We start from the raw sequence: 144,179 nt of genomic DNA, 5'->3' as shown, positions 1-144,179 counted from the left end.
TGAAATTTGCCAACAATTTTATTGACCATTAAGTTTCAGAGAGACAGATATTAATTTATATTGAGTTTTATTTTAACATTTTAATATAACGTTCATTTTGAAATTACTTTGGCTACATTCTGCTGGGTTCCATACAACAAAATACAAATTAGCATTACTTGGATGTAGTGTTTCTCCTCTGTAATCACTTTGTATCATAATGCTAAATTTGCAGATTAAAAGATTTTCCTTGATTAGCTCTAACGTTTTTTGTAGAGCGTGATTCAAGCTTTATCTTGAATTCAAGGGACAGTTGGGCCTCTAACAATTATATATTTATTTAATGGTTGAATGCAAGCTGTTCAAGCTAACATTCTTGATATCTCTTGTATGGGTGTTAAAGTCTCTGAAATCTGAATAGATGTTTAGCTTCAGCCAATGAAAATCAAAGATTTATCGGCCTGCAGTTGTTTCTGAATTACTATTACTGTCATGTCACATTATTGGCTATGCCAGCTAATGGAGCTGCAACAGCTTTATTTCAGTAAAATTTTGGAAGGTTCCCATATCTTAATACCATAGTAGATGGATCTTTGTTTTATGGTGGAACTAGACAACTGTGTCCATTTGAGTCATAACTTCAAAGATATTTCCTTAAACAGAGAAAAAGAGTGAGCACTAGTAGGCATCAAAGCAACAAAGCGGTTCCTTGATTGGGTATTATTTATTTGGTTGTTGGCCTGATGTTAATCATGGAGTTAATCTATCCTCATCTGGGTGCTGCTTGCTGGTGGGGGGGAATGCCTTTTTGTTCCCATTTTTGTTCTTTGATTTTCTCTTTTGACTTTCAACTTCTTGCTATGGGTTTTCTTGTGGAAAGCTGGTGGGGAGCATACTTAAATGTCCCTCCCTTCCCATTCCTTCCATTAATTCAACAATCTTGCAATGCAAGAGCTTCAGAAGGATTCTGCCTTAATTATGCTAGGTATAAGTTGGAGTATTGTTTTGGCAGAATTTCAAGATTAGTATTATATCCTTGGACACTGGCAAAGACAGGAAATAAGAACCATTCTGATATCTCAAAAGATCTTTATTGCTTGTGGGGCAATGGAGCAGAAGCCTGCCAAAGAAGGCTTCCAAATAAACTTATACCTAGAGTAATTAAGATGGAGTTACTTCAATAGTAATTATTTAAATCATATTAGTTTCATCCAAAGCATGTTGAGAATGAAGCCATTTTATTGTTATCATGATCAAAGAAAAAAAGTCACTGGGTTAACTGCAGGTTTCCTGATTAACCTTACAGCATTTAGGAGCTTTTGAAAACAGCTCCTTAGATATCAGCAAAAAGCTGAATAACAAAAGGATAAGAGAAATGGGCTGAGTTAACATATCACATTTAGCCACATTATATTTGTTTAATCAGAATTTGTTGAAAAAAACCAAAATGGGTTGCTTTGGCATAACTTGAGCCATAAAAACTATGGTTTCTAAACCACAAGAGCTACAGCTCGATATCACTGGATGATGTATACACCTAGTCATTCTGCTGAATGAAATGATAGCAGACTATACATTTCAAACATAAATCCTATTGTTACATAACAATGAGAATTTAGAGTTAATATATCTTATATATCAAGGACTGCTTAAACTTTTGTTATAGTCAACTAGCGAAAATGATTACTTTCTTTTGGTTACTGAGTCCATAGAATGCAATTGGATTCCGTGACAGTTCTGTTTTTATCACACCTTTGGAAACCTAACCCAAACCCTAACCCTGACCTTGCAGGGCTCTTTGTAGGACAGAATATCAGTTGCAGACCTACCTCTGACACAGCAATTTAAGGCTAAGTTGATGATCTGGGTTCCATCTTTTAAAATCATTACATAGATGATTATAATTATCTATAATTGTATAATATAATTATTCTGATGAGGAAAATGTTTTTTATTGTAAAGGAGAATCACTGCAAACTAGAGATTCCCTTTGGATATGCAAAAGTGTGTTCTATTATAAATTTTTTAAAAAATCAATAAAGTGCTTCTCTATCTTAGAATATTTAGCAATGGCCTCCACAACATTTACAGCAGCAATTTAGATATGATAGGATTCAGGAGAATCAGGAGAACCCTATGTTCTTTTTGGACACTCTGAATATACAATACTGGCATCAATACAGTTGCCTCATTTACAGAAATAAATGTTGCTACTTATCTTGATTTTTAACAAGTGACATTTAAAACTTTTTGTCATTTTCATATTAATTAATTTATTTATTTATTTGTCTTGTATGGATTCTGTCTTCATATAAAAATAATGAAGTTGAGTTTTTCAAATCTTTCAAAAATGCATTTCATACTTTTAAAAAAGAAGGTACTGCACATGTATGTTTTAGCATTGATAAACTTGTTTGTGCAATTAGATATTGATTTGCTTCTATGTTTACTATTTTAATGTATAGTTTTTGTATGCTACTGTGTATTTTTTTAAGGAGAAAGGGCAATATATAAATTAATAAAAATAACAACAATAGTAAAAAGGTAAAGGTTTCGCTTGCACATATGTGCTAGTCATTCCCAAGTCTGGGACAGTGCTCATCTCCGTTTTAAAGCTGGAGAGCCAGCGCTGTCCGAAGATGTCTGCCTAGTCATGACCAAATGCCCAAGCCACATAGAACGTTGTTACCTTCCCACCAAAGGTGGTTCATATTTTTCTACTTGCATTTTTACATGCTTTTGAACTGCTAGGTTGGCAGAAGCTGTGACAAGTAAGTGAGATAACTCCATTACGCAGTACTAGAGATTTGAACTGCCAACTTTTCTGATCAACAAGCTCAGCATCTTAGCCACTGAGCCACCTACAACAATAATAGATAACATAATAAGGGAAAAATATGTTGGTTAAGCATTTGCTTGGATAGAATTTGATGCATTATGAAATTGTAGAAAGACACTAGAAATAAATGGTAGATTTCTTGGCCTGGAATCAGCAGCAACTTTTTTCATACATACTGAGATGAAACAATCCAAAAGGACCTAATAAACAATAAGTGAGAGAACCAAAAAGCCATTTGAATTTTATACTTTTTAAAAAGGCATACAGTAATTTAATTGTTGAAGTTCATATACCAAGTTACAATGTAAACTAAGGTGTGCCAAGAATATGTTCCGGGTTCAGCATATACAATCAATGGAAAAATCCTGCAACCAACTCTAGCCTGATTACGGCCAGACCAGGTAATTTTTTTTGTAACTAAAGAGCACACAGGGAATGGGGATCCCTGATATCCTAAAATAGTTTGGCAGTGATGGGGTGGCTCTATTGGATTTGTTTTCTCAATTATTTTAGAATTTGCATTTTTCTTTTCTTTTTAGGAGAACTAAACATTGTTTTTTTAATTGTAGCAAATTGGATTCACTTAATTGAAAGACATAGTAATATGATTTTTTTGAATTCAGTCTTCTTTATGGTATGTTATTAATGGGCAGCAGGGAATAAAATGGTGAGGGCTATATTTAAAGTTTTTTTTAAAAAAAATTGTCCTAGCAAACAGTTGAGTCCTATACCTACTTTAGTATGAGATTAATTTCAGATTTTGTGTGACAGGATGGGTTAATTAAATATGCTAAGTTCCAATGTATGCTTTTAGCTTAGTGTGATATAGGAGTCTAGATTTTATTTATGAGCTCAGTGTTACCTAAGATTTATTTAACAAATCACGATAAACAATGGGCTTGTACCTGCTATGAATCTGGTCATTGATAATACTGTGTTGTAAGACTGCAAGACTAAACTGACATTGACTGAAATGAAACTTAAATCCAAGAAAATATTTAATGGATCAGTGGCATGCTATATTTTTTGACACTGTTTCAACAAAGACTCAGGAGGTCTCTTCAGGAAGTATTTGAGATGTAGTTCCTCATTGTGCCAACAAGGCAAGTTTATTTCATCAGGCTTGTCAAGTGTCAAGTTCATTATGATTAATGAAAACTGAAGCATTCATAACTGTGCCTCAATTAAGCATTTACGTAAAATAGTGAAAGATACATATTCCAAAGGATAGTGCGGAGTGAGAAAGATAAAGGTTGTTCCCATTTATTGTAAACTCAAAAGGAATCCAGGTTTCTCTACTTCTCAGGAATTTTATGAAAAGCACACATTTAAGAAATGATTCATTTTCTTGTTGTTTTTGAGTTCTGCAAAACTGGAAGTTGGAGAGCAATGAAAATGCTTGGCACATGAAGGAAACTAAAAAAAAAAAAAAAAAGCCCTTGTTGCAGATGTCTCATATCACACTCAGAATCACTGATATGTTTATTTCTGTTTCCTAGGAAATCCTTGCATAAAATACTACAGCCTAGCTGTCATAAAAAAATTACAGCCCTTTATACAAGCTCAGAATATAGAGATTAGTATAAGACAAGGTGACAAGACTGGAACAAACTGTATATATTGTGATTGGACAGAAGGATAGATAATGCACTTAGTAGGCTAATAGTTAATGGTTGAGACTAATTGTGTATAATGTGAATGTATGGTCACTTCGACTCTGAGGTACTGCATTGTTTTAAATATAAAAATTATATATATATATATATATATATATATATATATATATATATATATATATATATATATATATATATATATATATATGTATGTGTGTGTGTGTGTGTGTGTGTGTGTGTGTGTGTGTGTGTGTGTGTGTGTGTGTGTGTGTGTGTGTTATGTTTTGTGCTGATAAATAAATAAAGGGAGACTAGTATAGATCTATTTCAAGCTATTTAGCTCTCATCAGCTAGCCATACCCTTGCTGGGAATCGAACCTGTGCTCTATTGCCTCTTAGGCAGATGTGTTAACCATTGAGCTACAGAGCTCGACTCCTTATCAGCCAGGCCAGGGTGAAAGGTATAGATTTAAAGTCACAACCCCTGGTTTGCCCAAATATGGGAGGAAGGTCACACTTCCATTCTCTGTCCTTCGGCTCGTCACAAGAGACCTATATGAAATTGTATATTTCATATAGGCATTTAATTTCTTTCTATGGATTCTATGCCTCTCAATTCAGAATTAATATAATAACCATATTAAAACAAAAGGATTAAAACCAACAGAAGAATCAGCAGACAGAGTGAAGGCTTTAAAAGTAAATAGAAGACAATATGATACCAAGGTGATAAGATGTCACTGCTAGTTCAAGCTTCATTATATATAGTGGTATACGTATGTGTATACATACGTATACTTTTTGTGAAAATCATTCTATTGTAACGTGTGGGTTGTTGTTGTGAGGGAATTGACACGCAGGAGCCATGTGCAAGACAGATCTTTATTATAACACAGGTGACAAGCGATTCAAACGTTCCCTGCAACTGTCAGGGTATTTATACTAGCACTCAGACCAACTGTCAAAACGACCAACCAATCAGGTCGCAGCTGGTATTTGCATATTGAATATGCAACACTCCTTCCCCCCAGTTCTAAAGACCAAATGACCAGCCAATCACGTCGTAGCTGGTATTTGCATATTCAATCTCTCTCCTTCCCCCCAGTTCTGCTGTTTCAAGATGGTGGTGAGTCCTTCGTAGCTAAATTTTAGAACCAGGAAAAAAAACAGGTCCTTTGGAATCTTTGCAGCAGGGAGGCTCGAGAAGCAAGTGGTGGCCTTTGCAGCCAAAGGAGGCTCTCGTGCAGCAGGCAGGCTTCTGAGTGGCTAGAGGCTTCTGATCGGCTATAGTTGCTCTAGAGTTGCTCCTTGGGAGGCAGGCAGCTTTGTAAGGTAGAGCAGCGGTTGGGCTCCTTGGGAGGCACAGCGGAGGCAAGTGGATTGCACAGGAGCGGACGTGCTCATGGTGTAGAGGACAGTCTGGTGTATGTTGTGAGTGTGCTAGTGTTGGAGAGACTTTAGACAGGCTGAGAGAACGTAGCCGGTGGTGCTAGGTCGCATCTTGGAGAACGAGGCTGTTGTTGAACACAGCGGTTGGAACGAGGCGGTTGGAGTGCCGTAGGAACAGCTGGTGGCAGGCATGCCGTAGGAACAGCTGGTGGCAGGCAGGCACAGCTGGCGCAGTTTAGCCATCACGGTCCATAGCTCGTCCCTGAGTAGCGGCGGCGGCTCCAGTCGAGGTTAAGCGTAGGAAGCCCGTCCCTCGGACGGATGGAGGCCGCGCCTGGAGCTTACTGAGGTTGGCTACAACCGGAGGCTGCTGTTGATGTTGCTTGCTGGCCATAGCGGCGACCCTGACAGGCCCTCAATGTAGGAAAGAAAAAAAATTTTTTTCCTGCGTTCACGTTGGCTGATGTTGTTAGGCTCTGCGGGAATCGCATATCAATCCCATCCTCGTCGCCAGTATTGTAACGTGTGGGTTGTTGTTGTGAGGGAATTGACACGCAGGAGCCATGTGCAAGACAGATCTTTATTATAACACAGGTGACAAGCGATTCAAACGTTCCCTGCAACTGTCAGGGTATTTATACTAGCACTCAGACCAACTGTCAAAACGACCAACCAATCAGGTCGCAGCTGGTATTTGCATATTGAATATGCAACACATTCCACTAAAAATCTGAATGGTTCCTTGAGTCTTGGTTCTTGATTTTTTTTTTTTTTTGAGGAAGGCTATGGAAACTTTGCTATTCAATTACAGCTTTCAGTTTCAACCATTGTACTGATAAATGTCTGGTGTTATTATTGCTTTTGCTACTTTTATTATATCATTCTTATTCAGTAGGATTTTCTTCTACATCGTGCTAAGCTTTTGTTTAGCGGGAAAACAATAATCAACTAGTCATTATTACATTTTGTTGTTCAGTCACTAAGTCTTATCCAACACTGTGTAAGCCCCTGGATCACAGCACATCAGTCCCCCCGCCCATCTTTCACTGTTTCCCTGAGTCTCCCCAAACTCATGCCCATGGCAATGATGACACTATCTAACCATCTTATCCTCTGCTGTCCCCTTCTTCTTTTGTCTTCAATCTTTCCCAACTTTCGAATCTTTTCCAATGACTCATCTCTTCTCATTTGATACCCGAAGTATTTGAGCTTCAGCTTCAGCATCTGTCCTCACAAAGGGTTGATTTCCTTTAGGATTGACATTATTACATGACTTTACCATAATGAAGGGGGGAAAATCAAATTCCATGATGAAACAATATCTCTGAAAATGTTGAACAATAGGCCGATTTTTTGAGACATAGCTATGGAACTGTTTTTTTTAATGAGCCCATAACTTCAAATTTAGCAGATCTATCAATAATGACAATTGTACAAATATTATTAAAAATTTCACTCTAACCTTAATTTTCTGTTATGGTTACAAGAAAGACATTTGTTACATCTACAAAGGCAATACAGTATTAGCAAAGAAAAGTCCACACTTTCAGGTGTTGAAAATTTTTCACCTGACAATTTAGTTAGAAGATAAGAGGGAGGAAAGAAACATGTAGTTCATTTTACAACCATAACTGTACAAGTTAAATTGTTGAATGGCATAATGAGGAGTCTTCAGATATTAAATTTGGTTTACCAGGTACAAAGTAGGATTAAACACATGAGGTCTCTCCCAAAGCAAGAAAACATATGCTTTTCAAAACTCATATTGTATGTGTATGAGTTTATATTCCAGCTGTTATAATTGAATTTTTTCCATTATGTGTAAGATCCACAAATTACCTGGCTAGTGGAAATCAAAAGAGAAATCAACTTGGCAGTTTTTATATTAACAAAGGTAGATTTAATTGGAGCTATACTAGGTAACAACAGATGAGCAAAGCTAAATTCATTGATTGCACTGATGCAAAGACAATTAAAACTACAACTACGGACCTATCAGCCTGACCTCAATACCAGGAAAGATTCTGGAAAAGATAATCAAGCAACGAATTAGCGAATACCTAGAAGCAAACAAAGTAATAGCCAAAAGCCAACATGGGTTTGTCAAAAACAGATCATGCCAGACTAATCTTATTGCATTCTTTGATAATGTGACAAAATTAGTGGACCAGAGGAATGCTGTCTATATAGTTTACTTGGACTTCAGTAAGGCATTTGATAAGGTAGGCCATAACCTACTATTAGATAAAGAAGAAGAATGTGGGTTAGACACCATCACCACCAGATGGATTTGTAACTGGCTGACCAACCACACTCAATGTGTAGTCCTCAATGGAACTGCATCTTCATGGAGGGAAGTATGCAGTGGAGTACCCCAAGGCTCTGTTTTGGGCCCAGTACTCTTCAACATCTTCATCAATGATTTGGATGAGGGAATAAATGGGGAACTCATCATATTTGCAGATGACACCAAGCTGGCAGGAATAGCCAACACTCCAGAAGATAGGCTAAAGATACAGAAGGATCTTGACAAACTTGAACATTGGGCACTATCTAATAAAATGAAATTCAATGGTGAAAAGAGTAAGGTTCTACATTTAGGCAACAAAAACGAAATGCACAGGTATAGTATAGATGGTACCTTGCTCAACAGTAGTAACTGTGAAAGGGATCTTGGAGTCCTATGGACAACCATTTAAATATGAGCCAGCAAAAAAAGCCATCACAGTTCTAGGCTGCATAAACAGAAGGGTAGAATCAAGATCATGTGAAGTGTTAATACCACTTTATAAGGCCTTGGTAAGGCCACACTTGGAATATTGCATTCAGTTTTGGTCACCGTGATGTAGAAAAGATGTGGAGATTCTAGAAAGAGTGCAGAGAAGAGCAACAAAGATGATTAGGGGACTGGAGACTAAAACATATGAAGAACGGTTGCAGGAACTGGGTATGTCTAGTTTAATAGAAAGAAGGACTAGGGAGACACGATAGCAGTGTTCCAATATCTTAGGGGTTGCCACAAAGAAGAGGGAGTCAAACTATTTTCCAAGGCACCTGAGAGTAGAACAAGAAGCAATGGATGGAAACTAATCAAGGAAAGAAGCAACTTAGAACTGAGGAGAATTTTTCCTGACAGTTAGAACAATTAATCAGTGGAACAGCTTGCCTCCAGAAGTTGTGAATGCCCCAACACTGGAAGACTTTATGAAGATGTTGGATAGTCATTTGTCTGAAATGGTATAGGGTATAGGGCAGGGAGTTGGACTAGAAGACCTCCAAGGTCCCTTCCAACTTTTGTATTGTATTGTATTGTATTGTAAAAAGATGTCCAGTAAATTCTCTTGTATGGTTTGACAGGATCAGTTTCAATTTCTGACATCCAGGAATTGAAAATCCATGCTGGCTGGAGAATTCTGGGATTTGAAGCCCACAAGTCTTAAAGTTGCCAAATTTGGAGACCCCCGAACTAGAGAATTCAAAAGCCAGATTGATAATATTGTCAACACTTTTTGTTTCATATAGAGACATATTTTAGAAGTTTTATTTGGTGCCAGATTTTTGTTCTGTTTAATGTTTGACTGTGTTAACTTTTATAATTTTAATATGGTTATGTAGGTTATTTTAACTTCTGATTAAGATCCACCCAAAGATGGTTGTAAGTTGGGCAACTATATACATGTTTTAAATAAGTAAATAATGTTGTTTCAATTTCATTAAAAGGGGTGACTGTTTCCAGAAAAGATACATCATGAACTCATTAAAGATACCTTTAATGAATTTGGATTTTGGTCATCTGAAGGAATATCATCTTCAAACATACCCACCACCTCTCCCCACTAAGGCAAGTTCATTTCACAATCAACTGTCAAATTGTAATGGAATGTGCACCTGCAAGAGCAGAGGGAAAGAGTTTTGGGAACATGGATCTTTCCCAGAGATAGACCTGGAATAGGAGGCTGGACAATCCCAAGCCAGAGAGGGAAGGGGAAATGGATCAGGATAATAACATTCTATAATCTTTCAGGATATGTTTAGCTCAATGGTGTCAAACCTGCGCCCCGTGGGCCAGATGCATTACGCCCTGGCCACATCCACCCCCAGTTTAGCAAAGGGGGGGAGTTATGATGTCACATGACAACAATGTGACACTTTGGATTTGACACCCCTGATCTAGCTGATTAGAAAGTTATAGCTTTACTTTGGCAAGATTCTGTCTATCAACTATAAACAAATGAAGGATTGAAGATGATCAGATTTTGCTGTTTCTCTTCTAGGCTTGGGCATTGACCATCTGAACTTTCAGAAAGTACTCCCTGATGAACTGAAAGACTTAGCCTTCTTTTTCACTTGAAAACACAACTTTTCAGTAGTCAGTGGTATATAAAGTCCAAGTAATAAACTAATATAGGGTTATGGTGAAAGGGAATGCACTGTCCACTCTGCAAAGATTTCATTTTCCTACTATCATTCTCCTCTTTTCTTTCCTTGCTTTCCCCCCATCACTTTCTTCCCCTTGTCATTGCTGCTGCCTTTACTCTCTTCTCCCATCACTTTTCTTTTTGCAGTCTCATTGTCCTCTTCCAGTTACTGCTTCCTTTTTATTCTTTCCTTCCTGTTCTCCCTTTTCATCACTGTTTTTCTACTATTGCAAATCTTATTGCAAAAATATGTCTCCATCATTGCTTCAGCCATCAAAAGACATATGTTGCTGACCAGACAGTTGAAACCTCAGCTGTATAAATGGGGCTTTTAAAAACCAATCTGTTCATCTTTTGAGTGCATGCTGGCAATTGTGACACATTTGATTCCCTTCCTGATAGATAAAAAAGAGAACATCCTTCTAGCATGATTCATCTAAATATTTAGTTGTCCCTTGTCCATGAGATCCCAGATAGGTGGCCAAGCTCAAATGGCATCACTGCTGATGCTAAGAGGAATAATGCAACAAGGTTGGTTTCATATGCAAAATGTAAGAATTATACCTTGTATTTAGAATTAATACCTGTTTCCTTACATTGGAATCAATATATACTGCTAACTAAATAGGTTATTTTTGTATAATACTATTTCTTTCTTCCCTGCCCCTCTCCCCATATTATTTGGTAAGAACTGGGAAAAAATATGACAGTTCAATGTTCTTAGTCTATACTTGCAACACTGCTTATTCAATCATGAACAAAAACTAAATGAAATCTCTAGAGAGTTCATCTTTGTGAAGTTCCCAGCTATTTCTAGCTATTTCCATCCCATCACCACAGCTCAAAAGTCAAAGTTTAGGAAATAAAGGATTATTTAAGGAGCATTGAACTTCAATGAGTTTTTATATTTTATAAACCGTGTTTCCAAAACAATATGTATTAAATGAGCTCTTCTGGTAGTAATTGTTCCAATTCAAACAAAGTCTTGTGCATAGATTTTCACATACTGGAAATAATTCCAAGAATGTATTCATACTTGGTCTCAAACATTACAAGATTGAGAAGTATTCATAGAATGACACCTTAGGATACCAACATCTCTTAAAGATGAACAAAGATGAACATCAGATATCAGGTTTGTAGTCTTGTAGTAAAAGTGTAGAAGTAGAGTTGTGATAGTTCAGACAAATGGAAACATTCAAAGGGAAGAAACACTGATTCCATCACATATTTTTTCATTAATGTCAGTGTAGAAATTATACTTGTACATAAAATATATAACTTGAAATGCAACAAAGAGGAATGATAAATAGTATGAACTAAGAAATGAAAGAAAGAAAAATAAACAAGTTAATGTGTCTGTGAAACTAAGAGAAAAATGAATGAAGTAATAGATGTGAAGAGTAGGATCTTATGAAATGGATAAACATGCAGAAAAGTGAAGTTCTAAGTTATGAATGAAAATAGAGAGCAGAATATACAATACATCTTATAAATATCTATTCATGGATGTGTCTGTGTGTGTGTCTGTGTGTGTAGATAGATAGATAGATGATAGAGATAGATAGATAGATAGATAGATAGATAGATAGATAGATAGATAGATAGATAGATAGATAGATAGATAGATAGATGATAGATATCTTCAAAAGGGAAAAAATAGATCCAGGAAACTACAGACCCATCAGTCTGACCTCAATATCAGGGAAGATTCTGGAAAAGATAATGAAGCAATGAATCAGTGAACACATAGAAGCAAACAAAGTAATAACCAAAAGCCAACATGGGTTTGTCAAAAACAGATCATGCCAGGCTAATCTTATTGCATTCTTTGACAAAGTGAAAAAACTAGTGGACCAGAGGAATGCTGTCAATATAATTTACTTGGACAGTAAGGCATTTGACAAAGTAGACCATAACCTAGTACTTGATAAAATGGAAAAATGTGGGTTAGACAGCATCACTACCAGATGGATTTGTAACTGGCTGACCAACTGCACTCAATGTGTAGTCCTCAATGGAACTGCATCTACATGGAGGGAAGTATGCAGTGGGATACCCCAAGGCTCTGTTTTAGGCCCAGTACTTTTTAACATCTTCATCAATGATTTGGATCAGTGGATAGATGGGGAACTAATCAAATTTGCAGACCAAGCTAACACTCCAGAAGATAGACTTAAGATACAGAAAGATCTTGATAGACTTGAACATTCGGCACTATCTAACAAAATGAAATTCAATGGTGAAAAAAGTGAGGTTCTACATTTAGGCAAGAAAAACAAATGCACAGGTACAGTTTATGTGGTACTTTGCTCAAGAGTGGTGACTGTGAGAGGGATATTGAAGTCCTAGTGGACAATTACTTAAATATGAGCCAGCAGTGTGCTGCAGCTGCCAAAAAAGTCAACACAGTTCTATGTTGCATAAACAGAGGAATAGAATCAAGATCGCGTGAAGTGTTAATACCACTTTATAATGCCTTGGTAAGGCCACACTTGGAATACTGCATCTGAATTTGGTCACCATGATGTAAAAATATTGAGACTCTAAAAAGAGTGCAGAGAAGAGCAACAAAGATGATTAGGGGATTTGAGGATAAAACATAAAGAACAGTTATTGGAACTGGATATGTCTAGTCTTATGAAAAGAAGGAGGGGTGACATGATAGCAGTGTTCCGATATCTCAGGGGTTGCCACAAAGAAGAGGAGATCAAACTATTCTCCAAAGTACCTGAGATAGGGTAGAAACTAATAAAGGATAGAAGCAACTTAGAACTAAGGAGAAATTTGCTGACAACAATTAATTAGAACAATTAATCAGTGAAACAACTTGTCTCTAGAAGTTGTAAATACTCCAACACTGGAAGTTTTAAAGAAGGGATTAGGTAACTATCTGTCTGAAGTAGTGTAGGGTTTCCTGCTTTAGCAGGGGGTTGGACTAGAAGACCTCCAAGGTCTCTTCCAACTCTGTTATTCTATTCTATTCTATTTATGTAAATCTTCCCCCACCCAAAAGAAAATAAATCTAAAAATATAATTATTGAGGGTCAAACTCCCATTGATTATATGGATACATCCATGCAATTTTCTTGGGAAAAATGAAATAGTTTGTCATTGCTTTCTTCAAGGATGTATTTCCTCCCCCTTCCCCTTTTCCCTTCCATTCCCTTTCCCCTTTCCATTTCCCTTCCTGTCCAGTTTATAGATCTCGAATTATATGACTGTTTACATTCAGATATTACATAGGTTGCCTCTACTTTAGCTTTGAAACCCAGAGAGGGTCATTCTGGTGCTGCTACTGATTTTTTTAAGAAAAGGAAGGTGATATGCAATGATATTATTAAACATTGAGATAATACAATAAGAATACTTGTTAAAAATCTAATGCTACTTCCCAAAATTAAAACTAGTTCAAATCAGCATTAGTTTCAGCTCTTTCTTTATATGATTAAAAACATCAGCAAGGTAAAACATATATGCTGCCTAACATTAGGCAAAAAAAATGAAACTATGGTACAAACATTTTGTGTCTTTATTATTTTAGAACATAAAAAATGTTTACCATTAAAAATAACATGAGCCCTAAGTGGACTTTGTAGTTGCAAAGAATTTGGATTAGTCTTGGATTTGAATCAGATGATGCTGAAGAAGAAGATGGAAAAGAATATAATGTGTTCTAGATGTCTGGTCGTATTTAAACTTTCTGCTAATACATGCTGTGCCATCTGAGGTTTTGGACTATCTTCAAAAGGGAGCTGAAAAGGAACACTGAAGCTGAGCTTCAGAACAAACTACATATATTCAGAAGTAAGAACATATGTCCACAATACCATTAAAGGGACTTGCAGGAAGTAAAAAGTTGGCTGGATAAACTGTATGCTCTGGGGCTCAAATAAACGAAGGGACTGTATATTAGGAGTTTCTAAAAACAGGTCTCCGTTTTTTTAAATAAAATAGAGCATTACTATATGATTGCACAGCAATACAGACAGAAAAAAAAATCTCTATGAAGCATACCCCTGTTAATGAGCTTAATTAGTATACCGCACCTCTAATGCAAGGATTATAGAGTTATGGTGTTAAATAGATGAGATCAAGGCAATTTATTCCATGGTGTATTCTTATATTTTAGATCATGTGCTAAGGCTAAATAAGGCTGAGTAATTAAAAAAAATCTTTAAAAGAAAGAGTCATAGGAGCTGACTATATTTAAGTCTGTTATTATATACCTGGTATAAGGTGTTTTTTTAATCAATCCATTCCCACAGATAGTACTGAAACTCCCCAGCTGCATATTACGGTAAGACCAGAAGAATCTTGCATTCCATGAGACCATTACTTCTGTTCTTATATATTGTTGGAACCACCACTATTCTCAGGCACGGTATGAATAAGTTTGACTAGAATGCCTTGACAGGTTCCCATGGATAATTCCTAAAAAATATTATTCTGGTGTTGTTTTTTGAGACAAAGGTTGGAAAGCTTCTGTTTGAAGTCATCTTTCTGGTCAGGGACCAGAAAACACAGACATCCCATTTTGCTGTCTTTCCAGAATCTGTCAGCTTCTTAAAGACAAGCAACATCTGCTGATTATCTGATCAGTTTCTGTATATAATGTTTTTATAATTTTTCTCTTTTTCTTTATAGATTCAGCCTCCTTCAATGTCAATAATCTCTGATTATTTAAACTCTATTGCACTTGTTTCTTTCAGATTCTAATTTGTTTTTGCATTTAGCTGGAAATGATTTCAATCAAAGGACATATGAAAACAACATATTTCTTTTTTTTTATCTAGTATAATATTTAAATGAATCTGATTTTTAACATTCATGCAAATAGCTTTAACAGTGGAAATAGGCTGCACTAAACATTTGTTGCCTTCAGTATTCCTCTTACAATGTCTCCAGAATGGGATTGGCAGAATTATTGCTTCACACAGGGGGTGGGTGGGTGGGGGGGCATTGTTGTTTCTGATGAAGGTAGCAGAAGTACTCTTCAGCAAACCTGGGCACAATGGCCAATGCAGCTAAGGAAACTGAAGTAAGGAAAGGGAACGTATTTACTAATAACAATAGAGACTTTTACCCTGAAAAAACCTAGCTTCTGATCGTCCAAGACCAATATTTCCCTGACTATCTCTTTACGCACACACACACACACAAAGATAACCACAATTAATTAATTTCATTTAATATAACCTTTTCTAAGTCTCCTTTACTTTTAATAACAAATAACTGTTAGTAAACATAACATAATTTGATAGTGTTGTGACCTCCAATTTTGATCCCGACCTGTTCCAATCTTGGTATAATATAAATTATAAGTTAATATAATACATGACTATTACCTCCAGTTTTGATCCCTTCATCCTTTCCAACCTTGATGTAATATAAATGTATAAATTAAATAAGTATGCATACAATCTAAATTGTGTATCACTCCCATTCCTACTTTGAACCACTATGTTTCTCCAAGTTCAGTTTTTACACTAGCTTTTTGTTCATCGAAAAGTTCCTCAGAAGAATAAACCAATGTTCCACCCTCTAGTCTAGATACATTCCACAATTTGGAATGATTTACACAAATATTGCTGTAATCAATAAAACAAGCTTCCATTTTATATTATCTTGCTGTCTCTGATATCTATGTAATGTGAGTTACCCAACCTCAAGTCCTTTGCCTCTTTGACTCTGTTAATTTTCTATTTCTCTCTCCAACTTTGGCTTTATTTTTCTTTGTAAGATTAAAAAAAGATAACAGCTTGCATGAAGAATTGATGCAGGGCTTCAAAGTTTTGCATACTCTCTTGTATTTTCCTTTAGCATACAAATAAACACCAATTTCTTTCTCGTCTCTAGCCATACAAACTTGGTCATTATTTTCAGACACATTTTCATGTATTAATAAATTATGTTCCTCACCATATTCTGTCTCTAGAAATATTTTTGTTATTTGAGAACCCAGTTTGTATTTTCAGTATATTTTCATTTTTTAAAACTTTTTCACTGGCCTCTGTTAATTTTTTTTCTTGATTATGTTATTCATACTTTAACTATTAATTTATTTGGATTTTTCTCTGAACATTTTTTTTAAAAAATTCCATCAATTTTTTCCTTTGTTTATTGACACCCCTGCATAGACAGGCAAGCGAGTTTAATAATTTATTCTGTATAAATTGTCTTGGACAGTTTAATTAAATTATAACATCACAAACAAGCCTAGAAATTGTTTAGAAAACGTAAGTAGAACCAAGAATATGTTTGCTTCTTATTCCATTGAAGTATCATAACAACATGTATGCTTTTGGATACACTGGATAGAGTCAAACAGACATTTCAAGCTAGCTTTTGCAATGTTATTACAATGTTTACATTCTAGTGGACATATCTGGAATTTCTCAAACTTCTCAAATACTCAAAGATATTATATAGCTAATGTCCATTCACAAAATGTTTGCCATAGTCGACATAATCATAAAACACTTTCTTCCCCACAATAACAAGTTTGTAATGTTATTTTTTTCATTTTTCCTTTTCCTTTCTATCACTTAATACCCAAGACATATACTTGTCTAGTGCATATCCCCATTTTCTCTCCATGTTGTTTTCATCTGTTTTGAAGCCTTCTATTTCCTTTTATCACCTATTATTCATGTCCCAAACCATACCACTTTATTATCTTCAATTCTTCATTCTCCTAATACCATTAATCCCTGCTGTTCCCTCTAAATTTCACCTTTCTTCCTCCTTGGGCAATGACAATGGGATCATTTATTTCTTGTTTGGGCGATTTACCATATTTATTTCCTAAATAAACAGACATGCAAGGACCAGAGTTATGTAGTGAGATGGCATTGTTTTTCATTATAAAGTACTGCTTTAAATAAGCAGACCTGAACATCATATTATACTTTAAAAATTTGTCTGCCAACCTTCTCTCCCCACCTGTTTAACCCTAGAGAGAGTAATTATAAGGATAGGAAGAAATTTCCTATTGCTCTCTAGGATAAATAGAGGGTGCAGGGAGTTGCTTTTAGACATAAAATTCTGTTATAGCAACCCTATAATAAAAGTAGGTTTAGTATTCATAACTTTGGTGTCCAAATCTGATTTACTTCGATGGTAGATGGATGGTTGCATATTAGAAGCAATTGTGGCATTCTCAAGTGACAGTGATAGTCATTACTTGACCAGATGAAGTGACTACTGAATCATATCCTTGGAAGAGTTCATACATACACTGTTTTCTGCCAGAGTTTGAGGGGAGAGTTTGTGACATTTTGCAGCTGGTCAAAGAAGAGCAGCCATGGACAGGAAGGCACTCAGCCAGCTGGAGACAATTATCTTGTGATGTTGATGAACTCCAAGAATCTTGGAAAATTTGGACCATCCTGGGAATAACAAACTTCAGATTTGTGCAGGATGTTCTTGCCCTCACTGTAAAACAGTTGGTGCTAGCAGACAATATGGCTATTTTCTGGGATTTAGCAATTGTTTTAGCTGATGACAAATTTGAATTAAATTTTACAAAGTTGTAAAAGCAACACTTTAAAACTGTAGTTAATTGCAAACAGATATTCCTGTTGTTAAAACTATCAAATCTTTGGGAAGCATAAATAAACAATATTTTGCATTTCTTTTGTTCCAGAAATAAGTGGTGAGTTTTATTAGCGCTATTTTTGTCTGGTAATTGATCACCCTCCCACTTCTTGAATGTTTCCAGTGAAAAACATTTAACATCTGTTGTTAACCCTTTGAAAGATGGATTAACATGCTGGATTAATATATTAAGAACAATGTTCTCAGAGAATCCAAAAATACAGGAAACCCCAAATCACTAACATAATATGTAAATGTACTACTAAGAACTTAACAGAAGCTCAGGATTCATACTGAATTGTGTCTTAGGCTATTTAGGATGATCTCTGGTACTAATCTATGCTTTATTTCAGAATTAATGACCTTATGTGATAAATTTTGAGAACATTGAGAGCATATCTCTTCACTGAACTTTTGATGTTAAAGTATTGGTAGAACCATGCATGATGGACATGGAAAATGTTAAATATTTAATTGCATATTGATACATTTTCTGACAGAATGGATAAAATAATAATAGTTGACTTTTCTCATAAATGTTGCTCATGTAATTCTCTTATAAATGAAGACTAGCAGTGGTGGGTTGCATGTGTTACTCCCCGGTATGCGTGTACCAGAGCTAGCCCAGAGCACCAGATGCTGTTCCGGTACAGTGCTCTGGAGGGCCCTCCCACCCAAGCTCCTTAACGGTGTTTAAAGGCTTCTGTGCTTCTATGCAGGTGCATGGCGTGTACAATGCATGTGCGATACTCTGCAGAGCAGCTGGAGCATTGCAGAGACGCTAAGATGCATGTGTGTGCTGTGCGCGTGCATGTGCTGCACCTGTGTGCACGCATGCTGCACACATCCATGAGGACGCTGCCAGATCCATTCCAACCATACCACTGAAGACTAGTTATAAGAATATAATGAATAAATTTCAAAATCTGTGGCTGGTAGGTTCAAGGATGACCAAAGTTAGGATGAGGCATTGAAAGATAAAGTGTGCCACATGCTTCAATCTAAACACTGACAGTGTTCAGATAAAATCTCTGTATTTGTCTCTCTGGTCAGCTTTTGCATATGGAATTTATTGGTAGTGTGGGAGAGAATTAATCCTTTGTTAGCTTCAAGCAGCACTTGTTGTAGGCTGGCATTGGCCTGAGATCTAGGACAGTGGAAATTGACAACACATTTGCACTCCGAACATGAATCCAGACTAGACCACAAAAAAGGATATTTGGTTCTTGCTGCTCTTTTTGAAGAACACTGTAAACACATCTTTATAGTTTCTTTGATAGATTTCCAGGGTTCTTTTGTTTTTTTAAAAAAATCTCAACTTTATGCAACAAGAGCAAAATATTAAAATATTAATTTCAATACTTTTAGTATATTTTAATGAATGCAACAATATGTGAACTAAGTTCAAATTTTCATTAGCACAATAAAATGAAATCCATTTAATTTCTAAATAAAGCTTCTTTTAGCACAAATTCTGCTTCTTAAAAATGTATCAATAACAGTTCTTACATTGAAACAAAGGAATTAAAATCAAGAGTTTTGACTATCAAATTGGATTCATGCTGATTTCCTTATTTGGATAATGAACTTAATAATATTCAAAATAGATAGCTTATTTAGATAAGTGACACAAGAAGATGATATTTTAGCTGTTTGTTTTAGTTTATGTGATAAGTGTGCAATCCTCTTCCAAATCAAACTTCACAATTTTTTGGCAGGTATAGTTGTTCCCATCAGTAAATTGTTGAATTTTGTGCCTCTCTATGAGCCATTCACTGCTTAGTGGGCAGCAAAATACTTCTGTAAAATTTTAATCATATAGTTGTCTATGGTCGTTTCAGTCACTGGACTGATCAGTACTTATTTATTTAGCATTGATACTGTATGAGCTGTTCAAGAAAACTGGTTTACAAACTGATTTAATTATTTTGACTGGTGAACTAAATTAGGATAGAAGATTTTGATTTTCTGAGGATCATCAAAAAGTTCATAATAAAAGGTTAAAGTTAAATATTTGACGCTGGAGCCTTCCTTTTCCTGTTTTCTGCGTAAGAGAAAAAGAATTGGCTTAAGCCATATATATTGTAAAGCCTTGCTATTGTCCACTTTGGTTAAGAATTATCAGATTATACTGATGATATATACGTCAAGCCCTACGTAATTGGTAAAATAAAGAAGCAAGACACCACATAGATACCTGGAAAGCTTAATGTATATCAGTAATGAAAACATAATTTTGAAAATTATAAGTCTAAATTCCTAGGTATTATAGACTCCCAGTGAACCTATGCCTTAATCTGGACCCAGGCTACTTCTTTTTGCTCTCACTGAACTCTCCCTTCAACAGTTTCTTCTCTTGGAATCTCACACTGTATTACTTTTGTAGCCACTGTAATATTCTTTCTTAGAAGTTGGCAATATATCAGTGGTGGGATTCAAATAATTTAACAACCGGTTCTCTGCCCTAATGACCAGCTGGGTAGGTGGGGCTCGGTGATCATGTGATTGGGTGGGCGTGGCCAACTCAACATCACTCATGTCGATGGGTGTTTCACCTTAGCTGTTACAATGTACTAAGGGTTAACCAGAGAGGCAGTTTCTGTAAGCAGGGCAATCAAGATTAGGCTAGAAACAACACCAGAATGTTCCCTTTCTGCCTTCCTTACAGGATTAGCCCTGTGAAGTGGAAAAAAAACAAAATGAGATTTCTTCCCACAATCGGTTCTCCGAACTGCTTAGAAAGTTAACAACCAGTTCTCCCGAATAGGTGAATCCCACCACTGCAGTGTATAAACTAACAATAGTGGAATACCAGCTATCTAGATCAGAAGCTATAATAACGGTACTCACATATGGACTCTTTATATTCCTGATCTTAGCATGCTTTTATTGAAATGAAATAAATGACATTTAAGTTGGCGCATCTTATTTTTGTTGTCTGTGGCATAACGGAAAGGTTATAGATGCTAAAATTTTGAGCATACTAAAGCTGTTTCCATTTTTCTAATACAAATAAGAATGTATGTTGCAATTAAGACAGGGCCTGCCTGGAGGCTCAGAATATAAAGAGGTTCTCCCAGACTTCTGGCTTACTGTTGGACAGTCTTAAGCTGAAATGATCTTGCCTATTTATGCAGAGACAAGAGGGATACTTTAGTTATGAATAATAGAAAATGAAATGATTTATTGCTGTTCCACTATGCCTATTCCTCCACTATGTCAGTGACTAATAGGCTTTAGGCATATGGTCTCCTTCCTCAGTACAATTTTAAGGTGAACTTTTCTGTCCTGCTTCCCAGAATAGTTATCTCAAAATAAATAAACAGGGAACAGAATCGTAAATAGAGGAGTTTGAGGCTCTCCACCTGTATCATTCCATACATACACCGTAGCATTACATTCAGAAGAGCTTGCTTCTGAGATGGCATGTTCTAGAACAGTGTTTCTCAACCTTGGCAACTTGAAGATGTCCGGACTTCAACTTCCAGAATTCCCCATTCGCTGGCTGGGGAATTCTGGAAGTTGAAGTCCGGACATCTTCAAGTTGCCAAGGTTGAGAAACACTGTTCTAGAAATAAAAATCTTGGAGGAGAAAATCTTCAAGTAAGAAACCTTGAACAGTATTTTTGTATGTGTGTGTATACTGCACAGAGAGAGAGTGGGGGAGAGGGAGGGAGAGAGTGTGAGTACAGAATAGTACATACTTCCTGCACTATATGTTTTCTAAGAAAATATAGCTAGCTCAAACATGCCCAGGCAATTTCTGTGGCTGATATTGGGTTTGTACTTTGTAGCATCGGTCGTAGTTCAATATCATGACCACCTAACTACATGGGATACTGTTATGTCTGTAAATTCTGTTTCCTCTGTGTCAGTCTTTTTTCTCTGTCACTTGCTCTTCTGTATTCCATATTCCTGTGCCAGGCTTCTTTTGCTGCCTCTGATAAATAACCAATATTCTACTAAGTAATTAACTACAGAGTTAGTTGAGTCTCCCAGCACACAATGATAGTCTTTTGTAGGAATAGGTTTAATCTCCTCTAAAGGTCTACCATCTTGCTATTCTCATGTCATACAGACCTAAAATAAAGCAACTGAAGCTAGGTTTTCCATTATATGCTCACAGATAAATCATCATAGTTCACAGACAAATCATTTTTAAATCAAATCTCAAAATAGTTGAAACTGAGGATTTGAATTTTGAATCATGATTCAAATCAAGCCCTCTTTGACACTTCAATTGAAATCCAGACATGACTGAGTCACATAGGCTTACAATTTCTGGTGATTCCTGATGATCATTCTTCTTGTTTTCTATTATTTCTATTATTTTACTGATAAAATTATGATTACAATGAAACAGTCATGCCAAGAAAAATAAATAAATGTAATCAATAACCCTAATAATATAAATATCCCAAAATGAATCATTAAATCAAAACCCACAATCAAAACCCCACAGTAACAATAACATTAAGGGGTAAAAACCATAATATATAGTAGTCTGTCAGGTTCAACGAAGACATGCTGTTATGCAGTCCCAAACTGTGAGTGTAGTGTCTAGCACAATGGGACCACTGGAAGTCTATTGTTGTAATAACTGTGGGTGTTATTCTATGGCACTGTTCATGGTCTTCTTTCAGATTGTATTGACATCTGTCTTCAACTGAGGCTTCATAGCACAGGTTCTTTCAGCAATAATGATGTCACACAATCACATCTTTAAAGCCCTTCAGAAGAATATAGGCTTCTCTAGGTTCCAGAGACTATTGCCAAAAAGATCATTCTAATTTCTAGAGAGAGGTTGTTCCAATTCATAGGCATGGTGTGATTCAATTGGTCTAACAACCAGTGGGTTAAAACAAAGCTAAAAAACTTACCTTCTACTGCAGTTGAGGTGCAGCAAAACAGCTGAGGTGCTCTGCTGCACCTATCAGCTGGGCTAAAACACAAGGAAATATAGGTATATCCCAGGGATGGGCGAGCGGGCAGGTGGGTGGGCCCACCTGAAGATCGGAGTGAACTGGTTCACTCTCAACTGATCTTCGGAGCTACCGGTTTGCCTGAACCAGCCCAAACTGGTAGAATCCCATCCCTGTTCATAGGCAACATGGACCAAAATGGTGCACAACCATCAACTTCTCCCAAAAGGACTTGGTAGTGCTAGATAAGTAACAATATTGACTCACACAGGGCAGGGGAACGAAAGTTATTTTGTTAGATAACAGCAAGTAACACTTCTTAACTATTTGTGATAACCTTTTACAATTTGTTTGAAGGGGTCATGCTTGATGTTAGTTTAGACTTTTTGTGTGACCTACTGAATAAAGGAGTTGGATAATTGCTACTTAAAATTAAAAGTTCCCACTTGTGCCAGTGAGTCATTTCATTTTTGAAACATGAATACCTTACCTACCATCACCACATGCACTTAAATAATTTTTTAATATTTCTCTTGTTTTTTTTTGAGTGCTTATGTGAAAGACATGTAATTAAGGTTATGGTTTACATTTAAAAGGGTGAAAAATGTTGACTTTGTCCACTCCACTGATTGTGTTGTAATTGGCCATACCTGTTGTGGTTCCAAGGTGAGGGGGGGGGGGACAACCCAATAATACTGTACACTCCCTTCTGTGTGTAATGATGTGTATGTTTTATGCTATATTTCAAGTTCAATTGTTATGCCTAGCTCTTTAAGAAGGTTAGGAAACAGTTAACTTTTTAAATAACATCATCTAGGGCAGAAGATAGTTTTCTAAGATGGCTGCCGCTGAATAAAGACTAGCCTCTACTTCAAGCTCCTTGCTGTCAGCCTTTATATTATGCCAAGTTATCACACTGTGTATCAGTAATTTTTTGCAGGTTTTTCCTCCCATGCTTAATGCTCATGGCCAATAACATCTCTTTTGAGTGATTAATTACATTTCACCATTCACAAACCATTAGCAAAATGAACTTGCATAAATCCTACAACTTTCTTTCACAGTTTCATTGTTTGCAAGAATGTAGGAGGTAATAAAATATTGCTTAGGAAGCAAGGATGATGCTATGCATTTCCTTGGCAATAATCTGAAGTGAGATAGTGGAGAGGAAAGCTGTCAAGATGCCTCTAGATTATTAGGTGTACTATATTATTGCAATCCCAGAGGAAGCAATTAATGTCATGCTTTCATCAGTGTTAGTTCAGGTGAATTCTCCCCCCCCCCCTGTCTGCTAATGATTCCCTGGTTCATCATAATTCTTTTAGTATTGTAAATTACAGCAATAAGAGGACAGGGGTTGAAGAGTTTTCTTGCTCATTCTTCGTTTCTTGCTCCAAAAATAACATATTCAAAGTTATGCCAAAACTCAACTTTGATTCCGGAAATGAATTCTGCTGCGATCCTTGAGGAACCATTATTACAACATCAAGGCAGCTCTGATTCTTCATAGCAGGCTGGGAACTCCCGGGAACTACTTTTAGTATCAGCTGGAGTGCCTCTGAGATACTTCCCAAGGGCAGCAGTATATATTATACCTGGAAGGAGGTTCTGAATCCTCTGAAGACCTCTCATTCCATCATTAATAGATCAGACCTTCAAAGAGGAGATTCAGTTTCTTCTTTTATCAAACAGTTATTTTCTCTGTTCATGAAGAAAGAAGCTGACTTTTCTTCTACATAAGATAAGCGGAGAGATCTAATAACCGGAGGGGAAGGGAGAAAGCTGGCCTTCTCTAATAACAATTTGCTGCCCCAGGTTGGGCAATCCTTTCCTACATGAATAGAGACCCATTTATAGAATCTAAGGGAGTGATTTCCCTCTAGGTTCCGCTGTAGTGAAGGCATAGTGCAAGATAAAAACAGATAAATCTCCAAGTGCTTCAAAGACTCTCTAAAAGAATGCAAATGGCCAGCTGTCTGCAAGGAGTATATATCCTTCCATTTCCCACTATCTTGTCAGAGCTGAAGAAGCTTCTTACATGAGAAGCGAAATGTCTTCAAAGAAAAAGAGAAAAGTCTAGTTGCCTCCTGAAAAAGCACAGTTGGGACAACCATGATGCCGCATAAATATGGGTGACCACAAGCCTGTTGACCTTCCAGAAGGTTGTGAAGACCCATTCCCTCCCCTCCCAAGGTTGGGAAGAATGAAGCGCTGGCATTTCTGAATATTTACATGTAGCATGCAATGCAATGCAATGCAATGCAATGCAATGCAATGCAATGCAATGCAATGCAATGCAATGCAATGCAATGCAATGCAATACAATACAATACAATACAATACAATACAATACAATACAATACAATAGCAGAGTTGGAAGGGATCTTGGAGGTCTTCTACTCCAACCCCTGACTAGGCAGGAAACCCTATACCGTTTCAGACAAATGGCTATCTAACATTTTCTTAAAGACTTCCAGTGTTGGGGCATTCACAATTTCTGGAGGCAAGCTATTCCACTGATTAATTGTTCTACCCTCAGATGCATTAATTGTTCAGGAAATTTCTCCTCAGTTCTAAGTTGCTTCTCTCCTTGATTAGTTTCCACCCATTGCTTCTTGTTCTACCCTCAGATGCCTTGAAAAATAGTTTGACTCCCTCTTCTTTGTGGCAACCCCTGACATATTGGAACACTGCTATGTGTCCCCTAGTCCTTCTTTTCATTAACCTAGACATACCCAGTTCCTGCAACTTCATATGTTTTAGTCTCCAGTCCCCTAATCATCTTTGTTGCTTTTCTTTGCATTCTTTCTAGAGTCTCCACATCTTTTCTATACCATAGCAACTAAAACTGAATGCAATATTCCAGGTGTGGCCTTACCAAGGCCTTATAAAGTGGTATTAACACTTCATGTGATCTTGATTCTGTCCCTCTGTTTGTGTAGCCTAAAACTGTGTTGGCATTTTGGCAAATGCTACACACTGCTGGCTCATATTTAAATGGTTGTCCACTAGGACTCCAAGATCCCTCTCACAGTTACTACTTTTGAGCAAGGTACCATCTATACTATACCTTTGCATTTCGTTTTTGTTGCCTAAATGTAGAACCTTACTCTTTTCACCATTGAATTTCATTTTATTAGATAGTGCCCAATGTTCACGTTTGTCATGATCCTTCTGTATCTTAAGCCTGTCTTCTAAAGTGTTGGGTATTCCTGCCAGCTTGGTGTCATCTGCAAATTTGATGAGTTCCCCATTTATTCTCTCATCAAATCATTGAAGAAGATATTGAAGAGTACTGGACCTAAAACAGAGCCTTGGGGTACTCCACTGCATACTTCCCTCCATGTAGATGCAGTTCCAGTGAGGACTACACGTTGAGTAGCATGTTGGTTATGTTTTTTTTAAAATTGATACAATTCAATTGATACTATATTTTTTATCATTCTTCACCATCCAGAATTTCACTGGTTAAATAGGCAGTCAAATGAATGTGCATAAATAAATAAACAAACAAACAAACAAATAAATATCAACTGTTTCCTTGTTAGAAAAAAATGTGTGCCTTCTTTTCTTATGCAGAATCTTCCATCTCTTTCTTTCACACAATTATTCAGATGTCTTGGAAACCATATAAAGCTTTGAGTAGTAGTTCCAATCATTAGAAGAGACTTCTAACTGTCTCTTCCAGAAATCAGAGCTCTTGGTAAGGTTTCAGGATTGAGGTAAAGCCAAGCCATGTGTCCGTTTTGCTTTGCTTTTAAAAGCAAGAAACCACTTTGCTTCCTGTAACAGCTTGGAAGAAAGCTTGGCTCGATGCATAATTATTGAAGCAAAGCACTCCTTTGAAGATATACACAACCTTAATCTGTACGCACTATTCTATGCACTGTACATCACAATCACAAGAATATGTTACTTAATTTATCTAAGAGTAAATGCCACTAGATTTTTCTCTGTTTTCCAAATATCACGGTTTTGTAAAATGTAATATATACTGTATGCAGTAATTTGTTAAGCTTATATTTAACAGTGCTTATTGTTTAAGATATGCATAATATATCAAGTTTCTCTTGTAATTTTAACTAATATTGTGTCATTTATTTTGCATATGCAGTAATAAAACAACTGCTTTAGCAGTATTCTTTTACAAAAACAGTGATAAAATGGTGTAGCTTTTGATCTAAAAATATCTGTTTCAGCTACTTAATAAAATCATTAGTATTTAAGAAATATACATTCAGATCAAGGGTGGGTTCCTGCCAGTTCTAACTTCTTCTATAGAAGAGGTTCCACAAATCTACAGAACTGTTTAGAACTGGTTTCAGCTCCCTCCCCCCCCCCGCCCGTCTGCATATCATCAAGATGAAGAGAGAGAGGAGGAATTCTGGGAGTTGAAGTCCACAAGTCTTAAAGCTGTTAAGTTTGAACACCCTGGGGTTTTTTTCTAAAGGGTTAGGGGTGCAAGGGTCTTGTAACTTGACAGCTTTAAGACTTGTGTGTTTCAATGCCAGAGTTCCTGAGCCAACATGACTGGAGGAGGAATTCTGGGAGTTGAAGTCCACAAGTCTTAAAGCTGTCAAGTTTGAACACCCCTAGGTTTTTTTTCTAAAGGGTTAGGGGTGCAAGGGTCTTGTAACTTGACCGCTTTAAGACTTGTGTGTTTCAGTGCCAGAGTTCCTGAGCCAACATGACTGGAGGAGGAATTCTGGGAGTTGAAGTCCACAAGTCTTAAAGCTGTCAAGTTTGAACACCCCTAGGTTTTTTTTCTAAAGGGTTAGGGGTGCAAGGGTCTTGTAACTTGACCGCTTTAAGACTTGCGTGCTTCAAATGCCAGTTTCTGAGCCAACATCTTGGTTGCTAAGCAAGAGCGTTGTTAAGTGAGTTTCACCATATTTTACAAGTTGGCCACGTGGACCCAGTCACATGACTGCCAAGCCACTCCCACTCGGTCACATGGCTGGCAAGCGACTCCCACCTGGTCATATGGCCATCAAGCCATTCCCACCCGGTCACATGGCCAGCAAGCCACTCCCACAAAGCAGGCCACACCTACAAAAGAGGTTCTATATTTTTTTGAAACTCACCACTGATTCAGATAGTATCTGAAAAAAGGATGTAAATTATGTAAATTATTTTCAGATGGGCTATAGACTTCACTAGTACATTATTTGAAATGTCTATCACATGTTATAATTTTAGATACCAAGGAATGAAATACCATGAAAAATATTTTTTTAAAAAACAAAAAGGAAAAGAAATGAATGTGCGTTGAAAAGAATTAATAGAACTTCAAATATTCTGGATCCAATCTGGGTCAGTCACTGGGACCAGAGGTGTTTAGTCTTCTGAGCTTTTGGACTCATGCTGGAGCCCATCCTCAGGGAACTTCTCTGAGAAGTTATTCTACACTTGGACTGGCTCCTGCATCATTATCCTGGGACATGTATATTTGCCTTCATTCACCAAATGTTCATTCATTTAAAATTCAAGTTTTGTAAACTTCTCTAGCCAAACTTTGGAATGTTTACTCTACACCAATGACCAGATTTTCATTTCACAAATGTTATGAAGTTTGTAAATATTATTGTTACTAAATTTGTTCTTTAGTTGTATTAGTTTTATTGTATAATGAATTTGATCAATATTACTGGTTTTAATTTTTTTCTTTTATTATTGTTGAGGAAAGATAAATATAAATTTTAAAATAAAACTTCAGTTGCTTCATGAATAGACAGAAAATATTTCATGGCAATCAATCTTTTAAAAGAGGTGTTTCAGTTAAGAAAAAAATAATGTACTTGCATGAGCCCCTTGGGAAGATGGGGCCAAATCAGCAAGATGGTGTAAATAGGAATATGGTACAATCCTCCTTGTTCTATGCGTATTTGATGTTAAATGTAGTCTCAAAGGGACAGTGCTTGGACTGTGACTGTCAGCCCCACTAATAGACTAAATTATGAAATTAACTCCATAGGACTCCATAGATCTATTTTTTAGATTGGCTATAATACAGACTCTTACAGGTCTGATTGTGGTATACTTCCACCTTCTTCTTATACTTCGATGAATCTGGGATGGTCTTCTAAATTTTACGTGGGGACTGTTTGGGGGAGTGTATGAGTATGCGTGATTCGGAGGACCTGCCGGGAGTTGCGGGGGCCACGGGGGTGGTTGAGGGGACCAGAGACACGGGAGAGGGTCGGGGTATTGCGGTCGTAACAGGGAGGGGCAGATACGGCGGGGACTTTAGGGCAGGCCATTACCGGGGAAGGAGGGTTCGCTACATTACAGAGATCCCTCCTTCCGGCCCTAGGAGTCCCACTCCAAGACCAGATGGCGCAAGTAGTCAGGACCCTGGTCTCAGGCTGTTGTCGCTAAATGCCAGGTCTGTTGTACATAAAGCTCCTCTCGTCCGGGACTTAATTTTAGACGAGAGGGCAGACCTGGCATGTATTACTGAAACCTGGCTGGGCCCAGAGGGAGGAGTCCCCCTTGTAGAGCTGTGCCCAGAAGGATTTCAGGTGCTGCATCAGCCGAGAGCCCAGGGAAGGGGTGGGGGTGTGGCCGCTGTTATCCGAGAGTCGTTAGTTCCTCGTAGGGTCCCTGCTCCGGAGATTGTCGGGTGTGAGTCTTTGCTGTTAAAGTTGGACCTCAAGGGTCAAGTGGGTCTGCTGCTAACGTACCTGCCTCCCAACAGCGTTGCAGCAGCCCTCCCCTCGCTCCTCGAGTTGGTAGCCGAGCTGGCAATTGAGTTCCCTAGGTTGATGGTCCTGGGGGACTTTAATTTGCCGTCGCTCGGTGAAAACTCTGATGGGGCGCAGGAGTTCATGGCTTCCATGACAGCCATGGGCTTGACCCAAGTAATTCGGGGCCCAACCCATTCAGCGGGACACATGCTTGACCTCGTATTTCTCTCGGAGCAGTGGATTTGTGATCTTGGTCTGAGGGGGAGTGACATCATACCCCTGTCGTGGTCAGACCATTGCCTACTGAGGCTCGACTTCCGGAGGCCAAACCCCCACTGTAGGGAGGAGGAACCGACCAGGTGGTTCCGCCCCAGGCGTCTTATGAAGCCGTCAAGGTTCCAGACAGAGCTTGGGGTTATTCCTGACACTTTCGCCCACAGTCCGGTGGAGACTCTGGCTGCTGCGTGGCACTCGGCAGCGTCGGAGGCCCTCGACCGGATTGCGCCACTGCGGCTCCTCCGAGGTGGCAGATCCCGGAGACCCCCTTGGTTCACCGAGGAACTCCGGGAGATGAAGCGCCGGAGGAGATGCCTAGAGCACCGTTGGAGGTCCGATAAGTCCGAATCGAACCGGGCAATGGTAACCACCTGCACCAGGGAATACACCAGGGCACTTAGGGCAGCAAAAAGATCGCACATAGCCACCCTGGTAGCATCCGCTGAGTCCCGTCCAGCCGCCCTGTTTAGGATAACCCGCTCCCTATTGAACAAAAGGGAGGCGGGGGAACCCTTGCAGGGCACAGCTGAAGAGTATGCCCAATTCTTAGCGGACAAAATTGCTCGGTTTCGGTCAGACTTGGACTCCACCCCCGCAGTTCCAGCCGAGGCGCAGGGGGATCAAGTAGAACAGCTCTGGGTTGAGTTTCAGGACGTTACCCCCGGGGATGTGGACAAGGCCATGAGAGCTGTAAGTACCTCCACCTGCGTCCTGGATCCGTGTCCCTCATGGCTGGTTACTAACTGCAGTGAGGTGACACGAGGCTGGATCCAGGTGGTTGTAACCGCCTCCCTTCGGGAGGGGAACTTCCCCGCCACACTGAAAGCGGCGGTGGTGAGACCCCTCCTGAAGAAACCATCCTTGGATCCAGCTGTTCTTAATAGCTATCGTCCAGTCTCCAACCTTCCCTTCTTGGGGAAGGTTGTTGAGAAGGTGGTGGCCTTCCAGCTCCAACGGTCCTTGGAGGAAGCAAACTACCTAGACCCCTTCCAGTCAGGCTTCAGGCCCGGTTACAGCACAGAAACCGCTTTGGTCGCATTGATGGATGATCTCTGGAGAGCCAGAGATGAAGGACGTTCCTCCATCCTGGTCCTCCTTGACCTCTCAGCGGCTTTCGATACCATCGACCATGGTATCCTTCTGCGACGACTGCGAGAGGTGGGGGTGGGAGGCACCGTGTTACGGTGGTTCTCCTCCTACCTCTCGGACAGGTCACAGTCGGTGTTAGTGGGGGGGCAGAGATCGTCCCCTAGGCCCCTAAATTATGGGGTGCCTCAGGGCTCGGTCTTATCCCCCCTACTATTCAACATCTACATGAAACCGCTGGGAGAGATCATCCGCAGGCACGGGATTAGATACCATCAATATGCGGACGATACTCAATTGTATCTGTCCGCCCCGTGCCAACTCAATGAAGCGGTAGACGTGATGAGCCGGGGCCTTGAGGCCGTTATGGACTGGATGAGGGTTAACAAGCTTGTGCTCAACCCAGAAAAGACCGAGTGGCTGTTGTGTTTTCCTCCCAAAGATTTGGCTACTATTCCACCACTCAGGCTGGGGGGTCAAATTTTATACCCCTCAGAGAGGGTTCGCAACTTGGGAGTCCTCCTGGATCCACAGCTGTCATTTGACCACCACTTAACGGCTGTGACCAGGGGGGCATTCGCCCAGGTTCGCCTGGTGCGCCAGTTGCGACCCTACCTGAATCGGGAGGCTCTCACAACAGTCACTCGGGCCCTTGTGACCTCTAGGCTGGAATACTGCAATGTGCTCTACATGGGGCTGCCCTTGAGGAGCATCCGGCGACTTCAGCTAGTGCAGAATGCAGCCGCGCGAGTGATTGCGGGTGCACCCCGATTCACCCGCATAACACCTATCCTCCGCGAGCTGCGCTGGCTACCTGTTGATCTCCGGATGCGCTTCAAGGTGCTATTAATCACCCATAAAGCCCTACATGGCGGTGGATCTGGATACTTGAGAGACCGCCTTCTGCCAATTACATCCCTGCGACCGATAAGATCCCATAGATTAGGCCTCCTCCGTATCCCATCGGCCAGCCAGTGTCGGCTGGCAACTACAAGGAGGAGGGCCTTCTCAGCAGTAGCCCCGACCCTTTGGAACGAGCTCCCCGTGGAGATTCGTACCCTCTCCACCGTCCAAGCCTTCCGCATAGCCTTGAAGAACTGGCTCGCCCGTCAGGCCTGGGGATAGGATAGTTACCCCTCCCGAATGATGAATGTATGTTGCTTGCTATTTTATTACATGTTCCTGTCTTAATGTCTGTATTCCCCCTTCCCAGCTTTTGTGTGAGCCGCCCTGAGTCCCCTCAGGGAAAAGGGCGGCCTACAAATACTAATAAAATTCTAAAATTCTAAAAAATTCTATCTGTTTGTTCTGGATTTAAAAAAATACTTTATTCCCTTTTCTTTAGATAACAGAGCACATATATCTCCTTCATGGTCATTTTCCTAACTCTTTGCAGTAATGTGGGGCCTACCATCTGGCAGACTTTACCAGCCTGATGACATATCTATTGAGGTAAGCTGACAGATAAGGAAGAGTACTTGTTTCTGGCATCAAAAAGGCAAGATGGTATACAATATGCAGGCATGAATTTAATAGTTGGTATGAGTCAGGGGTGGGTTTCTCGCCCTGTTCCAACCGGTTCGGTTGGAACGGGGCTGGCAGCGTCCTCGTGCACGCGTGCGGCGTCATTGTGCATGCGTGCAGCGCACGCATGCATACTAGCGTCTGTGCGATGCTCCAGCTGCTCCTGGTATGAGTCATGTAGCATCTTTTGTCCTAATAATTCTAGTCAATGAGAGAATTAGAAAATATATTCAATGCAGAATCCTGGCCACCAGTAAGTGGTGTAAAGTGAGGTGAAATGGTACTTATAGTCTGGATAGGGAAAACACAATGGTACTCTCAGTAGCGTCTATTCAAATGCAGCTATCTGTGTATGGTTGTATGTGGTAAAATAGACCAGAAGCAGTTTTTAATGTACTAATCTTATACCTTTTTTAAATTCTATATTTTCTGGCTGTGGCACATGCTAAATTATTCTGGAAATGTTTGTTATTTAATATTCATTATTAAGGTTATCTGTTACAAGTACATCTAGATTTATAGCACTCATTTAATTGTTTTATTTGGTTTAAAAATATTTTTAAATATAGTATAAAACTGAAAACAAATGAAGCACATGCACAGGAAAAAGTGCATGTATTCCTTAAAATATTATTTTCTGAGAGACAAATAATATTAAGGCAATAATAATATATTCAATCTTAATTAAGTTTTGGAATTTTATTTCAGAATAAGATTGAACTGTCTATCCCTACCCCCTGTATTTCTTCATCTAGTATAATTTTACCCTTAAATCATCTCCTCCCTTCCTTTCTATATAGTTATTATATTCTGATATGTTTTAAGGCAAAAAAGATTGAAGGTTATATCTTTAAGAAGCTTGGAAGTCAGAATAGTATGAATTAGAAAGCCATTTTATAGCTAATGGTCCCCAGAGTAAACTGCTGTAGAGTAGTTTTAAATGAAGTCTAACTGAATCTGGAAGTATTTAAGTACAGTTAATAGGTCCTGTTTCTAAAAATCAGAGGTATAATTGATCATCTGATTTATGCTTAGCTGCTTTTACTGAACATCATGTACTCTGTCTTCCTGGATAGATCATATATTGATCTGTATATCATATAAAAACATAGTTGCTTAACTCAAATTCACATCTGTCTTGGAGTCTAGAGCTCAAATGCACCATCTTTTTCTCAGAAAAGACTAGCTCATTGACATATCTATTGGGATCCAGTTAGTTTTCTCTTTCACCATGAAGTCTGCTACCCAGGATTTCAGAGCATTGCAAGCAAGAGAACTGCATTTGAATTATAAAACACAAACAGTATATTAAAATAGGAAGATTATATAAACTTAGAGTTCAAGACTAAATTCTAAACACAGTGGTTTGGGATGTTTAGGGATTGTTATTCCAGCATACTTTAGGATATTTCTCCATAAAAACCAATAAACACATACTGGTATGATATCAAGAACATATGAGTGGAATGGTCTTCTGGGTAATGTTCCTATATTCACTGACAACATAAAAGATTTTGGATTTACCTTTCAAACTACAAAGTACTACCTTTTCCATCTGAAACTGGCATAACAATGTTCCTGCTACTTTAGATTTGGCTTTTATATACTTGCTTTCTCCCTAATATTGGTAGAACAATTGCTAATGTGCCATGTCATTGTTGACTCTTAGCAATCACATAGATATTTTTTTTGCATGACAATCTGTTCTAATTCTGCCCTTTAGATCTTCCAATTGTATACCCATTGCTATTATCATGGACTTCATTCATCTTGATGTTAGGCATATTTGTCTTCTCTTTACTTCCACCTTTCCCAGCATTAGAGCCTTTTCCCAGACCAGGGACGTGCAGTCAGGGGAGGCAGGGCCTCACCACTGTCATCATGAAAAAAAAAACAAATGTAAAAGGAAAAAGGCTAAGGTAGTTGCTGACAGAGTCACAGTGGATGACTCTGCGTAGTGCTTAACCGCAGGAGGAGGCGAGAGAACCACGTGCCTCCTTTACTATAACTTTATGATCACTTGAGCAGAGTTAAGCAAGGGTTAAAAGGCTAAACATTCCTTATGCAAAGGAGGCACGTGGTTCTCTCGCCTCCTGTAGAGGGCATTTTTAAGAGTTCTCTGGGAGCAACTAGCTCAGTCTGACCTCAGAGTTCCTTTCTCCTTTCACATTTTTTTTCTTTTTATGAGGGCAGGCAAGAGCAGATCCAACTTCTGTGTTTGTGTTTGTTTGAGAGTGAGTGAGTGAGAGAGGGATCCAACTTCTGTGTGTGCCTGTCTCTTTGAGAGAGGGGGGAGGGAGGGAGGGAGGGAGGAAGGAGGGGGAGGGAGAAGAAAAAGGATGAAGTAAAACTGATTTTGCAAGGGGGGAAAATGCTGTCCCTTTAAATCAGATCTGAGCATGCCTGGCTGTTGAATTCTGGGAGTTGAAGTCCACAAGTCTAAAAAAAATGCTGTCTCACCAGCCATAAAGCTCACCGCACGTCATTGACCCAGACTCAGTTGGGTCTTCATATAATTACCAGAGGTAGGATAGTTTGAGTCTGGTCATATCTGTCGTGAGTCTAGTAATACTATAGCCACAAAAATGGTGGGGACAGACTTTATGTCCAAGATTTTAATAGGGTTAAAATAGACTGCCATGTGAATTACTTCAGAATAAATACTATTTGAGTAGAAAATAATGAGAAAGTATTTATACATAGGGGAAAAAACTTTTACTATACCCATGTCTCTCATATATTTTCAATGTATTTGTTTTATTGCTAATGTCAAACACTTTCAACAATGGTGAATCAAAATGTATTTAGATCAGGGAAGGTAAAATAGGATTTTTTAAAAATATAAATGTTCCTTTTAAAATAATTACAGAAAAAATAAAAAACAAAAGGAACAAAGTGCAAAGACACATAATGAAAAATGCATAGCAAGTGCTTAATATAAGTGCAAAAATGCAATAAAAATTAAAATGTAGAGTCTAATATGTCATTACAAAAGTAAATATTTACAATTCTATATACAATTAATGCAAACATACAAGATTGTATGTACATTATTTCTAATATATTTATATAACTCTCACACTTTTTTTTTTAACATACTACATTTTGCATAAATGAGTCCCATATTTTATTATACTTGTCTTCAATCCACTGAGTAGACGGGTAGATCACAATGGGAATAAACAATCTGGCCTGTTTGTTGCTGGCGGTATTACACAATAATTGTTTCTCACAATTCATTGTTTCTGAAGCTGTCTTTTAATTGGGTTGAGAATAGTGTGCCAGAATTCAACTAATCAAGATAATACATTTCCTACACTCTTTGTTTCTTCAAAAAGTGACCAATGCTTGCAAACTTCTTCCAAAGAGGCAAAGTTCATCTGATCTCCATGGACATGTTTTTTTTTATAATTGATGAATAATCATTCCTTTCACAAGTATGCTTTCACCGCCCCTTTAGTTCTACTGTAAAATGTCCTTGGTTCTCAGGCGCTATGACACTTCCTTGGCAGAGGCATGTTTAGTGGGTCTGACATTATAAATCTGAGCAAGGGCTCAGTCAACAAAGCTAGTCAAAGGTATCCCTTAATATATAGGGGCTGTTTTGGCTTTTCTCCCTTAGCAGTTTTGCTCTCTGTTTCTTCTCAAGTGGAAGTATTCATCCTCATTCCACTGAAGTTTATTTACATTATGAATTCTGTATTACTAAGGCTGAATTTAAAACTGACCTGGTGTACTGCTTCACCTTCTTTGGCATATGCAAAGTACTGCAGACCATCTAAACAGCAGATAAAGAAACATTTTTTTAAAATATTTTTTTTTATTTTTAATTTTCAAAACAAACACAATACATCCTTTTTTTACATGCTGTAGAAAGTGTATCAGTTGGTTACAAAAAACCTTTGTGCATCTCTTCCACAGTAAACAAACATAATTCATATTAACTCAAGTATTTTAACTGAAATGTTACCATCATCATATCTCCATTTTCATTTGACTAAAATTGTTTAAACATCCTTCATCATAAAATATACCAAGATTTAATACATAACCACATACTGGCCTTTCATTTACTATTTCTAAAATCCTCCATTAACATTGAATCCTTATGTCCTATTCTAGTTAAGCATCCATAATATTTAATAACAAAATTTTCTAATCCTCCTTTCCAGATCACTGTTTACAATTTACAGCCACTTTCCTTATGTTATACCCATATCTATATATATGTTGTTATCCTTATCCCTCCTTTATTTAACTATATCCTGTATCATAACATTTTCCCCTAATAATCAAGACTTTAACGGTATCAACTTAGTTCTTTTTTTATTAACATTTAATATATAAACCAAAGGGATTTCTAATCTTCCTTTCATGGGTACCATTCAATATTCATATCCAATTATTATCATCATGACACTACACATTGTATACATTAGTAACATTATCAATTATTTATTTAACTATATCTATTGTCACTAAATTCCACTAAGTTTAACTAGTTTTAAGTTATACTCTTCCATATATCAACCTGTATCTTTCCAGTAGCAAAACAGTCTCATATCTTCTGCCATTTGTGGTGTCAGTCCTCTAATCATCTTCTTGATAAACTTTGTATAGACTCCTTTTAGCAACTCCTTGCTTATAAGATCTCTCATGTAATTTCAATGCCCTTCTTCTGTTTCCTTAATCAGCTTATCTTTAATTGTCAGTAATGTTATCAATGATATTGCTAATAAAATTTCTCTCTTTAAATCCATAAATTCTTTTGGTTTTTTTTTCTTCTTCTGTATTTTGCCATCTGGGGTAGATTTCCCCTCCATTAGTTCCTCTTTCAGTATTCCCCTCTTTCCATTTTCAGAGACAAACCAATCACCATAAATATCAGCAAATTTAATTTCTTTGTATTCATTTTTCACTTCAATTTTTTAGGGTTTTAACCACCACATTTCACTTAATAAACATCCTCAATTTCTTTATCATATTTTGCTGTTAGATGCTCTAAGTCTTCTAGCTTCTTCTCTATCCTCTCATATTTATTTGATAATTTCTGTATTTCTGAGAATATCTTTTGCAGACTTAAGGTTTCTTTCTGCAGTTGAAATTGTGTCATTATCTCCAGCTAACAAACACAGCTGCTCTAACTTGGAAGGTTAATAAGATTAAGCATAGATTCACAATAATGTTTTATTTTCACTTTTCTCTTATTAAAAATATACTTCAAAGGGACATCTGTATGCTTTCCTTCTTATCATTCTCTATAAACAAGCAGTAAGACCTTGGAGTGCTAAGCCAGATTACAGTGAGAAAAATAAGAGTGTTTTATTTCCAATACACAAACCTTCCAGCCTCCAAGTAGCAGTGTTATTTTGCAATTTTCCTTGTTTCTTTTTGTATCTTTTTTATATTTCAAGTTTTTTTAAAAAGTCCAATTCTTGAATGAGTTAGGAGAACACCCACAGTAATGAAAGAGGAGAATTTTAGTCCATAGGTTACAGATAATAATAAAAGAAAAAAAATCTATTTTGGAATTTCACCATTCATTGACTAATTTTTGGAGGACAGAGAGGCGAGTAGTAATACAAATATTCCTGTCCTCTATTGGATCATTGTTATGAATTTAATTATGTAAAGGTGTAATGGGAAGATATTATAATTTATGGATAAATTGGAAGACATTACTGCTTGCTTACATATGTAAGCATGTAATTGTGTAATATGGGTGTGTTCGTATACAAAAAAATAAATTTGGAATGCATATATAAATCCATCCATCTAACTACATTCAAATAGTTGAACTAACATATTATAATTGATCTGCAATATTCTGGATGACAATTAGATGATAGCAAAGAGATACAGGAATCCCTTTCTTATCCCTATGTAGTTATTTAGATTCTTGTGTCCAGATGTGTGCAGTTATCAAATAATTGCATAACATTATCATGATCTGATAGAAAGCAGAATCTGATGTTTGAGCAGAAATAGAGCATAGATGGGGCAGGGACTAAGGCTACTTTCAACTTATTTATTTATTATATTTGTATAGCCACCTATGTTACAAATTGTAACTCTCAGTTACATATCACAATCAAACAACAAATATAAAAACAAACAATATAAATATTTATTTTTAATGAACGGTGTTCCTCAAGGAATACAAACATGTAATAATCTCTCTATTACTTTATTTTATTAAATTGTCTTAAATAGCTATAGGATCTACTTGAAGACCATTTTGAAATAATAAGGATAATTGAATTAAATGATGAAGCGGAATGGAGCCATTTCCCATCCTTTCTTCTTGCTTTGGTTTATTATTTTTGGTATTTGTTACTGTTACATTTATTTTGAATAAAGCTAAAAGTTTCAAAAACTTCTTTTTAAAAACAATAAAAGTAGCAACTCATTAAAGTGGGGGAAAAAATCTCATAAAATGTATGTGTTGGAAGATACCTTATTTATTTCAATCCCTTGCCCAAGGCAACTTTTCTCAAAACAGTCTGTTCCATAAAGGTTTTACCATTAGAGTTATTTTCCTCATGTTCAACCAAAATTAACTTTTTTGTTACTTAAACCATTCTTTCCTTGTCTTCTGGGACAATTCTGAACAAATTTGATCCATTTGTCCATATGATAGATTTTCTGGCACTTGGACAGTTTTCTCTTTGCCAAACCAAATGTACTCACCATCTCAATCATTCTTCCTAAGTTTTTTCTCCCTTCCAGACCATTTACCATATGGTTACTTTCCCTAGACATGCTCTTATTATCAATGTCTTTCTTAAAATATAGTCAGAACTGGTTGTAATGGTCTAGGTGCAGTTGTTCAACATAGAAGAGCAGTTATTTCTCTTGATCTTGATATTATCTTTTTGTTGATGTAGCCTAGGAGTCCATTGGTTGTTTTTGGACTATTGTTTTATGCTCAGCTTCTGATCCACTAAAAAAGTCAGAATGGGGATTTGGGGGGTGGGTGGGTTAGAACAATGTATCAATCACTGGCTAACTTCTTTACTGCTAGTTCTCTAAATATGAGCCGCTGGAGAGCACAAGTATGCAAATATATTACTCTGATATTGTTTGGTTTCCTGAAAGATTAAGTTGGCTCCTGTGAGAATTAAGGTGGTAAATGGTTTGGTTCCAAATGTGCTCCACTGGAAATGAAGTAGTTTCAAAAACATGAAATATGTTTGTTTATAAAAGGGACAGCTGAGGATTTGCAGATTCACAAATTAACTCTTTATCTCCCACATACATTTAGATGAGCCAGAAATAATCATAATAAGTAATTGCTGTAATTAATTGGATAGTGTAATCATTATTTTTTCTTTCATTGGATAACATGAAAGATAGGAAGTTGACCTGGATGGAAACTTGTGTCTCCATTGTAGATTTGCACTAATAATACACATATTGTAGGTACATAATAAGAAGATTTCTTTGTCTCTGGACTTTAGAGAAGGCTTTTAAAATAACAGAAAGTTTATTAGCAGAAGATTTTATGTTTCCTTCCTTCATTTTGACCCTAACAACAATCTTAAACTTTAAGTTACCATATTCTGAGGTGTAGCTTGTAAAATGTGTTATTGCTTATTATGAAGTTGTCTCTGACCCATTGCAATCCCATGGACAATGTTCTTCCAGGCCTTCCTATCCTCTATCATCCTCTGGAGTCCATTTAAGCTCACACCTACTGCTTCTGTGACTCCATCCAGCCTCATTCTCTGTCGTCCTCTTCTTATTTTGCCCTCAATCTTTCCCAGCATTAGACTCTTCTCCAGTGAGTCCTTCCTTCTGATTAGGTGGCCAAAGTATTTGAGTTTCATCTTCAGGATCTGGCCTTCTAAAGAGCATTCAGGGTTGATCTCCTCTAGGGACTGACCAGTTTGATTGCCTTCCAAGGGACTCGCAGAAGTCTTCTCCAGTACCATAGTTCAAAGGCCTCAATTCTTTGGCGCTCAGCCTTTCTTATGGTCCAACCTTCACAGCTATACATTGCAACTGGCAAAACCATAGCTTTGACTATACTCACTTTTGTTTTGTCTCTGCTTTTTAGTATGCTGTCTAGATTTGCCATAGCTTTCCTCCCCAGGAAGAAGCATCTTTTAATTTCTGGGCTGCAGTCAGGGCACTTGTTGTTCAGTCTTAGTTAATTATGGAGAAAATATTTGATGTTTGTAATGCAGACATTATATGAATATTACATTTGTATTCAATCAATTCGTCATTGTTCAGACTTTGTTTTCTTATGTTGCTCATGGACCATAATAAACAACTGAACTAAAATTAGTACATCCTATGTTTCATTAGATAAGCAGTAATTTATGGAGAATTAGTTTTTGTGCACAGGAAAGAGCATGAAACTCTTACCCTGAGAAAGAATAACTTAAAAAAAAAAACAATTTGGCAATCTGCTTATATCTTGGATAAGTGGTAGAAACAGCTAGCATTATTGTGGCTTTAGAAGACAACCCACAGAATCTAGAATGCCTCTGGGATGTACCAAGCCTTCCTGCTGTTGTGCAGCCTGTTTCATGGACTGTATATATTAGTGCCAGTAAGTTGATGGATGGCTCGCAAAGCTATATAAATATTTCTTAACTTTTTGTGCATTAGATTAAATAGGTGGAGAGTGGGCTTTTTGTATTAAGCTGTAACATTTCATAAGAGGAGGAAAAAAACACCTTCTTAAAGACTAAATAAAAAGTTTCACATAATTGAATATGAATGTGAACTATTAACTCCATTGGCTCTTGAGGACCATGATTTTATATCATCACTAAAAATAATAAAGAATAAATTAGTTTTGTTGAGTTAGCTTCCTAAAATTATCAGTAGCAAAGGGAAATTACACTAATGTAATGCTGGAGGGAGTCCAGCCTAAAAGTTTTAAGTGAAAAAAAATGCAATGATACTATTTCTGTAGAATCATGAGAACACGTATTCATTAGCAATGTACTCCCAGGGATTGGTCTGTGGGAAAAGTTGTAACAAATCATCTCCCACCATTGTCCTGCCAAGGAGAAAAAAAGAGCAAATAAACAAAAGTCTTCCTTTCCTTTTATAGAAAATTTCTAAGGGTGCTGTTCCTTTAGTCTTTCAAGCACTACAAGGTCTTTGTAGAACATTACCTATATATTTCAGAGCCTATTCTGTATAAAACCTCTGTAATTAAACTTTCTGTTTTTAACAGGTTTTTTTCCTTTGAGGCTGATGTCTGCAGAAGCAAAATATTGTGCCAATTGGTTTTAAATCAATAATATTTTAATAATACTAATTTTAAAATGTACTTATTATAAAACTTAGACATAAGCATATAAGTAAATATAACTCTAATGTATAATAGGTACTGGTAAAGGTAAAGGTTTCCCCTGTCCACTTGTGTATGACTCTAGGGGGCAATGCACATTTCCATTTCTTAGCTGAGGGTGCCAGCGTTGTCTGAAGACATTTCCATGGTCAAGAAGCCAGCATGATTTTATACTGAGGTGCATGGGACACTGTTACCTTTTTACTGAAGTGGTACCTATTTATTTACTCACATTTGCATGCTACTAGATGGGCAAGAGGAGGGGTAGAATTTATATATTTTCCATTTATGCAATGCTTTTCCAGACATGATCTACTTAGAAATGAATCATGTTATTAAAAGATATTTCTCCCTATTTGAAGGAAAGGGTATTCTGGATGGAACTGCTGAGAAATAGAAAGTTATTTATCAGGAATAGCAACTATTCCATCAAGAGAGTTTTTGGTGGCTTCAGTTTATCAGACACTTGACAAATCATTAACTTGGAATGCTGCTGGAAGATAGATAAGGTGCTATTGAATGATATCTGCTTTTAGATTCCCCAATATTCCAAGGAAATCATAAATTTCCTTGGACTATTGGGCAACCGTAAACATGGTTTGAGCTTTATCCTGGATGATAGTTGAGCATTGCCCACTCAGTGACCACAAAATACTGGCTCATCAGATCATAACTCATTGGCTGCAATCAGGGCAAAATCTGTCTAGATTGGTAGGACAACTACTATTCTATCTTTGGACCAAATCTGTATTGTATCAGTCTCCAACTTACCAACTGATTCATTCATTAGATGAATAGCAATTTACCTCAACTTGTCAATGGAAATGTGAATAAAAATCCTATTCATTTATTTGTTTGGCTTCACTAACATACACAGTTATAGCTCATCTAACAGCTAAACTAACCTTCCCTTAAATATGTGGTAACAATGATAACAATATCTCATGTCATTCATATGTATCATATTGAATGTTTACATTATTATTTGCAAAATGATTTTCTTTACCAAAATTTATGCATTCTACACATTTCAGAAAACAGAAATCTAAAAATAGCCTAATCAAGAAGGAGCGTATTTTAAAAGGTTTGCTTAGTTAGATATCCACAAAAGCTTTCAATATTGGTATAGTGGTCTGTATAAAAAGAATGGTTGGAAAGTGCTGTTGTAAACCTAGAGAACAAATAGTATAAAACACAATAGAAACTTCAATAAAACAGTCAAAAGGAGATTATAAATGAATAAAGGGCAACCAATTGAAATAAAATACACCTGTCAGGAGCTGCCCAAAGAGGTTGGATATGGATATCTTCGTGGATTCTATGGCCTATCTTTTGATGTCCCACTGTTAGAAAATATAATCAAGAGAGAAAGGAATACAAATACAACTAGATCATCTATCATTAGAATTGGTTTTGTTTCCTGTTATATAGGTGGTCTTGTTAAAGGAATTAATTACAATTGTCCCTATTGAGTATGCAAGGTAGAATTTCTATTAAGTTTAATTGTACCTCTTTATCATTTGGTTGAACACTAGTTGCACAAGTAGAAACTAGAATATGGATAGCTATGTTTCAATACTGTGTGGAATGTGCTTATAAAATTGGAATCCCAGAACATCTCATTCTCTTTATGCAAAACTGAACACAAGTTAAGATGCCAAATCCTGTACAGAATATCTAGAATGAAGGAGTGAGATAACACTCCACTTATAAGTCTTTGCCTTATTTAGGCAATGCATATGCAGAGTATACTACTTCAAAGAACATGAACATGGATTTAAAATTGGTGGAAGAAATAGCAATAATTTGCACAATGCTGATGACATTATTTTAATAGTTAAAATGCAAATGTTCTATAACCCAATAATGAAAGTTAAGCAGGATAGTGAAAAAATAGATTTAAGATTAAATCAAAAGAAGACTAAACTAATGGCAACAGGTACACAACCAGACATAATTGACATGGAATTACACGTAACTGAAATAGTTTGCTGTATGATCAACTGTCAATACCAAAGCCACTCCATAGAGTAACATTTGATAGAATAGCAAGACTTGGAAAAGATTGATCCTGGAATGAGTCATGTCTATAAAGATAAGAATTGCTCAATAATTCCTGTGGATACCATGGTAGCCAATGAAACAAACAATAGATCATCAAATGAATTTTCACATAAGGCACAAATAGCTGGGCTAAAATTATCATACTTTGAACATGCTTTATGAAGACCTCACTCTACAGAGAACTATGCAATATTGGAAAATGGAAAGGAGTAGCAAGTTGGATAGTTTCAGTTACAGTGATATTGAATGCAGTGTTGGAAGAACTGAAGGACCAGAGTGAAGAAAAATCTAACTATGCAGTCAGAATTGACACTAACTTGATGAAATAATAATATATCAATCAGTGTTCAAATATTGGTTAAAGCACGTGGTAAGAAATTCTCTCTTCCAATGTTCACTGGACAGGAAAAATGTCTTTGGAGATTCTCAGTCAGCAGATCATGACTGTCCCAAAGATCCTTTTTCAAAAGACAAAGTCCAGTTGCCTTTTGAAAAAGCACCTTTAGGTTATCTCATCTTAGGTGCAAAGCCAGCTGGGTAACCTTGGATAAGTTACTTTCTCTTAGCCCTAAGAAGGAGCCAAGCTGTTTCTGAAAAACTTTGCCATGAAAACTGCAGGGATTTCTCGAGGCAGTCTTAAGAATTGGACATGATTGAACAGAAGAAGAAAAAACTGTTCTAGATTTCTATGAATACAGTTCCTCTACTTTTCATGACAATTTCCAGTCAATAAAAAGTCAAAGTGATTAAAATTAGCAGTTAACTATTGTTTGTTCAGATATTTTATTTGTAAATATATTGAATTTTTTGGGGGGAATATCATTATTACTGGGCTTCGTTTTTGTTGGGAGAATTCAAATAGCAACTTTCTGATCCTATATAGTTTACCTTGAGGTAAAATGGGCAGCTTAAAATTTTTATAAATAAATAAAATAAATAAATAATTTCATTTCCAGCAATTAATTTTCCAACTCCAGAAGTAACCAATGAAGTCTTTTCCTTATTATTGTGTTCTTTTTAAGTGTTCAATCACTAATTCTTTGTGACAAAAAGGGTATTTAAAATAATCTGCTCTTTATTATTTCTTTTTGCCATATTCACCCTCCAGAAATCATTTATTATGATACACAACTTTTCTTTTTGCAGCCTATATTTCAAATCCTCTTTGTTTTTTTGGCACTAGCCTTTACTATCCCACCAAATATGGATTATTTAAAATGTAGGATTCTGACTGCGAAAGAAATTCTGACAGATACACATAGTTTGCATATTCCCCTGTGCTTTAAAGAGCTGACTTGCAGAAGTGGAAAACACTGAATCTGCTTAAATGAAAAATGAATAAGGAAGCTTTTTGTGTAATTTCAACAGCAAGGCTATGCAGCTGACATACTTAACTGAACCTGTGTTTTATGTTTCATTTTGATTTATATTGCTGTCATTTTGTAATAACTTTAGATAATGATGTGCTAGTTTGAACACATTCTAATGTTCACTCATCCTTTAAGGATCTCTTGTCCTACTGCAACTTATATGATAGCTCTATTTTCCTTTTTCTGATTCTGAATGGTAAATTCTGACCCAATGAAATAAATTATCTATTTATGTTTATTCCCCCCCAATCTCTTCTGTATACCCCTGATCCCCCCCCCTCCCATTGCTGATTAGGATGGTAAGATTCAGCTTGAGGTTAGGGATTGTGGGAGGGGAAGATACTGTAAATGAAGTTGTGCCTGCTTCAAAAATCATTCACAAGATACCTTCAGACTCTGCACAAGCAGTCTCTACTGTTCATTAAAACACTACCTTTTCTAGGTTTCCTACTGCAGAATAGGACAATCAGTGGCAGGCACATAGCTGTGCCCACTTCACTGTGGGCCACCCACTGCAGCTGATCCACCGCAGGTGTTCATTCTCAGCTGATCCTCTGCCAGCACTCCTCCCTTGCATCTTCATCCCAGGTGATTTGCTGAGGGATACTTGTCACTGGCTAATTCACTGTATGAGATAGGTAGCTGCATGTTCCAGCAGCCAATCCATGTGCCAAAGGGTGAGCATTTGCCTTCTCATTGGACACAATCCCACCAGCTTGGCTTCCTGAAGTGAAAACTTGAAAGATTGGGTTGCAAGCATGTTGTTTTTCTTGGCAAGAGGCAGAATAATGTGACCTGTCTCTGTGCTTTATGTGCACAGAGGCAGGTCACATTATTCTGCCTCTTGCCAAGAATAATGTCATGTGTATGGTGAAGCTATTGCCTTCCAGACATCATATGATATTGTAGGGAACCCCTTGGCTGAACACAGCAGATTCATGGCAAGGCAGCAGGCGGGCAGATGGAGATTTGTGGTGTTTCTGAAAGGGAGAGATTGGCTAATAATAGAGTCCTTCTAAGCACATCCAGAAATCAAGAATTGTTTTCAGTTTCAGGACCAGATTTCTCCATTCTAGGAACCTGAAATGAAGCACTTTGGAATTACCAATTTCCAGTGGTGGATTAAGTCTCACTGATGCCCTAAGCATTGACAAATCTTGGTGCCCTCCTCCTTTGTACATACTGTGCAAATCTTCATTAGTATTTTTTTTCTTCCTCAACTTTGTGGTGCCCCTTTTGGGCCTGTGCCTTAAGCACCTGCTTAGAATGCTTAATGGCTAATACACCACTGCCAATTTCAGCCACATTTGCATAACAAAACCCAAAGGAAGAGGCATGATAAATGTGAAGGATGCCTCTCGAGATTGTATTGACAAGGGGAATAATTGTATATCAGGTCAGGGTTAGTGGTTTATGCTTCTATTACAAGAAAGCATCTTTCTCTTAAAGAGGCTAATGGAGTCCATTTTGGGGATTGCAATGTTTGCTGCATCTTTCTGGATATTTTCATATAGATAATGTCATTTATGCAGTTCTATTTGTGTGGTGTGGAGTGGGGGGGGGTGAGATGTTTTTTCCCCTCTCTCCCTCTTTTTCTCAGAGAGAATGATTTGTTTTGACCCAGGTCATCAAGGCAAGACAGGCCTCTAGAAAGTCCTTTATTGCTCTAAGTAAATGTTCCAGCAAACGGCCCCTCAACAACTGGTAAAGAATGTATAACAAAGAAAATCCACAGAGTAGCAGCATGCTGACAGGGCAAGGTCTGGGTTCCCAAGTCTAGTCCACCTGGCTAAGCGAGTCCATGAGGCAAACTGTAGCCTACAAGGAAAAGGAAAATGGCAGTCCTCAAGACAAGGCAAGGCAGAAGGCACGAATAAAAGCCCAGGGAATGTAAGTTGTTGTATTCTCGGAACAAGAGATATCGAGGTGAAGCTTGGAGCAAATAGCTAACACTTTTTAACACGCTAACAGTGACTGCCAGCTAACCCAGCAGCAGCGTTCTCGCTGTCTGACAGCTCTTTTATACTCAGCTGTCAGCTGGTTAGCCAATCAGAGAATGTCTGTGGTTCCTCATCTCCCACTAGGGGAGTGGACCCAGTTGAGGACACAGCACTCTTCCCTTTTAAGATCGCACAGGCGTAGTCTTGTAAATATGCCAGGCGCTGTTGGGATCTCCCTGACCTGTGCAATTCTACTCCTGCTTCTGGACCCTTGGCAGCTGCTGCAGGGATGGCCGGGGGCTGCTGGTCCTGACTCTCTGGGCCCCTCTGCATTGTAACCCCGTTGGTGAACACCGGTAAGTTTTGCTTGCATTGTGGGCTGTTGGTAGACTGTATCTCCTCATCGTTGTTTGTTTCTGGTGTGTCGGTGGTGTTAGGCTGCACTAACTGTTGGGGAACCCGGACTACCCCTCACCCCCTGATCCTAAGCTGGTCTATATGGCGGTGTCATGTCCTGCCATCCTCCAGCAAGACTCTGTAGGATTGGGGGGGCGGTGATTGATATTATAATCCCCAGTAGCCACAGGGATGGCCACTATAGTTTCAGGCTGTTTGAAATACATCAGGGCCACAAAAGGTTAAAAAATAAGCCTGCTTTCTGTCAATAGGAACACCTGCCATTTTATTTGCCAGTAGGAAGCACATAAAGTTTTCCAAATATGTGTCCCATGCTTCCGACAGACGGTTGAAAGCAGGAAAAAATAGAAGCTCTACCATTCTTGGTTCGCTGCCTTCAGCGGTGTTACCTCAGCCCTCAGCGAGTCGCACAATGTCTCATCATGACTCTTCAGCTCAGTTTGTTCAGCTCTTTGAGGTGACCAGCTCATGCTCCCTTTATTTCAGCTTTGGAATCCCACCTTCATTGCCAATTGTTCTATTCTCAGAGCAAGGGACCCAACGAGACGAGACTTGGAGCAAACAGCTAACACTTTATTAAAACGCTAACAGTGACTGCCAGTCACACAGCAGCAGCATTCCTGCCATCTGACAGCTCTTTTATGCTCAGTTGTCAGACGGCTGACAGAACATCTCTGGTTCCTCAGCTCCTGCTAGGGGAGCGGACCTGGTTGAGGACACAGCATAAACCAAAACAAACAAATGTTCCTGGGAAACACTAACTCTCCATGGCTTCTCCTTAACTCAATCCACTCCAGGTGTTCCTTGTGAGGTGGGGTGGGTTGACCTCCTCCCCAGTAGCCTCACAGCCTTTCTCTGAGCATGCCTATGCTCAGATCTTCATGTCCTTGGATCAAGTGGGGGAGGCAGCTGTTACTCATCAGAGGTAGATCTGCTGCCTATCACCTCCACTCAGGGGTGGGCGGCTGGGGGTTCGCAGGGGTTTGGGAGAACCTCTAGCTAAGATTCTGTGCAGTTCAGAGAAACCCCAAATCCCACTACTCGTTGGCCCCACCCATCCCTCCCCTCCCTGGAGTCCCCATGTGGCCCATTTTGGATGCAGGTAAGTGTAGGGCACATGCAGAGGCTCCTGGAGGGCAAAAAATGGGCCTACCGGAAGTTTGGGAAGGCCGGAAATGCCTCCAGCGGGCCTCCGGGGCTTGGGGAAGATAAACCCATCCCCCACCATGGTGCAGGAGGCAGACTTGGCCATGCCCACCATGGCCACGCTCACCCATCAACCGGGTAGAGAACCCCTTACTAAATTTTTTGAAGCCCACCCTGGCTCCACTGCCTGTTAGCAGCCAATCCTTCCCTGTATCTGTGAGGTGAGGCAGCTCTCTGTCAACCACCCAAGCCTGAGGAATGTGAGACAGCATCATCTTCAGCCCCTGGCCTCGCCAAACATTCCAAGGGAGGCGTACCATCCTTGTTGGACAGTCCTGGTTCCAACTCCTCCTCCAAACCTGGCTCCAATGGGGCCACAGCATGACTTTCTTTAATGTTTTCAATTTATTTTTGCTGACTACAATTACAGAGAATGTGCGGGTTGGAGCGCAGTTGACAGTTCCTTTTCTGAGAGGCATCCTTTACATTTATCATGCCTCTTCCTTGGGGGCTTTGTTATTCAAATGTGTCTGAAATTGATAATACCAATATGCTTCATTTTGTGTTCCTAGAATGCAAGAAGCCTCATCCTGGATTTGAACTCAAGTCTTGATTTCTGGGTGTGCTTAGAAGGACTCTTATTATTAGCCAAGCTCTCCCTTTCAGAAGCACCATGAAGACCTAGTTTGGTATAATGGTTACGGTACCAGTCTAGAAACAAAGTAACTGTGAGTTCTAGTCTTTCCTTAGGCACAAAGCCAGCTGAGTGACATTGAGCCAGTCGCTCTCTCTCAGCCCTAGGAAGCAGGCAATGGAAAATCACTTCAGAAATCTTGCCAAGAAAGCTGCAGATACTTGTACAGTCACTAGAAGTTTCCAGAAGCCAGTAATGATTTAAAGGCATGGACACATGAAATTCATATGCACACACATACACACATCCCATTCTAGATTGCATGCAGCATATTCCCAGCTAATCCCTATATCTGGATCAGAGCAACACTTACAGTTTATGGCTCTTTTGCCCTTTGATTGGTATTGTATGGTAGAATGAATGTTTTGATTTTATGTAAGAGTTGAAGCCTCCACTTAAGGGTTACAGCTTCTGGCAATCCCTCAATTCTTTACCTGAATTGGAATCAGACATCTCTCTTGCACTGTTGGTGCAGCCCATTCCTTATTTAAATACCATTATTAGTTCTTTGAAATCTTATTAATTCTAAATTGGATCCAAGTCTGACTAAGTGTTAGCGGTCTCTTTTGAACATGATGCTATCTCAGATTCCTCACACTCATTTTCAATAATCTCTTACATGAATAAGCTTTGCACCCAGATACCCTTAGGCATGATAACTTTGCTCCCATTCTGTTACATATACGGAATTTTATCTGCACTTTTGGTAAATGCATTTACAGATAACTATCTCTCTTGGGCTTCTCTCCAGAATTCATTTGGTAATCTTGTATCAGAAGATTACTTATCAGAAGATACCTTATCATGCTTAACAGGCTTTCTCGAGGCTATAACTTAACTTTTTTTTCTGCATTTATTGTTCAAAATATTTTTAAAATTCCCAGTTGCAACATGTTACCTTTTAATCAGACCTTAATCTCTCTATTTTTCTGTTGAATTTGTTTTCAAAAAAGCATAGTACGGTTTGAATTTCTCAAACATATTAGTTTTGTTAGTTAAGACATAGATGCAAGTATGTTACTAAATATTTTTCCCAGTGTTTTGATTGGCATGGATCACAAATGCCTGAAAAAAATTAATTACAATGGTTAGCTGGCTTATTTGAATTTAAGCCTGGAAAAAAAATTTTTTTTTAAAATCTTTGCTCTGAGGCAACAGAGTTTTCTTTGTTTCCTGCAAGGACAAACATTCAATTCAATTGCCTAGTCCTCATGGTTTATTTTCTTAAATATGTATACATCTGTGTGATTGATTGATTGATTGAATGATTATGTGCCATCTAATAGTTACAGATAGTCCTTGATGTACAACCACAACTGAGCCCAACATTTCTGTTCTTAACTCAGACATTTCTTAAGTGAGTTTTGCCCCATTTTTCGACCTTTCTTGCCACAGTTGTTAAGTGAATCATTGCATTTGTTAAGTTAATAACATGGTTGTTAAGTGAATCTAGCTTCCCCATTTACTTTGTTTGTCAGAAGGTTGCAAAAGGTGATCACATGATCCTGGGACACTGAAACCATCACAAATATGAGTCAGTTGCCAAGTGTCTGAATTTTGATCACGTGACCATGGGGATACTACAATGTTCCTAAGTGTGAAAAATGGTCATAAGTCACTTTTTTCAGTGCAGTTGCAACTTTGAATGATCCCTAAATGAACTGTTGTAAGTCAAGAACTATCCATATTGACTCAGAGCAAAGACAGAGCTAGATCTTCTCCATCTGTCCTTAACTTGGTCTTTCGGGTCTTCTAACAGTGCATTCATCACTACGATAACCAAGTCCATTCATCTTACTGATACTTGTCCTCTTTCCCTTCCTTCCACCTTCCCATTATTAGAGTCTTTTCCAGGTAGCTAATTTTTTTGCATAATGTTTCTAAAGTACAATAATTTGAACCTGGTTGATTGTGCCTTGAGTAAGAACTTTGTTGATTGAAGTCTCCTCAACTGTTTCTCAGTAGCATGTTGAGTGCCATCCAACTTGAGAGATCCATTATCTTGCACTATATCACCTATCATATTGTATTTTCTGGTTGGTTATTACCTTTTCCCAAGCAGTAAGATACATTTGCAATTGTCACTGAAGTGATAATCTGCTTCAGCATCTTTTGATATCACCACTGCCCAATATAGGTGTCTGCCTACTTTAGCTGGGCAGTTGGGATGGTCTTCCCATTTTGGGGAACCCTGCTGGGAATATCTACTGTTGACATACCTTCCAAATCTGCTTTACTCATCCCTCCCAGGAACATCCCCATCCCACCATCATGAGGCAGCACAGCAGGACTTGGAGAGTTCATCTCTATGACCAAAATTTGAATGCTATAATATTATTGTGCAGACTTATTTTTATACATGCATCCTGCTTCTCTGTTTACTTTAGATTGCATGAGCTCCAGTAAATTAACTTCACTGTTTTCTTTTTGATATCAAAGTCCTTTCTTAAGCATAATTCCAAAGCCACATTGTGTATGTTAATAAAGGTATGTGTTGGGCCTGTCAAATTATTCAACTTTCAATTTCCAAACATTAAGGGTACTCAAAAGTTGTGACATGCTTTGGGGATTGTAAAGATATTTTGGTTACTTTAATATAATTTAGATGTGCTTGATAAGTAACAACATAAATATCATAACTTTTTAACATTTTGTTTCTTTCATTTATTGTGCATGCATGCAACTTCAAGTCACACCTGATGCCTAGATGACTCCATCAACAAAATCAAGACAACTTTTTAAGAAATGGTTTGTCACTGTCTTCCTTTTTCCTAGGACTGGGAGAAAATGCCATATTTTGGGAAGTATAAGACACACTTTCCCCCCCCAAAAGAGGGTGAAAATCTGGGTGCATACAGCATTTTTGGCCTCCTGAAATCTCACCCCCTTTGCAAATATGGACATGCAGAGGGTTTGGGAGGCCTGCAAAGTGCTCCTGGTGGCTGGGGAGAGCACAAACGAGCAAAAACGGCCCACGTTTTGCTTGTTCCCCCCCCCAACTCCCAGGAGCACTTTGCAGGCCTCTCAAACTCTCTGCCTGTCCCAATTTTCACAAAAACATGAGGCATACAGAGGGTTTGGGAGGCCTGCAGAGTGCAAAAAGTTTTTTAAAAATTTACCTCTTCAAAATCTTGGTGCACTTTATACTCTGAAAAATACGGTAACTAATCTAAAGTCACCCATTTGACTTCTGTGTCTAAGACAGGATTAGAATATAGGTTTCTTTGATCCTATTCCAATGCTTTAACCATTGGACCAATTTGCATCCAGTTCAGGCATACCATGTTTCTTTAACTATTTTATTCCTGCGTTCATTATGATTTATCAGGCATTTCCACTTAATACTGCCTTTTCCATTTACATTTATCAAACTTCCATTTGCGAAATTAATTTTTTCTTGGCAAGGATTATTTTTGTTGCAGACATATTGACGTGATATATAACGATCCAGCATTTTTTTCTTTATAATCAAATAAGAATTTATGTGCTTATAAAAATGCTACTTCTTTGTATTTATTTCATTGTTTTTGTACTTTGTGTGCAGCAGGAACGTGCAGTCAGGGGAGGCAGGGGAAGCAGAGCCTCACTACTGTCATCATGAAAAGAAAAAAAAATGTAAAAGGAAAAAGGCTGAGGTAGTTGCTGCCAGAGTCACCGTGGATGACTCTGCTTAGTGCTTAACTGTCTTAAAAAGCCTCTAAAAAAAGTGCCCTCTACAGGAGGTGGCAGGAGAACAAGGTGCCTCATCTAGTCTGCCTTTATGATCACTCGAGCAGAGCTAAGCAAGGGTTAAAAGCTGAAAAATTCCTGACCTACATGAGGCACATCTTCTCCTGCCTCCTGTAGAGGGCGTATTTTTTAGAGGCTTTTTTTAAACAGTTAAGCAGAGTCATCCACACGGTGACTCTGGCAGCAACTAGCTCAGCCTGACCAGCTCTTGCCTTTTTCCTTTTACATTTTTTTTTCTTTTCATGATGGTAGGCAAGAGGAGAGTTGAAATCCTCTGTGAAACAGCTGGAAAAGGTACGTGTGGGTCGGAGAGAGGGGGAGGAATTCAAACTTCATCCTCCTGGTGCAACTTTGTGTGTGTGTGTTTGAGAGAGGGGGGGAGGGAACATATTGAGATAGTTCTTTAGTTTATGCACTATGTAACACTCTAATACTATCTAATCATAAGCAAAACCAATGTATTCAGTAGAATGAATTTTCACTTCTACTTACACCTGCCAGCCAAAATGCTGCTAGTGGTATTGCTAACATGGCCTGAGGAGGAAAACCTAAATTTTCTGAACCCTGGTGCAACTTTGTGTGTGTGTATGTGTGTTTGAGAGAGGGGAGAGGGAGGGAGAAAGGGAGGAAGGAGGGGAAGGGAGAAGAAAAAGAAAAAGAAAAAGAAAGAAGGAAACTTATTTAGAAAATAAGTTTAGAAAAACAAATGCTGTCGCTTTAAATTGGAACTGAGCATGTCTGGCTGTGGAATTCCGGGAGTTGAAGTCCACAAGTCTAAAAAAAAATGCTGCCTCACCAGCCATAAATCTCACCGCACATCACTGGTGTGCAGATATGACTTTTACATAAAGTTATTGGACCTATTATCTTTTTCTGTTGTAGGCATCTTCATTTTATAATGTCTGCATTCCCTTCATTGTATCCTCTTTTATTATAATAATGGCAGACTACCTTTCTCCCTTTTAGCTGTTTTAGAAAATTCCCTTCAGTTACATGTTCAAATCATGCTGGCACACCTCCGCTTTGGCAATTACATATTCAGGGGAAACTTCATCATGAATTTTGATTAACTCTAATACATATTTATTTTCCAGTAATGATTCTAATAAGAGCGATCAAATAATCCTTCATGAAAGGTTCACACCATTTCTGGTGTTTTCTGAATACAGCAGTAATCAGATTTCAGATTTAATTTTCTGAACATTAAAATATTATTGCTCATTCCTGAGCATGCATATACGTGTCTTAGCTTGTTCTGGACCTCCTTTCCTGAGGCATAATTTTGAATCATCTTGCAGTTTTTCAAGTTCATTTTCAGAATTATTTTCAAATATTGCTTCCATTTTCAGGCTTCAGACACTGTGTTCTTTCCTATCTTCAAGCATTCAATTTTCACCACCATTTTTCACCACCATTCAATTTTCACCACCACTCAAAATAAAACAAAACTTTATGCTAACTTTGAAGGCAGGAAAAAGTGCTTTGCAATTAGGATATTTTAAGTCCTAAACTCAGACTACTGTTTTACATGGAAATAAATTAGAAAGTTTTTGTGACTGGGATGCTTTGGCTACTTCAGATTGGTGAGTGCTTAATTCTGCTGGGGGCATGGTACATTTGGTGATATATCCAATTCATTGTTATTTAAAAGCACTTATAATGTTAAACTAAGAATTTGGGATTGAATCCCTGCCCAAAGTCATCTTGGACTATTAATTTTACAGTACTTTAAGATGAGCCACATTTCATTGCCCAGATCTTCTGACAGTACATTAAGATGCAGCCATGAATCATCTAAAGTGGTTTGATATTTACAGATTTTGAGATATTATGTTTAAATATTTGTGAGTCATGCTCATACCAAACTGATATGAGCCAATCACTACCTGTTCTTCTGATTCTAAGGATTGAGAATTTTTGACCGTTTAGTGCTCAGTTATTTGCAAGACATCCCTGCATACACCTGTTGGCAATGAAATGTGAGATTCCTGTATTGCAGTATTAACTACTTAAAATGGATTTTCTTGTCAGCAGATTTTTGTGTATGTACAAGAATATTCTAGGAAATCTTACTGTAACTACTCAGGCACAACATCATTTGATCAGTCAAATGTCTGATAGGAGGTTTGTCATTCTCTATCATAAGAACTGCATCTCTGCCTGGAAGAGCACTTAGCCTAACTTAAAGAGTTGTTCTGAAATAAAATATTGGCAACAACTATATATCCTGCCTTGATCCCTGGAGAAAGTAAAAGTTAAAAAATGAATAATATTTTTTGCTCTTATACAGTGATGAGGATACACAGAATATTAAAAGGTGTGCCTCAAAACAATTATAATCTGTTATAGGTTCTTGCAACAGTCAAAAGAAAATGTTTTAAAAATGTAGACCTTAAAGTTAAACAGTTTAAAAAATTCCAATTTGAAGTATAAGTAGAAAGAAAACAGTAGTATATAATCAGGTATTCAATAAAATGAATCAATTTTCTCTTATTTGATTTAGGTGCAAAGGGAAATATCACCCCAGCCTTATCAGTGTAGAATACACACACATAGACACAGCCTATGTATTACAGTCTTGAAACTATTACTTAAATGAAAGAACAAGACAGATTAATGCAAAAAATCATCAAGTAATATATACTGTACAGAGTAAGTGAGAATAAATAATTTCTAACATGCAAACTGTATGGCCGTGTTTGCAATAATCACTTTAAATGGACACAAAACAAATATTCTGTTCTTAATTTCTTTAATTGGGCTTACTTTACAATGACAGTGCATGCACCATGACACATTTGATTTCAAATAAAGAGATATTTGTAACAGAAGCATCTTATTTCATGAGGTTAAGAAAATGCCTCCCTTTGCCAAAAAAGACAGAATGTTGCTTCTGTGTTTGAGTCTGGCCAAAAGCTCAACCTCTCACATGTGCCTGGAAAAATGTTATGTATATATGCACATATGCATGTATGTATGTATGTATTGTGATGCAATTCTTTTTCTGTGGAATTTATCAGAAATATTGTTGTCAATAGAGTGACACTTATTTAGAAAGTTGGGTATATATTGTGTTCAAGTTATTAAAGCTGAATTAAAAACACTACCCCCAACAAGAAAAACACAAAGAAAATTTAGAAAGTACTAAGCAAATGCTTTGCTTCTTTTCAACTCCATTGAACGTTTTGTGCTCAGTAACTGACTGAGTTACTGACCCATATGTTCTTTGTTCTACTTCTGAGGCCCTTGCCTACAAAGCAAATTCAAAGTCATTTTTCTTCCAATCTCATCTGTTTACACTTCAGAGTAATAGAAATAATACTGGGCTCCTCCCCTTGGCACCAGCTTTAGTCCAATTCTATTTTCTGTTGATGAATCCAGAAGCTCTTCATGTCCCTCTACATGAAACACACAGCTGTTGGAAAAAGGCAAACTGCACTGAAGGAATTGTTAGGAAAACAAATTTGCTAATCTTTACATCTTCCTAGAAAATCTAGATTGTGATTACATGCTTGGAACATGTAGTGCACAATCTGATACACATCACACATTTTTCTTGAACAAGCACACTATGGGAGACTATGAAGTGCTGGGAAAGGAATGGAGAGGAGACCTAAACAATCAAAAGGCAGGATGTGAGTCATAAACCGCAACTTAGCCCAGATGTCAAGAAGCATTTCAAATAATTTAAAGAGATGCCACCTTCATCAGCTCACTATAATCATCTTCCTAGCATTATTCTCGCAGGCGCAGGGTCAATTTTTCAGATGGTCAAACACTATCTTACATGATCAAATGCAGCATCCAGGACCCATTTTCATTTGGGGCAATTTTCATGTCTGCATTTATTGTATCTTGCTAACTTTGCTTTAGTCTTCCACATAGGTGCTTGCCATCTGTATTAAAGCAGAAGGCAATACAGGCAAGTGAGGGGGTGCTGCTCGTAGGACATGGTCTTATACTTAGTTATTGCTGACATGGTTAAGAAGAGAAACATCTAATGACCAACAAAAATAAAGGTGTGAAATCCATTTTATAATTTCCAAGGTTCTGAATTTACTCCAGATATTTAAATATGCCTTAGAAACAATTGTGCAGTTCTTGCTTCCTTAATGTTGCTCAACTATGTGGGGCTTGACACATCCTGGGGTTTTTTTTTCACAAGGAAAGGTGGCAGGCAATGAAATAGTCCTTATTTTTCTTTTCTTTTGCTCATTTCCCAATACAACTTATGTAATGGCTGTTTTTGCATAAGGAAAAAAAGTGCTTTGGAAAGTGTGTGGAAGTAATCCAGCTCACCTCTTTTCAAAATGACATTATGGAGTTAGGAAAAGTTTAGAATAGAAACTGTGAAATCCTATATGGAAAAGATATAGGCTTTTAATTAAAAAAAGTGAAAACATGATGTAGCTATATAAAATTACTCATCGTGTGAAGAAAGTAGACTAGAGTTCTCTCCCACTACCTCATCATCTCATGATGTTATAACTCAGGATATCAAATGGATCTTAATAAAGGGAGATTTAGAACAGGTGAAATGAAGTACATGGGCTTTTAAGTTGTAGTAACATTCTACAACTTGGATGGGTTTAAAAGTAATTCATGGGATAAAGTTATGAAAGGATAACAGTATGCATAACTATATGCATTGTCTGCCAGCAATTAAAATCAGACAAATATTGGGAATATGAGTGGGATTGCACTGTTAGGTTTATATGGTATCTGTGAATGTTCTGGGTGGATAGAATTTTGGACTAGATAATCCTGATTGCACGAGAATTAATTTAGCCTGGAGAGTTATTATGTGAATACGAATGAGAGAGTATTAAGTATCTTAGAGAAAAAGGCTAGAAATTATAAAACATGAATTGTCTCAGATTGGTAAAGTCAAGAATGATTTTTTTTATAGAAAATGCCCATTTTGTCTATGTATTTTTGTATGTAAGAAAAAAAATAACTGCAAATTATCAATTGAAAAATAAGTATCTTGAGTTAGTAGTTTAATTTTCTTCCAGAGGAACCTAAGGAAGTACAAATTTGCTTCTGCATGCATCAGGTTTCTCCACTCTGTAAAATTACTTGGGAAAACTCTTTCAGGGACAGTTTACAAGTGACATATTTAACACATTCAAATCTGTATTGTGCTGTAATTACTACCAGCATAAATTCTTTATCATACTAATTACGTTTGTATGTATTACTCATAATTTCAGTATACTGTTATACTATACAATTTAACTTTTCAGTTGCATTTTATTTACCAGTGTGTAGTTATTTGATGGTGAACAGGTAGTTTGAAATTTTAAAACTATTATATACGCTGAACTGTTGAACAGGTTTTGTCACAATGAAATAAAATTAAACTCTCAAGTTTAATTTCCTGCCAAAACAGCTGCTGATAACCCATATGGAAACACTCCATGTTAATGTGTCAGCTAGAATTATATACACTTAACTAGGCTAATGTAAACCAAAGCAGCAATATAAAAAGCATAGTTATCTTAGCCCCAAAGACTAGGGCTAAGATAAAATAACCTATTTTTATTGACCCGAATTTTTTTTTAATGTAGAAGCCATGGAAAATTAGATTTGTTTCTTTCTATTACAGTTACAAAATGTTGCTCGAATTGGAGTAGTAGATTTGCAATTCTGATGTAAATTGTTATAAGATGCTGTAAAATATTTGAGGTTCTTGCTTCTTTTTCCATCCAGAAACACTTGATTCAATTAATCCACATTCTAAAGCCTCATGCTGTGTAAAGCTTGAATCCCCACTGAGCAAACTAAGAGTAAGCCCCACCACATCATAATGCCCCCTTGCACCATCAGATTCAATCACAATTCCCTCCACTTGTGTTCTGCTCTTTACAGGGAACTATTGAATCATCAAACAGTGAAAATCCTTGTGAATTAACAAGCAGGTCTAAGTTAAAGACCAAAGAGATATGTTGTTTCCTGGTACAATAATGTATTTTTAAAAGCATTAAGTGCATCACATCTTAATAATCCATGTACATGTATTCTTTACAACATAATGAAATTATATGAATCCTTTTCAGAATGTCACTTGTGATAAATGTGATAAATAATTTACGATGACAAGATTTTAGAATATTATATTGTTCCTATGATGAGTATGTAGATTAATGAACCTAAATATATAAACTTACTATACTTACTTACATACACACACACACACACACACACACACAAACACACACACACACACACACACACATGCTGGTCTTGTTGTATTTGCGTCTTTTCCCGTGTAAGATTGAGATTGTCTTGGCAACGTTTCGCGAGGTCTCACTCACCATCTTCAGGCTGGTGTTTTTGGTTTAAAGAGTGGCTGGAGCTGCCATCTTTTGTTGGGTGGGTATGGAGTGCTGGCTTTGTTTCAGTAAGTGGATTGATTGGCTGTGTGGTTGTATCATGATTGGTAGATTGGTGCTGATTGGTGCTGGCTGTGGGTCCATTGTTGTTTTGTGTTGTAACAGCCTGGGTGGTGGGTGGGGCTCGTTTGTTTACCAGGGCTGGTTTCCAGGTATCTGGTAGGCGGGAGGTATTGTCATGTTTATTCATGCTGTGGGGGTGTTTCTCTATTTCGGTAGCTTCCATAATTATTCTCTTGTTGAAGTGTTCAGTTCTGGAAATTAACCTGGTTCCTTCAAAATTAATTTCATGTCCTGAAGCTTTAAGGTGCTGGAAAAGGGATGTTACATAGCTTTCTAAGAGAACTGTGACAGATATAAAAATAAATAAATCTAAAAATGTGGAAGTTTAAATAAAGTATTTATTAAGCACAGGTTTTTTTATCAATGCACCATAAAGAAAAATTTAATAGTTTAATTAAATTTACAATAGTTTCATCTTATTATTGGATTAGTAGTTTGGAATGTAGAGCAATCCAACTATTTCATAGAAAATAAAATTCTTCAAATCCATTTTCAGGAAAAAAAAATAACTTAACATTATATACAGGTTTCAATGTTTTTAGTGTTCCATTGAAATTCATAACTGGTAATTTTTCACCTGGGAATTCTTGTCCACAGTTTTGTTACAATTATCAAAAGGCTGAAAAATATTTATATAAATAATTTGTTCCACTTGAGCTGAAGGAATAATAATTGATGAACAATTCAAAATGGTATAATGGATGCTGCTTTTAAAATTCATTTCAAAATATTCAAGGACATATATAAAAAGTTAAAGTAAAACTTACTATCTCTGAGATGAGCTAATTTCTGTTAGTATCAAGAATAGTTTAAGTACTTTGATTCAGTTTCATGATAGTTATCCCAGATAACAGGTTATATTCTGCCGCCCCCCCCCCCCCCTTATGTACTGGAACATCACTGATAATCTTCCTTGCAACCATCAATGGGCCAACCTAGAATATTTGCATTTATATCACTTCTACTGAACAGACATTAACAACATTGTCAAACTGTATAAATTTTTTGACACAAAATTAAACTCCACTTATATCTTTCGAAATTACTGCATCTGATTTTAAATGAAACTTTCCCTCGCTATTAGCTCAGTTCCACTGATGAAAGAAAACTAGCACATTCGTCCATTGCATAAACTTATTTGCAAGACATATACATTTCTGAAGTTTCCTATTTTGTCCATTTCCGCATATTTCTTCTATTCATAGTCTCCATTTGTGTATCCAATACAAACTTCCTTATATTTTGGATCACATAAATCTTCTGACTGCATTTGCTAAAATCCACTGCAGATCCAAGGTGCAAAGATACACTTTGCTCTGCATTAAAAGTGGTAATCCTTTTTGCTGTAGACTCTTTTCTCTAGTGATGTTGAATTCCACGATGGTTTCACAGTAACATAGCTTTATATCCACAGCTCTATATTGTGAATATGGAGTCACGGGAAACAGCAACAGATGCAGACTCAGTCTGTCACTCCAAAAGGAATACAAATATGCTTAAAGCTGCTTCATTTATGAAGCAAACTTAGAACTGTTAGCTGCCTGGAGAAAGGGAAGGGAGGAAAAAGCTTAAAGTCTCAATATTTCACAAGCTATTTCAGTAACAACTGGTCCTCAACTTATGACCACAATTAAAACTGGGATTGCTATTGTAAATTGATACAGTGTAAAGCAAGGCGACGTGTGATTGCAATTACTTGTAATGGCAATCCCAGGACTACCCAGTGCAGTTGTTTACCAAGAATTGTGGGTCATCAGCAAAGTAGCTAATTCAATCCAAGACATTCTGGGCTTGATCCATACCAGCCCCAACCCTCAGTAAGCCAAGAGATTGCCTTTAACTACCCCTATGTGCCCATTGCTCCCCCATCTATAACCTTTTGACCACCCTGCATCCTTGCCTTGTTTAGCAACAAACAGCCCAACAACTAAGTAGTTCTAGGGCTGCTTGCCATGACCAAAGAAGCCTCCACCACCTCAGCCCACCCCAGTTGGCATTCATTCACCCAGCTACCTTCTCTCTCCAGACCCATATAAGGTACTCTGTAGTCTGGCCAGGAAGCACCAGCAACATTTGTTCACTCCCAATCCACCCCAGCAAACATTTCTTCACCCTGAGCATTGTCTCCTGGTTCCCTGCATGGGTCTTCCACTTTTTGCTATCTCTGTTTTGGGCCCAAATTCTCCCATAAATCTTTCTTACTTTGTTTTTCTTCTGAAGGCAGCACCTTTTTTATAAAACTGGTCTATGTTTGGAACACCTCAGGAAAGGCAGTGTAGTTTTCTGAAGTATGTGTTGTCTTTGTAAAGCTGTGCTGTCTTTGGAATGCCTTTGGAAAGAGAGTGCAACTTTATGAAGACAGTGCAGCTTTACAAAGAAGCACTGTCTTTGGAATGAAAAGGGAAAAAAGTAAAAAAAGTAGGCAATGTCCCCTCAACATGCTGGATCCAAAAAAGAAGCAGCAAAGGCGAAAAGTTGAAATGCAAAACTGGAAGAGAAGGCAGTTGGGCAAAGGAATACTTGCTGGTGCTTGCTGGGTTAAGGTGGGGAGCACTGGAGGCTGGGAAGCAAAGACAAGTGGGCAATATAATGAATGCTTTCTGATGTTTGCTAGAGCAGACTGAGGTGGCTCTGGCTTTCTGAGGTATGGCAAGCAGCCTCAGAGTCATGTCATTCTAAGGCTGCTTGCTCTTTCAAAACAGGTTACAAACCAACCCGAGAGGGCAACGACATGGGGGATAGAACCATAGGTGATGTGGGGAATTGAAGTGCCCCTGATATAAGTGTGGGTAGGCTATTAAGCACTGGAATTTTCATCACGTAACTGTGGCACAGGTGGTAAGTCCATTTTTTCATCCCTTTTGTAACTCCAGTCACTGGACAATAGTCCATAAGTCCAAAGCTATCCATATCAGCAAGTGGGAATTTACTTTCATACCCCATGGGCGGGTCTTAAAAGAAGCCAAAGTTGTCCAGAAATTGTCAGGAATTCCTTTTGTACCATAGCTGAGCTATTCAGAGGCCAATGATGGGGAAACCTGCGAGTGCGAGATGAAATTCCAGGCTTCAAGAGGCACAGTGCCCGTCCCTCTGTCCCCACGCAGAGTCTCAGATGTTCATGTAATAAGTCATCATTTTAAATGCTTATTTAAAAGAGAGCAAGAAGGGAGATTATTTTATAGACTATGGCTGTATTGTCAATGAGGGCAGCGTATCAATGTTCTGATGGTATATAGGTTTATATGAGAAACCCTGAAAGAATTACTACAAAGTTCGGTCAACTAGTCATTTGAAACCCTTCAGTGATAGATTCAAATATTCTGTTTCAATACTTACCTAGACGTGAAGTAGTAACAGTGTATATATATAAAAAGAAACAGCTACACTTGTAGAAGCGATTTGTCTTTGTGCTGCAACATACTGAAAATGAAATAAAAAAAACAAAGTGCTTTTTCAGTCTTTTGTGGCAAATCAGTTTTTGAAATTATGAAAATAATTTCAGATGGAGAACAGCCCTTATTTGTTAAGTGTTCCAAATTACCTATTTTAAAATATATTCATATAGAAATAATGTTTATATTATCCCGTTTCCCTGAAAATAAGACATCCCCAGATAATAAGCCCAATCGGGCTTTTGAGTACATGCACTAAAATAAGCCCTCCCCTGAAAATAAGCCCTCCCAAAAATATTGCAACATAGCAGCAGCCATGAGGTGATCATGCTCACTGCTGCCTGCACATCGAAAATAATAAGACCCACCCCCCGAAAATAAGGCCAAGGGTCAAAAGAAAATAAGGCCCTGTCTTATTTTTGGAGAAACACGGTAGTTCAGGATTTTGTAAAGTTTTGTTGGATTTTGTTTTAGTGCATGTCCTCAAAAGCCTGATGGATCAGTTAGATATAAAAACAGAACTATTAACAACACAGATTTCTAAACTCTCTGTTTTGCAATTTTATAATGTTTGCATACTAAGAATGCCACCTTGTGTAGCCATTCCCTAGTAAACCTGTTTAGAATTGCAACTTTACAAAATCCTAATACAGGTCATGGGGTACATAGCTTAAGAGTCCTAGAATCTTTTAGGACAAAAATTTCCAAAACATATGTTGAAATTGGGGAAATAGTTTCCTAACAGACAATCAACTAAAAAATAAATTAAAATACCTTATCTCATTATCATCTTGGTTGATGTTAGATTGTGTAGTCTGGTGAATTTTTAGAATATGCCTGCAGGTCCTTTTCTATAGAAAAATAAGAAAACAGGCCTTATGGTAATATAGAAAAAATGCAATACAATCATTTACATTTTTTTTTAAATGAAATACTAAAAGCATATTGTCACTCAGCTAAAAGAGGAAAAGAATAAAAGTAAAATCTCCTTTTCTTTGCATTGATCCTATCTCTGGGAGATCATATATCACTGTCCATGTAGTTTTCTTGGCAATCATACAGCATGGAAATAGTTTGCCACTGCTTTTGTACATTTGTGACTGGGTATAAATTTTCTTTCAGGCCACCCTTTTCTTGCTATTTATTGATAGCAGTAAGATATGAAGGCAAAATAGCCCTTGTGCCTCTTTATACTGTTATTATTTTGTTACAGAAGGGTAACATTATACCATCCATTGTGATACTATTCTTCATAACTGTAGGCAGCACAATCCCTCAAACTTCAAATTACAGTATTTTGACCCTAGGAAAAGTAATATTACTCTTAGCTAATCCCCACAATTAGGACTATAAATATTATAGAGCATCTATAGTCCTAATTGTGTGGATTAGCTAAGAATCCTTTCATTCCCCACTATCCTGCCAGAGCTGAAGGAGCTTCTTGGATGAGAAGCATAACGTCTTCAAAATAAAAAATAAGAAAGTCCAGTTGCATCCTGAAAAAAGCAAGTTTGGGACAACCATGACCTGGATGACAGAGAATCTCTACAGACTTTTAACTATACAATTTGGGATGAACACCCTTTGAATGGTGGGAATAGGAATGGATTTCCAGAGAAAAAAATGCAGACTACAGGAACCAGGAGCACCACTCAGGTGACCCTGAAGACACAGATAAACCTCCAAGTGCTTCAACAAACCATTAAAAGGATGCAGATTACCAGCTGTCTGTAAGGGATATAAATCCTTCCATTCCCCACTATCTTTTCAGAGATGAAGAAGATTTTTGGATGAGAAGTGAAATGTTTTCAAAAGAAAAAACAAGAAAGTCCAGTTGCCTCCTGAAAAAGCACCTTTGGGAGATTAGCTAAGAGTATGTTTCAGTAGTCTTCTACTGCAATGGCCACAAACCTTTTGGACACCAGGGACTGGTTCTATGGAGAGAGGTTTTTCCATGTACCAGAAGGGGTGTGCTTTTGTGTGCTGCCTGTATCTCGCGGATGGGGCTTCACTTGTCTGCACGGCCTGGTTTCTGGCATGGCACGGCCCAGTATTGGTGCATGGACTGGGGGTTGGGGACTCCTGTTCTACTGGATAATACTCACTACACAGTGGTGGGTTCTGGATCCTGTTGCAACCAGTACAGTGCAACAGGGACAGGCATCCACCACATGCACGTGTGCAGCTCCATGATGCTCCAGCTGCTTGGCAGAGCGTCGCGCAGGTCCCATATGCTCCGTGCTTGGAAGCCCTGATCGGCTCAAATAACATTAAGGAGGATGGGCAGGTGGGCCCACCAGAGCACCTTACCGAAACAGTACCTGATGCTCCCAGCAGGCACTGGTATGCCCATACTGTGGTGTACCGGTCATATCCCACCACTGTCACTACATCAACCAGGCTTGGCAATCATAGAAGCTTTGTGAATTTTGCAGCATTTTAAAAATATCTATCATTGCAAGCCTATGAAATCACACTGCTGTTGCCAATTCCAAACTGACATTGAATTCTACATCAATACCTGTTCCTCTGTACTAGGGAATCTATTTCCATAATGGAAAACTGTCCTCTGCCAAAAAGTCATCTGCCTCTGATAGGACAGAGAGGGGAAAGTAAAAGCTTTCTAGAAACATAGAAAGCTTTAAAAAAATCCTTTCCTCAAATCCTGTCTGAAAAGGGTTTATTGATATGTTTGCTTAATAGGAAATCAAGGTACTTCACTCAAGGGCATATATGATACTTCAATTTAGTATCTTCTTTAACCAATCATAAACAGCTTTTGATATTTCTCACCTTCCAGCATATGGCTCCCAAAACAAAGCCGAAGACAAAAGCCAACAATGTTGAAAGTGCTATGCTCAATACTTGATTGCTAGACTTACTGAGGAAGTCCAATTCTGCTTCTGGAATTTTAAAAAAAAACACATTTTGGATTAATGAAGTAAGATAAAAATAAAATGAAATCTCCAGGGTAATAATGTTAAACTTGTGAGTCATGTGTTTGGTAATATTTTTCTACTCCTTACATTGTGAATGATACCTTTAAAGAAGTTTGTGGTTTTATTAGGAAGTGTTTGGTTGCCTGAAATTCACAGCTTTATTTGCACTTCACTCGGGAAAGGCAAACATTCTGGCAACTTTATAATCCCATTTTGCCATCTGCAAAGGAACACTTACCAAGTGATCTTCTCATTTTCTCTTGGCTCGATTTTCTGCTAAATGTCTCCCCTCCTCATTTAAACTAGATCACATAATTTATTAGAAAAATATGCTTAGAAACTCTCACATGTGAATTCTCAAGAGGCAGAGCAGCATGAACTGAAAAATGAGCCCTCTTCTCCATTGGAGAACAGAGTACTATTAGCAAGAGCAGTCCCATTGGCCACTGAAATAATAGTTAGGGCACTTTTGCTCATCTGAACATTTGAAAGGCAAGCCATACTAAGACTTAGTCTGTAACAGTGTTTCTCAACCTCAGCAACCTCAAGACATGTGGACATCAATTCCCAGAATTCCCTAGCCAGCATGCTGATTAAGGTAAGGGAACTGCTGAAAGTTGAAGTCCACACATCTTAAAATTGCTACTTGCTAAGACATTAATATAGACCAGTGCAAAAAGAAGCTAAAATGGCTAAAAGAAACAGCAGCTAGTAGCCTGCTGTCTACCCGAACCTCATTGTCCCAACCATGATCAACACAGGTTTGTATAACAGTGACCTTAAGATAGTAATTATTCTGTCTCTGGCAGTTATTTTAATTTGGAATCTTGGTGTGATATCTATGTATGGTGGCTTCCCATATTTTTGTGTTATTCTTATGTAGGACAGCCATCATATGCATATGTATGCCCCATAGCAAAACAAGGTCTGGTGAGAAAGAGTGAAAGACAGATATGATGGGTCCCCATGAGTTGAGATATAGAAACAGTTATTTTTGAGTGATTGCTGCAGGTGCTTCTGCTTACATTACCTAATTATCTGCTATCTTTGCAAAGACCACCTGATGGCTTTAGGTTTCTACAGTTCATTTAGCAAGAAACTCTAAAGTTAATCCTGATGTGAGAACAGGATTGCAGATTGAGTTTCATCCACTTTGCCACTAGAAATATCTGGGAAAGGAGAAAAATAATCAGTGGCTATCTTTATTTGTCCTTCTCAGTAAGAAACTAGTACGTTGTGATTTCCTGCAGCCCATGTTTTCATTGCATGATTGGAATGCATTTGGATTCCTTGTCATCAGTTTAGAGGTTCTCTGACTATTCCTCTTATTTATTTTCTTGGAAAAAAACTGTAAATCTGGCAACTATTAATATCTAGTTAACATTTAATCCTAACATGGGAGTAACTATAATATATGAGATATGCATACTATTAGTTTTTGTTGAATTAGCATGCATTTTCTAAAGACGTAATTCTTTAATAATATTCACTCTCTTTCTTTACACACACACACACACACACACACACACACACATCCATCCATCGATCCATCCATCCATCCATCCATCATCTATGCATTCTGACATACAGTCTGTAATTAGCCTCTGCTGTTTGAATAATTCACTTTGTTTGCACATTAGCTCTATAATGTCTCAATACTGCATACAAAGGATATTATTTAATCACCAAAAATTAATACATAAATATACTAGTATAATGGCTTTTTTGGAAGCAGAGTGCCAAGGGGTATAGTACATAGGACAAAAAGACAAAATAACTAGGGCTACATCACTCATATGGACAGGGCTTGGATTTAGGTTTGTTTTAGTAAATTTTGTTTTGTGTTGATTTTTCATGTGTTCTACACAGGACCAATTTTGGGGCTCTTAGCCAATCTTAAAAAAAAATTCACACATCTAGCTACAGTCTGTCTACTTGAGTGTTTTTCAAAGTTGGAGAAGTATGGACCAAATCCACTGTCTGCACTCTTCTGTATGAATGGTTCAATGCACAATTCAGCACCACATCTTTGTGTAAGCACAAATAATATGCCCTACTGCAATAGCCATGTTTATAAATGTCCTTGTGAAGATATTAGTTTGTACAACTGGTACCTTCATTAATTAGCTTCAGAATGCACTGTCCCTTTCAGACTTTTGAATACCTGCAAAGATAACCGTATATCATTTCTCTAACTGTTCGTTGGCCTTTTTAATGATGGACAGACTAAACTTGTGTTGTGCCTTCTAGCTGTTAGTTATCTATAGATGAACAAATAAAATTTCAATCTCGCTGAAATGAAATGTAATTCCAGCCAATATTAAACTAGATAAGCAGCCACTAAAAGGATGCTGCCCCTTTCAATTCATGTTATACACTTTTTCATTCAAATATATGCTACTTATAAGATTTTATTCCCATTTTACTTCAACTAAAAATCCTGCATAGTCCTATTTAAGCCAAATATTTTGCTTCACTGTAAATACAGTTTGGCAATTCATAGTTTATAAACTTATCTAAAGCTATAAATCTTGCTTTTATGCAGATTTATCCAACACTGTTTGAACTTTTTTTAGACCCTTCAGGTGTGCTAACTCCAACAGGAAATTTTAATTAAGCAGAACAGATATTTCATGCCAGCATAATTCATAGATGATTATTTTACACCCAGTAAGCCAACTGTAGAAGATAAAAGGTGAAAATCTTAAATATTTGATCACAGTAGGTCTAGAGAACAATGCCTTATACCAGGGGTGTCAAACTTGATTTTACTGAGGATCACATCAGGGTTGTGTTTGACCTTGGGGGGCTGGGGTGGGCATGGCTGGGGTGGACAGCTTGACATCACTCATGTTGGGGGGTGCCTGTGGTGGCCTGAGTGCTCTGCCAGTGAAAACAGGCTCCCGAGCTCTATTTTCAGCTGTGATGGTTTCCTGCAACCCTCTGCTAATGAAAATGGTGCTTGGGAGGGCCACACACAGCCCTCCCAAACTCTGTTTTCACTGGCAGGGGCACTGTGGGCCAGTCCTTTGCTGTTTCTAGGGCAGCCCTTTGTCTCTAACCTGCACCTTGCTTCAAGCTGGCCAAGATCTCCCCGTAGACTAACCAAGAAGGTACCAGGAATGAATTCCTCTAGAGCAGATTAATCTTAACTGAATTTTGATATCATACATTGCTAAGTACTGCTGGGCTGTCTTTTATTTTTTTGGAATGTGGTGAGGTTTTTTAATTTTTACTCTGTTTTTAAAAACAATTTGCACATGCAGGCATCCTCTAAGCAGTGAACTCCTGTTACTAACTGGCTGCTTCTCCACAGTATTCTCTTCTCCTATTTTCCTCTTGAAACCACATTCTATAGGACATTTCACCCCTTCCTTGAACCCTCGCCCCCACTATTACTCCTTCAGTATACACGATCAAGTGGTCCATTATTATTATGCTTTTACTTTTTGGTTTGGTTATGATTAATGAAAATTTCTAAATTTACATTTTTATAGGGTATTGTAAGCACCCTGTGGGCCAGATCCGGCCCCTGGGCCTTGAGTTTGACACCTTTGCCTTATACCAAGTTGGATATGATCAATCTATCCAGTATTGTCTACAATGACCAACAAAGAATTTCCAGAACTGCACACAGTTTTCCAATTGCTCCCTATTTTATATGGAGATCAAATTGGAACCAGTTAGGCCTATGACCAAACCCATGATGTCTATTTTTAATACTTGTGCCAGATCTTGGGTGTGAAAATTATCTGCTAGATGGCATCAAAGGCATGTAGAAAATTCACTCTAAATGATATGGCAAGGGTCAGGACTTCTGAGGCCCAGATTTGATAACTGTGATTGCCTTAATATTACCTTTATGCAGTATTCACTGCTGCATTCTTACCATTGTGGAAAATAACTATATATTCTTATCCTGCTTGACTAGGTATGAATCCGTAAGATGACTTGTCACTTAATTTTATTATTACTTTGAGTCCATTACACAGGTAGTAGGTTTGCAAAGGTCTTAAGTATTACAATTTTACATGCTCATCCCAACTACATTCTTATCAATACTTTCATAAAATTTGAAAAATTGGCAAAATACTTTCTTTGCAGAATTCTATCTTCTCTGTAACATTTGTTATTCTCCATTAAACTTCTTCCATCAGAAGACCAGATACTCTGGAAGAACTGAAAGGCTGTTCTACATATTTTAAAAAATCTTGTTTGTTCATTTTACAGTGCTTTTCCTCAGTGATCAGAAATACATTTCTTTAGCTATCCTAATTTCTTGATTATCCTCTAATCTTCTAGTTATCCTCTAATTTCTTTCTTTAAAGGTGATTTTAGCAGTTAGTCTCATAACACGTTTTTAAAAACCTCTTTGAAACAGAATATCTGGATCTATTAACTTTCTCATTGTTGTCTGTTAGAATTAAAGTTTCATTTTGTAGCTTGTTAAATAGATGTTTGTCAAAATTCAATCTTTGTGAATACATGCATACACAGACACGCACAAACATGCAAATATATTTGCTGTGTTCTCATTTCACTTTATTGTTTTCTTTGAATCTAATGATATTCCTGTCTGGTTTCTTAATTCTGAAATATTTAGAGAAAATCACTTGAATACTTGACCCTAGCTTTACAAAATACAGTCCTGAGATTGTAAACTGAAGTGCTAGATTTTGGGGCTCACAATATGGCAACGCAAGAAATGGATTCCTTGTCCATTTCATCTTATTATTTAAATAATCCAGTAAATGTTAAAGCCATAAAGAAACTTCTTTACCTTCTCAACTAGTTAGCCTCCTTAATTTTTGTTCTTAGATTCTAGGGGAAAATGTTTTTTTTATTTCATTTACTTCATTAAACTTTAATTATTTAATGCTTTCCAAGCTGAAACAGAAGAGGGGGGAGGAAGAGATGGATGAGGAAAAGTAAGCACATCCTGGTGCCATTAAATGACTTTCAGGGGTATATTATGAAATAATTAAAAGAAGTTTATGTATATTGCTTCAATTTTCCATTGAAGTGCTACAATTCTAATTATCAAAATTTAACCAACGAAAGCAAAACCATGTGCTTCTTTTCCAAGCTCTATGCTTCATACTGAGAAGCCATATTAATTTTGAGTGCTATTAGATACGTTTGCCACTTGCTTCTTTCCTCTGCTGGCAAAGAAGTTTATTTAACCAATGGATCAGAGGTGGCATTCTACCAGTTCGGACTGGATCACCCAAACTGGTAGCTCCGTCCACCTGCTCCAGGCTCTATGGTATCCCATTTAGGCTCTTTTTTCCACTAAAAGCGCATGCATGGAAGGATCTGAGGAGCGGAGGTGCGGACGCTTATATTTGCAAACCTGTAGGGAAGGTAAGTGTATACCACCCCTGCAATGGATCCCGAGGATGCAGAACTGGTTTGCACAATATGGCTGTTTTTCTCCCCCCCCCCCCAATTAACATGGCAATATGGAAAGCAATTGTTTACACTTACTGTTGCTGTTATTTTCACTGCTATCATTCCTAAGGGAACTGGCCGCAACAGGATGTAATAAAAATGGCTCTGTGACACTGGTGCTTGAATCTGAGACAGAAATAATATGTCAGTTTTTTTAAAAAAATATATATTTTAAGCACATAGGAAGTTGCATAGCACAGAATGAAACCCTTCGGTCGTCTTGTTCTGGATTCCTGCAGGATTCTTTCCCAGCCTGATCTGGATATGCTGAGGACCACACATGGGAGTTTTCCACTACAATAAAGTTGGACCCATTTTGGGAGGGAGGGGAACCCTACTTTTTTTACTGCATTATAACATTTAGAAAATTCAGTAAAAAGAAAGGTTTATGTGATCAGAAGTAAATGGCTATAATGGAAACAGAGCAGCTAAATTTCCTATATTCAGAGCCACGATAGCACAGTAGTTAGAATGCAGTACTGCAAGCTCCTTCTGCTGACTGCCGGCTGACTGCAATTTGGCAGTTCAAATCTCACCAGGCTCAAGGTTGACTCAGCCTTCCATCCTTCCGAGGTCGGTAAAATGAGGACCCAGATTTTTGGAGGCAATATGCCGACTCTGTAAACCGCTTAGAGAGGACTGTAAAGCACTGTGAAGCGGTATATGTCTAAGTGATATTGCTATTCTATGTTCAAAAAAATATATCATTCTGCAAAATCCTGAAGGCTTGCTTTATGTTCCTAAGACATTTTTTGGGACATGTCTCATGTTATGGAGAACATGTTTAAACATGTCTCATGTTATGGAGAACATGTTTGAATGTGTCTCATGTTATGGAGTTCTGATGAGGAATATTTTAAGCATCAAAGAGTCAGTTTGAAAAAGTTAACATTGTGTCACCATCAATTTTGTTCTAGCCACCTGTACTTTTGATTTAAAAAAAACCTTGGGAAAGGCTGCTCTTTCAAAATCTGCATGCAAACCCTTCAGGAACCTTCTCAATTTAAGATTGGGATGAAAGTGATGTAAAGAGGTAAATTAGATAAATTTATTCCAGTTTTATTTTCTTTTAAAAATTAAATAGCAGTCATGAATTTTGAATATGAATTGTTCTAGAACAGGAGTGTCAAAATTGATTTCATTGAGGGCCACATAGGGGTTGTGTTTCACCTTGGGGGGGGTCAGGGTAGGCATGGCCAACTCAACATCATTCCTGTCAGGGGCACCTGGTGTGGCCCAAGTGGTCTGCCAGTGAAAACAGACTCCCAAGTTCCGTTTTCACTGGCAGAGGGTTGCAGGAGGCTGTGGCAGCAAAAAACAGAGCTTGGGAGCCCGTTTTTGCTGGCAGAAGCACCATGGGCCAGTTCTTTGCTCTTTCCAGGGTGGCCCCATGGCCAGATCTAAGTTCCCCATGGGCCATATCAGGCCCTGGACCTTGAGTTTGATACTCGTGTTCTAGAAAATAATTGGCTGAACAGTGTAGAAAGATTTTGATCTCTTCTTCTTTTCTTAGCCGAGGGAGTCAGTGTTGTCTGAAGTCATTTCCATGATCATGTGGCTAGTATGCCTATGTGCTGAGGTGCACAGAACGCTGTTACCTTCCCACCAAAGTGGTATCTATTTATCTACTTGCATTCACATGCTTTCAAACTGCCAGGTGGAAGGAGCTGGGGCAAGTAAGCTGTGAGTTCACCCTGTCGTGCAACATTTTGGTCTCAAACCCAGGCTGTCAGATTTCCAACTGACATGCTCAGTGTCCTTAGGACCCTGGTAAAGCAGGGTACAGGTCTATAAAGTCAAAACACTCTTTATTACTGATATTTCTAGATGGCTCTATTCCAAGCAGTATATTACTGTGTTACATTTACCCTGTATAATACAATTCATATTGAATTGGCACCAATCCATTTAAGGTCATTCATGACATTTGTGGATATTTCTATATATAAAAGGGGATTTACCATTTGCAGAGGCTTCTGTTGTTGAGGGAAGAATGCAATCACTTTGTTCTGGTCTTTTTGAAAAGATTTTGTAGGCCTCAATAGTGCTGTAAAAGTGCTTGAAGAACTCTTCTGGAATAAATTTACCTTCTTCATATGGATGATCATGTTGGCTATAATTCTGAGAAAGAGGATGGAATCCCATTTTAAAGAAAACAAGGCCACTTAGTCTATCACTTTGCAGGGAAGGTTATAAAGCAGGTATTCCTTTTTGGGTGAGTACATTATTTACTGGGGGGGGGGGGAATGGCAGGTATCTTGAAGAAATCTTATTCTCAAATATCTGTTTCATCTATTACTATGAAAAGCAAAGTACTGTTTCCAAAGATTTATTAGCAGTGTAAGCAAGCTATGCTTGCTACTCGGATATTACATTTGAAATAAGTCCTACAGTTTCAATGCTTCAAATGTATATACAAAACATTGTGTATATGTTAGTCATATTTATTTAAATACAAGGTTAGAAGAAATTGAATTGCATGCAAGAATTATTTATATATTATATATACGTTCCACTACAATCATATAAACACAAGACAGGGTATAAATATACATACATACATACATACATACATACATACATACATACATACATACATACAAATTGAAATTATATATAATTAAATATATAAATAACTGAAGGAATTGCTTACATAAATTCATGATTTAATAAAACATTAAGAATGTTTGGTTTATTATAGTAGGAAGGTAACCTCTGCAAAAACATTATGTTACAGTTACCCATTCTTTATACATCATTATCTCAGGATATTATTTAGTAATATAGAGGAAAGTTCAGATTTAGATTATTACCTTATTATATGTAGTAGAAGGTAAGCAGTCCATCACATCAGTGATGATCCTCCTTAGTTTATTGATAATTGAATAATTACTCAAGACATTTGACATATCTGGAAATTCTTTAAATTTATTGAGAAGATTATTTAGACTATTTAACAATTCAGGGACCATCAAATGCAACCAACAGTGGTAGGGCTGTCAGAAATGATAACAAAGGGGAAAAAAGAGATTATATTCTGTGCATACTTTAATAATGTACAATTGTAAAAAAGTAGTTCAATTCATTGTTACATTCATTCATTCTCTATATATCTACCGATCAACATTTATAAACTATCTCCACCCAATCTGCCTTGGTAGTATTATTTTGCACTTTGTTAAACTAGTATTCAACTGCCATTAATATGGATCTGTGATTGTCAGCAGATTTCTGCTAATTCTACTTGTTTCTCACGTACACTGAGGAAAAGAATTAAGATCTATTTTATCTTGTTCATTCCAACTCAATATGTTTATGAATCTTGACTCCTGATGACGAGATTCAATATTTATGCTGCACTGAATTTGTCCTATATTTTAAAATGAGATGCATTTCATGTTGCATGTCAGGAATACAAATTACATGTCAAAACCCCTATGCACCAACAATTTTGCTTCATTTATATATGGACTGAGTTCACCTAGACAGTGAACATATTTTTCTAACAAAAAGTGTGTCCATACATCATAATAAGTCTTAATGAGGTTTGTCTGATTTTGACTTACTCTACTGTGTGAATCCTAATAATATCAAAGCCCATTAATATTGCAAGACAAACATTGATTTTCAGTTATGAACATCAAACTCAGTTCTATTAGATTTAAAACTAATTAGTATTATTAGTATCTACTGAGATATCTACCCTATAAGGCTTGCCTGACTAATTGTTATATAATGTGTCATAGTGCTTTATAGCCCTCTCTAAGCAGTTTACAGAGTCACCCTCAACAATCTGGGTTCTCATTTTACCTTGGAAGGATGGAAAACTGAGTCAACCTTGAGCTGGTCGGAATCAAACTGTTGGCAGTCAGCAGAATTAGCCTGCAATTCTGCATTTTAACTATTCTTGCCACCATGGCTCTACCTGGTGTAGCCCTACATTTTTTTTTAAAATGATTCCTCCAAAGTTAGAACTGGTGGTGCTTCTAAGCCCATAGAATACTGCCACCATGGCAAATAACACCAAATGTATTCACAAGATGTTTTTGAGTATTCAAAAGATGATTATCTTTCTCTCTCACACGCACAAAGTTATTATTCTCTTTGCCAGCAAGCAGATTTAATTAGGCTTTTAATTAGCAGCAAAGAAACAACCTTAAAACATTGCAGTTATACAGTATGTCTGTTTTTTGGCCAAGAAAAATTAGAGGCTTGGCAGGAAACCATTTATAATATTATGTTCTTTACAATTTAATTAGATGAACAAAATTGAATTCCTTATTAATACTGTGAGTATGGCAGTAACCACACACCTCCATATTTGGAATTTAGAGGAGACAGCATAAAAATCTTACAATATTCCTGCAACATAAAATCAAAGATTTTGTGTTCCCATCTACCATGTAAAAATGATTCATTTTATATAACTGAAGATTTAGATAGGTTGAGTCATATGCTGCTTCACTCATCTGATTACTACATATATACAAATAATTAAAATTATATTGCTCCTTTGTACATATTTATTTCAAGTTATTATTAAATAAAATATATGGGAAAAACAGTTAAAATGCAGCACGTTACATTTTAATAGCATTTCAATGGAAAAGTTTAATTTACCAACAGGAATGTAATGATCTCTGGCCAGAATATAATTTTATAAGAAAAATCTTTTGAAAAATCATTGAATTAAAAAGCTCACAATCCGTTTGCATTTCCAAAAATTGAAAAGCAAGAATAATTGATGCTGCAAATGTTTATGTTTTGAAATAATTCAAATAGCTTTACATACCAGTGTGTCCGTCTTCTGGACATATCTAAGAGCTATCATATAATCATATGGAAGATTTCCAACCTACAGACAACAAAGAACATGAAAAACAATTTAGCTATTTAAGAGAAAAAATGGAAATAGAGCTAAACATATAAAGTCCAATCATACCTGTGGCAACTTAACAGGTTTATCTGACATGCCACTTGTATGACAGTGCAATGAGCAAATTTTTAATGCTGACATTTTCTTATGAATTATGTACCACCCAATTGATTCAGTTCAGATTTATTTTCAAACTCTTTTTTCAGTTCCTTGTAATACCTTTCAGGTATTTTTTACTATATCTGTTTTAACCCTGTTTTAATATCAAACTGACTTTTGTTCTGCTTTGTTCTCTTGCCTATGAAAGAGAAAGAGAGGAAGTACATGATCTAAGTCTCACAATGGCTTGTTTTTCTGTTTTATCTGAATTCTGTAGTGGGTCAGTATATTTTTCCATGGGTCTAGGACAACTCTCTGTGGCTATCTCAGCACCACCAGCTCACCATTACCAAGTCACCTCTGCCAGTTCACTGCCACTAAGTTGCTGCAGGACAATTCCACATATGCAACTTGCTGTGGGGACAACTTGCCACAGATTGCTGGAAAAAGAGCCGGGCAGGTGAGCAAATGAAAGGATGGGCAGAGCCCAGAGTGGTGGTCAGGGGCTTCTCATTTTCACACCCCCTGATACTGCTGCTGCACAAAGCTCTGGGCAAAAGAAGTCAGGAATGGTGGCGGTGAGTGGGGTGGGTGGCAGGAAGGTGGCAGTGGCCAGGGACGTCCCATTTTCACACTATCCGCCACTGCTGCTGTTGCTGTGCCAAGCTCTGGGCCAAAGATGCTGAGGATGGCGGTGGCAATGAAGATGTGAAAATGGGACTTCCGGGGGAGGAGCTGCCACCGCCGGTGGCTCAAAGGAGCTGCCCTCAGAGTTCTGGTCTGTATATCTAAAAAATCTATAGATATCTCTCCTTTCAGGCAAGAAAGGGGCAGGGAGGAACTCAGTCGTTAGAATCTCTTTGTAGTTCACAGCCTTTTGTTTTTCGCTGTGAACGGAGAAGAGGTTCAACAAAAAGCTGAGTTTTTTTTTTACTCCAGCCAGATCTTCTCAGCTGTTTTTTTTCAGCTCAAGGCAGGTCGTCCCCCCCCTCAGGACAAATCTAAGCTATTTAAAATCAATCCGAGCAGCGACCATTCCTGAGAACCTGTTTGTTTATTATTATTCAAAATACCAGCTTCAATTTTATAAAAAACTCCTTTGTTTAACTGCTTTTCAAAATGGTGATTTTATAGCTTCCGCATTTGATATATGATATATTTAATCAGCCCTGTTTTCCTGAAGATTTCTCTTTATTAATTGCCAAAGTTTACTGAAAGTATTTTATCTTAAATCAAGGTGAGCAGAGACTTTTTTTTCTTTTTTTTCTTTTATAATGGCTCCCAAGTCAAAGCAATCTAAACGTTTTTTCAACAATACATCCCAAGCAATTGCTATAAAGCTGCAGCCTTTGCCTTCTACGCCCCCTACTGGAGATTTGCTAACGAAAGAATTTCTTTTTGAAACTCTTAGAGAATTTAGGGAGGAAATGAAGCAACTTATTTCGGAATTATGTGATAAGCTTGATGCCAAGATTGCTCAAACAAAGGAGGATATGATCGGGGTTATAACCGTGATGACAGATTATATTGCAGGAATGGAGGATAAACTGGAACTCTTGGAAGAAGCTAATTCTAATCTGACATCTAAAATTGAAATGTTGCAACAGGAAGTTGAAAATGCAGAAAGACAACTTGTTATGACAAACTATAAAAAGACTGCATTTGCAATAAGAGTTAGGGGATTGCGTGAAAATGAACAGGAGAATTTGAAGCAGACCTTTTTTGAGGCTTTCAGTCGTTTGGTGGGAAATCCGGGACTCAACTTTGATTGGCAGATCCAAAAAATTTACCGCCATAATTCGTGGACAGCAAAACAGAGACAGCTTCCGAGAGATATAATTATATATTTTGCCACAAAAGAATCCAGAAACGGGATACTACAAGAGTTTTACAATAACAGGCTGCGAATTGATGGACAGGACTTGATCGTTTTTAAAGAAATACCACCCCAAATGTTAAGAGCCAGGAGAGACTATGCTTTCTTAACTAAAGAACTTAGAAATAATCAGATACAGTATAGATGGGAGGTGCCATTTGGTATTACAGTTACACTTGATGATCAAAAACATCGCCTCAATTCAGTTTGTGAAGCTCGAGACTTTTACTATAAGATCCTAAAGGCGGGACTTCCTGAATTACCCGGACTTGGACAAAGACAAGGAGAAGTAGAAGAGAAACAACCAAACACACAACTACAAGGCGGGAGGTATCGTTTTTCCCCTCCGGAAGGGCAGAAGAGCAGAGAACAAGGATTTAGTTATGCTTCCAAAACATTTGCTTAATTTTAACCTGAATAATACTTTGTGACTCTGTCTTGTATAAAATGATATAGTGGTATACCGATGAAGAGACATTAAGGCTGAAAGAAATGATGCTGATTTCCTCAGAAAATATACTGTATGGGACTTAAAAAAGACTTGATGGATAATTTTGAATTTTTATATAAATTGTTTATGTTTTATTCTCTAGGGTGAGGAGAGCAGAGATTGTGATGCTTCTGGATTGTGGTTTAGGTTGAATGGAGTTGGGAAGGGTGGCGCAGACGGGAGGGTAGTGAAGGTTTAATTAGAGCTTATTTTGAGCCAGAAAGTATGTTGATTTTTATAGAAATTCTTATTTGAATATAATGTTTGGAAGGAGATACTCAGGGAGTTCAAAGGAAGGCGGAGCAAATATGAGAGGAGTACGGATGATAATAAAATATATATATGGACACGGGTAGAGGCAGGATGAGAGGAGTTGGAATGGAAACTGAGAGAAATATTTGAGGTTTTTAAATTGCTTTATAGAGAAGGAGGTAAAAGGGACAAATTAAAGGTTTGGAAATGGACACATATTTAGATAAAGAGATAAGGCCCCTAGCTAGAGTAGAATTTTATTTAATTAACTCACTTGGTTTCAACATAGTTTGAAATCCTGCAAGTAATAAATTAATTGAGATTAGGAATGATGCACACTGTTTAAGTTTTAATAATGATGGGAAGCTGAGCTTAAGGTAGAGAGTTTATTGATTTTTCTCTTTTTTTTCTTTTTTTGGTTTTTTTTTTTAAATTATTCCTTTCTTTTTTCCTTTATTTTTTATCTTTTAATTTCTAATCTATTTGGTTTTAATATACTCCAGACTGTGCTTGATAAAGAGTTATGTCGGGAATGGGATCTGGGAAGTCGGAAGGGGGCTAGGGAGGGGGGTTCATGGGGGGGAGGGGGGGAGGGTGGAAATACAGAATCAATTTCCAAAACAATGAATGCACTTGTATACTGTTGCTCTTTTTTCTTTTTTTTCTCTTTTCCTTTTATTTTCCTTTTTTTTTCTTTTCTTATAATTTTAGTGTAAATTACAAAATGAATAGATTAATGAATAGTAGAAATACACCGAAGTGAGGAGTAGAGGGAAAGAAGAGGGAGGAGTCAAGAGGGAGTGAGAGGGGAATGTAAGGAGGGTGAGATGGAGGGAAGGGGAGAAAGGAATGTCTGAGGGGGAGGGGGAGTAGAAGAGGGGAATGCTGGAGGGGAGAAATGAAAGTTGGAGGGGGAGCAGAAAGAGTGTATGGAGGATAGAAGTGTTATGAGTTGTGTTTATTGCTTTTTTAATTGCACAGTATTTAAGTGATTGTATAAAAAGGAAAATGAAAATGAAATAAAACAGTTTTCAAACAGAGGATGTGAAAATGGGACACCTTCGCTGCCACCTCCCTGCCCATCACTGCCATCGTTTTCAGCCTCCTCAGCAGAACACAGTGCAGCAACAGCAGTAGCAATGGCAGCAGTGGGGTGTGTGAAAATAGGACACACCAGCCTCTGCCACCTCCCTGCTGCTTGCCCTGCCCACTGCCGCTGTCCCCACTGTCTAAGGCCTGGAGTTTGGCATGGCAGGCCACTCTGCGCCTACCCATATACTTGCTCACTCACCCAACCCTTCTTCTGGCTATTTGTGGTAATTTGTCCCCATGGCAAGTTGGCTGTGTAGTTGTCCTGCGGTGACTTGGCAGCAGTGAGTTGACACAGGTGACCTTGTCACGCTGAACTGGCTGTGATTAATTGTCCCATTCCTTTTTTCCATAGCCCTTCTTGAAAGCCTTTGCATTCTAATTAGAAGGTTGCTATCATAATTTTACTTAGTAATATTTTCTGTAATCTAAACATATACAGACCCTGTAACCATTCTTCACAGGGCCTGATTTTTATACTCCTCACAAAACGTGATAGTCTCTCTATTTCTAATGGGTTCGTGTATTTTTTGAAGTGTGGTGGACACTATTCCAAGTGAGATCTCACCAGGTCAGCATAAAATAATTACTCCCTGTTATCTTGATTTTATCATCTGTTAATGCCCCAAAGATAATATTTATGCTTTTAGCAGCTCTATTATACTGCTGGTTCATGTTTAATTTGTAGTCATCCAGTATACCCAAATCCTTTTTGTACTTCAGGACTCCCTCATTTTTGCCTACATTCTTCCTATTTAGATGTACAAGTTTATGTTTCTTTATTTCCTATTCATTTCTGTCATCTATTCAAGCCTGTCCTGAGCTTTTTGAATTTTCTCCCTTTCATTAAAAATGTATGAGTCACCTGCAAATGTTATAAATGGGTGGGGGAGTCACCCAAGTCACCAATAAAAATATTCAATGGCACAAGGACCAGGACAGAGATCTGTGGCACTCTACCCCATATTCCTTTCAAGATTAAATGAGGCCATTGATGAACACCCTTTGGATGTGATCACTCTATCTAACAGAGGTAAAGTAGCTCATATTTCACCATTTTATGAAGGGGAATAGACACGGCACTCTTTCAAAGTGCCTGAAGTCCAGGTGCACTATGTCTCAAGTATTTTCCAACTTTGTCAAAGGAGATAAGGTTAAGCTGGCAAAATTTGTTTATTACAAATCTAGTCCGGGTCCTATTAATTGAGCATTCTTATATAATTGCTTCTCCAAACTACAGGTTATTATTTAGTAGGCTTCATCTCTCAGTTTGGACATAAAACGAGCTCATCGTATTGATGATTGCACAGAGAGCTGAAAGATCATCATGTAACTCCAGGCAACCACTATGGTGTAATGCAGTGAATTTGATTTTTGCCTGATTATGTGATATGTATATGGTCATTCTAATTTATTTATGTGTTACATAGATTTTTAAGGGACATGGTGACTCAGTGACTAAGACGCTGAGCTTGTCAATCAGAAAGGTCAGCAGTTCAGCGATTCGAATCCCTGGTGCCGCATAACGGAGTGAGCTCCCATTACTTGTCCCAGCTTCTGCCAACCTAGCAGTTCGAAAGCATGTAAAAATGCAAGTAAAAAAATAGGGGCCACTTTGGTAAGAAGGTAACAGCGTTCTGTGTGCCAGCCACAAGACCACAGAGATGTCTTCAGACAGCGCTGGCTCTTTAGCTTTGAAACAGAGTTGAGCATCGCCCCCTAGAGTTGGGAACAACTAGCACATATATGCAAGGGGAACCTTTACCTAGATAGATATTTACCTTCCTCCTTTTCATGAGCTAAAGACAGCATGCATAATATTCTCTCCTCCCACATTTTTCTTCCAATCACCAACTTGGGTGGTAGGTTGGGCTGAGAAGGAATGAATAGCTTCAAGGTGCTACTTGTCACTCATAAAGCCCTCCATGGTAGTGGATCTGCGTACTTGAGAGACCGCCTCCTGCCAATTACCTCCCTGCGACCAATTAGATCGCATAGATTAGGCCTCCTCCGAGTTCCATCTGCCAGTCAGTGCCGACTGGCAACTACACGGAGGAGAGCCTTTTCAGTAGTAGCTCCGACCCTTTGGAACGATCTCCCCGTGGAGATTCGTACCCTCACCACCGTCCAGTCCTTCCGCACAGCCCTTAAGACCTGGCTAGCCCGTTAGGCCTGGGGATAAAGATAATATGTCCCCACCCGAATGATGAATGAATGTTGCTTACTATTTTACTTCTATGTATTGTTTGTGTCTATTGTTTGTACCCTCCCTTCCTTATTTTATGTAAGCTGCCCTGAGTCCCCTCAGGGAAAAGGGCGGCCTATAAATACTAATAAAATCCTAAATCCTAAATCCTAGCCTCAAGTCCCTGATGAACTTTTGTGGCTGTGGGTAGATTTGAACCTAGATTTCTCCAGTCACACTCTAACCACTGCACTGCACTGACTGTTCATGTTTTATGGCTTATTGTATTGTGTGAATCTAGCTACTACGCTGTTGTTGTTTTTAAACAAATCATGCTTTAGCACAATAAATCCTAAGTTATAATTTTTGTGTATATTTCTAAAACTTACAGCACTAGTACTAATGAATTTCCTTAGAGGAAAAATGTGCAACATTTTATTTTAATATCCCGTTTAGGAGTTATAGAGGATGAGGACCTAGTGATGTCATGGCATCACCAGAGTTTAATTTAATTCATTTTGGGCCTTTCAAAAATCATTTTTTTAAAAAGTAATACAATTCTAACTTTTAAATAATCCATTAAAGCTCTGTAAATTATAATAAATGGATCTAAAATGGATTCGTTTTTCTTTTCTAAGTGATAGTTATAACTTTTAAACACTTTACCAAAATTTTGTAAAGTGAAAAAAATGGGTCTGAAAATTATAGTTATGTTTATTCTGGTATGGCTTTCTAGGCCCTGTAGGGTTCTGCATGTGGCTTGTAGACTTTGGGCTGCTCATCTGCATTCCAAAATGAATGTCATCTGCTATTTTTTCAGGAATGATTTTTTTTTCTAGAATAGTTGCTAGAGAAGAATTTGGCTTCTTGGGTACTGTCCAACAGTTTTCAGAAAGAATGAGCCAATTTAAAATGTAATTAAAGATCAGTCAGTGCTAATAATATCCCTATGAATAAGTAAGTAGCTAGAGTTCACCTAATACCTAATCAAACATATCTTCCCATTTAAATTTGTTGTACTAGACTCATTTGTCTAATTAATAAAAGAGGTCACTCAATTAAGGGAAGAACTAGCATTTGGCAAGATAATGTTATTTACATCTCACGATCCTGTAAAACAAGTGATATTCAAACCAAAAGAAAACACAGTAAAATTACTTTTAAATACACATTTCCTAGGAATGTGAACTTTTTACAAAATTTGTCAATTTCTATTGATATCTATTGTTATTTTAACCATTTTTAAATGGGGATTTCATGTTCCATTTTAATTAATTTTAGAAATGGATATACCTAGAATAATTTATCAAAAGCCCATTTGGACTCTGCATGTGACTTTAATGCAAAATCAAATATTAGGTTATATTCAGACTTAGTTTAATTTAAGTAAATTCAGATAAATCAATGATTATGTAAGTTACTAATTTAAATTCCTAGATCTACTCTGTACAATGTTGGCTTTTTAGATCTTGCATTAATTTTTAATTCCTACATAATTCTGCATTATGCCTTTTTGACTCAAGAACAAACGGTATAATATATAACACAGGGATATATAGATGCTTTTCCTTTCCTTTCTTTTTTACACTGGAGTAAAGACATATGATGATCCAGATTTCACTGTTTTGTTTTCTGAAACTCACTCCCCAAATTAATTAATTAATTCTGGGTCCTATCCACGTTTGACTGGCAGCTTCAATAATATCATATATTTGAGAAATCTTACACTAAATGTAATTTATTTTTTTCCCAAATAAAAAAATCTATGGTTCACAACTCTGGAAGAAGCCAGGATTTAAGGCAACTTCAAAATCATTTTTTAGATTTGGAAGATACCCATCTCCTCATGTAGATTTGAGGAGAGAAGGCAAAAGGGTGGTTGCACGGTCAAAAGAATCATTCAGATTCATCTAAACACAAGAGGATTTTGGATCTCTTAGCCAGGTCCAATATCAGCCACACTTTAAGCAAAAGAGAAGTTCCTGTTTTCTTTACTCAGTATCCTCACAGAGATTAGAGGCTTCACAATGTCAGCAACCATGCATTTCTTTTAGGAAGGTCAGTGCAAGATTAAATCTGTTCCAGATCGAGAAGCACAACAAGAATTGACATGCATTATGTATACAACCTACTTTACTGGCATCAAAGCCTGTCAAGCTCTTTTCATGCACAGCTTAAAAAATCTAAGTAGCCAAGATTACAAAGTGAAGGAGTATGAACATTTTAATAACTATTACAGAGGAGGGGGGAGAGAGGGAGAGAAAGACTGGTATGACATAGCTGAAGCCTTGCAACAAATTTAGATTTTTGAAAAGACAGCATGCTGTCTTATTCCAAGAAAAATTCATGAACTTAAAATTACTTATGTAAATACTGACTGAACTATAGCAGGATATTTGGTGTGACATCCATTTCTATTTCTTTTGCAAATTCAGAGTCACCATGCTAATGACAAATTATAGAAATATCATGTTTGAATTTCCTAGTCCCACACTCTGTTTCTAATCCTCCTATCTTTTCACCATTGCAATTTTACTAGGTTTAAAAAAAATCTTTCTGCCCTACTTTTGCTGCATGCTCCGCTTTGAACTCAAAGTGAATTGATTATTTTAGTAATAATGACGAAATATATTTATGCTTCCTTGTGTCCTGGAATGCTGTAAGATGCCTGCCCAGTTTCTAGCTTAGACGATAAGCAGAATCTATAAGAGCCTTATAAGATAACATTCCTTGTAATAAGAAGCAGTTGATAGCTGAATTACTATTATTTACATGCCACAAAACCCAAAAGGAACTTTTAAAAATTCCAATCAATTAATTATTTTCACTTGGTGGATCTTCACATTCATATTACACTTGGAAAAGGGATTGTTCACGCCATAGGAAAGCTGTAATTTATGCTATCTGATGGGAAAGAGAGCTTTCTAGGAGTTGTTGAAACTTGGATTTGTGGACTGCTTAGAAACTGAAGGGATGAGGAAAACCTGTAACAAAAGGAAGGATGAAATCTCTAGTAGGTTGCAGCCTAAGATTAGTTGATCTGATTTGGCTTGTTGGGTCTTGACTGCTACAGGCATGAAACAACTTCTGTTAAAATGTATCACATCTTTGGATGTCTTTTTCTAACAAGAAAGGGACCATCAGCATGCCAAGGAAAGAAGTTGTGCTTGCATAATGTATGACCTGTGTTAAATACTGTTTGTAAAAACATAGAAAGTTACATCAATATTTCACTCAGTCTATACGGCCTATGTTGAATGATGTTAACTTTCCTTCATATGCTGTTTGCATATGCATATCATTCACAATGCATGCTGAAAGCCATGTCCTGTAACATTGTCCCATTCCCTGCCTTTTCTTAGAGCAACAACATCCAACAACTCGCATTTAGTAGAAAATTGTAATGACCGCAACATATTCTCCAGCCCCATCTCTTCCTATCCACTTATGACCCTTTGATGAAAATGGATAATCTTCTATGAAGCAAAGAAATGTTGGCATTGGCTATGAGGAATGGCCCAGAAGAGAGGGAAGCTGAACTACAAAAGACGCAGTTCCATGTGGCAAGATATGTACTACAGGTAGTCCTTGGCTTACAACTGGTCACATAACAGTTTAACATTCTGTTAGCTTCAGAAAGTGCTTTAAAGTAGTTCTCATCATTGAAAAACATTGCACCACTATCCCTCCATCATGTGGGTGCTTCACAATCCATTCAAACTTATGACAGGTTCCCAAGTGCCCCACAATCATGTGATCATCATTTACAATCTTCCATGCTGGCTTCCACAGAAAGTCTATGTTTTCTGCTTGGATTTCAGCAGGGAGGGTTTTTAATTCCACACCAGAGAGACACTTCTGTGCTTGATTTCAGCAGATGCCTCAGCAGAGAGGCAGAAATAATGTAAGGAATGTAAGGAAGACCTGGCTCAGGCAGTACATGGGCATCTCTCTGCTTTGGCCTTGAAAATCTAACTTTCAGAGGATTTTCAGTGCTAGAGCAGGGCCTCCCAGCATTTCCTTCACTCAAGGAATCTAGTACACCTTACTTGAGACTCTGTCCACTTAATGATGCAAGAAATTGCTTAACGACAGAGGGCTGAGATTGTGGTTATTGAGCGAAGCAACCACATTGGTGTCTTACTTCATGGCTGTTTTGCTCAATGACCCAGATTCTGGTTCCAATTTATGCTCCGAATAAGCGACATTCTTACTTTTTGACTAGACGATTTAAGATAGGCACAAACATATATATATTTATCACAATGATAAAAAGCATAGAAATATTCCTATTTTAGAGTTGAAGAGAGTTTAGTAATGGACCTACCACATACTTAAGAGGAAAATTTACAGACAGATGAAAAAAGGGTCCTTGGGAAACAACATAGTTATTTTATGGCTTGAAACAGACTCATGTATTTTGTAAAGATTTGCAGGGTTCTCTCTCCATTTAAAAATAAAATAAAATAACTTTATTAGATTTTCTTACATGCTAAAAATGAACTAAAATTAATAATTAAGACAAGCCAAAAAGAGTTGTCATGTTTCTGCCAAGCATATCACCTTTCATCTCACGCAGAACAGTGTTTAGTGAGAAATTTGGAAAGAAACCACTTACCAGCACTGCAATTTCATTTACATCATCTGTCACTGGATTCCCACAGGCTTTAATAAGAGGATAAAGTAGGAGCAATTGAAGATAAAAGCAAGTGATAATCCAAGTCTGTGAAAAGAGAGAGAGTGTAACTGGTAACTATAGTAAAGACAAATTACATAATAACAACATATAAATACACTTCAGAGATAGAGTGTTTTTTTTTTGGCTCTGTAAATAAAACAATTTTCTTAAGTTATAAAACTTGACACAAGGACTTAGATGACAATAATTTCAGAAACCAAAACAAACTTCTGAAGCAAATGTGGTAACTTTAAAAGTGGTATCTTTAAAACTTTAATCATGTCCTTAATCTATCAACATTGTCATCACCTCAGGAAAAAAAGCAGAAAAATATGTTGTTGTTTTTTTACTTTGAAGGAAAAAATCTTATTTTACATAGATACTGACCATGATGAATTGGGAAAGACTGGTTTAAAACATGCCTTGATTTTTTGTGCTATGGCTGAAATTAAATGCAAATTCCAAGCAGGGAATTATCAGGAAGTGACTAAGTGACCGTACTTCATTCAGTGCCTGCACAGAAGCCTGTGGTAAGGTTGAAATTGGAATAATACCTATAATTTTGACTGCCTTATCTCAAAAAACAAATTGCATACTTAGGGGAAAAAAGTGAAGATAATACATCCAAAAATCAGTTGGTGAAAAAAATAGAAATAATAACTAGCTTCTTTTCATTTTTGTAATAATACTCACATAAAATGTTTGTCAGAACTATAAAGTGTTTGCACTGCTTGCATTATGATGACAGTAGGAATAAGGTAAAGGTAAAGATTCCCCTCGCACATCTATGCTACTCATTCCCAACTCTAGGGGGCGGTGCTCATCTACGTTTCAAAGCCGAAGAGCCAGCACTGTCCAAAGATGTCTCCATGGTCATGGGGCCAGCATGACTAAATACCACAGGTGCACGGAACACTGTTACCTTCCCACCAAAGGTAGTTCCTATTTTTCTACTTGCATTTTTACATGCTTTCGAACTGCTAGGTTGGCAGAAGTTGGGACAAGTAATGGGAGCTCATACCGTTACGTGGCACTAGGGATTTCAACCGCTGAACTGCCGACCTTTCAGATCGACAAGCTCAGCATCTTAGCCACTGAGCCCCCATGTCCCCTCAACAGTAGGATTAGATACCTAAAAATCTATATTATGTTAATTCACCACATACATGGTTACTATTTATGCTTACATAATTACTGTTCACATACAAACATACAAATAATTTTTTAAAAAATAAACTCCATTCTGTTGAAATCTAACACCAAGAGACACACTTGTTTATGGCCCTAAGCAGAGGGCCCGTATGCACACCCTTGTTAGTTTTAACTATAATGATTATGAGTGTTGATTCCACCAGCCAACTTGATTAAATACCTAGCTATAGTCCACTTCCTGGTATAATTATTTGTGGAATTAGCTACTAAACACAAACATTAGACAAATTAAGACATTAAAATGATTTTTGAATAACAGTTTTCCATTCTTGACTTCCTGTCATAAAATGCCTAACATAGTACTAGATTGGGGACTCAGTTTATATCTCTTCAGAGTAATGTGCATATGCAATATGTCAAGAGTGGAACTGAGACAGAGGGGGGGGAGTATAATCAAAGCTTATCATGGAATACTTTTATGACTAGATTTATAGCTAGATTTTGATATGTTAAAATATCTAGGCAAATTAGTAACTTTAATAAAAGTAAAGAAAATCAGGACGTACTTCTCATGTTTACTGTGCCTGAAAAGTCTCCTGGAATTGTTTTTATGTGATTTTTATTTATTTACCATATGACGATATTACATTAGTCAGGAGACTGGTTTGGCTACTAGCCCTGTTTGGTTTCCAACATACACCTGCAGCATTTTCCAGGGCCTTCTCCCATCACTGAAGCTGCCTCGCAAATGGGCATCACAATCAGCAAGGTCAAGTACTGGTAGGATTCTGACCATCTGCATGAAGCACCAGCTCATCTTTCCACCAAAATGGTATCTATTTATCTACTCACATATAACATGCTTTTGAACTGCTAGGTGGGCAGAAACTGAGGCAAGAGAAGCAAACCACGCACAAAGTGAACCGGTTACCAACCAGTACAAGAACCCGCCCCGATTCAGGGATGTCAAACTTGCGTCCTCAAGGCATCATCACATTACCTATCGTGCCTTTTTTCCCTTTAGCTAAACTGGGCATGGGAGTGGCCAGTGTGTGACACATCTGGTCCGTTTGTCAGCCCTGCTCTATGGAGAACAGTTTTAGATGTATCCTATGGAGAATTCATGAGAAGCACCTCTGCATTATCAGGGATTCTGTCTGCAATGTACAACCCATGTGAAGCTATACTCATGAAAACCTCTTACTGTATTTTTCGGACTATAAGACGCACCAGTGTATAAGATGCACCAAGATTTTGAAGAGATAAGTAAGAAAAAGGTTTTGTCTTCTCCAGCCCCAGGAGCATTCGGCAGGCTTCAGCAGGGCAAAACAGCCCATTTTTCACAAAAACGGGAGGCAAAAATGGCTGTATTTGGTGTCTAAGATGCACCAACATTTCCACGCTCTTTTAGGGGGGGGAAGGGTGCACCTTATACTCTGAAAAATACAGTTAATTACTATTATTCTGTGAGATGAGTGGCATATAAATTTAATAAATATTCACACTGGATAATATTATGCATGTATTTCTAGGAGCACTTTCTTGTTGCATCCATTTATATGTTTACTTTAGCCTGACTATTCTACTATTTCCACACTGACCTACACTTTTAACAAATGATTCTAGAAGTGGTATTTATGTAAAATGCTTTTATCTGCAACATACGTGCTCTTAAACAAATTATTCTTATGCCCATACTGGTACTTTTTGCCATCCAGGACAGTTTTGCAATTTTGGGAGAAACACAAAATTCTAAAGAGAACTGCTTTCTAATCAGCAAATTAGAACCAGATAGTACAGATAAATTTTGTTCCCTTCAAAATGTAAACAAAAGAAAACTACTGAATGAAATATCATTTAGAGCAGTGTTTCTCAACCTTGGCAACTTGAAGATGTCTGGACTTCAACTCCCAGAATTCCCCAGCCAGCGAATGCTGGCTGGGGCATTCTGGGAATTGAAGTCCGGACATTTTCAAGTTGCCAAGGTTGAGAAACACTGCTTTAGAGCAAGGGTTGTCAAACTCATGTTGTTATGTTGGAGTCACGTGAAGTATCGGGACTTTTTCCCCCCTTCGCTAAACTGAGCGTGGGCAGCATGTGATGCATCCAGCCCACGGCCCAGGAGTTTGACAGCCCTGGTTTAGAGAATCATCAAATTTGCTCAGGTAATGAATATGACTTTCAGTGGATCACCAGTATAAAACAAGTTTTAAAAAAACACCTATCTGGAGAAGATAATATTTAACACATTTTTTTTCTGCAAAATTTTCTTCATCAAAATAATCCTTTTCTGCTATATGAAAAGACAAAATGGTGATCTTATCAATCTAATATCAGATACAATGATTTGGATAGTGAGGTTCATAGTTCAAACGTACATGGTTAGGATCTATTTGAACCCCAATCCATCTCTAATTTTATATATGGAGCTACCACCAGTATATTTTAACTGACAATAATTATTTAAGTTTGCTGCATAATAATTTTCTCTAATGTCTTTTATTAGAAAGGTAAGGGATTGAACTGAGGTTTTTTGTATGTAAAGCATGCATTTTGCTATTGAAGTATAATCTCCTTTCCTCTACTTATAGGAACATAAGAAGGGAGAAGAAGAAGCAACTTAATTTAGCTGCAATCGTTGCTGTAGTTTTAAAAAAAAAATTAAAAAATTATTCTAGATTGCTGTTATCAAGTCTGTGAATCCTGCACGCAATATATTGTATTTGTTAGGCAAATAGCTTCATAGGAATAAGCTTCATAGAAATATCAGGAAGCACTTGCATACACAGAAAATGACTTTTGCCCTGGGTGTGACATTAAATGAAAAACACCCAATGCATTGTGGAGCAGAAGAGCAGAGGGGGAGGGGGATCAAATATAGTTCAATACAGCCCTGCTCTGTGGCAGTCCTAAGCATCCTGGGTGTAATTTAAGTGAACTCATGAAAATAGTGTGTTGAAAGAAACACTCATTTCTGAATGATAACTGATATATCAGAAAAGAAAACACAAGATGTCTTCCATAAATTTAATCTAGTTAAAAGTTCTTTGCTTCTGCAGTTGCCAAGAAACTATGCCAATTTTTACACTGCTAATAGTTTGGAATATGTTTTCAATAAGTATGTGTGAAATTAAGAAGAAACTGTTGTTTTTACTGTAGTATTATTCTTCCAACATAAATGTTGGAACAGATTACATAGCTAAAGCAGTTTAAACTAGCAACTGTTTCAATATCATTATTATCATGGCAATTCTAGTGAGTTATACTGATATCATCGATAAACAACAGATGTTGTTATTACTATTTGGTGAATAGATACAGAGATGTTACAGATATATAGATTTAGTTATAAATATAGATATATAGATATATCACTTTGTCTCCAACATAATTCTTCTTTTATTTCCTCTCTCCTTAAAACTAAGAAAATGCCCCAATGATAAATTATAATTACAAATTTTAGAATTTGTAAAGTTTTACAAATAGTAGTGAAGTAGTGTTTTGCCTGAGAGCATTGTTTTTAGTACTATGCATTTAAATAGTGTCAATAGTGACAAAAATACCTGTGTATGCAGAAAAGATCCAAAGAAGTAAATATTTTATTAGGACACGGAATGTGTAAGGTGACCAGATGTCCCGCTTTTGGCGGGACAGTCATGATTTTTCAAAATTTGTCCCATGTCCCGCGGCGTGTTCAAAAAGTCCCGATTTTCCAAAAGAAAGAAAAGACGCCGAATGATCAATTTTAAAAAGGACGCCCAATTTGAACCCCAATCCATCTCTAAAAAAAAAGTTTTTATTTCTCTGAAGTGTCGTTCCTGATGTGGCCTTTAGAGGGCAGTGGTTTCCCTTCCTCCGCTTGGCTCGCTCGAAGTGCCCGACAAGGGGCAAGGCTCCCTCCCCCTCCTGCATGTGCGTGTGCCAATGTGCAACATTTTTGCGACAGCTGTCTGGCGGCCTCAGACAGGGAAGGCTTTCCAGCATGGCAGGAGGAGGCTCGATCCCGGGCCAAGCGGCTCAGCCATTGGAAGGTTTTTTTCCCGCTTCTCTCGGGTGTCGCTCTCCCTGCAGCCATGCCATACAAGCTGCCGTCAGCAACCTTGTCCGGGTGAGCCGAGGGGAGGCAGGCAGGGATCCGGTTGGGAGAGGCTGGCGATGGGGGTGGCTTTTGAAAGGGTCGGGGGGCGTTGGGGCAAAGCAATCGGGGGAAGGCTTTTTTTTAAACAGCTCAGGTGCTCCGAGCCCCCCCATCAATGATGCCCCGCTTTACCCATCTTAAAATCTGGTCACTTTAGGAATGTGAGAATCTCAGAAGAACCCTAACATGCATCTAGTTAGGGTTCAAATTCCAGATTACTGCAATAGATCTTTGTAGGAGAAACTGATCTAAAGTTCTTATTGAAATATTCTCTAAGGATATTTTCCTTAATCTCCACTTCTTGCCATTAACACATTAATATTCCAATATTATAGTTATTTATTCAGATCTATAGGACATATTAAACTAAGGAAAAACAAAAAAAAATCTCTTTAGAAGAACAAAAATAACTGCAACTAAAATGCAGATTTCATAACCAGATCCACATTCTATTTTAAGATTTGTTTTTCTGATATTCCTATTTTGGGGGGAGGGGAGGGGGAAGGTACATTTTACTTCTGGTTAATATGTCATTCTTTAGAAAGCTCCAATGCTTTTAGGCCTTGTGGTTGGTTTTAATATGGTAATGCCCAAGAAAGTTCAGGTAAAGAATAAATCACTCATATCAAAAGGAAGGAAAAGATCATTTTAATGGATTTGGAGAGAAGGGAATTCAGAAATGAGCTCTCATGCTGAAATCAAATCAGTTGTTTTTCTAGCTCAATTCATCTTCAGTGACAATGACTATTGATGATGATCTAAGATTTCAAATAAAAATCTTTCTTAGCTGTGCTTGGAGATGCCAAGGATAGGACTTTTCATCTGCAAATTGTCATTTGTGATCCTTCTCATTTGCCACCTTGAATTATATACATACATACATACATAGAGGTTTATAGAGGTTTATTTGCATTTGTAGGCCGCCCTTTTCCCTGAGGGGACTCAGGGCGGCGCACAGAAAACCAGGGAAGGGGGGATACAACGTTGAGACAACAACACATAATAAAATAATGAGCAACATGCATACAACATTCGGGCGGGGTAGCAATCCTTATCCCCAGGCCTGACGGGCGAGCCAGTTCTTCAAGGCTGTGCGGAAGGCCTGGACGGTGGGGAGGGTCCGAATCTCTACGGGGAGCTCGTTCCAAAGGGTCGGGGCCACTGCTGAAAAGGCCCTCCTCCTTGTAGTTGCCAGCCGACACTGGCTGGCCGATGGAATGCGGAGGAGGCCTAATCTATGAGATCGTATAGGTCGTAGGGAGGTAATTGGCAGAAGGCGGTCTCTCAGGTATCCAGATCCACTGCCATGTAGGGCTTTATGGGTGATCAATAGCACCTTGAAGCGCATCCGGAGATCGACAGGTAGCCAGCGCAGCTCGCGGAGGATAGGTGTAATGCGGGTGAATCGGGGTGCACCCGCAATCACTCGCGCGGCTGCGTTCTGTACTAGCTTGAATTATATACATACATACATACATACATACATACATACATACATACATACATACGTGTGTGTGTGTATGTGTGTGTGTGTGTGTGTGTAATGTATGTATCTCCAAGTACAGCTAAGAAAGATTTTATTTCAGAACCTTGTACCAGGTCCATCGTCAACTGGGTCAACAAGAACCATGATAAGTGTTGGAGTTCCTGGACATCTGGTGAAAAATGGGCTACAAGATCTAGAACTGTTGGCTGAGCAACCAGACCAACAGCTGCAGAACTATTGGAAAAAAAGGGTTTGCCTATCACAAATATATGGAGATAAACCCAAAAGAAATAATATTCTGTTATTATGAATCAAGTCCAACAACAGAAGGATATTTGAAATGAAATGCACCAATTCTTGGAAAAACAATATCCAGAATCAGAAATAACAGAACAGAAGCTAGCAAATAAATTGTGATTTACAATAAAAAATAAAGTATTCACAGAATCAGAATTTGAAGAATTCCAAACATCTACCAGGGCAAAGAAATCAAAGCCTTGTCGGAAGCAACTAGGACTGTAGAGGTAAACCAAGGGGATTTTACAGCAGGGGAAGTCAGCACAGCTATATAATTGTTTTCATTTGGAAACAGATACTTTTTCCTCTGCCTCAGAAAGAACAAAACTCTCCATCTAAAGAGGAAGAGTCATGGAGCATTTAGAACAGCACAAAAATAACAGAATAAAATTGCCTGTATTGAAGCTTGTTCCAAAAAATGGCTAGCACAAACATTAAAAAATGCCAATACTGTAATATCACGTGTAATTACCAGCTCATTTCCAGAAACAAACCAACTTATGTACAGCACAAGTGCAGTTATAACTGAATATCTAAGATGCAAAGGGCATGATTCATTATCATTATTTTCCTGGTCTTCCTATTCAGGACTTTTAGTTCTGCTAAAAATGCTCTGATACTTTAGAATTCACAGACAAGCATTTGCTGAACAAAACCCCAAACTAGTTATTATTAATAAGAAAGACAAAAAAGGCTGGAAGTTACAGTATCTGAGGAGGCAGCCAAAGAAAAGAGAAACAACTGGACAAAATCACAAAATACAAAGACTTGCAAATAGAACAACTGCGGCAAAAGAAAGCAGAGGTAGTATCAATAGTAATAGATGCCTTAAGTGCAATTCCAAAACCTCTGGAGCATCACTTGAACACCAATGGCATTGTCAACTTTATCAACAGAAAATTGCAAACAGTGGCAACACAGTTTACATTCTACTTTATGAAACAACATCTGCCTAACCCAGATTCTTGGGAAAGACTTGATAGATGGATGAAAATGCCAAATCCAGTATAAACATCTGGCTGGCTGCACAACAAGTCATAATAATAGTATAATTTTACACTGAATATGCATGTATGGCACCCATTACTTACCTAGGTTATCAAAGAAAGAATTTTGGCAGATTCAAGTTATAATTAATATTTGACGTCATCCTAGAAACTTGACTGAGTCAATAGTCGATAAATTACAACAACTTTTATCTATTTAATGAGTAAAGTTGGCAATTATTTTGTGCCTCTAAGAACTATAAAGTAAAGCTGTTATGATTCTTTCCTGTCTCACTAGAAATCTTCTGGTCACAACAATATAAGCTTCTAAATATTCTTGTGCAAGAGAGAGGGTGGTCAATTAAGTATTCATACCCTTCTGTCCCTACCTGGGGGAAGGTTGTTATATCTTTTTTTATTCTTTGGTTGTCAATCCTTTTCTCTTTGGTTAAAGTTATTTGGTCTTTTCTCATAAAATAATTTAGATTCCTAGTCCAAAATCTAACAATGGAGAACTGTAAATGGGTGAAGAAATATTATCAATAAATACATAAAATAATTAGTTACCTTTTCATATACAGTACTTAAACTTTCAAATTACATACATTTCATCATTCTCCTTTCCTTTATGCTTGGGGTAAAAATATTTCTGGACTGCTTAACTTTAGCAACATTATGATATAAACCATGTAATCTTGCAGATCTAATTGTGGAAGTGGATTAACAGAAGCATGAATTGGGTGATAATGTAAAGATGAAAACTTCTTTTTCTGAGATCTTTGCAATTGGAGATGAATTATACAGGCGAAACTCAAAAAATTAGAATATCATGCAAAAGTTCATTTATTTCAGTAATGCAACTTAAAAGGTTAAAGGTTAATGAGATAGACTCATTACATGCAAAGCAAGATAGTTCAAGCCGTGATTTGTCATAATTGTGATGATTATGGCTTACAGGTCATGAAAACCCCAAATCCACAATCTCAGAAAATTAGAATATTACATGCAATCAATAAAACAAGGATTGCACAGAGAACAATATTGAACCTCTGAAAAGTATAAGCATGCATATGTACTCAGTACTTGATTTCGACCCCTTTTGAGCAATTACTGCCCCAATGCATGTTGCATGTTGCTTCCATGCAACATGGCATGGAAGCTATCAGCGTGTGGCACTGCTGAGGTGTTATAGAAGATCAGGATGCTTCAATAGCAGCCTTCAGCTCTTCTGCATTGTTCAGTCTCATGTCTCTCATCTTTCTCTTGGCAATGCCCCATAGATTCTCTATGGGGTTTAGGTCAGGCGAGTTTGCTGGCCAATTGAGCACAGTAATCCCACGGTCATTGAACCAGATTTTGGTGCTTTTGGCAGTGTGGGCAGGTGCCAAATCCTTTTGGAAAATGAAGTCAGCATCCCCATAAAGCTCATCTGCAGAAGGAAGCATGAAGTGCTCCAAAATCTCCCCTGAGGGGAGCGGAGGAGCGCTTCTGCTCCTGAGAAGCCTCTGCATCAAGGGCTGCCTCTAGGAGGCATGTGTGCTGGTTCTCCTGCTTGCCCGGCAAGGGTCCTCACTGAGTGACTCCGTCTCACTGGCCAGGGCAGCGTGCCGCCCCAGAGGGCTTGTGGCAGTCCAGTCCTTGCAGGAGGAGGCTGGGTGCGATGTAGGGAGGCAGGATTCACCGGGTCCAAGTTTATTTTCCTTAATCCTTTGTAAATTACTGGAGGTCCAGAGTGGTGCAACCTTTCCCTTGAGTGGGATGAGTCAAATCTGGGAGGGCCTGCTGGCCAGGGGGCGTTGCCCAAAGAGCTTATCTGACTCATCCAATCATGAGAGGACAAGGTCAACCCATTCTGGATACTCCTCCCCCCTCACTATGGAGAATCTCCTGGTAGATGGCTGTGTTGACCCTGGACTTAATGAAGCACAGTGGACCAACACCAGCAGATGACATGGCTCCCCAAATCAACACAGACTGTGGAAACTTCACACTGGACTTCAAGCATCTTGCAGTGTGTGCCACTCCATTCTTTCTCCATACTCTGGGTCCTTGATTTCCAAATGAAATGCAAAAGTTGCTCTTATCAGAAAAGAGGACTTTGAACCACTGACCAGGTCTGTTTTTCTTTAGCCCAGGTAAGACGCTTCTGACATTGTTTGTTGTTTGTTGTTTGTTTGTTGTTCAGGAGCGGCTTGACAAGAGGAATACGACAATTAAAGCCCATGTCCAGGATCTGTCTGTGTGGTGGTTCTTGATGCACTGACTCCAGCCTCAGTCCACCACTTGTGAAAGTCCCCAACACTTTTGAATGGCCTATTCTTGACAATCCTCTCCAGGCTGCGGTCATCCCTGCTGCTTGTGCACCTTTTTCTTCCACACTTTTCCCCTCCACATAACTTTCTATTAATGTGCTTTGATACAGCACTTTGGGAATATCCAACTTCTTTTGCAATTACCTTTTAAGGCTTTCCCTCCTTATGGAAGGTGTCAATGATGGTTTTCTGCACAACTGTCAGGCCAGCAGTCTTTCCCAGGATTGTGATTCCTACTGAGAGACCATTTAAAGGCCCAGGAACCCTTTGCAGGTGTTATGACTTAATTATATGATTAGAGTGGGACACTTTGAGCCTAGAATATTGCACCTTTTCACAATATTCTAATTTTCTGAGATTGTGGATTTGGGGTTTTCATGAGCTGTAAGCCATAAGCAACACAATTATGACAAATCACGGCTTTAACTATTTTGCTTTCCATGTAATGAGTCTATCTCATATATTAGTTTCACCTTTTAAGTTTCATTACTGAAATAAATGAACTTTTGCACAATATTCTAATTTTTTGAGTTTCACCTGTACTTATTGAAAAGGAGAACTTCTTTCTCCCCTGAAACATTTACCTAGAAGGGCTGTTCTAGGACTCCCTGAAAATACAATAACAAGTGTGATATCAGGATGAAAGGTTCAAGCTTACAAGGGGACATTATGATGCCCAGCTTCTTCCTGTCACACAGAAACCTGTCAGCTCTACTCACTTCACCTGGGAACTGCAAAGACAATAAAAGTTACTTTTCCTTTTTAAATGTCTGATGACACAACCAAGTTGTGGATTAAAGGATTTGCATATACCGTTTCCCCGAAAATAAGACAGGATCTTATTTTCTTTTGACCCCCCCAAAATATTGATTGGGCCTTATGATCGGGGGGGCATATTGTTTTGGGGTTGCTGGGTGGCTGCTCTCTTGCGAGCAGGCGCCCGAATAGCCAGGCACAGCCTCAGGGGCAAATGGCTGTGTTGCACTGTCGCAGCAGCGCAACATACCAGCCATGAGGTGACCATGCTGACGAGCAGCCACACGGCAACCCCCCTTTCCAGCCAGGCAGAGCGCCACTCATCAACCCAGTGATATCCCAAAGGCACTAAGCCATGTGGTGCTCTACCCTCCCCCCAGCTCCTGCGGCTTGGCGCATTCAGAATACCCTTAGGTCAGTGCATGGCTCTCTGCCCAGCTGGAAAGGGAGGTTGCGCGAGTGCCTGTCTGCCCCCAGCTCATGTGCCTCCCAGCCTCACCATGCCCTGACCCAGCTCTCCCTGCAGGACCAGGGCGCTGCTGCCCGCATGGCGCTCTGAGCATAACCTATTCTCCGGCTTCCAAACTCCGGAGATCCGCAGCTGAGTCTTCTAGCAGCAGCCGCTCTGGGAGTATGCTCTATGGTTGTGGGCTGGCTGCTGACAGAGCATACTCCCAGAGTGGCAACTTCTGGAAGACTCTGCATCCTATCTCCTTGGTTTGGAAGATGCATAAAAAGCCATGCGTCAGTGGTGGGTGGCAGCAGTGGAGATGTCCTGGCTCTGCAAGGAGAGTTAGGCAAGGGCATCATGAACCTGGGAGTCACATGAGCAGGGAGCAGAAAAGCCGCTTGCGCGACCCCTCTCTCCAGCCATGCAGAGCCCCATTCACTGACCTAGGGACATTCTGAAGGCGCCAAGCCGCGGGAGCCAGAGGGTGGCAAACAGCCGCTCATGCGGCTTGGTGATACCCCTAAATCAGTGAAGGGCACTGTGCCCGGTTGGAAAGGGGGTTTGCTGAGCAACTGCTTGGCTGCTGCAACAGTGCAACACAGCTATTCGACCCTGAGGCTGTGCTCGGCTCTTCGGGAGCCCGCTCGCAAGAGAGCAACCACTCGGCAACCCCTCTCTCCAGTTAGGCACAGCACCACTCACCGACCTGTCTGGTGGCAGCTCCAACGGCTCCTGCTGGGCCACAACAGCTCTCCCACACTAATATCATTTTAAATTATAATATAGATGCACAACCATTCTGTAGAATGATTTATCACCACTTGAAGAAGAAATGGCTTGGAGTCTCTGAGCAGAGGTTTTGGAGACATCTATATGGGATTATATGCCAACAAAAAAAAACCCCCAGTAATATGTGAGAATTTTGTTCTAGTGAACAGTCTATAACAGTCCATGTGAGGAAACTATATTAATATCAATCCTGTACAATCTCAACCTTGTCTCGCAGACTCTTTATCAGCAGAATGTTAACGTGACACAAAGATAGTATAGGGTCTGGATCCCAAACCTAACCCCATAAGTATTAAAATGTATAGAGACACTTTCTGTAGAAACAATAAGGGTTTTTGTTCTACCTGATTTTTTAATATTTAAAAATGTTTTTATTATACAAAAAGGAAGTTTGAATGCTACAAGGCAAAGTGCAAGCTTTCATCACCATTTTTATTTGTAAGAATGCTTCGGTACTTAAAACCTTTGTTTTGTTTTGTTTCTTTGAAAATAAAAATGGTGGACTTTCAAGGAAGAATTGGTGAACTGAAGATGACTCTGCTCTCACAACCACAGTGGAACAAAGAGCCATAGGTGGACCAGCTGTTTAGAATTCTTCTCTCAACAGGGAGATTTGGGATAGCAATAGCAATAGCAGTTAGACTTATATACCACTTCATAGTGCTTTGCAGCCCTCTCTAACTAGTTTACAGAGTCAGCATATTGCCCCCAACAATCTGAGTTCTCATTTTACCAATCTTAGATGGTTGAATCAACCTTGAGCTGGTCAGGATCGAACTCCTGGCCAGCTCAAGGCAGTCAGTAGAATTAGCCTGCAATATTGCATTCTAACCATTGTATCATCACAGCTCATCCATAAGTGCTCCCACTGTATGCTTCTCACAAGGTGAGGATGAAATAACAGTCTCCAACAGGTTTAGAGATTTGGGGACCAGGCAATACCATCTTTGCCCAAACTCTGGTTGGCACCTTTGTGGATATAGGATTTGCCTCCTTCTTTTTCTAATCACCTTTGGAAATTGCTTATTAGTTGCTTTTCAGCTATTTTGAAAGACAGGTTTTACTGCTCTTGGTAAATTTCCTTTAATTTTTAAAGAAGTTTTAAATAGTAGTTTAATGAATTTAAAGAATCTTCTTTTGGAATAAACAGCAAAAAGTGGATATTAAAAAGTTGATTTTGGAAAGTTACAAATGGGCTAATGGTACAGATGGATTCGAAATAATATTTTTAAATTATTTGTAAGAACCATTCCTGTGGGAGATACTGTTGTTTTGAAGTCTTTAAAAAAATGATAAGATAGGTTAGATACCAGAAAAAAACTAAAGGTTACAGTTAAAGAAGAAAAACACTTAAATTTCACATACTAATAAAGAACAAAACAAAATACTCAATCTATATTTCTTGATTCTCATGTTGTTCACATTTTGAACATACAGGAGGAAATAGTGTCATAATGAAAGTCATTTGTAATATAAAGGAAATAGAAGCCTCAGTGTAGAACAGGCTAGGTGCATTGCCAACATATTGCTTTTCACACCTATTATATCAGTATTGGTGAACCAGCTGGTCATTGCCCACACATGCGTGCCAGAAACTAGAAAACCAGCTGGCCGGTGTGCATGCATGTGCTAGAAACCAGAAGAGCAGCCGCCCGGTGCACATGTGCACGCTGGGAAGATGATCTTCCAGTTTCCGGCATGCACATGCACACTGGCCAACTGGTCCAGAAACCGGAAGACCAGGTGACTGGTGTGCATGCGTGCACTGAAAACCAGAAGAACAGCCACCCAGCACGTGCATGTACACTGGGAGGCTGCTCTTCCAGTTTCTGGCACTCCCAGCTGGCTGGCGCACCAGAACCTAGAAGAGCGATGGCTTGTGTGCCCGGACAGATGGCTCTGTGTGCCATTTCCGGTACATGTACCATAGATTCACCCTCACAGTATTATACAGTATTATACACTAACCTTTGCATGTATATGCATTATGTAAGACTGCCACAGGATATACACAATACAAAATCTCCCACTTCCCCAATCCACATGTTAAAAAAAATATTATTTTTAGATAAAACTATTTATTCCCTTTCCATTCCATACCTCTCCAGTGGAAACTGTTATTCCTCTATCAAAATACTTTTTTTGCTCACCAGTAAAGAATATTTCAGCTTCTAGTAATACAATACTCAGCAATGTGTGCAAGCATAAGCAATGTTCACTTCCCTCTCATGTCAATGCTGACCAGATGTCCAGCAGATTCCCAATTATTACAGGTCCAATTAACAAAATCCCTCCATAACTCCTCACAGGCAAGAGAAAATCATGGATCAAGCCATTATTTACTTTCTTTTCCCATAAAAGCAGCCTTTTCTTATCTTTAATTACAGACTTTTCCACATGGCAACTTTCAGCAGCCTGTCTCCTATGTGTAAACTGGCTGGAAAATAGCTTTTAAAAAAACCCTTTTCGGGATTTCAACCTGCTACAGTGATTTTTTTTTTCTTTGCACCACAATTACCAAAGCCTTGCTGGATAGATTTCCCTGCTTAATTATCTCTCCTGGATCATTTTTGTTCTTTTTTTAAGGACATGTACATATTTTTATTGATCAATCAATAAACTTAATAAATGAAAGCAACCACCCTGCATAATAACCAAACAGTGTTACCTATACTGAAATGAAGCACAATCCAAGGCAAAAACATACTTCTGATGCATAGCAGAAAAAGATGAATAACCTTCCCAGTAAACAGCACATTGGTAGAGAATGACATCATGTGATCCTGTCCTCAATAAATGATCAATTAATAAGGAGAGAGTATGCAATCTGCTCAGCCATTCCACCTGGATTACTTATCTTGTTCTGTGTGGGAATTTCCATTGAAGTAGGTTTAGAAGCTTTGCTTAATGTACTGTGCATCTGGGCTCACATATTGTGTGAAGAAAAAAGTTTTCAATTTGTTTTTTGTTTAACATCTGGAATGAATTTAGTCACCAAAATTTCAAAACTGTAGTCCACAGTGCAGACTATTGCCAAACCAACCAATTGTGATTGGGGTTTTCCCCGCTCCACAATCTATCAAGAAGTGGGATGTTCCCTAAAAGCTATTTATGATTAACCTTTCATATAAAATTAGATGTGTTAATTTGTAGTTTGGAAAAATTGCAGGTATGAAAAATGTATAAAAAGTCCCAATTTTTAGTAGGCAGTATGGTATTCCAATTCTAAATGTTATTATATTACTATGCATATTTTGCTATGGTCATATGTATGTTTTCTATGACTTTTATAACACATGTTTAATCTACTGTCAAAATGTATGATACCCTCTTATTAAGCCCAATGATCTAGTTAACAAGTATTCTTTCTTCTAGAAATAGTTTTCTTTTTGTGTGCTGTTTCTCCCTTATCTTATCAACAGCTTTTTCATATATAGATTACAATCAATGACATGACTGTACAGCTTCTTTATTTATGAATCATGTTTGGAATGTTCATAGACAATGTTGGCATTTACATAACTTTGTTCTCACTATGAAATAATTCCCATAAGCGTCTCACAAGACCGAGTGGCTGTTGTGTTTCCCTCCCAAGAATTTGGCCAGTATTCCATCACTCAGGCTGGGGGGTGAAAATTTACGCCCCTCAGACAGGGCACGCAACTTGGGAGTCCTCCTGGACCCACAGCTGACCTTAGAACATCACCTGTTGGCTGTGACCAGGGGGGCATTTGCCCAAGTTCGCCTGGTGCACCAGTTGCGCCCCTACCTGAACCGGGAGGCACTCGTGACAATCACTCACACCCTCGTGACCTCAAGACTGGACTACTGCAATGCGCTCTACACGGGGCAGCCTTTGAAGAGCATTCGGAGACTACAACTCGTCCAGAATGCAGCCGCGCGAGCGATTGTGGGTGCACCTCGGTACACCCACATTACACCTATCCTCTGCGAGCTGCACTGGCTACCGATCGGTCTCCGGATATGCTTCAAAGTGCTAGTCGTAACTTATAAAGCCCTTCATGGTATTGGACCTGGGTACTTGAGAGACTGCCTGCTGCCAATTACCTCCCACAGACCCGTTAGATCGCACAGGGTCGGCCTCCTCCGGGTTCCGTCTACCAGCCAATGCCATCTGGCTACCACCCGGGGGAGGGCCTTCTCTGTAGCAGCTCCGGCCCTTTGGAATGAACTCCCCGCGGAGATTCGGACCCTCACCTCTCTCCAGGCCTTCCGGAAAGCCGTCAAAACCTGGCTGTGCCGGCAGGCCTGGGGTTGATGAGTTCCCCTCCCCTCTCGACTTTTATGGCTGTATGACTCTTGTGTATTTTAATTACGTGTATTGTGTTTGTATCCCCTTTCCCCTTTTGAGTTGTTCGCTGCCGTGAGTCCCTCCCGGAGAAGGGCGGCATACAAATAAACTAAATCTTAATCTTAATCTCATGAAAAGCATCAAGTCTTGACTTAATTAACTCTTTTTGCAGGCTCCTTTTCTAGAAAAGCTTCTGATCATCATGGACTTAGTCAATGTGCACTCATGGAACCCCAATGTCCAGAAAAAATAGTTGCAGAATATCATGATAATGAGGAAAATATACTGGAGAATGTTCGTGTCTAATAGCTTTAACCATGTTTTCTTTGGTTTGTGGCGATTTCCAATTGTGGTACATATCAAAAGGGCCTCTTGGGCTTATCTGGAAGTAACTTGGACCTGCAGCAAAACTACTTCCCTATTATATAAAATGGCCCAAAACAAGGTTCTTGGTAGTTGATGTTGCTAAAAGTTGAACTATTATGCAATATGGGAAACAATTAAGCACAAAAGGAGGAGAAATGTAATGAAAGAATGAAAATGATTATCACAATGTGTCATAAGACAATTAGTTCTGCAAGTAATATCAGAGTAAGCAGAGTGCTATATGTTGACTGTGCTGTATTTTAAGATTTTTACATCGTATCATTGCTACTAAACATAAAGCCACAGAGAAACTAACTTTTATACTTCAAAATGGCCTGTGTTTGAAAAAAAAGTATCCTTAAAAGTAGCCATCTTTTTTTTAAGACTTGCAAAAAGCTGGCACTTTCCTTGGTTCCCATGTATATCAGTATAGAAAAAGTATGTTGCAGTATAAAAAAATCAAGAAAAGCGCCACCAAGACATGTTGAATGCATGACTATAACGGGCATCTCTACCAGAGGTGGTATTCAGCAGGCTCTCACCAGTTCTGGAGAACCGGTAGTGGAAATATTGAGTAGTTTGGAGAATCAGTAAAAACAACCTCTGACTGGCCCCACCCCATCTATTCTCTGCCTCTCAGTCCCAGCTGATCTGGAGGGAATGCGGATTTTGAAGAAACTTTCCCCTAGAGTGGGGAGGGAATGGAGATTTTACAGTATCCTTCCCCTGCCATTTCCCCCAGCCATGCAACACCCACCAAGCCACATCCACAGAACCGGTAGTAAAAAAAATTGAATCCCACCTCTGATCTCTACTATAGATGCTTTAATAACACCAGGCTTTTTGAAGGGTATTCTCTTTTGTACTGTCAATTATTTCAGTGTTTCTCAATTTTTCTTAGCTATAAGAAATAATTTTAGCTTCAGTTGCTTTTTCCATCTGCTTCCTTGGAACTTAAAATAAATTAAAACCCTAAGAATTATGGTTAGGAAAAAATAATCCCCAGGCTGCCAGGTCTTGTTTACCACACTGGATTCCAGATTTAATTTAATACCATGATATAAGGAAATACAATAAAATGAACTTTGTTTATTTCACTGGATGGTGCCATAGTAGAGAAAGAGAATGATAACAAAAAGGAAAAGGCAAGTTTATTGTATTCATGATTTGGAACAGGTTTATTAATAACAGGACACATTCATGGAAATATCCGGAGACAGTGGGTTATATTTTTAGTTTTAGTCTGCTTTCTTTCCAATTCCTATCAATTATGGAAAAACCTCTGAAATAAAGATATGAGTTTTGCACAGTTAGAGACAGAGGCAATTCAAAAGTGCCCTTTCAAATTAATAAGATAGGCTATGTCCCATTTCTAAAGCCATCTTCCATATAGCTCATATGCTACTCAAATCTTTTAAACTTTGCAGCGATACCTGGAAACTCATTGTTAATTGGCTCTGGGAGGCATAATGAGTACTAAAAAACAATAAGTATCTAACATTTTTTCCCATAAGGAATAATTTAGTGAGTTACAAGTCAGCCAACACTGATAAGCTATAACTTATGCATTGAGTACCCAACAACTGCTGAGTATTGGCTGGGACAAAAATTTCACATCAAAATGTGTTGAGTACTAAATTTGATGAATTTCAAAGCAGTTAACTATCAAGGTACCACTGTATTTTTAAGTGCACAGTTTACATTATATTATTTTAGACGTTCTTAGAAATATCACTTTTCTGAAGCTGTCCATGTGCTGTGAGATAATACATGTTCCCTTCAACGTCCCCTGGGCCTGGTGTTGCTGTCATTTAGGAAAACTAAAATGAGCCTTTAGAGTGGGCCAACTTGTGATCCCAGTTTGATATTGAGATTTTATTCTTTGGTTTTGGGGTGTGTGTGTGGGGAGAAGGAGTGGCAAGGCCTGGGGAGGAGTCAAAAGACAAATCAGTCTCTACATTGCCATGTCCAACCCCTCTTGAAGTCTGTTAACCCTTATCTACTTTCAAAATAATGCTGTTAGTTAACTAGATTCCTGTACATAGGCATGAATAACAAATCAGTTTAATTGGAACTTAAAGTGTAGCCTTGGTCTTTTGCTCTTGAAGCACACACACACACACACACACACACAAACACGTGCACAAACACAAACATAATACACTTTAATATTTTAGAAACAATGTGTTGAGACAGAATGGATGTCCTTGAAATCACCAGGAGAGAAGTCAGTTCAGATGAGTAATAGTAGGTAACATATAGTCAGTAGAATTACAGGGAAAGGTTGCAATTCAGCAGTGGAACACAATACAAAATTATCACTCTTTGTGGCTCTCCTTGGAGATGCAGGAAGGGGCAGAAAGATGAACTAAAATCAAGTTGTTAGTTTTCCTTTATTAATATGTAGAACTACATTTATTTTAAAATAATGACTGAAGTCTAGAACTGCAATAACAGATTTATTTATTATTTATTTATTAAGAAAATGTACATAGCTACTCCCCAACTCACTCATGGAGATTTCAATCATCTTACAGAAGTAAAACCCCATATACAAAACCAATCCAATAATGGAAAAGGCTTCTTGGTCCCACTACATGGACCTTATTAATAGAGGGGACCCATAACATAACATACTTTCCTACTCTGGTGAATTGGGTAGATATAATTGGGGAAAATAATCCTTCAATTAATTAATGTAGGATCTTAAAGCTAGCAAACAATAGCTTAAATTGGACTCAGAAGCAAATTGACAACCAATGCAGTTCCTGCAAGTGTGGTGACACATGTGCAAATCTAGACCTACACAAAACTATATGGGCTGCCGTACGTTGAACCAATTGAAATTTCCAAATACTTTTCAAGGGTAGTCCCATGTACAGCACATTGCAGTAGTCAAGTTGAGAGATGACTAGGGTATGGATGATTGTGAGGATGGCTTTTTTGGTCCTGGAAATGGTGTAGCTAATTCACAACCCCAGTTGCACAAAGGCCCTCCTGGCCACAAGTGCCACCTGCTGTTTAGCAGGAGTTGCAAGTCCACAGGAACACCTGAATTACACTTGAGTCCATCTGAAGCAATGCAACCCATCCAGGGCCAAAGATGTCAACTCTCCATGGACCAAAAAGTCCTAATCCAGAGCCATTCCATCTTAGGAAGAGGGAAGACTCAACATTGCCTAACTTACCATAGGCTGAGACATGCAGCTGAAAATCTGCAAGCCCAAAATCAAAAAGGACACATGGTGATTCTCCCAAATTGAATTCTTTATAGTTTCACCCCTATAGACAACATCTTGTCAGACTGAGCATTCATCTGTTGGCATCTACAATGCACTCTATAAACTATTAGGGAGAGGCTGTCTTCACTTGCTTTGTTTCACATGTCTCCTTCTACCTCCTTACTACATTCCATCATAGTATCATCAGCATAGTGATGATGTCTCAGCAAATGATGACAATTTCACTCAGCAGTTTCACGTCGATGTTAAACAGAAGCAGAAAAAGTAACTAGCTTAAGGAGGAACTTTTCATTTCCTATCAACACTGAATGTGAATGGCCAAAGGAAGGAAGTGAAACAAGACAACACAGTGTTCCTCATTCCCACCCCTGAAGCTACTTCAGAAAGATATGAATGGTATTGAAGACCATCAGTATGTCAAGTAGAACAAGGATGGACCCACTACCTCATCCCACTTCCACTAGGGATAATCAAAAAGCAGAACAAATGACATTTCCATGCCATAGCCAGTCCTGAGTGCCAACTGAAAAGGGTCCAAATAATCAGAATTGAAGATGCTTTTTGGATGAGAAGTAAAACATCTTCAAAGAAAAACCAGAAAGTCCAGTTGCCTCTTGAAAAAGCACCTTTGGGATGTCTAAATAACCTGTTTCATCCAGGAACTTCTCGACCTGCAATGCAACCACTTTCTCAATAACCTTCCTCAAAAAGGAAAGGTTGGAGATAGGACAAAAATTATTGAATAAGATGCCTAGCTATTGCCTTTTAAGAGGGCAGACCATGGCTTCATAAAAGGCTGGGGCATAATACCTCCCCCCCCCTGCAGAGAAGCATTAATCACTGCCAGAATCCATTCACATGTCACCTCCCAGGAAACTTTCACAAGCCAGTAGGGACACAGAAATAAGACACAGGTGATTGTAGTCATACTTTCTAGGGTCCTGTCCACTTCTTCAAGAGTAACACAGTTAAACTATTCCCAGGCATCTGGGCAGGAATCTGTAACAGACACCTCCACCAGACCAACAGCCACACCAACATCTAAGTGGAAATTAATCCAGGCAACTTTGTCTTCCAGAAACTAGGCAAATGCTTCTGACCTCTACATACGCCTTCCCCAGAAGGTAATGAGTTATCTTAAAGAGGGTCACCTGGTGATCATCAGCAGATGCAATTAGAGTGGATAAGTTTTTTGAAGAATAGAATAGAATAGAATAATTATTTATTGGCCAAGTGTAATTGGACATGTCTTTGGTGCATATGCTCTCAGTGTACATAAAGAAAAAAATAAAATATATTAATCAAGAATCACAACACTTAATGATAGTCATAGGTTACTAATAAGCAATCAAATCATACTAGGAAACAAACAGAAGAATATAAATTGTAAAAATACAAGCAACGTGGTTATAGTATTTACAACATGTATTTATACTTCGCTGTCCAGATCACCTTGAGGTAGGCTATAATACCAACTCTTACCCATGTTCAGTTGAGTTCATTCTTTGTTTCTGCCAATGGTACTCTAGTTATTTCTTAATCAGTTTCATCTCTGAATTCTGACGTATACCAGGGGAGTGGCAGGCAAAGATATCCACAGGTGAGGACAGGTCACAGGAGCATAATCCTGTCCAAAGCCTCAGTCACCTTCCTATTCCAAGGAGCAACTGGGAATCAGCAGAATTAAACAGCAGATCCTCAGTTATAACCTATAGTTCCTCCTGAAACCCATCCAGGTCCATTAGTCACTGGGGGAGGACCAATCTGCATCCCTATAGAGGGATATGACACTAGACAAGCTCATAATTGAGTTCTGGACAACTTGACCCTCAGACCTCCAACCCCACCCCCTGGAATGGCAGATTGAAGTTCCCCAAAGCTATGAGTCTGAGGATCTCCATCACCAGCTCTGTAGCAAGGACCAGGAGCTCAGACAGGGAAGCTGCTATACCAACAACTGCAAACTCGCCTGATTCCTCAAGCCCAACATTTTAAAAATGTCTTATAATCACACACTTGTGGAGCGATACTCCTGAAAGCCACCAGAGATTCTCTGGTGACAACAGCCAGATCCCTTCCTGTCTCTGTAGTCTAAGTTGGTGTCACACTCCATAACCAGCTGGGCACATTCCAAGACAGGAACCCCACCATCTGCACCTAGCTAGGTCTCGGTGAGATAAGTCAGATCAGCCTTCTCCACAAGAATCAGATCAGCACTAAAGCAAGCCTTATTACAGGCTGAACTGGCATTTAGAAAAGAAACAGCCTAAAACTCAGATATCCACAGATTTGCTAACTAGGTTAATGGGTTGAATGCAAGGGCTGGAACATAAGAGAAGTACTAAATACTGGATGTGTTCCCCACAAGGGGCATGACCCTTGTCTCCTGCCATATTCCCCATTACTTGTTACCACCAAAATACATTGCCCTACCTTGCCTTCCTCATCAGCCATACCATTCTCCATTCTCCATTCTCCAGCCTCAAAACTCTTTTATTGATCTGAAAGGGGAACCCCCTTCAACTAATGAACAAGCAGGGATACGGTGAGTCCAACAGGTGCCAAAGCATTTATTCTTCAAGCCACTACCATTTCCTTACTGCAACAACAGTGATGTCACATCAAATACCTCCTCATCCCCCTCTACATTCACACTACATCCATACAACCATCAAACACCAGCCTCGCTGATTATTCTCATCCACCAGACAATATGAGACATTTACACACACACACACACACACACAGAGAGAGAGAGAGAGAGAGAGAGAGAGAGAGAGAGAGAGAGAGAGAGAGAGAGAGAAGGACAAACACAGTCAGACTGACTCTCCCCAATCTTCTCCACAACTCCAGGTTCTTTTGTACAACCTTCCAAAGTCAGATCGTAAATTAAACGAGAGATCATCCTCAAAGATAATCTGATCAGTAACAGCAAAACATACCAGCTGCACCAAGCCCTACACTGATAAAAGTCCAAACGCCTAAAAGACAGTCAACCAAAAATCCAGCCAACAGCCTATTACACTCCACAAAATGAGAATTAATGTGAGTAGGTCTATCTGTGGGCCAGGGGAGCCCAATAGTCCAGTAGGGTAAGTGTGGCAGTTTAAATATGAAGAAACATTAAAAAGTTGTATTATGAGGCACTCTGATGCAATAACATGCAGTTCACCAGCTGAAATCTTTTTCTTAGAATACTAAAAAAAGAAAATGTAGTGTTAGCATTGCTTCACTAATGTATACTCTTATGCACTTTGAAGTCAAAAGCAAATTAAAAGTTTCAAGCATAGAAATCCAAATGGATTTAATTAAATTAGCTTGCAGTAATTCATAACTTGTGGTTAAACAAAAGATTATTTTTTTTTGCAGTTTCCTCCCTCCTTGCTATTCAGTGTGGTTCGTGGTTATTATGTATATGAACTTATGCAATTCTGAATTTCTGCTTGCAGAAACCAAATACCATATGCTCAATAGTTATGCTGCCTTATGGCTTTTTGTTAAGATTGAAACATTATTAACTTTTATTCCTAGTTGCTCATGAATGAAAGCTATGGCAATCTAATTGAGCTGCCTTGTTTTCTATTTTCTAGGTGTCAACCTTGTTCTATTAAAAACATACATGCACATATAAATCACAGCTTTATATAGCAGAATTTTTAAATTATGTGTAAGAATATATTCTGCCTGTAACATTACTTGTAAGAAAAACTAATTAATTTAATTATTTTAACAAGTCAGCATTAATTACAGTTATAATTAGATAGTTTAATATCATCATAAAATAACAGTCACCCTCCCAAGCAAACACTTCATTATCAAACAACAAATAATAGCATCCATAATTTTAAAAAAAGGAGATCGGGATATATACCTACATATTATCAGATGCAGCCATCTTGCTAATCTCAGAAACATTAAGCGGGCCCAATATCATTAAAGCTTGGATGGGAGACTATCTGGAAATCATAGTGCTGTAGTCTGGGCTATGAGATTGAAAAACCACTATGGAAGAAGGCAATGTCAAATCATTCTTGACCGTTGCCAAGAATTTGATTTATTAATCCTGCAAAACATTAATTCTGTAGAAGTTGGTTTACTCTTCAAGGAGAGTGGCAAAGGGATATAATGGATATCAGGGCCACTGCAGAACAGCAAACACACATCAGGTCCAGAGATTTGGCTCTAAGGTGAAAGGAGACCCCTTTGAGAAGGACAAGATTAGATCAATAACGTTTTTCTCTGAAGCTTGGACAGTGGCCAGGCAATTTGGCTGAAAAAGAAATCCCCTTTCTCTCTAAATATAAGTGTTGCTCAAGGAGAAGAAAGTTGCCTACTACTGACTTAAACTCTGAGAATGTATCATGTTTCTTTGGATCAAAATATGCCTGCAGAGGTTGTGAGTATGAACAGTCCAGAGAAATGAATGATATTTTACTCTACAATGGTTAATTAGACCATCACTGCTGGCTAACTAGAAACTCACTGTTCAGAGATCTCCAAGTTCCAACTATTTGTTAATTCAAGGCCTGTGCAGCCACCTTACTCCTTTTTCATGCCATTTAAGGTTACTAGGCATGTAATAGCTGTTTTTATCTCTCTGTGTTTCCATGAACAGCCCTCCAGATGACAGAGGGCAAACATTTATACAGAAGGCAAATAAGTTAGTGGCATCCAAATGGGAATAAAAGGAAGTGTAGAGCTATGGGAACTAAAGTATAACCCCCAGACACTACATGAAGAATAAGTCTGAAGGGAGCATATCAATTAGAAAATTTTTCATATAACTAGCATTGAAAGGAAAATTACATTGAAACAGAAGTATAGACAGACATTGCAATGATATTAACAAAAGCTTCCAATTAATCATTGGTAGTGCATAAGATAATTATTGTGGAGAGAGCTGCTATGAACCATTTTGCTATTCTTCAAGAAAAAGGATATAAATCTGATGAATATGCTTAAATTATTGCTGATACACACTAAATGTCAAGACAGAAATAACATATTAGCAGATCTTAAAGATCTCCTCTTGGGGAAAAAAACAGTACAGAAGGAAGCTTGCATTCTCAATACCCTTCTATGTTCTTGGTAGATGTTTCTTTTACACAATCCTATAATTATTTTCATTACAACCCTGTTTACTTATTGTGCTTCCTTTAAATTCTTTTGAACTCCATTTGATAAATTGGACCATATCTTTACTATACTCAGTTCCCTTCCTTATACTTCAAAATTAAACCTTAATACCACAAGAAATTGCTGTTTTCACACTATGTAATGCAATTTACAATTTCTAATACATTCTAGATAGCACAAAAAGAGATATTCACAGGATTTTTAAAGCCTAAGCTCCTAAGCAATTCTTAGGAGGTAACATAGTATTTTTTACATTGTCAGAAGCAGCTTAGCATCTTAAACTGCGAGGAAGCTAGATAGATGATAGATAGATAGATGATAGATAGATAGATAGATAGATAGATAGATAGATAGATAGATAGATAGATAGATAGATAGATAGATTGATTGATAGATGACAAAATCTATTCCATTAGAAAATTACAATGAACAAACATTTGTCTACCTGACAATTCATTATCAATATTGCAATCAACATGTTTAAGAAAACAGATGATCAGAAAATCTTGTATGTTAGTATTTTTTAAAGGCTTAAGTTACAGTAACAGTAATATATGTATTAATTTCTTAATCCTCCTTTGTGAATATGTCAAACAAATTCAGAAAACACTTTGTCAGAACATTTCAATATGCTTTTAATGTGCACTGTACTGTATCTTGGCTAAACTATTTTCTCTGTCTGCACCTTCATAGTTTATATAGAGTATTATGTACTTTATACTGAAGCATGCATCAGTCAAAAGGGCAGCAGTTACTGCTGAAACCTACTGCCTCTGCATACTTTGTTCTGTGATCACTGTATGCATAGCATTTTGCAATTCTGGCAATCAATCCTCTACTGATATACTTAGTTTTGTCTTCCTTCATTGACAAATGTATCAAGTTGTGGAGTGTGATCATATACTAGCATCTAGAAGTTCACAAATGCATAAATCCTCAAATCTCCTTCTATAATTAAAGTTTTCTTGATAATATTCAAGACTGGAAAGCAATCAGAAAATCTTTTTTGCTCGTGTACATCCAGTACCGACTGTGAGCACTTAATCAAGAGGATGCCCTGCTGAATATAGCCTTGGAAACAAGACACAGTGTATATAGTCACTTTTGTGTGGTTATTCAATAGGTCAGTGGTTCCCAAACTTGGCAACTTTAAGACTTGTGGACTTCAACTCCCAGAATTCTCCAGCCAGCAGAGCTTCTGGGAGTTGAAGTCCACAAGTCTTAAAGTTGCCAAGTTTGGGAACCATTGCAATAGGTCTTCAAAAATATGTAAGTTGTATTTCTCTGACCAGCTATTTCAGTTCTCAGATCTAATCACCAAGAAAGCAAGAGAGAACTCGACCAGTGTATCCCATCTACACCCTCTATTTCTTATTCTTCTGTACAAACTCTACAAATAATTACAAATATAATATCTATAAAGGAATACCCTTAGATTAGATGATACATTGCACACACATCTATATTCATGTAGACTCAGAAAAACTACCAATGCAAACCTGGAAGCTCAAAGGAAAATCTGCTGCCCAAAAGACTTAAATTTGTATTGTTGTTAACCACCTAGAATTATTTACTTAAGTTGGGCAGCAGTATACATTTTCTAAACAAACAAACAATATAGAAATGTTCTTCTTCAAGGATGCTGAAATTGCTAAATATTTAAACAAACAAACATTTTGTCACAAATTTCTAGAATTTCCTATAAATATTACACTTTATCTTGTCTTTGTTGTTGCTTATGTATAGCCTTCAATGTATGATCGATCACTTAATAACCATTTGACCCCATTCTGAAGTCTTCCCTCTCCACATAGTCACATGACCACATTTTGGGTGCTTGATAACAGTTTGCATTTACAGCATCCCATGGTTAGACAACCACAATTAACACCTTTTTCGCTGTGTTTATTTCTGGTTTATTTGCCCATAGCAAATAAAGAATTTGCTTAATGGCTACAGCTTAAATTTGCTTTATGACTGCTGCAAAAAGGTCATAAAAATGGGTCTTGTAACATGGTGGTTCATTTTACAACTGTCATAACTTGCAACTATGTAGATGGGCAGGCTCTATTACATCATAAGTCAAGAGCTACCTATAATGCCTATTTCAATAGTTCTTCTATTTCTAGTTCAAATATTTACCCAAGTAAAGTGAAAAAGCCATATTAGATCAGAAAAAGACCTACCTAATCTACCACCCAGAGATTAGCAAGAACTGAAAGCCTTTTTCATTAAGTTCCCCTGGAGTGCAAAATGCACATATCTAGCTCATCAATCTTATGGTTGCACAGTGGTCAGCACTGGAGATAAGTAGATAATAGGATTGTTTTGTGGGGTTTTTTTTTGGGGGGGGGGGCGTCTCCTTTGCCTCCACTTAGTATACTACATAACACAAGGTGTGTACTAAGAAGCCTCTTCCCCCACTTTTTTCTTAGAGTTTCCACTGCATGGCATTTCTGGGTATAATATCAAACAGTCCTCTACCTGGATTTTCTGAGCATTTGCCAGCTACAGAAACAATTACCAGATCAACAGAAACAAGTTCTTCAACAGAAGTTAAAAGCAAGTTATTTATAAATTAATTTTCAAGCATTAATATTCCTGAGTAACTACAAATATTGCAAGTCACAGTGCATTTTATCAATTGGTATTAATGTCATAAGAAACTAGAAATTCATACTTAAGCAACTCAGACTACAGATCTCAAATAATTTTTAGAAGCAGATCCAATAACCTCCAAGGATCCATGCCAGAACAAGTAATTTGAGGATGAAGACCTGTGGATGCTTGTAGTTTTCAAATAATATATTCAGGGCAGGCCCCTAGTCCAGCAACTCTTGGATTCATTTTCAATTTTTAATATAAACACAATATTAACATTTATACTTATGAACAAGCTTTAAGTGGGCAATGCAAAGATTTTTGGGATAAATGTTCTCAAGAAATGCTATATTAAAATAGATTATCCTTAGTATCATTAGACTAATAAATAAAGGACATGCGCTGAGTTCAAGGAAGAAAAGTGTGGGAATAAAATTCCCTATTAAAATAACCTTTATTTTGTCTCTCATTAGGTTCCTTTAAATTTACTGATTTGGCATTTCACAAATTGCAGAACACCCACTAGCAATATGGAACCTCCCAACAAAACACAACTGAAGATAGGTGAAGTGAATCGATATGCTTTATTTGAAGTGGATGTCATTTTTAAATATTGACTTCCCTACACATTATCCCAGGTTATTCAACTTCAACTACCAAATAACCTGCTTGAACTATAGAAATATAACTTCATATCACAGCGTTGAATCATGCACATGCTAGTTAACACAGGAGGCTGATGTCTTTCAGCAACCCAAACGGTTGACGTTTGTTTTAAACTGTCTACACTAAGAGTGGTGTGCCAAAAATACCAAACTAAGTACGCTCAATGTTATAAAAGATACAGCTCATGCAGAGAGCCTCGATTTTGAAACAAAGCAATGTGTAAAGCCAGTGCCAATTTACACGGAATCCCTCCCTCAATCCACCCTTTCAAAAGTGTGGTTAAGATTCATTTTAGTCTAGTTAAAATTCACTTTACATATATCAGTACTGAGAGCCAGTTTGGTCTAGTGGTTAAGACGCCAGGTTAGAAAGTGGAAGACCTTCAGTTCTAATCCTGCCTTAATCATGAAAGCCAGTCACTTTCTCTAAGCCAAATTCACTTCACAAGGTGCTTGTTGTGGGGAAAATAGGAGGAAGAAAGGCATGTAAGGTATGTCCATTGCCCTGAATTACTTAGAAAAAATAATAAAACAAACAAATGAACAAACAAACAAATAATGCTGCTGCATGTCTTACAGTTAAGTGCTTATAGCAACAACAGTACTTATCTGGACTGAGTTCTGCAAACACATCTAGATATAAAACTATTAACAAGACTCATTGGCTGCATCCAACAGTTCTAAACCATGGTTTATGAAATTTAAGAGAAGGATGACTTGTCTTACATCAGCTTCAGACAAAAGTGAAACTAAAATTCTTTATATTTTCAATTTAGCCCATCCCTTTTGGTTTCTAAAGCAACTTTTACCAGTCCTTCACCGGAGTCTTTCTTTGTATGTATTCCTTTTTTTCTTTCTATACTCGCTTAGCAACACTGATTAGTAGATTTGATTGTTGTGTTTGCTGTTTCTAACAAATGAGGGCTATGCTTAATTATAAACCTGTGGATTGACATTTATGTAGGCTTATCAGTCACGCGTATCAACCCTAGAGTTGCATAGGAACATAGTTCTTTTCAACAGAGTAACTTCATGTACATCTACTTCACAAAAGCCTACTTTGAATGTCTTTAAGTCTAAGCTAAATAGATACCCGCCCCTTACAACATATGTTTTCAGAATTGGATACAATTATGCCTCCATAAATTGCTGGCTTCCCCCAGGATTTTGTGCACCATCTATTTCATTATTTCCAAAAGCCTCTTCCAACAGCAAAAATGCTGTACTATTCGGACTGTCCTCCCAGAGAAGCCCTGAAGGTCATATAACTGCTGGCAATGAATGTACCCATTCAGCAAAAGAAAGCTGTATTCTTTCTGCCTCTAGCTCTTTTCCACTGTTAAGGTCTCCTAAAGTTTGCATGTCTAGCCAGCAGGTCAAATATCTGAGTCTGCCTGCTGCTCTCCAAATTTGTTGCGATCAACCCCATGCTTCTAAAAAGTACTTCTCCCAATCTATTATGAAATATTTCCTTTACAGTAACTGACAGTGAAAAAATGTCTATCAATCAGGTTGCTTTAAAAAAATGTAAATGCAAGTTTACAGAAATTATTACTTTGAAATCCTTTCTGATATGACAATTACACAGATTTGTTTCTTGTATTAGTATTCATTTACTGTTGCATATAACTGTGTAAATCCTCTCATCAGAACAATCCTTCAACAAGATAACATCATCACTATCATCCCAAATGAGAATGGGCATGATCAAATTCTAAATGGCCAATATAAAAGAACACAGAATGGTATATCTTCATGTATAGTTGATAATTATATAATCTCTAACTGCATTCAAATATCCAGTTGAAAATACATTTACATATGTAAGTATTTTCTATCAAGTCATTTAGTCCATTGCTAATGATTAAATCTGAGAATTAACACATAGTAAGTATGCATAGTAAGTATAGTATGCTACTATAGCTGTAGTTTATGCTAGTAAGCAGAAATATAGATGGACTTGCTTCTGAGTAAATACACCAAAACTCCAGAAGAAAAATATGAATTCCAATATCTACTACCGATTTTAATGAAAAATTCCTGTAACCAGAAAGGATTCAACTTGCTTTTTACCCTCCCTTCCACCCTTACTGCCCTACCCCAGAGCTTTCAGCAACACAGAAGTCTGAACAATGGAGCAGATTGAAAGGTACAAAACAATGGCTAAGGTAGCATGGAGCAGTGACTAATTCTCTCAGAGGCTGAAGAGGCCCTGAGAACAGCCAGCACAGTTACCTAAACCCTGCACTGCACGATCTGCAGGGAAGCTTCCTTTAATCCCAGATCACAGTGCATCATAGGAAAAGAACAAGGAAAAATACAATGCACTGTTGACAGGGTTGTCTCCACTTGTCTTAAATGTGAAGTGTTACCTTGTTATAAACCATTATCTTGGTTTCTTGTATTTTAACTTCTGAAACCTGACATTTTCCCCATCAGCCAACACAATACAGAAAGATTAGAGAAAATTGTCTGCAACTATCCATCTTTCTTTCCTAAAAATGTTCTCTGTTCAAGTACACCTCTGAATTCTGACTAGAAGAAAGTTGGCCGGTCAGAAAAGCCACATAAATAACTCTTGAACCCACCAAATACCACTGCATCAGTTTTTAGAGTAAAATCAGTATCTGAGGTTCAGTAATCTACTATTCAACTCGTAACCTTCAAAGTCATATTTACATGTGCAAAACGGAACTGTAGGGTGAAATTCAACAACTTGCAAATTGAACTCTACTTGCCATCCTTTTTAAGTATCACTTTTGTCTTTTTAAGAAACCCTTTCCATCATACACAGTACAGACTTTGGAATTTTCTCCAATCCAGCTCGTACTTTCCAATCTGAGCAGACATTAGCATACACAAAGTAAGCAAAATTAAGTAGCAACTGCCACTACTACGATTTGTACAAAATATATGTTGACTGCACAAAGCATTTTCTTTTCTCAGGACTCTGATATGATGTTTTTCAATCATTCCATCGCATCTTAAAATTCCAGATGTACCAAGATCTCAAATTATGAGAAAGATATATTAATACTTCTGTACACTTCACTGATCCCAAAATATAGGATCTTTCTGTTTCACAACTTTTCCAATGAAACAATCTAATTTCATTGTTTCTGTTTGAATGACACCAAATAAATGTTGCGGATCCCACCTAAGTCTCCTTGCTTGAATCCCTTCACTTCATTGCTTAATGTGCAAGACTCAAAATGGCATATAAGGCAAGACAGCGGGAGATACCAAAGAAAGTAGCTAGGAAAACATTGGGATTAAAGGGTGGGGTAAAGAAAGCACCACTGGCAAGGCAACAACACTGAGAGATTCCATTGATCTATTATCTATCTATTTATCATCTATCTATTGCAAGGGAGTCTGGTTAAATATTCTTCTAGGGTCCCAAGCACATTTAGCTCATTTTTGTCAGCAATTCCTTGTCATTCTGGGCAATCTTCTTTCAATTCCTACTCCTCTCCTATTCAACAGCCAGTCCCCTTGTGGAAAGAAAACGCAGCTTGTAGAGAAAGGAGCATTCAGATATGGAATGATAAAAGAGGGGGGGGGGTGTCAACGAAAGATAAAAGCAAAGAAGAAAGGGTACCCCCAAACAGGCACTCTGCATGATTATTAAAGAAGCAATACTTCTACCCCTTAGTTTTAGCTGGTGTTGAGCAATTTCAGTTTACCTATTGATCCAGTATTTGCACAATTTGTCCTATCTGTAAATAATTATTTGGTGTTTAGAATCCTGCCAGATGGAAACGACCAGGTAGTCACAGGGCAGGAAAGGAGGGATTTGACAAACGACCACCAGCCCCAATGGCCTTAAGAGTGCTTTCCCCCTCTGCCATAGAGTGAGCCATCGTCACCAGGATGCCCCCTAATCAGAACGATCCCGTTGAATAGAAGCGCGAGGTTAGTTCAAGGAGGCTTACAACGCTACGCCACGCAAATCCACGCGCAAGAGGAGAGGGGGGAAAAGTTAGCGGCGCTTCTGCAAGAAACTCGGCAGCTCGTTGGTGTAAGACAACCCAACAGCCAGAAGGTGATCTCTCGTCCGGCTCTTATGGAAAACAACCTGCTCTTTTCTCCCCGCCAAACCACTTGCCTGGACACTAGACGCCTTCATCCTTCCCCGCGGAGCGCACATCCCACCCGCCCTGTATAAGTCTGTCGAGATACCATCAGCCCCATCAGCCCCAAGTCCCCGGCTGGACGCAAAACTTCTTCACTGGATACTCACTTGTGTCTTCTTCATAAGGAAAGAGAGCGCTGCAATCCAGCTCCAACAGTGGTGTGCAAACTCCTTTTAGCTGATCTGTAGTTCCAGCATGTTGCAAAGGCAGCTAGACTACGCATTGAGGCTCGCCTAGCGCCCTCTATGGCTTTGCCGTGCCCTGGCCTTCTCTTCGCCCCCAAGCACGCGGAAGGCGCTCCCGCTGCTCTATTCGGCACCGGCTCCAAGTCCTTCGGAGGAAAGCAGAGGCGGGAAATGCAGCTCAAGCCGGCACCCGATCACTTCTTTTATAGCTTTAAGCTGCCTTCCGCAGCGGCAGCAACCGCCCCGAGAGGACACGCCTTCTATGTGAGTCCTTGTCAGGGGACGGGGAAAGCGAAGCGGCGGAGGAGCCCGGGGAAGGGAGCCAAGCAGGACCAGACAGACAATTGCAGTATATAAATGCCGACAGGGAGAGCGAAAGAAATGCGAGTCCCAGCCTTTTCTCCTTTGCCTGGGTCGAAATGCTATCCACACACCACTAAGTAGGCAGAAAACTATGCCGCATGCAGTTTGCTGTCCCCACCCTCTTCGGCCCGTTCCCAGTCACTTCCTCCAAGCATTTTACACACCTTAAGGCAAACTTTGGACACTGTCCAAGGGAAAATGCAAATTTACACTAGTAGAGCGAAAGCGTCTTAAAGTGTGTCACTAATGATGAGATGAAGCCAATATCACAAAGGAGTCTCAGAAGAAAAGTGTTATAGGGCAGAGTTCTGTCATGGTTATAGAAAGGTGGGGAAAAGCTCACAATTCATCTAGCTAATCTTTGAGGCTAAGCAAAGTTGCCCATGGTGTATTGGGATGGAGTCTTACCTAGGAATTTCAGGAATGTTGACTGTATTAGGACATTGAAAAATAGCCAAGAAGAAAACAGTGGCAAACAATACATCAAGAAAATGTGGGATGGGTTCATGAAATGCCATTGGCACTTGAGATGGACTTGAGGAAGATTTTACTTTATTTTATTATGGAAATAAATGTAGCTAGCAATAGAATGGATTTGAAATTTCATTGCCATCATCTTGGCTTCTTTGTTGTTGTGGAAACATTATTGATCCTTTTGGAACAGCTCAATACGATACTCTTGTTTTACTAATTAAGGATCCAATAGAAGTTTCATAACCCAAATGGATCATTTATCCCTCTGAAGACTACGCTAGTGGACTTGCCTGAGAGTCAATGTGAATGGAGCTGTTCAACCAGGGAATATACATGTCCAAAGAGGATAGAGCCATCTGAGTGCATATAGGAATATCCCATGAGAATACAGGCAATTCTTGACTTATAACCATTCACTTACCCACCGTTCAAAGTAATTACAGCACAGTTCCAAAATACCAAACAGCTCCGCCCCCAGTAGTCATCTGACCACTTGACACTGGCCTGCATTTATAGCCATTTGCAATAATCCCCCAGTCACATGATATGCTTACAATGGTATTGCCAAAAACTGGCATTTTCTTACAGCCTGTGGCAAATTGTTGATTTGCTTAACTATGGTGACATTCACTTAATGATCTCTGCAAAAAAGTCATAAAATAGGGCCAGTCCTGTAGGTGATGTGATTTACCACTATCATGACTTATGGCCATGATAGGCATATTTCATTATGGTCATAAGTCAAGGATTATCTGTATATTTTTTAAAAAAATATTGTATTTATTAAGAAAAAATTATATGGTCGACCAACTCACACTGATTCTAAGTAGCTTACAAGTAAAACTTCAAATACATATCCATTAAACCCTGTACCTCTGGTAACAACAATGAAACAAACAACTTGATGGGCTTTACCTCACCCGGGTGTCCCCAGGCTCACTGGCAAAACCATGTCTTCAGGACCTTTCAAAAAGATATTAAGGTGGGGATCAAACTTAAATTTATAGGGATGATGTTCTACTGGGAGGGAACCAACATGAAGAAGGCCCATTTCTTTGGTTCCAGTAGATGGACTTCCTTAACAGAGGGAACCTGTAACATACCCTACCCTCCCGTTCTGATGGGTCAAGTGGATGTCAATGGTAATTAATTGTAATTTTCCCCACATTCAGCTTATGTCCAGGCCAGGCACAATTTTATACCAAGCCTGGATTTAGTACAGGAACGGACAATTAAAAATGGACCCTTCTATTTCAGTGATTCACTCATGCCACCAGGAAAAAAAAACCATGAATGTAAATTCTTTAGTATCATAAAACTGATAACAATTCCAAACTGGTGATTCGGCTCCTAGGCCCTCTTTTTATTTTCACTGAAGCCACTGAAAGATCTTTTCCCTACCTTCTTACTTCTCCCTAACTTCTCTTTCTGTATGGAGAGCTATTCAGAAGTGAAGCACATTATTTCAATACCACAAATGATGTTTCTTATACTGATAAGATTCCTTAATGTTTGTTTACTAGATAAAATGAATGAATGTTAGATAAACATTTTGTCGTTCATCAGACACAATTTGATTGTCAAACATATTGCAATGGCAATTTCACATATTAAAGGTAGCTGCAGAGTTGCCTCCCTTTTTAATCTTCCTTGTTAAAAGCAGAATAGTCCTAGGAAAATGCAGCAGGACCTTACTTTTTTTAGGACAACAATTTTTCCCTTTGTCACTGATGTATGAGATGGAGTTTTTCTCCATCTACTCAGGACTTAGAGAAAAGCAAATGTGTAAGGAGCCAAATCACACAGAATAAAACCTGCAAGACCAGCAAGATTGAACAATGACCAGGCAAGTTGGTGGCATGAAAAATGTTATGAGCTGGTGAGGGGGAAAACAAAGACCTTAACTGAGATAGGAAGTGAGCTGTAGGAAATAAAAGTCACAGAAATAAGTGTATCTCAGAAATCTAGCCTTCCATTCTCACAAACCAAACACAGAAGCATCAGTTAATATGCAGTAATAGGTCAATATCTGCCTAATTAATGAAATTTGTAAAAAAAAAATTAAAAGCCAGTTCCTAATATGTGGAGTCACACTCTCTAATGAACTGGCTAGTTGCACTTCCTTTACTGGTAAAGGAAATATATAATCATAGTTCCAAAGAACAAGAATTAAGTATATTTGAGGGCAAAAGAATGGGATGACAGAGGATGAGGTGGCTGGATGGAGTCACAGAAGCAGTAAGTGTGAGCTTAAATGGACTCCAGAGGATGGTAGAGGACAGGAAGGCCCAGAGCAACATTTTCCATGGGGTCACAATGGGTTGGACATGACTTTGCAACTAACACCAGCAACAAAATAGTCAGAAATGAATATTTTAGGACAGTTTCACACTGTCCTAACTATTAACATTGGTATTTCCAAAACATAATTGCAGGTAGAATTTACTTCTTTTGTTTGTTTATTTGTGTGAGAGTGAGCATGTGTGTTTGCACCATTTTGGAATCACAGCAAGAGAAACATTGCTGAATGTTTGCGGCCCCAAAGGCAGGAACCATTCTTTCTTCTTGATGTCACATCCAGCTCCATGTCTTGGGCATGCCTTAAAAAATAGCTACTTGACTAAAATTATTTGCATATCTAAAATTATCCTGGGGACAGAATTCCAGGCTTTATTCATTTTATGAGGGCCAATATCATTTATGCTTACACAATATTTCTATCCTCTCTAACTTTAGCTGCAATTCTTTTATTCTTGAAAAGTTTGATGCAAACTATAACCAAAGAAAAGACACCCCTAATTTTTGGAAGAACAAAGCTATAAATATTGCCACAATGAGTGCCTACATTTAGTAAGTATGTGCGTCTGTACTTGTGTGTTCCCATAAATGCCTTCTGTACACATATTTGATTAGATAACGCAAACAAAATATGTAATGGAATTTTAAATGTGAATTTTATGTAACATTTATATGTAACTGGTTGCCATCTGAAAGTATGATTCTGTTTTGAAATATGACTCTAAATTCCTGGCTGTGGGCAGGTTGAATCTTGAACCAACCATTAGCATATTCAACATGTCTCCAATTTCCTAAATTATTAAGCAATATTTAATTATACTTTTTCACAGATTGCTGGTAGTAATAGTCCTTCAGTCATGGAATCAATCTTGTTAGTACCACATAAATTTTTATGTAACATATTTATCTGGGACTAACAGTTGTGGATCATGGTGCTGCATTCTGATATCATTGCCTCATGACTTCTAGGTCTAGTATTAGCCAAAAGAATATTAAATGCCAACAATCCAATTGATATCCATATGATAAACACATATTAAATTTGTCCAAAAATAATAAATCTTCACAAAAATATGATGCAAATTTTGATAGAAATCACCATACTAATCTTGCAAACATGGACACCTATAAACATGCCCATGGTGCTTTGCCTTTGGGGGATCTGCAGTAATAAACATGGTACATATTCTTATACTCAATCTCTCAGGGGTCTGTGGAAGATCAAAAAACTGCCCTGCATATTCCTGCCTGGAATACAGTGGCACTGCATTTTTTAAATTGTGTTCGGTATCACCTCTTGAATGCTTTCAATCAGAAATTTACAAACCACCTTCCAGGCATGTGAGATAAATCCCTCTAGGTTAGTCATTCATTCTGACTACTTTTCCATCTGTATGGAGAACAGTGATGATATTTTTATTGAGCAGAGATTTTAACTTCACTCACTGAAAGCTATAAATCATAGAATATTTATTCTAACCTTTCTCTTGTTATATCACCAGAGGTGGATTCCTACCGGTTTGCACCGGTTTGGTAGAACCGGTTCGTCAAATCTACCGAATCGGTTAGAAGAGGTTCCATCAGTGGACCCTGAAGTAAGTTCTGGAACGCCTGCCCCGGCCCTGTCACCTATTCACTCACCCCCGCCTGTCCAGAGGCCATTCCATCGCTCACTCCCCCTGCCTGTCCGCACTATCCTAGCCCCACCCAACGCTCACTGATTGGCTGGTTCACCAATTGCTCCGCCTGCCTCTAAGAACCCTATCTAAACCCACTTACCTTTTTTCCTGCTTGGCTCTCTATTGCCGCCTACTGACTCGGAGGAGGTAAGTAAGCTGCAACTAAGCGTGGGGCGGGGCGGGGGGCAGAAGGCCATCTGGAGCGGCCTGCCGCAACCCTGCACTATAAGCGAGTCCAGTGACCTTTTGTGGCCTTCAGGGCTGCAGGGCCATCAGCAAGCATGGGCGCGGGGGTGAAGATGGCAGTGGGAGCTTACCCGGTGCGACCGGCATCTTTGACAAGTTTGGGGACCTCACAAAGCCTTTGCAAGGTCCCCAGACTTGCCTAAGATGCCTGGCCGCCAGAAAGCATGGGTGCGGAGGGTGGGGATGGTGGCAGGAGATTACGCGGTGCGGCCGGCATCTTTGACAAGTTTGGGGACCTCACAAGGCCTTTGCAAGGCCCCTGGATTTGCCTAAGATGCCTGGCTGCCAGAAAGCATGGCCGCAGGGGTGGGGACAGCAGCAGGAGGTTATGTGGTGTGGCTGGTCTCCTAGGACCTCCTAGGTGTCGGCTGCACCATGCAAACTACTGTTCGTCTCCCTGTGCTCAGAAAAGCAACTCCGGGGAGGTCCTTTGATGGTGGCAAGCATCCTAGAACCTACCTGCTAGCAAAGGACTTACCCGGGCTTCCTTTTTGGAGCACAGGGAGGCAGACGGTAGTTTGTGCCATCCGTCTCCCCGTGCTCAGAAAGGCAACTCCGGGGAGGTCCTTTGGTGGCAGCAAGCATCCTAGAACCTGCCTGCTAGCAAAGGACTTACCCGGGCTTCCTTTTTGGAGCACAGGGAGGCAGACGGTAGTTTATGCCATCCGTCTTCCCGTGCTCAGGCAACTCCAAGAAGGTCCTTTGGTGGCAGCAGGCATCCTAGAACCTGCCTGCTAGCAAAGGAGTTGCATGGGGAGACAGATGGTAGTTTGCGCCAGCCATCTCCCCGTGCTTAGAAAAGCTCGAGTGCAGCTGGACCAGAGAATTTTCGGTGGTGCACCGATTCCAGCAGCTGCGTTTTTCCTTGAAATTTGCTGTCCCGGCAACCCAAAGGGGACATTCTCCCAGTGGCATCTCAGGTGCTCCCACCATTAGCCGAGGGGAGTGAGGATGGCTGGGTGCAGTTTGGCGCCTCCCAGCTAAGGGTGGGAGCACCTGAGACGCTGCTGGGAGAATGTTCCCTTTGGATTGCCGGGACAGTAAATTTCAAGGGAAAATGCAGCTGCTGGAATCAGTGCGCCACTGTACCTGCAACTTAATGCTCTCCAAGAATGGTGTACTATATTTTTAAATTATATGACTTGGTCTTGGATAATAGGTAGGTAGGTAGGTAGGTAGGTAGGTAGGTAGGTAGGTAGGTAGATAGATAGATAGATAGATAGATAGATAGATAGATAGATAGATAGATAGATAGATAGATAGATAGATATAGATATAGATATAGATATAGATATAGATATAGATATAGATATAGATATAGATATAGATATAGATATAGATATAGATATAGATATAGATATAGATATAGATATAGATATAGATATAGATATAGATATAGATATAGATATAGATATAGATATAGATATAGATATAGATAGATATAGATAGATATAGATAGATATAGATAGAGGATAGAGGATAGAGGATAGATGATAGATGATAGATGATAGATGATAGATGATAGATGATAGATGGATGGATGGATGGATGGATGGATAGACAGACAGATAGACGGACAGACAGACATTGACTATAGTGAGAAGGAGGACTCAAATGAGCCCTCTACTCTTGAGTATCACTGAGGTTTTAAAAAGGCTCTGCTAATGTCCCTTTTGATAATCGATATGTTTATCATAACATTAATATATTTCCCTTTATTTGACATTGTCATGAAAAATCAGAACCCAGAATCAGTCCCAAAAGCATATTAGTTTTAGATCCATTCCTAAGGAAGAAGATGATGGAAAGCAATGCTCTGGGAGGAACCGTTTCAGACCAGAAGAAAGGGAGTCATTATTCATTTGGATTCTGACAAATCTTTAAATCAACAATTCTTGAACCTTAACTTCTGGAATAAGTAATCCCTTTGCTTTGCCTTCAATATTGCCTTTACTTGTTGCTCTTTGCCCTTCTTTGCTTTCTCTCTATATGAACATAATAGTGGATCCTTTCATATTGTGCATATCAAAAATGTAACTAATTCTTCCTGAAGTATCCCTTGGGTTTTATCAGTTCCAGTACTGACTTATCTATTTAATCCATTTTATCCAGGGGTGGGTTTCTCGCCCCGTTCCAACCGGTTCGTTTGGAATGGGGCCGGCGGCGTCCTTGTGCACGCGCGCAGTGCACGCATGCATACTAGCATCTGTGCGATGCTCCAGCTGCTCCTGGAGGATGCGCAGGTGCTGTATGCGTCCTGCGCATGCGTGGAAGCGCAGAACTTGTCAAAACCGGGTAAGGAGCGCGGGCGGGCGGGCCCTTCGCCGTTCCCGGAAGTTACTTACTTCCGGGTTCACTGACCAACCAGTTCGCGGGGACTGCCGCGAAGCGGTTGAAACCCACCCCTGATTTTATCTATTTGGAATGTTATTTGAAGAGCATGATTTCTTTCTTTGTTAGTTTTTCCCATTTGTATTTCAGGGACGACCCAAAGCAAAAAAGGAAAAAAGTGTGTGTGTGTTGTCTTAAGAATGTCATTCTTAGAAGTATTTTGTAACAAGCCTAGGGGTTGGTCAAAGTGACTTCACCAGATCTGTTTCAATCCAAATTGTCAGTCCTTCTTGACATAGATTTACAGAGATTTCTGGGATTCTTAAATCCCTGGCTTTTGAAGGCTGACACAAGGCATTTAACAGCCATTAACATTTTGATGATGTATTTGAATGAGGTTCATATAGTCCACGGATGTCAAACTTGCCATGTCACATTGCTGTCACGTGACGTATAGCAACATTTTTGCCTTTCCGGAGCTGGGGTGGGTGTGGCCTGTGCATGATGCATGCGGCCCGTGGGCCGCCAATTTGACACCCTTGACACTGAAAACATGGACCAGGGTTATAGAGCCATGGATTGTAATTCAAATAATTCTCAGCCCATCTTGAAAGGTGTGATGGCTGAAATTTATGATCTCTCCTGCATGTATTCATCCCACTCCAGCATGTGCAAAGAAGAATCTGTACTAAACTGGGTCTGAAACAGAAATAGGAAGCCTATTTTCTGCCCTCTGTGGGAAATGCTATGATCAAAAGTATTTTCTTAGAAATCTAATAGGAGCAGGAAGCTTTTGAAGTGAATTGGTAAACTCTAACCTGTGTTCAGTTTGCATAATCTTTTATTAAGCAACACCTTTCATTTTCATTACTTCTTTCCAAAGACAATAGATTCCTAGGTATCACCTGAAATTGCTTGGAAGTGGGTTAGGTATGTTGTGCAAGGTTCCTCCCTGTTTAAGTACATTGAATCAGACTTTAAATCAAACTGCTTTCTAATCAGTTTTGTGGGCAACATTCACTGAAATGGCATTTTTTTTTCTAGTGCAACTGATGATTCACACAAGCTTTGGGGAACAGATGAAGACATGATTGGCTGAATCCAGGAAATTGTTTGCTGGCAGCCATGAAAGATGTTATGGTATGATGCCAGTGATATGCAGTGAGGTTTATGGCTGGTGAGGCAGCAATTATTTTAGACTTGTGGACTTCAACTCCCAGAATTCCACAGCTAGGCATGCTCAGTTCTGATTTAAAGGGACAGCATTTGTCTTTCTCCTTTGCTAAATAAGTTTCCTTCTTTATTTTTATTTTTCTTCTCCCTTCCCCTCCTTCCTCCCTCTCTCCCTCTCTCCCCCCTCTCTCAAACACACACATATACACACACACACACAAAGTTGCACCAGGATTCAGAAAATTTAGGTTTTCCTCCTCAGCCCATGTTAGCAATACCACTAGCAGCATTTTGGCTGGCAGGTGTAAGTAGAAGTGGAAATTCATTCTACTGAAAACATTGTTTTTGTTTATGATTGGATAATTAAAATTTCAGAAGACCCAAAGGCATAGTATTAGAGTGTTACATAGTACATAAACTAAAGAACTGTCTCAATATGCTCCCTCCCCCCTCTCTCAAACACACACACACACACACACACACAAAGTTGCACCAGGAAGATGAAGTTTGAATTCCTCCCCCTCCCTCTGACCCACACGTACCTTTTCCAGCTGTTTCAGAGAGGATTTCAACTCTGCTCTTGCCTGCCATCATGAAAAGAAAAAAAATGTAAAAGGAAAAAGGCAAGAGCTGAGGTCAGGCTGAGCTAGTTGCTGCCAGAGTCACCATGGATGACACTGCTTAGTGCTTAACTGTTTAAAAAAGCCTCTAAAAAGCACCCTCTACAGGAGGAGGCAAGAGAACGATGTGCCTCATCTACGTCAGGAATTTTTCAGCTTTTAACCCTTGCTTAACTCTGCTCGAGTGATCATAAAATGCCAGACTAGATAAGGCACATCGTTCTCCTGCCACCTCCTGTAGAGGGCACTTTTTTAAGAGGCTTTTTTAAACAGTTAAGCACTAAATAGAGTCATCCATGGTGACTCTGGCAGCAACTAGCTCAGCCTGACCTCAGCTCTTGCCTTTTTCCTTTTACATTTTTTTTTCTTTTCATGATGACAGTGGTGAGGCTCTGCTTCCCCTGCCTTCCCTGACTGCACGTCCCTGGTATGATCCCACCTGAAGAAGACCTCCTTGCATCAACCTTCACTTTTTAGAGAGTGTTGTTGAGAGGGTGGTACAAATTCAGACAGTGCCTTACTGTGAGTCCCTTTAGAAAATAAATATCACATGAAGACTTAAGGTAGATGGTGTAACAAAATATTTCAAATCTAATTGTTCCATATCTACTCCACATTTTTATACACCAGTAAATTAGAGAGGTATCTATCTGAGCAACTTCTAAATGTTATCTCTTTATTCAGCACTTGATAGGTATTACTTTTGTTATTTGATTAAGTTTGCTCTAGGGACTTTTATTATAGTCTTATAATGGATATTTAAAATGCTGATGGTAAATTATAAATGTTTTTTTCTTAGTATTATTGTAAAAATGCGGTAGACAGGTAGTTTCAGTAGACATATAGGTATATGCACCTTTAGAGTAGAGCTCTGCTCTGTGAGCTGCATTGGTTGCTTCTGGGTTCAGTTCAAGATGCTGGTTTTAACTTTTGATGCCCTTCATAGCACGAGACCAGGTTATCTGAGGGACTACCTCTTCCTTATTATCCAACCCACTAGATCAGGCAGAGTAGACCTGTTGCAGGTACCATTGGCAAAGGACCTTCATTTGATGATGCTAGGAGTGTGCTTTTCCTGCTGCATTGCCTGCCTTATGGAATGTTCTTCCACCCAAAATTAGACTCGCTATATCCTTTTTGGTATTCTGAAAAACCCTCAAGTCTTTGCTACATTGTCATGTCTGGACTTCCCAGGTCACCAGGGACCTGTTCAGATGGCTCCATTGTTGAGATACCATTTTTATCCACCCTCTCCTGGGATTTGTACTTTCACTTTTATGATATTTTTAATATGGGTTTTTATCGTGTACATTTTTGTTTGTATTTAACATTTTTGTTTGTATTTAATGTTATTTAATGTATTTTATTCACTTTTGATAATTGCCTTTGGTGAATGTTTTGGGTGAAAAAATAAATTGCAACGAGACAATAGTTGATTTAGTGGCATAGCAATGGAGTGAACAAGCAAAACAACCTTATGCAACTATAAATGTATTGGTTCTTTAGATATCATTGCAAGTCTTTCTGTTGTATTCGTTGGAAAATATTATCTCTGGAAATTTTTCCTAATGCGGCATTGATTTCTATCAAAAGAAGGAAAGGCATTTTTTTAAAAAAAACTTTTTTTTAAGCCTATATGACCTCAGAGAGTTTTTGTGCTCTTCTGTTATTACCTGTGTCATCTCAGTGATTAAATTCAGGTGCAACAAGTTAGAAGCATAAAGCGAGTAAGGAGTTGTGTCACCCCATGTCAGGTCTTGATTGAATATGAGCCCCAAGGAATGTCCATAAGGAAGTGCCTGGGGTAGGTGTTAATGCCCAGCCAATCCATGTAGTCTTTGTCAAATTATGCATCACCTGTCTATATTTCTGTTCTCAGCAATACTTTAATGACGCATGTAGGACATTCAAACAATGAACTGAATTCTGCACACAGTTTAAATCTGTGTCATTATCCTGTCATTCTTTTTGTTTAATGAAGTACAAAGTTCTGCCACATCAGGGCTGGATAGATTGTTAGAATTGTTCCACAGTATTTCAGCATCACCTTAATAGAACTTAATAAAGTTCAAAGCCCAATAGCATTGATTTATTCTGTCTTTTTTTTTCTTAAATCTTGTTTACAATGATAAATATAAAGTTTTTCCCCTTTTATTTATGCTCAATAAGTAAGGGGCTATTCTGAATGCTGTTTATATTTTTAAAATTATTGATTATTTATTTATTTCAATATCATTCCAAAGAAGCTCAAAGAAAAATCCTGATCTTTAAACTATTAAATTTAGAGTGCTTTTTAGTACTGAATGTGTTCCAAATATATTATCCTACCACAACAAATATTGTATCACAAACATTGACAGGTAGGCCATGGGAAGAGGGAAGTACTCTCTTTTCTACCTTATGCTTGCAAAGGTTATAAATCTAATAAATAAATAAATATGAGGCATTTGTTAACAAAGAAGGGATCTTAGTATTAAACGACAAGTGTTTTCTAATATCACTACACTAGTGAATCTGTGTGTGAGGTGTAACTTAAATCTAAAACTAAGAATTTATAAATATAAATATGCCAAAGTATGACATTATTAATTTATGATATTATAAATCAATTTTAACCACACTAAAACACAGAATATTTAAAATCAGCAGGAGCCAATATATTAAACAGAACAAAAATCTGGGCGAAGCCATTTTAAGTAGACACCGAATGTAGAAACTTCCAATAATGTCTCTTTATAGCACATAACTTTAAAAGCAGGAATTCCAAAATGCGGCCACCTATTATCTCAGCATCACATGCAAATCCTCTAGATATCTTAAAGACTGACCTGGCATATTTTTGGAGAAACCTTCCAAAACTATTTAGACCACTGCTATTTCTAAATAAACATGGAGCATATCCACAGTTCAGCTTCCCCCAGCATGAACATGGACCATCTACCAGTAGTGGAAGACCAGAATGCATGACTTTATCCTCAATCCACTTCAGTGATAGTTCGTGCTGACTCTGTCTTCCTTCCATGGCTATGCATCAAAGGTAGTGTTTCTTCCTGTGCTGGCTTAAGACAGGCTGTTGGGTTTACAAATTATACCTTATACCAAGTTCTTCCACTCCAGTTGGTTACTGTGGTGTGAATGCCTTCTCCATTGAAATCCCTAGTGACTGCCCCTCACTGGAAGTTTTGTTTTGTTTTTCTTATTTTCTACAGTTTCAACAGCAGAACAATGATAAAACTTATGTGGCTTTTTTTTTAACGCTATTCATTGCAGGAACCAAAAAATGAAGGATTTTGTTTATGTTTTTTAACTTCATAAGAATTCTGCCACTTTCCTCTTCTTGCTCAGTGATTTAAAAAAAAAGTGGGTGGGTGAAGTTCTTTTTTACAATTTTCACTGGTCTAGAAGGAATAGAGTAGCAAGGTAATCCACCAATCAGAGATCATTGTTAGCATGTCCCAGCCAGTACATCAAGTTATCACCAAAGCAAAGGAAGGGCTTGAAATTCAGAAAGGGATTTCATAAATTGATTTTATTTCTAATCAGTTTATGCAAGGGAGGCAAGTATCTGAAAGTTCTGGTACAAAAAAGCTCATGGTGTGTGTTACATTAAAATGGGGAGGATTCAGGCTCACATTCACATAGACACTGAGCTAACATTATTATAGATACATAGATTAGAATTTGGAGAGAGTGGTTGAATCAATATCTGAAAAGTTCTGATTATAGTATTTTGTAATCAAGTAGAAGGATATTTGTATCACCCTAATCTTTACTAGCTATACTAATTACCCTACATTAATTCATCTAGATTTACATCACGATTGCAATCAAATTTGAATTAAGAGACATTAGCTTTGTTGAGCTCCATTATTATGCCTTCTTTTCTGGTTCATGAAAACCCTTTGCCTTATATTGTACAGGAAGGGTATTTTTAGCAATCCTGTGGCAATTTATTGGAGATTAACCTGTTCTGTATAGAAATCATACAAAAACAGCCTATAGCTATATCTAGTTTCTGTTCTCATCTTGACTTCTAGTGCTCAGTTCAGCACAAGCTGACAAAGAGACACTTCAGGGAGAAAATGCAATGTATTTTTAGAAGAGAAGAGAAAACCCTGTGACCCATTGGGTAAAGCTTCAAGAGAAAGGTAGTGAATTCTGATGTGACCAGAATAAATATTAAATTTTAGGCTGATCATATTTGATCATAAGACAATAAAGCATCCAAAATGAAATTCAGAAAGGGATTTCATAAATTGATTTTATTTCTAATCGGTTTATGCAAGGGAGGCAAGTAGCTGAAAAAAATGTTCACAAATTAAGCATAAATGGAATTTTGTTCAAATATAGTAATCTCTAAAAGATATTGTTACAACCTTAGCCACTTCAGAATATTGAACATCTAGTAAGAAATAATAGTTGCCTTATTGAGACCAAAGTTGATAGTATAAGGTTAGAGTAGAGATTAGATCCAACCTTCTAAAGCAGATTCAATTCCAGGATTGGAACATATTCATAAAGCGCCTAACTAGGGACATTGCTAATGTCTTCATCAAAGGCAAAGCTCCTTCTATGTGAGGGTACAAGAATTTGGTGAAAGTCGGGTAGTAACAAATATAGTAGAAGTGTGAGGTATTAGCTTTATTCTTTTGCATATCCCCTTTACACATCAGTATGTAAGGTTCTCTACTTGAATCATTAAGAATAATGTATGATTTGAATGGGGAATTTACGGCATGAAAATTTTCCCAGTTCTTGACCTAACTTTATTTGCATTGGGGGGAGATAAAAAGTGGAGTAAGGAAGGAGGAAGTCAAAAGATTCTAGTTATTAAAAGGGGACAAAAAGGAATTTCTGACTTCTCCCATTTGGGTCACAATGCCCCATGCAGTTTGAGCATTAGGAAAAATAAAGGGATCCACAGCCTTGATCCACGTGAAACACCTTCCTTCCTTCCTTCCTTCCTTCCTTCCTTCCTTCCTTCCTTCCTTCCTCTTTCTTTCTTTCTTTCTTTCTTTCTTTCTTTCTTTCTTTCTTTCTTTTAAGCTTCTCAACCCATTTCTTCTTCCACTGAGTTTAGAAGTTGCTAGAGATTGCAGATGCCAGGGAGGCTCATAGTGGGTCTACTTAATCTGTCAAGATCCCAAATATAACTGAAAGTTGGAGTTCCACCACACCTAAAGATCTGTCACCTATCAGCCTTTTATGCACTTTGCAGTAGGTTGAATATGAAATGATCCAGGATAAGTAGAAAGTATTGAGATGTGGGACAGATACTTCAATAGATTATAATATTGTTACAATTTATTGCTAATTGTTTATGAAATTCAACATCCTTCTATGTTTTTTTAAAAGGTCTGCCATACAAAACTTTCAATAATAGTTTCATGGAAAAGGAAATGTGAATCACTTAAAATGAATTCAAGATTTCAAACAAAAAACAGTTCATTTTAAAACAATTAGCTTCAGATTAGCTTCAGAAAAGCTGTCATCGGACACCTCCTAAAATATGTTTGATAATTATTAGAAAAGCTTAATTATTAATAGTATATACACATTCCAAGAGGCAATTAAGTCCATATTTTGGCACCACAACAATAGCCTTAGGATTGGTATTTTTTTCCCTCTATAGAGGGAAAATTACTGCACTTCAATTACTTCTGAACATTATTTTAGAGGAGAGATTCTTGTAGGGAATCTTGTAGAGATCATAAATAAAGCATGTATAGCCTGCTTTTTAAAAATAAAACAAAACTTTTATTCTTGAGTCCAGTAACTCTTGTGGCGACAAACTGGTAGGAAAAAGCTAAAAGAAAATTGTTTATTATTACTCCCCACTTTTAAACAAAAACCAAGATTTCTCATTTTCTCTCCTTCAAAAATCTTGAGCAACAAAACCCAGAGCAGTAAAGTATATGGAGAAAATGATTTAGCTTTGACATCTTCCTAAAAAAATGTGCATTATATTATTTGTTCTACAGGCTAAAAAAATAATATTTTTAAAAGAACTTGAGAAGAGCAGTTCAATTCACTTTTAAAGCCCTATAATGCAACTTCCTCTCTACTGTCTTCCTGGCATATAATCCAGAATAGGAGAACTGCAAGAGTCCTTCTTGTTTCACACCAATTGCTGTCTGACCCTTTTAGTGACCACAGTATATTACTTCAGTCTGATAACCATCATAATTAAAATGCAAAGAGCTTTTTAGCATTGTCAAATGATAGGAATGTAGAGGGAATTGTGTACTGTATGATCTCATTTTAGTCATTAGGACCAGGTTTTGAAAATAGATTCAAACATTTTGCTAAACTATGGTATAATTTGTTGTTTTCTGTTTCTGCACAAAAAAATCACTAAATAAAGTATTCATTTTTGAGCAATAAATCATAATTTTTAATGTCAGAGGTGGAATTTGTGGCTCTGATATTTATGATGGTTGCAGTGTCCTGGGATCTTGTGCTCACCTTTTGCAAACTTCTAGCAAACAGAGTCAATGGGGAAGCCATTCACTTAACAACCTTGTTTAACCTAACAACTGCAATGATTCACTTAACAACTGTGGCAAGAAAGGTTGTAAAATAGGCAAAACTCATTCAAGAACTGTTTTCCTTAGCAATGGAAATTTTGAGCTCAATTGTTCTCATAAATCAAAGACTTAGCATAGAATTCCCTGTGATTTCATGTTAAGGATAAGACCTTATCTTTTTTTAAAAATCACATTTATTGCTCATGCCCATGAGCTCTGGTATCCAGCTCTTAGCATTATTGTTTAAATTTAAAACTAACACATAAATTCACATAAGAGATGTTACCTAACCAAATCATTTCATATGGAAAAGTGCAAATTGCATGGACCTCATCAATTTAAGTTGTGTTAAAACTGGATCAGAAAATAATTTTTAAAAAGATAGTTTACACTGTCTTTACTAAACTGCACACTGAGAGCTTATGCACCAGTGACAAATTTATTGCGCGTCCAATCACACTTGGGCAATAAAGAATGCTATTTTGTTCTGTTCTGTTCTGTTCTGTTCTATTCTGTTCTGTTCTATGACAGTGTACCTTTCACCATCTCATTATTTTAAGAATAACTTATCTAAGAGGACCAAGGAAAATATGTGATAAGGACAACTTAATCTATTATTTTAGTAGTGATAAATTTTGTAGAACAATAATTCTAAAGAAATGTTAATTCAAAGTTCTGATTTTCCTTAAATTGATATACCATATATAATCAGAAAATATTCTCACTAAAATGCCTGTTTTCATTGGAGCTTTCTACCAAGTAAGCACATTGCAAGATAAAGAGATGGACATAGCCTTTGTGGAAAAGAAGTGCTTAGGCTCTTCACCTACTCTTAAGCTATAATGATCTCCTCTGACCCTGAGGCAAAGCTATACCTGTTGGGGCAAAAGGTCACCCTTATTTACAAAAAGATTAAAAGATTAATAATTGTGTAGCATAAACTCAGTTAAATAATGTTGTAAAAAAGATCAAACAGACTTGTTCTGATCCTTTATTGTGCTGAAAGTTGTGTTATCAGCTGCTTCTCAGCAAAATATGATCTTTGTTAACACAGTGTAATTTTGTGGAAGGCTAAAGAGCTCTATGTATGCATTGTGTAATATGTTGTATTTTAACTACCTCACTTTTATTTAGTTTATAACTGCATGTTGGCAAACAAGAATTCTAAAAATGTTGCTTTCCATGAATGTAGAAGTTCCATCACACAGTTTTCCAACTCTTCCAGTAGCCTTGCAACATAAAGAACAATGTGTATAAGATTTCCTGGCTGTGTTCATATCTTTCAAAGGTCATTGAAGGTTGTACAACATCAGAGTCAAATTTTCCATCATATCTACATACTGTAGTGGATCTTCAGATGCCCTCATCAGGGGTTCATTTACAAATGTACAAAGAGTTATAAAAAACATATGGGACCTACTGTAGCCTCTTGATACGCCATGTGCTGGCGGTAATCCATTTCAGCTGGAGTCTAAAGCAGAATGGATCATTATACGTAGGTTTACAGTGCAGCAAAAAGAGTTGTGGCCATTTTTATTTCTCATTTCTACAATTATTAAACCAAGATGAGCAGGAATCAGGTTGTGGGCCATTTGGCTGTAAGCTAATTGTAAAATCTCATTTACCTTCTTGAAAAAGAAAATGTATCTTTTCTAGAATATATATATATATATATATATATATATATATATATATATATATATATATGTGTGTGTGTGTGTGTGTGTGTGTGTGTGTGTGTGTGTGTGTGTGTGTGTGTGTGTGTGTGTGTGTGTCTGTGTCTGTGTGTGTCTGTGTGTCTGTGTCTGTGTCTGTGTCTGTGTCTGTGTGTGTGTGTCTGTGTGTCTATGTATATGTATATGTATATGTATATGTATATGTATATGTATATGTATATGTATATGTATATGTATATCTATCTATCTATCTATCTATCTATCTATCTATCTATCTATCTATCTATCTATCTATCTATCTATCTATCTATCTATCTATCTGTATTTAGTGTCACAACCCCTGGTATGCCCAAATATGGGAGGAAGCCTACTGCTTCCTATCTCTATCAGCTCGTCACAAGAGACCATCCAGACAGAAACCCAATATTTTTACTGTTGCCTTTGTTACATTTGTGTTGTATTTGTGCTGATAAATAGATACATACATACTAAATACATACCTATTTCCCTGGCTCAGCTGATAAAGGAAGAGAACCTTGTGGCTTAGTGGTTAACACAACTGCCTAATATGTAATACAGCCCAGGTTCGAATCCCAGTAAGGGTATGGCTAGCTGATGAGAGCTAAATAGCTTGAAATAGATCTATACTAGTCTCCCTTTATGTATTTATCAGCACAAATATAACACACACACACACACACACACACACACACACACACACACACACACACACACACTCCTGGATGGTACTCTGGGATTTTGATATTTTTACTCAGCTATAATAAAAGACAATAACATGTCTCTGCAAGAAACTTACAATATATTGTTCCTGCCTAACAACTGCCACCATGAATCACTCACCAACAGTGAGGAGGTACTCAAGAATACCATTTTTTTTCCATTTTTAATAAAGCCTGATTGTCCCTGGCAAAAGTATATTGCATATTTCATTCAAGATCAGTCTTGAACTAAGTAGGGTTATTGTTGACAGTAAAAGCTGTATGGGTGTGCCCATCGGTCATCAGGAATCAAGCTGAAATTGAGGGAATTTTCATTTTACAAAGTAGTGAATTCTGAGCAATTTGATTTTTTATTAGATTTTTATTATTAACAGTATAATGTTTTTTAATGCCAACTCTTACAGTCAGCTAAAGAAACAACAATAGTGGCATTGAATGCTGCTATGAAATCTAACAGGTCAACAGGTCAAGATGAGCACCATGCTCATCCAGTCCTGCTGCAGGTCACCCATAAGAGTAACCGGTTTGATTTTAATCCCATACTCAGTCCTGAACTCTGATTGGAAGGGATCCAGTTAATCTATTTCATCCAGGATTTTTTTCAGTTACAACCAACCACCATTTCAACAACCTTACCTAAAAAGAGTGAATTAATTGTTCTGGGCAGCTGGGCTGAGTGATCACTTTTTTATTTTTATTTTTATACCCATGTTATTGTGTCCTCCTGCCTGCACAAATCAGTCAGAAGAAGTGTGATTCTAATTTACAGGTGCCTCAGCTTATCCCCCGGAGGATCTTCTTGAGGCATCACAGGCTTATAAGAATGTTAGATGGGCCACAGGATATACAGTACTTCTGTCATTACATAAATTCATATCCACCCAGCAGTTAAATGAGTGCAGAGATGAGCAATTTGATCTTTAATGTCAACAGGTTTTTCCAGTGTACAAAAGGCAAGGGGTCACTAGCAGCAATAATGCTGCTATCTGATACTGTGCAAGGATGTGTTGCCCCTCTTACTAACACAGTGTCGGTTCAAATCTTGGTTCATACTGCACCCAATCATCTTCACTCTTCTTCTTCTCTCAGCATTATTCCAGATATATTCCAGGTGTTTTTTTTCCAGAGCTCTTATTAAATTTATTAATTCAGGACTTCCCTGAATTCATCACACAAGGACATACCACTCAGGAACAACCATAGCAAGCATATTGAATTTGCTGCTTCAGTAGTCTGGAACTCAAGTAAGTACCACCATGGAACTATCTGCTAACTTGCTAGGAAATTACCCAAGCACCCTCCAGAAACCGTTTGGAGCATACCAACCTATGGGCCCATCTCCTCTACAGAGGTCGGTGGTAGTCATGAATCTCAAGCATTCTCTTTTGACTTTTATTTGGTGATTATTATTATTTTCTTCTGTGGATAAAGAACTGTTAGAGTGCCCATTGAGTTAATTACTGGAGGCTAAAATAATGAAAGTAAAATTTGGGAAATTGACATCCATCTAAATCAGATGTTTATATTGTGATTATTATTACTTGATATTATGATTATTATTACTTTGTTGTTTTGTATGTACACTGAGAGGTTATGCACTGAAGACAAATTCCTTATGTGTCTATCACACTTGACCAATTAAGTATTCTGTTCCCTTCTGTTGGTTCTATTCTGTTCCATTCCATTCCATTCTATGTAAGATAGTACATAGGGAAAGCTGAAGACAGATACCATATTCTTGAGAAATAACAAGTAAAGAGCTTCTTCCACAACCCACAAGACAAAAGAAGAAATGGACTACTAATGCACTACTAATCTAGGTCATAGGTCTAAAGTTTATTTATTATGGGGAAAGGGAGCTATGAGAGTTTGAATACAGCCACAATTACATTTCCTCTTTGGAATTAGAGTACCTCTCTTCTTCCACTAAATGTTTGATGTAGGAAAATACTCATGATGAAGTAAGTTTGATTAAAAGCACCTTTTGGTCAGGATAAAAAGAATCATTTCAGAGAAATGTATAATTGCCACATTGAGCTGGAAGGGCGCCAGGATATAGAAAGCTGAATATAACTGCAATTAGACAGTTTCAAAGTGCCATTGGTATAATTTAGGGGTGACCTCTCATTAGAAAAATGTATAATGTTGTTTTATGATGCCTGAAATAGTAACAGAAAACTGTGTGTATTCCTGTTTGCTAAAGAGGCAGAGATGTGTGCAGGTAACAACTGATAAAGTGAAACCCTGGGGTCACAGACAACCATAATGTAATTTTCAATGTAATCTTTCAAATGTAATCTTCCTTCATTGGACTGCTATGCATGCTTCAGGGTTTATTACCATCTTTTGCCTTCAGCTGGACTGATTTCATACCTTAATATGCCCTCATCCTCCCCTTGAAATAGGCTTCTACAAAATAGCAGTGGGCATTCGTTGTTAAGAATCAGAAAACAAATGGTAGGAATGAATGGGCAATTTTCTCAATGGACGTGGAAAAAAGTGAATCTCTTAAGGATGTGAACTGGGACTGGTTCTTTTTTAATTAATTCATAGATAATATTGGCTTAGAATAAACAATGACTGATATGTTTGCAAATGATAAAAAGCTACTGAGAGAGTGGTGAAAAACAAAAGTGTTCATAAAGTTTGAAACTGGGTGAATGGTCAGTCAAATGGCAAACATAGTTCAAATTAAGTAAGTATAAAATGTTACAAATTGGAGCAAAGTAATTCTAATTTCATTTACTCCCTGACAATTTCTAAGCTGTTTGAAACTAATCAGGGGGAAAAAAGATAATTATAGTGGTTAATTCAATGAATATATGCACTCTCAGTGTGCATCATTGGTGAAAAAACATATTCTATTCTAAAACTGCTAACCTAATTTCCTTATGTAGATGTAGATGTAGATAAATTTATTTATAGGCCGCCCTTTTCCCTGAGGGGACTCAGGGCGGCTTACAACGTATAGGGAAGGGAGTACACACAATGACATATAAAGACAATACGTAATTAAAAATAGAAGCAACATTCATTCATCATTCGGGCGGGGACGGATTATAATCTTTAACCCCAGGCCTGATGGGATAGCCAGATCTTGAGGGCTGTGCGGAAGGTCTGGAGGGTGGTGAGGGTACGAATCTCCACGGGGAGATCGTTCCAAAGGGTCGGAGCTACTACTGAAAAGGCTATTTCTATTGGTACATATCTATAATATGTTCCCATTTAGAAAACTGGGCAGTTCTATTGTTGCACTTGACAAATCTAGTTGAGAAAAATGCAAAGTCAACCAAAATGATCAAATGGATCAGATACATTCCTTATGGGAAAGATTAGTAGGAGGCAATTGAGTAAGACATCTAAGGGAATCTAAAATTATGTATGGCATGGAGAAAGTAGAAGGCAAAAATAAGATAGAAGAAAACAATAGGAGTAGCCTAATCCAGTTGATTGAAGGATAACAATCATTACCACAAACTCAATTATTATTCAAAGTCTATAAAATTATTATTTAAAAGTCTAGATAAATTCTAAAAACAGAATATTTGTCTTTAAATGTCAGTATTACCTTTATGTCAGAATTACACTCATGGCTTCAAATACCAATTGTAGGGGAAATATGGTGGGATATGGTCGTGTCTCCATCTTCTACTAGTGACTACTATATAGCTAGCAGAATAGTTTGATCATTTTAACTAAGTCAACAGAAAATGTATCTAGTTCAAATTTATTTCTATTTATTTATTTATTTATTTATTTATTTATTTATTTATTCATTCATTCATTCATTCATTCATTCATTCATTCATTCATTCATTCATTCATTCATTCATATAATATCAACAGATGCCCATATCACAACAGTAACTCTAAGCAGTGAATATTCAGGATATCTAGATCATACAGCACTGATATTTCTGGTATGCATCCAAATGTTTCAGCATTTCTTTTTCTCTCTTCTATAGCATAAAAATAATATTTTCCACAAAGGTATCATTTGACTGAAATGCCATTAAAATCTGAAATGCAAGCTTTTAATTTTGTTGGTCAATTAATTAGAAAGGTTAACCCAAAAATGTATACAGACATAGGACAATTTGGGGGATTGTACTAGATTAGTCAGCCAACAGCATTTTTTTCTACTGTGGGTTCAGTAAAAATAGACTTCATATTCTTCTAAAATGTCTCACATCCAAGAAAGCCATTTGAAGATGGGTTTGACAAGCCTTGTTAGAACTAATTAGCAAATGTATTAAAAGTTCAATTTATGCTGATCCGGGCAATAGGTTGCTCCGGCACAGCATCATAATCATATGGAAATCCTACTTTTGCAGAAATTTTATGCCAAGCGTCAGATAGGCAAACTAATGAACAGGACAAATTGAGAGAAAAAGAGAATCACATGAAAAAAGGGAGAGGAAATGCAAGTATAAATAAAAGAATAACACAGTATACAACTGCTGGTACTTATACTATCTTAAAGCAATGTTTCATATCCCTTCATCACGCTCACTCAGCAATTGAACTGGATGTCAATTTGCAATTCTTGGCATCCAAGAAAAGCGGGGGGGGGGGGACCGGGACACACACAAAACCAAAACCAGAAACTGCCAAAGATGTCCTGCTGTGCATCTGCAATGCAGACAGAACAAAGGAATTGTTTGAATCAAAGTCTACCTTTCCAGAGGGAAATGAAGAAATAATATGATTAGCAAAGTTAAAAAAATTAATTTGTTATGAATCACATGGCAACTTGACAGTGGCAAAACTTGATTGGAATTCTCCACAAATCCAAAAAGTAGAAGCAACGTTTCAACAATGAAGGGCCCTGATCCCAAAAATAATAAAAATAAAGAACTCATGAAGCAGATGATTCATTCATCCTTACTGCCAGTAGGTAAGCAAGAGAAATCATCTATTTCTGGATGTAATACATGAATGGGGATGCCCTTTAAAAAAAACTTGTTCCTGCTGTTAAAAGAAATCAAATGAAGGGCAAAAGGCATATTTGGTTATATGACCACAAACCTGTGTGGTTTTCAGGCTAATTTTTTTATCCAGACAAATCTTACATGCTGATAAAAATTTAATATAGGTTCTTCTGTTTGAAGCAGGTATTATTTCCTTTGCGACTGTCCCATATTTTGCACCATGTTGGGCTTTTATCTTATCACAGAATTATTCCAAATTGATTAACTTGAAGCTATAGCACTGTAACAACATACCATTCAATAGGGTTCTCAGTACTTTATTCTTCATTATTCTTCATAATTGCCATCTGTTCAGTTCCATATCTTAATTTCTGCAGACATTTATGTATCTTCAGTAAATAAAAAATGTGATTCCTGCTTTGATGCATTTCACAATCCTTGAGGAGAAACAGAAATATTCCTAATAATAGTTTTATTTTGTGGGAGGAGATCAGGTGGCTTAAATAAAAGAGCAAAGGCATTGATGTATTCCACCCCAAAATTATCATCCTGATGAACAAAATCACAACAAATACACAAATCCTTTCTGCACAGCGCCGGGAGGCCACGGAGAAGCTTCGCTCTGCTTCTCACTCAGCTTTTCCCCAGAGGCGATCCGAGACTTCAAGTGGCAGAGCTTGGAGAAGCAGCGGCCGCAGGCCGGGTCAGCGGGTGGGCGGCGGGGCACTTTGCATCGTGGGAGCCGCCAAGCGCCTTTGCTGCAGACCCGGGCGCTTGGCGGCTCCTGCGATGCAAATTCCTCCCCCCACCGCCGAGGCCGCAAATTCCCACCACCACCACCGAGGCTTCGCAAAAGGATGCCCAGCTGAGCCTCACCAGGCATAAACCTCACCGCACGTCACTGTGGGCACAACAGGTTACCAAAGTTAGAAGAGAGAGTGAGATGAAACCTTAGTAGATCTAGGTATGTCATTTGTAGCCTTTTGTTGTTGCCTAGTAAATAGGTGGATGGAGGGCTTAACCTCTAGTTATCTTACTTTTCATCAAAGCTACTAGGTAAATTGCCTAATTTGTTTTCTTTCTTCTATTTGTGTGTTCACATTTTATATCTCCCTCTCTCCCTCTGTGTATCTCAAAAATGTTCCATATGGCATATTTTAGATTCTATCAGACTAACACATTACAAGGTCAAGTAAGTGCTATAAGTGCTATAAGAAAACCTGACTCATCATTTACCAAATATATATTATAAACATAAAAAGTTTAGAAAAGCAGGGCTGGATTTGAAAGGTCCATGGAGCTGAGTGTTTGCATCACAT

The 144,179-nt window shown here is 38.1% G+C and overlaps 1 protein-coding gene across 1 annotated transcript; it reads right to left on the bottom strand.

Moving 5' to 3' along the window:
- Window positions 1-59,789: 59,789 nt before the first annotated feature.
- KITLG (KIT ligand) lies at window positions 59,790-120,202 on the bottom strand. Its single transcript, XM_087723364.1, has 10 exons — window positions 119,725-120,202; window positions 86,733-86,837; window positions 76,040-76,102; window positions 74,061-74,243; window positions 73,209-73,368; window positions 71,284-71,373; window positions 65,651-65,760; window positions 63,632-63,708; window positions 62,802-62,885; window positions 59,790-61,006 (listed from the first exon to the last, which is right to left on the bottom strand). Exons 1-9 carry the CDS (start codon window positions 119,737-119,739, stop codon window positions 62,846-62,848), a joined length of 843 nt encoding a protein of 280 aa, XP_087579490.1. The 5' UTR covers window positions 119,740-120,202; the 3' UTR covers window positions 59,790-61,006; window positions 62,802-62,845.
- Between the last annotated feature and the right edge of the window lie 23,977 nt (window positions 120,203-144,179).

Source organism: Thamnophis sirtalis, unplaced genomic scaffold, assembly GCF_051295495.1.
Source record: "Thamnophis sirtalis isolate CommonGarterSnake01/CBP01778 unplaced genomic scaffold, rThaSir2_p1.2 scaffold_9, whole genome shotgun sequence".
NCBI classification, from domain to species: domain Eukaryota; kingdom Metazoa; phylum Chordata; class Lepidosauria; order Squamata; family Natricidae; genus Thamnophis; species Thamnophis sirtalis.
The sequence above is the reverse complement of the archived record's forward strand: the minus strand, read 5'-3'. Positions and strand labels throughout refer to the sequence as shown.

Bases quoted from the DNA above. Each gene is read 5' to 3' on its own strand.
- KITLG (XM_087723364.1), bottom strand. The intron at 71,374-73,208 runs GTAAATCCCCTT...TTTCTGTCTCAG, and splicing joins AACAGAAGCCTCTGCAAATG to ATTCAAGCACCAGTGTCACA. The intron at 62,886-63,631 runs GTATTTTAATTT...TTTCATTTTCAG, and splicing joins CAAGATGATAATGAGATAAG to TATGTTGCAGCACAAAGACA.